Genomic DNA, 141,929 nt, shown 5'->3' on the forward strand with positions numbered 1-141,929 from the left:
CGTCTTGGGAGATGCAAGACGAGCCTGCATTCAAGTCACTGCAGGGATATCCGGCCTTATTTCGAGTCAGGGCATCGCGGTGTCCATTCCACTTGAGGCCGCAAACTCAGGGTCCCTCTCACATACCTAGAGCTGAGACAAGCCTCCTCTTGAGGTGCTTGTGGTAAGGTGGTATTCCTCTGGAGTAGAAGCCAGGGACTATCCTCTCATCTCGAGTTGATTTTTGGTCCATGGAGCTCTTTCGTGTTGTTACAGTGACCTCAGGATCCCTCTAGCCTTGAAACAGTGTTCTTGGGGTTTCTCTGGAGTGCCACCAAGGAAATCAAGGCTCCTTTCATGTGTGATGTGCAACACGGAATTGCTCTGCACGCAGTGCAGGGGAATCGGGCCTCATATCGCGGCGAGGGGAAAGTCTCATGGTTTTTCTCGAGTTGCGGCGGGAACCTGGGGTATATTCTCGAGTTACGACGGGGAAGGCCCTTCCACACACGTGTTTTTTCAGCGACGTCAGGACTCCTGCCTAGTTGCGAGGGACAACTCGGGATTCTCCTCGAGTCTTGGCAGGGCAATTGGGACGCCTCTCCAGGTGAGGCGGGAGACCAAGGGTCCCTTTCCATGTGCCACAGGAATCCTGGGACTCCTATCAAGTTTCACGAGGAGTCAGGCATCGTCTCCTTTGGAGGCACTGATCTCCGCGTACCTCTGGAGTTTTCAAAGGATATAAGGAATCCGGTCGCGATGAGGTGGGGAACTAGGTCTTTCTCTATGGTCTCCACAGGGGATTCAGACATCCTTTCATCTTGGGAGATGCAAGACGAGCCTGCATTCAAGTCACTGCAGGGATATCCAGCCTTATTTCGAGTCAGGGCATCGCGGTTTCCATTCCACTTGAGGCCGCAAATTCAGGGCCCCTCTCACATACCTAGAGCTGAGAGAAGCCTCCTCTTGAGGTGCTTGTGGTAAGGTGGTATTCCTCTGGAGTCGAAGCCAGGGACTAACCTCTCATCTCGAGTTGATTTTTGGTCCACGGAGCTCTTTCGTGTTGCTACAGTGACCTCAGGATCCCTCTAGCCTTGAAACAGTGTTCTTGGGGTTTCTCTGGAGTGCCATCAAGGAAATCAAGGCTCCTTTCATGTGTGATGTGCAACACGGAATTGCTCTGCACGCAGTGCAGGGGAATCGGGCCTCATCTCGCGGCGAGGGGGAAGTCTCATGGTTTTTCTCGAGTTGCGGCGGGAACCTGGGGTATTTTCTCGAATTACGACGGGGATGGCCCTTCCACACACGTGTTTGTTCAGCGACGGCAGGACTCCTGCCTAGTTGCGAGGGACAACTCGGGATTCTCCTCGAGGCTTGGCAGGGCAATTGGGAGGCCTCTCCAGCAGAGGCGGGAGACCAAGGGTCCCTTTCCACGTGCCACAGGAATCCTGGGACTCCTATCAAGTTTCACGAGGAGTCAGGCATCGTCTCCTTTGGAGGCACTGATCTCCGCGTACCTCTGGAATTTTCAAAGGATGTGAGGCCTCCGGTCGCGATGAGGTGGGGAACTAGGTCTTTCTCTGTGGTCTCCACAGGGGATTCAGACATCCTTTCGTCTTGGGAGATGTAAGACGAGCCTACATTCAAGTCACTGCAGGGATATCCGGCCTTATTTCGAGTCAGGGCATCGCGGTGTCCATTCCACTTGAGGCCGCAAACTCAGGGTCCCTCTCATATACCTAGAGCTGAGAGAAGCCTCCTCTTGAGGTGCTTGTGGTAAGGTGGTATTCCTCTGGAGTCGAAGCCAGGGACTAACCTCTCATTTCGAGTTGATTTTTGGCCCATGGAGCTCTTTCGTGTTGCTACAGTGACCTCAGGATCCCTCTAGCCTTGAAACAGTGTTCTTGGGGTTTCTCTGGAGTGCCATCAAGGAAATCAAGGCTCCTTTCATGTGTGATGTGCAACACGGAATTGCTCTGCACGCAGTGCAGGGGAATCGGGCCTCATCTCGCAGCGAGGGGAAAGTCTCACGGTTTTTCTCGAGTTTCAGCGGGAACCTGGGGTATATTCTCGAGTTACGATGGGGATGGCCCTTGCACCCACGTGTTTGTTCAGCGTCGTCAGGACTCCTGCCTAGTTGCGAGGGACAACTCGGGATTCTCCTCGAGGCTTGGCAGGGCAATTGGGACGCCTCTCCAGCTGAGGCGGGAGACCAAGTGTCCCTTTCCACGTGCCAAAGGAATCCTGGGACTCCTATCAAGTTTCACGAGGAGTCAGGCATCCTCTCCTTTGAGGCACTGATCTCCGCATACCTCTGGAATTTTCAAAGGATGTGAGGCCTCCGGTCGCCATGAGGTGGGGAACTACGTCTTTCTCTGTGGTCTACACAGGTGATTCAGACATCCTTTCGTCTTGGGAGATGCAAGACGAGCCTGCATTCAAGTCAGTGCAGGGATATCCGGCCTTATATCGAGTCAGGGCATCGCGGTGTCCATTCCACTTGAGGCCGGAAAATCAGGGTCCCTCTCACATACCTAGAGCTGAGAGAAGCCTCCTCTTTAGGTGCTTGTGGTAAGGTGGTATTCCTCTGGAGTCGAAGCCAGAGACTAACCTCTCATCTCGAGTTGATTTTTGGTCCATGGAGCTCTTTCGTGTTGCTACAGTGACCTCGGGATCCCTCTAGCCTTGAAACAGTGTTCTTGTGTTGTCTCTGGAGTGCCATCAAGGAAATCAAGGCTCCTTTCATGTGTGATGTGCAACTCGGAATTGCTCTGCACGCAGTGCAGGGGAATCGGGCCTCATCTCGCGGCGAGGGGGAAGTCTCATGGTTTTTCTGGAGTTGCGGCGGGAACCTGGGGTATAATCTCGAGTTACGACGGGGATGGCCCTTCCAAACACGTGTTTGTTCAGCGACGTCTGGACTCCTGCCTAGTTGCGAGGGACAACTCGGGATTCTCCTCGAGGCTTGGCAGGGCAATTGGGACGCCTCTCAAGCTGAGGCGGGAGACCAAGGGTCCCTTACCACGTGCCACAGGAATCCTGTGACTCCGATCAAGTTTCACGAGGAGTCAGGCATCGTCTCCTTTGGAGGCACTGATCTCCGCGTACCTCTGTAGTTTTCAAAGGATGTAAAGCCTCCGGTCGCGATGAGGTGGGGACCTAGGTCTTTCTCTATGGTCTCCACAGGGGATTCAGACATCCTTTCCTCTTGGGAGATGCAAGACGAGCCTGCATTCAAGTCACTGCAGGGATATCCGGCCTTATTTCGAGTCAGGGCATCGCGGTGTCCATTCCACTTGAGGCCGCAAACTCAGGGCCCCTCTCACATACCTAGAGCTGAGAGAAGCCTCCTCTTGAGGTGCTTGTGGTAAGGTGGTATTCCTCTGGAGTCGAAGCCAGGGACTAACCTCTCATCTCGAGTTGATTTTTGGTCCACGGAGCTCTTTCGTGTTGCTACAGTGACCTCAGGATCCCTCTAGCCTTGAAACAGTGTTCTTGGGGTTTCTCTGGAGTGCCATCAAGGAAATCAAGGTTCCTTTCATGTGTGATGTGTAACACGGAATTGCTCTGCACGCAGTGCAGGGGAATCGGGCCTCATATCGCGGCGAGGGGGAAGTCTCATGGTTTTTCTCGAGTTGCGGCGGGAACCTGGGGTATATTCTCGAGTTACGACGGGGATGGCCCTTCCACCCACGTGTTTGTTCAGCGACGTCAGGACTCCTGCCTAGTTGCGAGGGACAACTCGGGATTCTCCTCGAGGCTTGGCAGGGCAATTGGGACGCCTCTCCAGCTGAGGCGGGAGACCAAGGGTCCCTTTCCACGTGCACAGGAATCCTGGGACTCCTATCAAGTTTCACGAGGAGTCAGGCATTGTCTCCTTTGGAGGCACTGATCTCCGCGTACCTCTGAAGTTTTCAAAGGATGTGAGGCATCCGGTCGCGATGAGGTGGGGAACTAGGTCTTTCTCTGTGGTCTCCACAGGGCATTCAGACATCCTTTCGTCTTGGGAGATGCAAGACGAGCCTGCATTCAAGTCACTGCAGGGATATCCGGCCTTATTTCGAGTCAGGGCATCGCGGTGTCCATTCCACTTGAGGCCGCAATCTCAGGGTCCCTCTCACATACCTAGAGCTGAGAGAAGCCTTCTTTTGAGGTGCTTGTGGTAAGGTGGTATTCCTCTGGAGTCGAAGCCAGGGACTAACCTCTCATCTCGAGTTGATTTTTGGTCCACGGAGATCTTTCGTGTAGCTACAGTGACCTCAGGATCCCTCTAGCCTTGAAACAGTGTTCTTGGGGTTTCTCTGGAGTGCCATCAAGGAAATCAAGGCTCTTTTCATGTGTGATGTGCAGCACAGAATTGCTCTGCACGCAGTGCAGGGGAATCTGGCCTCATCTCGCGGCGAGGGGGAAGTCTCATGGTTTTTCTCGAGTTGCGGCGGGAACCTGGGGTATATTCTCGAGTTACGACGGGGATGGTCCTTCCACCCACGTGTTTGTTCAGCGACGTCAGGACTCCTGCCTAGTTGCGAGGGACAACTCGGGATTCTCTTCGAGGCTTGGCAGGGCAATTGGGACGCCTCTCCAGCTGAGGCGGGAGACCAAGGGTCCCTTTCAACGTGCCACAGGAATCCTGGGACTCCTATCAAGTTTCACGAGGAGTCAGGCATTGTCTCCTTTGGAGGCACTGATCTCCGCGTACCTCTGGAGTTTTCAAAGGATGTGAGGCCTCCGGTCGCCATGAAGTGGGGAACTACGTCTTTCTCTGTGGTCTACACAGGTGATTCAGACATCCTTTCTTCTTGGGAGATGCAAGACGACCCTGCATTCAAGTCACTGCAGGGATATCCGGCCTTATTTCGCTTTAGGGCATCGCAGTTTCCATTCCACTTGAGGCCGCAAACTCAGGGTCCCTCTCACATACCTAGAGCTGAGAGAAGCCTCCTCTTGAGGTGCTTGTGGTAAGGTGGTATGCCTCTGGAGTCGAAGTCAGGGACTAACCTCTCATCTCGAGTTGATTTTTGGTCCACGGAGCTCTTTCGTGTTGCTACAGTGACCTCAGGATCCCTCTAGCCTTGAAACAGTGTTCTTGGGGTTGTCTGGAGTGCCATCAAGGAAATCAAGGCTTCTTTCATGTTTGATGTGCAACACGGAATTGCTCTGCATGCAGTGCAGGGGAATCGGGCCTCATCCCACGGCGAGGGGGAAGTCTCATGGTTTTTCTCGAGTTGCGGCGAGAACCTGGGGTATATACTCGAGTTACGACGGGATGGCCCTTCCACCCACGTGTTTGTTCAGCGACGTCAGGACTCCTTCCTAGCTGCGCGGGACAACTCGGGATTCTCCTCGAGGCATGGCAGGGCAATTGGAACGCCTCTCCAAGTGAGGCGGGAGACCAAGGGTCCCTTTCCACGTGCCACAGGAATCCTGGGACTCCTATCAAGATTCACGAGGAGTCAGGCATCGTCTCCTTTGGAGGCACTGATCTCCGCGTACCTCTGGAGTTTTCAAAGGATGTGAGGCCTCCGGTCGCGATGAGGTGGGGAACTAGGTCTTTCTCTGTGGTCTCCACAGGGGATACAGACTTCCTTTCATCTTGGGAGATGCAAGACGAGCCTGCATTCAAGTCACTGCAGGGATATCCGGCCTTATTTAGAGTCAGGGCGTCGCGGTGTCCATTCCACTTGAGGCCACAACCTCAGGGTCCCTCTCACATACCTAGAGCTGAGAGAAGCCTCCTCTTGAGGTGCTTGTGGTAAGGTGGTATTCCTCTGGAGTCGAAGCCAGGGACTACCTTCTTACCTCGAGTTGATTTTTGGTCCACAGAGCTCTTTCGTGTTGCTACAGTGACCTCAGGATCCCTCTAGCCTTGAAAGAGTGTTCTTGGGGATTCTCTGGAGTGCCATCAAGGAAATCAAGGCTCCTTTCATGTGTGATGTGCAACACGGAATTGCTCTGCATGCAGTGCAGGGGAATCGGGCCTCATCCCACGGCGAGGGGGAAGTCTCATGGTTTTTCTCGAGTTGCGGCGAGAACCTGGGGTATATTCTCGAGTTACGACGGGATGGCCCTTCCACCCACGTGTTTGTTCAGCGACATCAGGACTCCTTCCTAGCTGCGAGGGACAACTCGGGATTCTCCTCGAGGCATGGCAGGGCAATTGGAACGCCTCTCCAAGTGAGGCGGGAGACCAAGGGTCCCTTTCCACGTGCCACAGGAATCCTGTGACTCCTATCAAGATTCACGAGGAGTCAGGCATCGTCTCCTTTGGAGGCACTGATCTCCGCGTACCTCTGGAGTTTTCAAAGGATGTGAGGCCTCCGGTCGCGATGAGGTGGGGAACTAGGTCTTTCTCTGTGGTCTCCACAGGGGATTAAGACATCTTTTCATCTTTTGAGATGCAAGACGAGCCTGCATTCAAGTCACTGCAGGGATATCCGGCCTTATTTCGCGTCAGGGCATCGCAGTGTCCATTCCACTTGTGGCCGCAAACTCAGGGTCTCTCTCACGTACCTAGAGCTGAGAGAAGCCTCCTCTTGAGGTGCTTGTGGTTAGGTGGTATTCCTCTGGAGTCGAAGCCAGGGACTAACCTCTCATCTCGAGTTGATTTTTGGTCCACGGAGCTCTTTCGTGTTGCTACAGTGACCTCAGGATCCCTCTAGCCTTGAAACAGTGTTCTTAGGGATTCTCTGGAGTGCCATCCAGGAAACCAAGGCTCCTTTCATGTTTGATGTGCAATACGGAATTGCTTTGAATGCAGTGCAGGGGAATCGGGCCTCATCTTGCGGCGAGGGGGAAGTCTCATGGTTTTTCTCGAGTTGCGGCGGGAACCTGGGCTATATTCTCGAGTTATGCCGGGGATGGCCCTTCCACCCACGTGTTTGTTCAGCGACATCAGGACTCCTGCCTAGTTGCGAGGGACAACTCGGGATTCTCCTCGAGGCTTGGCAGGGCAATTGGGACGCCTCTCCAGCTGAGGCGGGAGACCAAGGGTCCCTTTCCACGTGCCACAGGTATCCTGGGACTCCTATCAAGTTTCACGAGGAGTCAGGCATCGTCTCCTTTGGAGGCACTGATCTCCGCGTACCTCTGGAGTTTTCAAAGAATGTGAGGCCTCCGGTCGCGATAAGGTGGGAAACTAGGTCTTTCTCTGTGGTCTCCACAGGGAATCAGACATCCTTTCGTCTTGGGAGATGCAAGACGAGCCTGCATTCAAGTCACTGCAGGGATATCCGGCCTTATTTCGAGTCAGGGCATCGCGGTGTCCATTCCACTTGAGGCCGCAAACTCAGGGTCCCTCTCACATACCTAGAGGTGAGAGAAGCCTCCTCTTGAGGTGCTTGTGGAAATGTGGTTTTCCTCGGGAGTCGAAGCCAGGGACTAACCTCTCATCTCGAGTTGATTTTTGGTCCACGGAGCTCTTTCGTGTGGCTACAGTGACCTCAGGATCCCTCTAGCCTTGAAACAGTGTTCTTGGGGTTTCTCTGGAGTGCCATCAAGGAAATCAAGGCTCCTTTCATGTGTGATGTGCAACACGGAATTGCTCTGCACGCAGTGCAGGGGAATCGGGCCTCATCTCGCGGCGAGGGGGAAGTCTCATGGTTTTTCTCGAGTTGAGGCAGGAACCTGGGGTATATTCTCGAGTTACGACGGGGAAAGCCCTTCCACCCACGTGTTTGTTCAGCGACGTCAGGACTCCTGCCTAGTTACGAGGGACAACTCGGGATTCTCCTCGAGGCTTGGCAGGGCAATTGGGATGCCTCTCCAGCTGAGGCGGGAGACCAAGGGTCCCTTTCCACGTGCCACAGGAATCCTGGGACTCCTATCAAGTTTCACGAGGAGACAGGCATCGTCCCCTTTGGAGGCACTGATCTCCGCGTACCTCTGGAATTTTCAAAGAATTTGAGGCCTCCGGTCGCGATGAGGTGGGGAACTAGGTCTTTCTCTGTGGTCTCCACAGGGGATTCAGACATCCTTTCATCTTGGGAGATGCAAGACGAGCCTGCATTCAAGTCACTGCAGGGATATCCGGCCTTATTTCGAGTCAGGGCATCACGGTGTCCATTTGACTTGAGGCCGCAAACTCAGGGTCCCTCTCACACACCTAAAGCTGCGAGAAGCCTCCTCTTGAGGTGCTTGTGGTAAGGTGGTATTCCTCTGGAGTCGAAGTTAGGGACTAACCTCTCATCTCGAGTTGATTTTTGGTCCACGGAGCTCTTTCGTGTTGCTACAGTGACCTCAGGATCCCTCTAGCCTTGAAACAGTGTTCTTGGGGTTACTCTGGAGTGCCATCATGGAAATCAAGGCTCCTTTCATGTGTGATGTGCAACACGGAATTGCTCTGCACGCAGTGCAGGGGAATCGGGCCTGATCTCGCGGCGAGGGGGAAGTCTCATGGTTTTTCTAGAGTTGCGGCGGAAACCTGGGGTATATTCTCGAGTTAGGACGGGGATGGCCCTTCCACACACTTGTTTGTTCAGCGACGTCAGGACTCCTTCCTTGTTGTGCGGGACAACTCGGGATTCTCCTCGAGGCTTGGCAGGGCAATTGGGATGCCTCTCCAGCTGAGGCATGAGACCAAGGGTCCCTTTCCACGTGCCACAGGAATCCTGGGACTCCTATCAAGTTTCACGAGGAGTCAGGCATCGTCTCCTTTGGAGGCGCGGATCTCTGCATACCTCTGGAGTTATCAAAGGATGTGAGGCCTCCGGTCGCGATGAGGTGGGGAACTAGGTCTTTCTCTGTGGTCTCCACAGGGGATTCAGACATCCTTTCGTCTTGGGAGATGCAAGACGAGCCTGCATTCAAGTCACTGCAGGGATATCCGGCCTTATTTTGAGTCAGGGCATCGCGGTGTCCATTCCCCTTGAGGCTGCAAACTCAGGGTCCCTCTCACATTCCTAGAGCTGAGAGAAGTCTCCTCTTGAGGTGCTTCTGGTAAGGTGGTATTCCTCTGGAGTCGAAGCCAGGGACTAACCCCTCATCTCGAGTTGATTTTTGGTCCACGGAGCTCTTTCCTGTTGCTACAGTGACCTCAGGATCCCTCTAGCCTTGAAACAGTGTTCTTGGGGTTTCTCTGGAGTGCCATCAAGGAAATCAAGGCTCCTTTCATGTGTGATGTGCAACACGGAATTGCTCTGCACGCAGTGCAGGGGAATCGGGCCTCATCTCGCAGCGAGGGGAAAGTCTCACGGTTTTTCTCGAGTTTCGGCGGGAACCTGGGGTATATTCTCGAGTTACGATGGGGATGGCCCTTGCCCCCACGTGTTTGTTCAGCGTCGTCAGGACTCCTGCCTAGTTGCGAGGGACAACTCGGGATTCTCCTCGAGGCTTGGCAGGGCAATTGGGACGCCTCTCCAGCTGAGGCGGGAGACCAAGGGTCCCTTTCCACGTGCCAAAGGAATCCTGGGACTCCTATCAAGTTTCACGAGGAGTCAGGCATCCTCTCCTTTGAGGCACTGATCTCCGCATACCTCTGGAATTTTCAAAGGATGTGAGGCCTCCGGTCGCCATGAGGTGGGGAACTACGTCTTTCTCTGTGGTCTACACAGGTGATTCAGACATCCTTTCGTCTTGGGAGATGCAAGACGAGCCTGCATTCAAGTCAGTGCAGGGATATCCGGCCTTATATCGAGTCAGGGCATCGCGGTGTCCATTCCACTTGAGGCCGGAAAATCAGGGTCCCTCTCACATACCTAGAGCTGAGAGAAGCCTCCTCTTTAGGTGCTTGTGGTAAGGTGGTATTCCTCTGGAGTCGAAGCCAGAGACTAACCTCTCATCTCGAGTTGATTTTTGGTCCATGGAGCTCTTTCGTGTTGCTACAGTGACCTCGGGATCCCTCTAGCCTTGAAACAGTGTTCTTGTGTTGTCTCTGGAGTGCCATCAAGGAAATCAAGGCTCCTTTCATGTGTGATGTGCAACTCGGAATTGCTCTGCACGCAGTGCAGGGGAATCGGGCCTCATCTCGCGGCGAGGGGGAAGTCTCATGGTTTTTCTGGAGTTGCGGCGGGAACCTGGGGTATAATCTCGAGTTACGACGGGGATGGCCCTTCCAAACACGTGTTTGTTCAGCGACGTCTGGACTCCTGCCTAGTTGCGAGGGACAACTCGGGATTCTCCTCGAGGCTTGGCAGGGCAATTGGGACGCCTCTCCAGCTGAGGCGGGAGACCAAGGGTCCCTTTCCACGTGCACAGGAATCCTGGGACTCCTATCAAGTTTCACGAGGAGTCAGGCATTGTCTCCTTTGGAGGCACTGATCTCCGCGTACCTCTGAAGTTTTCAAAGGATGTGAGGCATCCGGTCGCGATGAGGTGGGGAACTAGGTCTTTCTCTGTGGTCTCCACAGGGCATTCAGACATCCTTTCGTCTTGGGAGATGCAAGACGAGCCTGCATTCAAGTCACTGCAGGGATATCCGGCCTTATTTCGAGTCAGGGCATCGCGGTGTCCATTCCACTTGAGGCCGCAATCTCAGGGTCCCTCTCACATACCTAGAGCTGAGAGAAGCCTTCTCTTGAGGTGCTTGTGGTAAGGTGGTATTCCTCTGGAGTCGAAGCCAGGGACTAACCTCTCATCTCGAGTTGATTTTTGGTCCACGGAGATCTTTCGTGTAGCTACAGTGACCTCAGGATCCCTCTAGCCTTGAAACAGTGTTCTTGGGGTTTCTCTGGAGTGCCATCAAGGAAATCAAGGCTCCTTTCATGTGTGATGTGCAGCACAGAATTGCTCTGCACGCAGTGCAGGGGAATCTGGCCTCATCTCGCGGCGAGGGGGAAGTCTCATGGTTTTTCTCGAGTTGCGGCGGGAACCTGGGGTATATTCTCGAGTTACGACGGGGATGGTCCTTCCACCCACGTGTTTGTTCAGCGACGTCAGGACTCCTGCCTAGTTGCGAGGGACAACTCGGGATTCTCTTCGAGGCTTGGCAGGGCAATTGGGACGCCTCTCCAGCTGAGGCGGGAGACCAAGGGTCCCTTTCAACGTGCCACAGGAATCCTGGGACTCCTATCAAGTTTCACGAGGAGTCAGGCATTGTCTCCTTTGGAGGCACTGATCTCCGCGTACCTCTGGAGTTTTCAAAGGATGTGAGGCCTCCGGTCGCCATGAAGTGGGGAACTACGTCTTTCTCTGTGGTCTACACAGGTGATTCAGACATCCTTTCTTCTTGGGAGATGCAAGACGACCCTGCATTCAAGTCACTGCAGGGATATCCGGCCTTATTTCGCGTTAGGGCATCGCAGTTTCCATTCCACTTGAGGCCGCAAACTCAGGGTCCCTCTCACATACCTAGAGCTGAGAGAAGCCTCCTCTTGAGGTGCTTGTGGTAAGGTGGTATGCCTCTGGAGTCGAAGTCAGGGACTAACCTCTCATCTCGAGTTGATTTTTGGTCCACGGAGCTCTTTCGTGTTGCTACAGTGACCTCAGGATCCCTCTAGCCTTGAAACAGTGTTCTTGGGGTTGTCTGGAGTGCCATCAAGGAAATTAAGGCTTCTTTCATGTTTGATGTGCAACACGGAATTGCTCTGCATGCAGTGCAGGGGAATCGGGCCTCATCCCACGGCGAGGGGGAAGTCTCATGGTTTTTCTCGAGTTGCGGCGAGAACCTGGGGTATATTCTCGAGTTACGACGGGATGGCCCTTCCACCCACGTGTTTGTTCAGCGACGTCAGGACTCCTTCCTAGCTGCGCGGGACAACTCGGGATTCTCCTCGAGGCATGGCAGGGCAATTGGAACGCCTCTCCAAGTGAGGCGGGAGACCAAGGGTCCCTTTCCACGTGCCACAGGAATCCTGGGACTCCTATCAAGATTCACGAGGAGTCAGGCATCGTCTCCTTTGGAGGCACTGATCTCCGCGTACCTCTGGAGTTTTCAAAGGATGTGAGGCCTCTGGTCGCGATGAGGTGGGGAACTAGGTCTTTCTCTGTGGTCTCCACAGGGGATACAGACTTCCTTTCATCTTGGGAGATGCAAGACGAGCCTGCATTCAAGTCACTGCAGGGATATCCGGCCTTATTTAGAGTCAGGGCGTCGCGGTGTCCATTCCACTTGAGGCCACAACCTCAGGGTCCCTCTCACATACCTAGAGCTGAGAGAAGCCTCCTCTTGAGGTGCTTGTGGTAAGGTGGTATTCCTCTGGAGTCGAAGCCAGGGACTACCTTCTTACCTCGAGTTGATTTTTGGTCCACAGAGCTCTTTCGTGTTGCTACAGTGACCTCAGGATCCCTCTAGCCTTGAAAGAGTGTTCTTGGGGTTTCTCTGGAGTGCCATCAAGGAAATCAAGGCTCCTTTCATGTGTGATGTGCAACACGGAATTGCTCTGCATGCAGTGCAGGGGAATCGGGCCTCATCCCACGGCGAGGGGGAAGTCTCATGGTTTTTCTCGAGTTGCGGCGAGAACCTGGGGTATATTCTCGAGTTACGACGGGATGGCCCTTCCACCCACGTGTTTGTTCAGCGACATCAGGACTCCTTCCTAGCTGCGAGGGACAACTCGGGATTCTCCTCGAGGCATGGCAGGGCAATTGGAACGCCTCTCCAAGTGAGGCGGGAGACCAAGGGTCCCTTTCCACGTGCCACAGGAATCCTGTGACTCCTATCAAGATTCACGAGGAGTCAGGCATCGTCTCCTTTGGAGGCACTGATCTCCGCGTACCTCTGGAGTTTTCAAAGGATGTGAGGCCTCCGGTCGCGATGAGGTGGGGAACTAGGTCTTTCTCTGTGGTCTCCACAGGGGATTAAGACATCTTTTCATCTTTTGAGATGCAAGACGAGCCTGCATTCAAGTCACTGCAGGGATATCCGGCCTTATTTCGCGTCAGGGCATCGCAGTGTCCATTCCACTTGTGGCCGCAAACTCAGGGTCTCTCTCACGTACCTAGAGCTGAGAGAAGCCTCCTCTTGAGGTGCTTGTGGTTAGGTGGTATTCCTCTGGAGTCGAAGCCAGGGACTAACCTCTCATCTCGAGTTGATTTTTGGTCCACGGAGCTCTTTCGTGTTGCTACAGTGACCTCAGGATCCCTCTAGCCTTGAAACAGTGTTCTTAGGGATTCTCTGGAGTGCCATCCAGGAAACCAAGGCTCCTTTCATGTTTGATGTGCAATACGGAATTGCTTTGAATGCAGTGCAGGGGAATCGGGCCTCATCTTGCGGCGAGGGGGAAGTCTCATGGTTTTTCTCGAGTTGCGGCGGGAACCTGGGCTATATTCTCGAGTTATGCCGGGGATGGCCCTTCCACCCACGTGTTTGTTCAGCGACATCAGGACTCCTGCCTAGTTGCGAGGGACAACTCGGGATTCTCCTCGAGGCTTGGCAGGGCAATTGGGACGCCTCTCCAGCTGAGGCGGGAGACCAAGGGTCCCTTTCCACGTGCCACAGGTATCCTGGGACTCCTATCAAGTTTCACGAGGAGTCAGGCATCGTCTCCTTTGGAGGCACTGATCTCCGCGTACCTCTGGAGTTTTCAAAGAATGTGAGGCCTCCGGTCGCGATAAGGTGGGAAACTAGGTCTTTCTCTGTGGTCTCCACAGGGAATCAGACATCCTTTCGTCTTGGGAGATGCAAGACGAGCCTGCATTCAAGTCACTGCAGGGATATCCGGCCTTATTTCGAGTCAGGGCATCGCGGTGTCCATTCCACTTGAGGCCGCAAACTCAGGGTCCCTCTCACATACCTAGAGGTGAGAGAAGCCTCCTCTTGAGGTGCTTGTGGAAATGTGGTTTTCCTCGGGAGTCGAAGCCAGGGACTAACCTCTCATTTCGAGTTGATTTTTGGTCCACGGAGCTCTTTCGTGTGGCTACAGTGACCTCAGGATCCCTCTAGCCTTGAAACAGTGTTCTTGGGGTTTCTCTGGAGTGCCATCAAGGAAATCAAGGCTCCTTTCATGTGTGATGTGCAACACGGAATTGCTCTGCACGCAGTGCAGGGGAATCGGGCCTCATCTCGCGGCGAGGGGGAAGTCTCATGGTTTTTCTCGAGTTGAGGCAGGAACCTGGGGTATATTCTCGAGTTACGACGGGGAAAGCCCTTCCACCCACGTGTTTGTTCAGCGACGTCAGGACTCCTGCCTAGTTACGAGGGACAACTCGGGATTCTCCTCGAGGCTTGGCAGGACAATTGGGATGCCTCTCCAGCTGAGGCGGGAGACCAAGGGTCCCTTTCCACGTGCCACAGGAATCCTGGGACTCCTATCAAGTTTCACGAGGAGACAGGCATCGTCCCCTTTGGAGGCACTGATCTCCGCGTACCTCTGGAATTTTCAAAGAATTTGAGGCCTCCGGTCGCGATGAGGTGGGGAACTAGGTCTTTCTCTGTGGTCTCCACAGGGGATTCAGACATCCTTTCATCTTGGGAGATGCAAGACGAGCCTGCATTCAAGTCACTGCAGGGATATCCGGCCTTATTTCGAGTCAGGGCATCACGGTGTCCATTTGACTTGAGGCCGCAAACTCAGGGTCCCTCTCTCACACCTAAAGCTGCGAGAAGCCTCCTCTTGAGGTGCTTGTGGTAAGGTGGTATTCCTCTGGAGTCGAAGTTAGGGACTAACCTCTCATCTCGAGTTGATTTTTGGTCCACGGAGCTCTTTCGTGTTGCTACAGTGACCTCAGGATCCCTCTAGCCTTGAAACAGTGTTCTTGGGGTTACTCTGGAGTGCCATCATGGAAATCAAGGCTCCTTTCATGTGTGATGTGCAACACGGAATTGCTCTGCACGCAGTGCAGCGGAATCGGGCCTGATCTCGCGGCGAGGGGGAAGTCTCATGGTTTTTCTAGAGTTGCGGCGGAAACCTGGGGTATATTCTCGAGTTAGGACGGGGATGGCCCTTCCACACACTTGTTTGTTCAGCGACGTCAGGACTCCTTCCTTGTTGTGCGGGACAACTCGGGATTCTCCTCGAGGCTTGGCAGGGCAATTGGGATGCCTCTCCAGCTGAGGCATGAGACCAAGGGTCCCTTTCCACGTGCCACAGGAATCCTGGGACTCCTATCAAGTTTCATGAGGAGTCAGGCATCGTCTCCTTTGGAGGCGCGGATCTCTGCATACCTCTGGAGTTATCAAAGGATGTGAGGCCTCCGGTCGCGATGAGGTGGGGAACTAGGTCTTTCTCTGTGGTCTCCACAGGGGATTCAGACATCCTTTCGTCTTGGGAGATGCAAGACGAGCCTGCATTCAAGTCACTGCAGGGATATCCGGCCTTATTTTGAGTCAGGGCATCGCGGTGTCTATTCCCCTTGAGGCTGCACACTCAGGGTCCCTCTCACATTCCTAGAGCTGAGAGAAGTCTCCTCTTGAGGTGCTTCTGGTAAGGTGGTATTCCTCTGGAGTCGAAGCCAGGGACTAACCCCTCATCTCGAGTTGATTTTTGGTCCACGGAGCTCTTTCCTGTTGCTACAGTGACCTCAGGATCCCTCTAGCCTTGAAACAGTGTTCTTGGGGTTTCTCTGGAGTGCCATCAAGGAAATCAAGGCTCCTTTCATGTGTGATGTGCAACACGGAATTTGTCTGCATGCAGTGCATGGGAATCGGGCCTCATTTTGCGGCGAGGGGGAAGTCTCATGGTTTTTCTCGAGTTGCGGCGGGAACCTGGGGTATATTCTCGAGTTACGACGGGGATGGCCCTCCCACACACGTGTTTGTTCAGCGACGGCAGGACTCCTGCCTAGTTGCGAGGGACAACTCGGGATTCTCCTCGAGGCTTGGGAGGGCAATTGGAATGCCTCTCCAGCTGAGGCGGGAGACCAAGGGTCCCTTTCCACGTGCCACAGGAATCCTGGGACTACTATCAAGTTTCACGAGGAGTCAGGCATCGTCTCCATTGGAGGCACGGATCTCTGCGTACCTCTGGAGTTATCAAAGGATGTGAGGTCTCCGGTCGTGATGAGGTGGGGAACTAGGTCTTTCTCTGTTGTCTCCACAGGGGATTCAGACATCCTTTCATCTTGGGAGATGCAAGACGAGCCTGCATTCAAGTCACTGCAGGGATATCCGGCCTTATTTCGAGTCAGGGCATCCCGGTGTCCATTCGACTAAAGCCTGCAAACTCAGGGTCCCTCTCACATACCTAGAGCTGAGAGAAGCCTCCTCTTGAGGTGCTTGTGGTAAGGTGGTATTCCTCTGGAGTCGAAGTTAGGGACTAACCCCTCATATCGAGTTGATTTTTTGTCCACAGAGCTCTTTCCTGTTGCTACAGTGACATCAGGATCCCTCTAGCTTTGAAACAGTCTTCTTGGGGTTTCTCTGGAGTGCCATGAAGGAAATCAAGGCACCTTTCATGTGTGATGTGCGACACAGAACTGCTCTGCACGCAGTGCAGGGAAATCGGGCCTGATCTCGCGGCGAGGGGGAAGTCTCATGGTTTTTCTCGAGTTGCTGCGGGGACCTGGGGTATATTCTCGAGTTACGACGGGGATGGACCTTCCACCCACGTGTTTGTTCAGCGATGTCAGGACTCCTGCCTAGTTGCGAGGGACAACTCGGGATTCTCCTCGAGGCTTGGCAGGGCAATTGGGACGCCTCTCCAGCTGAGGCGGGAGACCAAGGGTCCCTTTCCACGTGCCACAGGAATCCTGGGACTCCTATCAAGTTTCACGAGGAGTCAGGCATCGTCTTCTTTTGGTGGCACGGATCTCTGCGTACCTCTGGAGTTATCAAAGGATGTGAGGCCTCCGGTCGCAATGAGGTGGGGAACTAGGTCTTTCTCTGTGGTCTCCACAGGGGATTCAGACATCCTTTCGTCTTGGGAGATGCAAGACGAGCCTGCATTCAAGTCACTGCAGGAATATCCGGCCTTATTTCGATTCAGGGCATCGCGGTGTCCATTCCACTTGAGGCCGCAAACTCAGGGTCCCTCTCACATACCTAGAGCTGAGAGAAGCCTCCTCTTGAGGTGCTTGTGGTAAGGTGGTATTCCTCTGGAGTCGAAGCCAGGGACTAACCCCTCATCTCGAGTTGATTTTTGGTCCACGGAACTCTTTCGTGTTGCTACAGTGACCTCAGGATCCCTCTAGCCTTGAAACAGTGTTCTTGGGGTTTCTCTGGAGTGCCATCAAGGAAATCAAGGCTCCTTTCATGTGTGATGTGCAACACTGAATTGCTCTGCACGCAGTGCAGGGGAATCGGGCCTCATCTCGCGGCGAGGGGGAAGTCTCATGGTTTTTCTCGAGTTGCGGCGGGAACCTGGGGTATATTCTCGAGTTACGACGGGGATGGCCCTTCCAGCCACGTCTTTGTTCAGCGACGTCAGGACTCCTGCCTAGTTGCGAGGGACAACACGGGATTCTCCTCGAGGCTTGGCAGGGCAATTGGGACGCCTCTCCAGCTGAGGCGGGAGACCAAGGGTCCCTTTCCACGTGCCACAGGAATCCTGGGACTCCTATCAAGTTGCATGAGGAGTCAGGCATCGTCTCCTTTGGAGGCACTGATCTCCGCGTACCTCTGGAGTTTTCAAAGGATGTGAGACCTCCGGTCGCGATGAGGTGGGGAACTAGGTCTTTTTCTGTATTCTCCACATGGGATTCAGACATCCTTTCGTCTTGGGAGATGCAAGACGAGCCTGTATTCAAGTCACTGCAGGGATATCCGGCCTTATTTCGAGTCAGGGCATCGCGGTGTCCATTCCACTTGAGGCCGCAAACTCAGGGTCCCTCTCACATACCTAGAGCTGAGAGAAGCCTCCTCTTGAGGTGCTTGTGGTAAGGTGGTATTCCTCTGGAGTCGAAGCCAGGGACTAACCTCTCATCTCGAGTTGATTTTTGGTCCAGGGAGCTCTTTCGTGTTGCTACAGTAACCTCAGGATCCCTCTAGCCTTGAAACAGTGTTCTTGGGGTTTCTCTGCAGTGCCATCAAGAAAATCAAGGCTCCTTTCATGTGTGATGTGCAACACGGAATTGCTCTGCACGCAGTGCAGGGGAATCGGGCCTCATCGCGCGGCGAGGGGAAATCTCATGGTTTTTCTCGAGTTGCGGCGGGAACCTGGGGTATATTCTCGAGTTACGACGGGGATGGCCCTTCCACACACGTGTTTGTTCAGCGACGTCAGAACTTCTGCCTAGTTGCGAGGGACAACTCGGGATTCTCCTCGAGGCTTGGAAGGGCAATTGGGATGCCTCTCCAGCTGAGGCGGGAGACCAAGGGTCCCTTTCCACGTGCCACAGGAATCCTGGGACTCCTATCAAGGTTCCCGAGGAGTCAGGCATCGTCTCCATTGGAGGCACGGATCTCTGCGTACCTCTGGAGTTATCAAAGGATGTGAGGTCTCCGGTCGCGATGAGGTGGGGAACTAGGTCTTTCTCTGTGGTCTCCACAGGGGATTCAGACATCCTTTCATCTTGGGAGATGCAAGACGAGCCTTCATTCAAGTCACTGCAGGGATATCCGGCCTTATTTTGAGTCAGGGCATCGCGGTGTCCATTCCACTTGAGGCCGCATACTCAGGGTCCCTCTCACATACCTAAAGCTGCGAGAAGCCTCCTCTTGAGGTACTTGTGGTAAGGTGGTATTCCTCTGGAGTCGAAGTTAGGGACTAACCCCTCATATCGAGTTGATTTTTTGTCCACGGAGCTCTTTCGTGTTGCTACAGTGACATCAGGATCCCTCTAGCTTTGAAACAGTGTTCTTGGGGTTTCTCTGGAGTGCCATGAAGGAAATCAAGGCACCTTTCATGTGTGATGTGTGACACAGAACTGCTCTGCACGCAGTGCAGGGAAATCGGGCCTGATCTCGCGGCGAGTGGGAAGTCTCATGGTTTTTCTCGAGTTGCTGCGGGGACCTGGGGTATATTCTCGAGTTCCGACGGGGATGGACCTTCCACCCACGTGTTTGTTCAGCGACGTCAGGACTCCTGCCTAGTTGCGAGGGACAACTCGGGATTCTCCTCGAGGCTTGGCAGGGCAATTGGAACACCTCTCCAGCTGAGGCGGGAGACCAAGGGTCCCTTTCCACGTGCCACAGGAATCCTGGGACTCCTATCAAGTTTCACGAGGAGTCAGGCATCGTCCCCTTTGGAGACACTGATCTCCGCGTACCTCTGGAGTTTCAAAGGATGTGAGGCCTCCGGTCGCAATGAGGTTGGGAACTAGGTCTTTCTCTGTGGTCTCCACAGGGGATTCAGACATCCTTTCGTCTTGGGAGATGCAAGACGAGCCTGCATTCAAGTCACTGCAGGGATATCCGGCTTTATTTCGTGTCAGGACATCGCGGTGTCCATTCCACTTGAGTCCGCAAACTCAGGGTCCCTCTCACATACCTAGAGCTGAGAGAAGCCTCCTCTTGAGGTGCTTGTGGTAAGGTGGTATGCCTCTGTGTCGAAGCCAGGGACTAACCTCCCATCTCGAGTTAATTTTTGGTCCATGGAGCTCTTTCGTGTTGCTACAGTGACCTCAGGATCCCTCTAGCCTTGAAACAGTGTTCTTGGGGTTTCTCTGGAGTGCCATCAAGGAAATCAAGGCTCCTTTCATGTGTGATGTGCAACACTGAATTGCACTGCACGCAGTGCAGGGGAATCGGGCTTCATCTCGCGGCGAGGGGGAAGTCTCATGGTTTTTCTCGAGTTGCGGCGGGAACCTGGGCTATATTCTCGAGTTACGATGGGGATAGCCCTTCCACCCACGTGTTTGTTCAGCGACGTCAGGACTCCTGCCTTGTTGCGAGGGACAACTCGGGATTCTCCTCGAGGCTTGGCAGGGCAATTGGGACGCCTCTCCAGCTGAGGCGGGAGACCAAGGGTCCCTTTCCACGTGCCACAGGAATCCTGGAACTCCTACCAAGTTTCACGATGAGTCAGGCATCGTCTCCTTTGGAGGTACTGATTTCCGCGTACCTCTGGAGTTTTCAAAGGATGTGAGGCCTCCGGTCGCGATGAGGTGGGGAACTAGGTCTTTCTCTGTGGCCTCCACAGGGGATTCAGACATCATTTCGTCTTGGGAGATGCAAGACGATCCTGCATTCAAGTCACTGCAGGGATATCCGGCCTTATTTCGAGTCAGGGCATCGCTGTGTCCATTCCACTTGAGTCCGCAAACTCAGGGTCCCTTGCACATACCTAGAGCTGAGAGAAGCCTCCTCTTGAGATGCTTGTGTTAAGGTGGTATTCCTCTGGAGTCGAAGCCAGGGACTAACCTCTCATCTCGAGTTGATTTTTGGGCCACGGCGCTCTTTCGTGTTGCTACAGTGACCTCAGGATCCCTCTAGCCTTAAAACATTGTTTTTGGGGTTTCTCTGGAGTGCCACCAAGGAAATCAAGGCTCCTTTCATGTGTGATGTGCAACACGGTATTGCTCTGCACGCAGTGCAGGGGAATCGGGCCTCATATCGCGGCGAGGGGGAAGTCTCATGGTTTTTCTCGAGTTGCGGCGGGAACCTGGGGTATATTCTCGAGTTATGACGGGGATGGCCTTCCACACACGTGTTTGTTCAGCGTCGTCAGGACTCCTGCCTAGTTGCGAGGGACAACTCGGGATTCTCCTCGAGGCTTGGCAGGGCAATTGGGACGCCTCTCCAGCTGAGGCGGGAGACCAAGGGTCCCTTTCCACGTGCCACATGAATCCTGGGACTCCTATCAAGTTTCACGAGGAGTCAGGCATCGTCTCCTTTGGAGGCACTGATCTCCGCGTACCTCTCGAGTTTTCAAAGGATGTGAGGCCTCCGGTCGCGATGAGGTGGGGAACTTGGTCTTTCTCTGTGGTCTCCACAGGGGATTCAGACATGCTTTCGTCTTGGGAGATGCAAGACGAGCCTGCATTCAAGTCACTGCAGGGATATCCGGTCTTATTTCGAGTCGGGGCATCGCGGTGTCCATTCCACTTGAGGCCGCAAACTCAGGGTCCTTCTCACATAGCTAGAGCTGAGAGAAGCCTCCTCTTGAGGTGCTTGTGGTAAGGTGGTATTCCTCTGGAGTCGAAGCCAGGGACTAACCTCTCATCTCGAGTTGATTTTTGGTCCACGGAGCGCTTTCGTGTTGCTACAGTGACATCAGGATCCCTCTAGCCTCGAAACAGTGTTCTTGGGGTTTCTCTGGAGTGCCATCAAGGAAATCAAGGCTCCTTTCATGTGTGATGTGCAACACGGAATTGCTCTGCACGCAGTGCAGGGGAATCGGGCCTCATCTCGCGGCGAGGAGGAAGTCTCATGGTTTTTCTCGAGTTGCGGCGAGAACCTGGGGTATATACTCAAGTTACGACGGGATGGCCCTTCCACCCACGTGTTTGTTCAGCGACGTCAGGACTCCTTCCTAGCTGCGCGGGACAACTCGGGATTCTCCTCGAGGCATGGCAGGGCAATTGGAACGCCTCTCCAAGTGAGGCGGGAGACCAAGGGTCCCTTTCCACGTGCCACAGGAATCCTGGGACTCCTATCAAGATTCACGAGGAGTCAGGCATCGTCTCCTTTGGAGGCACTGATCTCCGCGTACCTCTGGAGTTTTCAAAGGATGTGAGGCCTCCGGTCGCGATGAGGTGGGGAACTAGGTCTTTCTCTGTGGTCTCCACAGGGGATACAGACTTCCTTTCATCTTGGGAGATGCAAGACGAGCCTGCATTCAAGTCACTGCAGGGATATCCGGCCTTATTTAGAGTCAGGGCGTCGCGGTGTCCATTCCACTTGAGGCCACAACCTCAGGGTCCCTCTCACATACCTAGAGCTGAGAGAAGCCTCCTCTTGAGGTGCTTGTGGTAAGGTGGTATTCCTCTGGAGTCGAAGCCAGGGACTACCTTCTTACCTCGAGTTGATTTTTGGTCCACAGAGCTCTTTCGTGTTGCTACAGTGACCTCAGGATCCCTCTAGCCTTGAAAGAGTGTTCTTGGGGATTCTCTGGAGTGCCATCAAGGAAATCAAGGCTCCTTTCATGTGTGATGTGCAACACGGAATTGCTCTGCATGCAGTGCAGGGGAATCGGGCCTCATCCCACGGCGAGGGGGAAGTCTCATGGTTTTTCTCGAGTTGCGGCGAGAACCTGGGGTATATTCTCGAGTTACGACGGGATGGCCCTTCCACCCACGTGTTTGTTCAGCGACATCAGGACTCCTTCCTAGCTGCGAGGGACAACTCGGGATTCTCCTCGAGGCATGGCAGGGCAATTGGAACGCCTCTCCAAGTGAGGCGGGAGACCAAGGGTCCCTTTCCACGTGCCACAGGAATCCTGTGACTCCTATCAAGATTCACGAGGAGTCAGGCATCGTCTCCTTTGGAGGCACTGATCTCCGCGTACCTCTGGAGTTTTCAAAGGATGTGAGGCCTCCGGTCGCGATGAGGTGGGGAACTAGGTCTTTCTCTGTGGTCTCCACAGGGGATTAAGACATCTTTTCATCTTTTGAGATGCAAGACGAGCCTGCATTCAAGTCACTGCAGGGATATCCGGCCTTATTTCGCGTCAGGGCATCGCAGTGTCCATTCCACTTGTGGCCGCAAACTCAGGGTCTCTCTCACGTACCTAGAGCTGAGAGAAGCCTCCTCTTGAGGTGCTTGTGGTTAGGTGGTATTCCTCTGGAGTCGAAGCCAGGGACTAACCTCTCATCTCGAGTTGATTTTTGGTCCACGGAGCTCTTTCGTGTTGCTACAGTGACCTCAGGATCCCTCTAGCCTTGAAACAGTGTTCTTAGGGATTCTCTGGAGTGCCATCCAGGAAACCAAGGCTCCTTTCATGTTTGATGTGCAATACGGAATTGCTTTGAATGCAGTGCAGGGGAATCGGGCCTCATCTTGCGGCGAGGGGGAAGTCTCATGGTTTTTCTCGAGTTGCGGCGGGAACCTGGGCTATATTCTTGAGTTATGCCGGGGATGGCCCTTCCACCCACGTGTTTGTTCAGCGACATCAGGACTCCTGCCTAGTTGCGAGGGACAACTCGGGATTCTCCTCGAGGCTTGGCAGGGCAATTGGGACGCCTCTCCAGCTGAGGCGGGAGACCAAGGGTCCCTTTCCACGTGCCACAGGTATCCTGGGACTCCTATCAAGTTTCACGAGGAGTCAGGCATCGTCTCCTTTGGAGGCACTGATCTCCGCGTACCTCTGGAGTTTTCAAAGAATGTGAGGCCTCCGGTCGCGATAAGGTGGGAAACTAGGTCTTTCTCTGTGGTCTCCACAGGGAATCAGACATCCTTTCGTCTTGGGAGATGCAAGACGAGCCTGCATTCAAGTCACTGCAGGGATATCCGGCCTTATTTCGAGTCAGGGCATCGCGGTGTCCATTCCACTTGAGGCCGCAAACTCAGGGTCCCTCTCACATACCTAGAGGTGAGAGAAGACTCCTCTTGAGGTGCTTGTGGAAATGTGGTTTTCCTCGGGAGTCGAAGCCAGGGACTAACCTCTCATCTCGAGTTGATTTTTGGTCCACGGAGCTCTTTCGTGTGGCTACAGTGACCTCAGGATCCCTCTAGCCTTGAAACAGTGTTCTTGGGGTTTCTCTGGAGTGCCATCAAGGAAATCAAGGCTCCTTTCATGTGTGATGTGCAACACGGAATTGCTCTGCACGCAGTGCAGGGGAATCGGGCCTCATCTCGCGGCGAGGGGGAAGTCTCATGGTTTTTCTCGAGTTGAGGCAGGAACCTGGGGTATATTCTCGAGTTACGACGGGGAAAGCCCTTCCACCCACGTGTTTGTTCAGCGACGTCAGGACTCCTGCCTAGTTACGAGGGACAACTCGGGATTCTCCTCGAGGCTTGGCAGGGCAATTGGGATGCCTCTCCAGCTGAGGCGGGAGACCAAGGGTCCCTTTCCACGTGCCACAGGAATCCTGGGACTCCTATCAAGTTTCACGCGGAGACAGGCATCGTCCCCTTTGGAGGCACTGATCTCCGCGTACCTCTGGAATTTTCAAAGAATTTGAGGCCTCCGGTCGCGATGAGGTGGGGAACTAGGTCTTTCTCTGTGGTCTCCACAGGGGATTCAGACATCCTTTCATCTTGGGAGATGCAAGACGAGCCTGCATTCAAGTCACTGCAGGGATATCCGGCCTTATTTCGAGTCAGGGCATCACGGTGTCCATTTGACTTGAGGCCGCAAACTCAGGGTCCCTCTCACACACCTAAAGCTGCGAGAAGCCTCCTCTTGAGGTGCTTGTGGTAAGGTGGTATTCCTCTGGAGTCGAAGTTAGGGACTAACCTCTCATCTCGAGTTGATTTTTGGTCCACGGAGCTCTTTCGTGTTGCTACAGTGACCTCAGGATCCCTCTAGCCTTGAAACAGTGTTCTTGGGGTTACTCTGGAGTGCCATCATGGAAATCAAGGCTCCTTTCATGTGTGATGTGCAACACGGAATTGCTCTGCACGCAGTGCAGGGGAATCGGGCCTGATCTCGCGGCGAGGGGGAAGTCTCATGGTTTTTCTAGAGTTGCGGCGGAAACCTGGGGTATATTCTCGAGTTAGGACGGGGATGGCCCTTCCACACACTTGTTTGTTCAGCGACGTCAGGACTCCTTCCTTGTTGTGCGGGACAACTCGGGATTCTCCTCGAGGCTTGGCAGGGCAATTGGGATGCCTCTCCAGCTGAGGCATGAGACCAAGGGTCCCTTTCCACGTGCCACAGGAATCCTGGGACTCCTATCAAGTTTCACGAGGAGTCAGGCATCGTCTCCTTTGGAGGCGCGGATCTCTGCATACCTCTGGAGTTATCAAAGGATGTGAGGCCTCCGGTCGCGATGAGGTGGGGAACTAGGTCTTTCTCTGTGGTCTCCACAGGGGATTCAGACATCCTTTCGTCTTGGGAGATGCAAGACGAGCCTGCATTCAAGTCACTGCAGGGATATCCGGCCTTATTTTGAGTCAGGGCATCGCGGTGTCCATTCCCCTTGAGGCTGCAAACTCAGGGTCCCTCTCACATTCCTAGAGCTGAGAGAAGTCTCCTCTTGAGGTGCTTCTGGTAAGGTGGTATTCCTCTGGAGTCGAAGCCAGGGACTAACCCCTCATCTCGAGTTGATTTTTGGTCCACGGAGCTCTTTCCTGTTGCTACAGTGACCTCAGGATCCCTCTAGCCTTGAAACAGTGTTCTTGGGGTTTCTCTGGAGTGCCATCAAGGAAATCAAGGCTCCTTTCATGTGTGATGTGCAACACGGAATTGCTCTGCACGCAGTGCAGGGGAATCGGGCCTCATCTCGCAGCGAGGGGAAAGTCTCACGGTTTTTCTCGAGTTTCGGCGGGAACCTGGGGTATATTCTCGAGTTACGATGGGGATGGCCCTTGCCCCCACGTGTTTGTTCAGCGTCGTCAGGACTCCTGCCTAGTTGCGAGGGACAACTCGGGATTCTCCTCGAGGCTTGGCAGGGCAATTGGGACGCCTCTCCAGCTGAGGCGGGAGACCAAGGGTCCCTTTCCACGTGCCAAAGGAATCCTGGGACTCCTATCAAGTTTCACGAGGAGTCAGGCATCCTCTCCTTTGAGGCACTGATCTCCGCATACCTCTGGAATTTTCAAAGGATGTGAGGCCTCCGGTCGCCATGAGGTGGGGAACTACGTCTTTCTCTGTGGTCTACACAGGTGATTCAGACATCCTTTCGTCTTGGGAGATGCAAGACGAGCCTGCATTCAAGTCAGTGCAGGGATATCCGGCCTTATATCGAGTCAGGGCATCGCGGTGTCCATTCCACTTGAGGCCGGAAAATCAGGGTCCCTCTCACATACCTAGAGCTGAGAGAAGCCTCCTCTTTAGGTGCTTGTGGTAAGGTGGTATTCCTCTGGAGTCGAAGCCAGAGACTAACCTCTCATCTCGAGTTGATTTTTGGTCCATGGAGCTCTTTCGTGTTGCTACAGTGACCTCGGGATCCCTCTAGCCTTGAAACAGTGTTCTTGTGTTGTCTCTGGAGTGCCATCAAGGAAATCAAGGCTCCTTTCATGTGTGATGTGCAACTCGGAATTGCTCTGCACGCAGTGCAGGGGAATCGGGCCTCATCTCGCGGCGAGGGGGAAGTCTCATGGTTTTTCTGGAGTTGCGGCGGGAACCTGGGGTATAATCTCGAGTTACGACGGGGATGGCCCTTCCAAACACGTGTTTGTTCAGCGACGTCTGGACTCCTGCCTAGTTGCGAGGGACAACTCGGGATTCTCCTCGAGGCTTGGCAGGGCAATTGGGACGCCTCTCCAGCTGAGGCGGGAGACCAAGGGTCCCTTTCCACGTGCACAGGAATCCTGGGACTCCTATCAAGTTTCACGAGGAGTCAGGCATTGTCTCCTTTGGAGGCACTGATCTCCGCGTACCTCTGAAGTTTTCAAAGGATGTGAGGCATCCGGTCGCGATGAGGTGGGGAACTAGGTCTTTCTCTGTGGTCTCCACAGGGCATTCAGACATCCTTTCGTCTTGGGAGATGCAAGACGAGCCTGCATTCAAGTCACTGCAGGGATATCCGGCCTTATTTCGAGTCAGGGCATCGCGGTGTCCATTCCACTTGAGGCCGCAATCTCAGGGTCCCTCTCACATACCTAGAGCTGAGAGAAGCCTTCTCTTGAGGTGCTTGTGGTAAGGTGGTATTCCTCTGGAGTCGAAGCCAGGGACTAACCTCTCATCTCGAGTTGATTTTTGGTCCACGGAGATCTTTCGTGTAGCTACAGTGACCTCAGGATCCCTCTAGCCTTGAAACAGTGTTCTTGGGGTTTCTCTGGAGTGCCATCAAGGAAATCAAGGCTCCTTTCATGTGTGATGTGCAGCACAGAATTGCTCTGCACGCAGTGCAGGGGAATCTGGCCTCATCTCGCGGCGAGGGGGAAGTCTCATGGTTTTTCTCGAGTTGCAGCGGGAACCTGGGGTATATTCTCGAGTTACGACGGGGATGGTCCTTCCACCCACGTGTTTGTTCAGCGACGTCAGGACTCCTGCCTAGTTGCGAGGGACAACTCGGGATTCTCTTCGAGGCTTGGCAGGGCAATTGGGACGCCTCTCCAGCTGAGGCGGGAGACCAAGGGTCCCTTTCAACGTGCCACAGGAATCCTGGGACTCCTATCAAGTTTCACGAGGAGTCAGGCATTGTCTCCTTTGGAGGCACTGATCTCCGCGTACCTCTGGAGTTTTCAAAGGATGTGAGGCCTCCGGTCGCCATGAAGTGGGGAACTACGTCTTTCTCTGTGGTCTACACAGGTGATTCAGACATCCTTTCTTCTTGGGAGATGCAAGACGACCCTGCATTCAAGTCACTGCAGGGATATCCGGCCTTATTTCGCGTTAGGGCATCGCAGTTTCCATTCCACTTGAGGCCGCAAACTCAGGGTCCCTCTCACATACCTAGAGCTGAGAGAAGCCTCCTCTTGAGGTGCTTGTGGTAAGGTGGTATGCCTCTGGAGTCGAAGTCAGGGACTAACCTCTCATCTCGAGTTGATTTTTGGTCCACGGAGCTCTTTCGTGTTGCTACAGTGACCTCAGGATCCCTCTAGCCTTGAAACAGTGTTCTTGGGGTTGTCTGGAGTGCCATCAAGGAAATTAAGGCTTCTTTCATGTTTGATGTGCAACACGGAATTGCTCTGCATGCAGTGCAGGGGAATCGGGCCTCATCCCACGGCGAGGGGGAAGTCTCATGGTTTTTCTCGAGTTGCGGCGAGAACCTGGGGTATATTCTCGAGTTACGACGGGATGGCCCTTCCACCCACGTGTTTGTTCAGCGACGTCAGGACTCCTTCCTAGCTGCGCGGGACAACTCGGGATTCTCCTCGAGGCATGGCAGGGCAATTGGAACGCCTCTCCAAGTGAGGCGGGAGACCAAGGGTCCCTTTCCACGTGCCACAGGAATCCTGGGACTCCTATCAAGATTCACGAGGAGTCAGGCATCGTCTCCTTTGGAGGCACTGATCTCCGCGTACCTCTGGAGTTTTCAAAGGATGTGAGGCCTCTGGTCGCGATGAGGTGGGGAACTAGGTCTTTCTCTGTGGTCTCCACAGGGGATACAGACTTCCTTTCATCTTGGGAGATGCAAGACGAGCCTGCATTCAAGTCACTGCAGGGATATCCGGCCTTATTTAGAGTCAGGGCGTCGCGGTGTCCATTCCACTTGAGGCCACAACCTCAGGGTCCCTCTCACATACCTAGAGCTGAGAGAAGCCTCCTCTTGAGGTGCTTGTGGTAAGGTGGTATTCCTCTGGAGTCGAAGCCAGGGACTACCTTCTTACCTCGAGTTGATTTTTGGTCCACAGAGCTCTTTCGTGTTGCTACAGTGACCTCAGGATCCCTCTAGCCTTGAAAGAGTGTTCTTGGGGTTTCTCTGGAGTGCCATCAAGGAAATCAAGGCTCCTTTCATGTGTGATGTGCAACACGGAATTGCTCTGCATGCAGTGCAGGGGAATCGGGCCTCATCCCACGGCGAGGGGGAAGTCTCATGGTTTTTCTCGAGTTGCGGTGAGAACCTGGGGTATATTCTCGAGTTACGACGGGATGGCCCTTCCACCCACGTGTTTGTTCAGCGACATCAGGACTCCTTCCTAGCTGCGAGGGACAACTCGGGATTCTCCTCGAGGCATGGCAGGGCAATTGGAACGCCTCTCCAAGTGAGGCGGGAGACCAAGGGTCCCTTTCCACGTGCCACAGGAATCCTGTGACTCCTATCAAGATTCACGAGGAGTCAGGCATCGTCTCCTTTGGAGGCACTGATCTCCGCGTACCTCTGGAGTTTTCAAAGGATGTGAGGCCTCCGGTCGCGATGAGGTGGGGAACTAGGTCTTTCTCTGTGGTCTCCACAGGGGATTAAGACATCTTTTCATCTTTTGAGATGCAAGACGAGCCTGCATTCAAGTCACTGCAGGGATATCCGGCCTTATTTCGCGTCAGGGCATCGCAGTGTCCATTCCACTTGTGGCCGCAAACTCAGGGTCTCTCTCACGTACCTAGAGCTGAGAGAAGCCTCCTCTTGAGGTGCTTGTGGTTAGGTGGTATTCCTCTGGAGTCGAAGCCAGGGACTAACCTCTCATCTCGAGTTGATTTTTGGTCCACGGAGCTCTTTCGTGTTGCTACAGTGACCTCAGGATCCCTCTAGCCTTGAAACAGTGTTCTTAGGGATTCTCTGGAGTGCCATCCAGGAAACCAAGGCTCCTTTCATGTTTGATGTGCAATACGGAATTGCTTTGAATGCAGTGCAGGGGAATCGGGCCTCATCTTGCGGCGAGGGGGAAGTCTCATGGTTTTTCTCGAGTTGCGGCGGGAACCTGGGCTATATTCTCGAGTTATGCCGGGGATGGCCCTTCCACCCACGTGTTTGTTCAGCGACATCAGGACTCCTGCCTAGTTGCGAGGGACAACTCGGGATTCTCCTCGAGGCTTGGCAGGGCAATTGGGACGCCTCTCCAGCTGAGGCGGGAGACCAAGGGTCCCTTTCCACGTGCCACAGGTATCCTGGGACTCCTATCAAGTTTCACGAGGAGTCAGGCATCGTCTCCTTTGGAGGCACTGATCTCCGCGTACCTCTGGAGTTTTCAAAGAATGTGAGGCCTCCGGTCGCGATAAGGTGGGAAACTAGGTCTTTCTCTGTGGTCTCCACAGGGAATCAGACATCCTTTCGTCTTGGGAGATGCAAGACGAGCCTGCATTCAAGTCACTGCAGGGATATCCGGCCTTATTTCGAGTCAGGGCATCGCGGTGTCCATTCCACTTGAGGCCGCAAACTCAGGGTCCCTCTCACATACCTAGAGGTGAGAGAAGCCTCCTCTTGAGGTGCTTGTGGAAATGTGGTTTTCCTCGGGAGTCGAAGCCAGGGACTAACCTCTCATTTCGAGTTGATTTTTGGTCCACGGAGCTCTTTCGTGTGGCTACAGTGACCTCAGGATCCCTCTAGCCTTGAAACAGTGTTCTTCGGGTTTCTCTGGAGTGCCATCAAGGAAATCAAGGCTCCTTTCATGTGTGATGTGCAACACGGAATTGCTCTGCACGCAGTGCAGGGGAATCGGGCCTCATCTCGCGGCGAGGGGGAAGTCTCATGGTTTTTCTCGAGTTGAGGCAGGAACCTGGGGTATATTCTCGAGTTACGACGGGGAAAGCCCTTCCACCCACGTGTTTGTTCAGCGACGTCAGGACTCCTGCCTAGTTACGAGGGACAACTCGGGATTCTCCTCGAGGCTTGGCAGGACAATTGGGATGCCTCTCCAGCTGAGGCGGGAGACCAAGGGTCCCTTTCCACGTGCCACAGGAATCCTGGGACTCCTATCAAGTTTCACGAGGAGACAGGCATCGTCCCCTTTGGAGGCACTGATCTCCGCGTACCTCTGGAATTTTCAAAGAATTTGAGGCCTCCGGTCGCGATGAGGTGGGGAACTAGGTCTTTCTCTGTGGTCTCCACAGGGGATTCAGACATCCTTTCATCTTGGGAGATGCAAGACGAGCCTGCATTCAAGTCACTGCAGGGATATCCGGCCTTATTTCGAGTTAGGGCATCACGGTGTCCATTTGACTTGAGGCCGCAAACTCAGGGTCCCTCTCTCACACCTAAAGCTGCGAGAAGCCTCCTCTTGAGGTGCTTGTGGTAAGGTGGTATTCCTCTGGAGTCGAAGTTAGGGACTAACCTCTCATCTCGAGTTGATTTTTGGTCCACGGAGCTCTTTCGTGTTGCTACAGTGACCTCAGGATCCCTCTAGCCTTGAAACAGTGTTCTTGGGGTTACTCTGGAGTGCCATCATGGAAATCAAGGCTCCTTTCATGTGTGATGTGCAACACGGAATTGCTCTGCACGCAGTGCAGCGGAATCGGGCCTGATCTCGCGGCGAGGGGGAAGTCTCATGGTTTTTCTAGAGTTGCGGCGGAAACCTGGGGTATATTCTCGAGTTAGGACGGGGATGGCCCTTCCACACACTTGTTTGTTCAGCGACGTCAGGACTCCTTCCTTGTTGTGCGGGACAACTCGGGATTCTCCTCGAGGCTTGGCAGGGCAATTGGGATGCCTCTCCAGCTGAGGCATGAGACCAAGGGTCCCTTTCCACGTGCCACAGGAATCCTGGGACTCCTATCAAGTTTCATGAGGAGTCAGGCATCGTCTCCTTTGGAGGCGCGGATCTCTGCATACCTCTGGAGTTATCAAAGGATGTGAGGCCTCCGGTCGCGATGAGGTGGGGAACTAGGTCTTTCTCTGTGGTCTCCACAGGGGATTCAGACATCCTTTCGTCTTGGGAGATGCAAGACGAGCCTGCATTCAAGTCACTGCAGGGATATCCGGCCTTATTTTGAGTCAGGGCATCGCGGTGTCTATTCCCCTTGAGGCTGCACACTCAGGGTCCCTCTCACATTCCTAGAGCTGAGAGAAGTCTCCTCTTGAGGTGCTTCTGGTAAGGTGGTATTCCTCTGGAGTCGAAGCCAGGGACTAACCCCTCATCTCGAGTTGATTTTTGGTCCACGGAGCTCTTTCCTGTTGCTACAGTGACCTCAGGATCCCTCTAGCCTTGAAACAGTGTTCTTGGGGTTTCTCTGGAGTGCCATCAAGGAAATCAAGGCTCCTTTCATGTGTGATGTGCAACACGGAATTTGTCTGCATGCAGTGCATGGGAATCGGGCCTCATTTTGCGGCGAGGGGGAAGTCTCATGGTTTTTCTCGAGTTGCGGCGGGAACCTGGGGTATATTCTCGAGTTACGACGGGGATGGCCCTTCCACACACGTGTTTGTTCAGCGACGGCAGGACTCCTGCCTAGTTGCGAGGGACAACTCGGGATTCTCCTCGAGGCTTGGGAGGGCAATTGGAATGCCTCTCCAGCTGAGGCGGGAGACCAAGGGTCCCTTTCCACGTGCCACAGGAATCCTGGGACTACTATCAAGTTTCACGAGGAGTCAGGCATCGTCTCCATTGGAGGCACGGATCTCTGCGTACCTCTGGAGTTATCAAAGGATGTGAGGTCTCCGGTCGTGATGAGGTGGGGAACTAGGTCTTTCTCTGTTGTCTCCACAGGGGATTCAGACATCCTTTCATCTTGGGAGATGCAAGACGAGCCTGCATTCAAGTCACTGCAGGGATATCCGGCCTTATTTCGAGTCAGGGCATCCCGGTGTCCATTCGACTAAAGCCTGCAAACTCAGGGTCCCTCTCACATACCTAGAGCTGAGAGAAGCCTCCTCTTGAGGTGCTTGTGGTAAGGTGGTATTCCTCTGGAGTCGAAGTTAGGGACTAACCCCTCATATCGAGTTGATTTTTTGTCCACAGAGCTCTTTCCTGTTGCTACAGTGACATCAGGATCCCTCTAGCTTTGAAACAGTCTTCTTGGGGTTTCTCTGGAGTGCCATGAAGGAAATCAAGGCACCTTTCATGTGTGATGTGCGACACAGAACTGCTCTGCACGCAGTGCAGGGAAATCGGGCCTGATCTCGCGGCGAGGGGGAAGTCTCATGGTTTTTCTCGAGTTGCTGCGGGGACCTGGGGTATATTCTCGAGTTACGACGGGGATGGACCTTCCACCCACGTGTTTGTTCAGCGATGTCAGGACTCCTGCCTAGTTGCGAGGGACAACTCGGGATTCTCCTCGAGGCTTGGCAGGGCAATTGGGACGCCTCTCCAGCTGAGGCGGGAGACCAAGGGTCCCTTTCCACGTGCCACAGGAATCCTGGGACTCCTATCAAGTTTCACGAGGAGTCAGGCATCGTCTTCTTTGGTGGCACGGATCTCTGCGTACCTCTGGAGTTATCAAAGGATGTGAGGCCTCCGGTCGCAATGAGGTGGGGAACTAGGTCTTTCTCTGTGGTCTCCACAGGGGATTCAGACATCCTTTCGTCTTGGGAGATGCAAGACGAGCCTGCATTCAAGTCACTGCAGGAATATCCGGCCTTATTTCGATTCAGGGCATCGCGGTGTCCATTCCACTTGAGGCCGCAAACTCAGGGTCCCTCTCACATACCTAGAGCTGAGAGAAGCCTCCTCTTGAGGTGCTTGTGGTAAGGTGGTATTCCTCTGGAGTCGAAGCCAGGGACTAACCCCTCATCTCGAGTTGATTTTTGGTCCACGGAACTCTTTCGTGTTGCTACAGTGACCTCAGGATCCCTCTAGCCTTGAAACAGTGTTCTTGGGGTTTCTCTGGAGTGCCATCAAGGAAATCAAGGCTCCTTTCATGTGTGATGTGCAACACTGAATTGCTCTGCACGCAGTGCAGGGGAATCGGGCCTCATCTCGCGGCGAGGGGGAAGTCTCATGGTTTTTCTCGAGTTGCGGCGGGAACCTGGGGTATATTCTCGAGTTACGACGGGGATGGCCCTTCCAGCCACGTCTTTGTTCAGCGACGTCAGGACTCCTGCCTAGTTGCGAGGGACAACACGGGATTCTCCTCGAGGCTTGGCAGGGCAATTGGGACGCCTCTCCAGCTGAGGCGGGAGACCAAGGGTCCCTTTCCACGTGCCACAGGAATCCTGGGACTCCTATCAAGTTGCATGAGGAGTCAGGCATCGTCTCCTTTGGAGGCACTGATCTCCGCGTACCTCTGGAGTTTTCAAAGGATGTGAGACCTCCGGTCGCGATGAGGTGGGGAACTAGGTCTTTTTCTGTAGTCTCCACATGGGATTCAGACATCCTTTCGTCTTGGGAGATGCAAGACGAGCCTGTATTCAAGTCACTGCAGGGATATCCGGCCTTATTTCGAGTCAGGGCATCGCGGTGTCCATTCCACTTGAGGCCGCAAACTCAGGGTCCCTCTCACATACCTAGAGCTGAGAGAAGCCTCCTCTTGAGGTGCTTGTGGTAAGGTGGTATTCCTCTGGAGTCGAAGCCAGGGACTAACCTCTCATCTCGAGTTGATTTTTGGTCCAGGGAGCTCTTTCGTGTTGCTACAGTAACCTCAGGATCCCTCTAGCCTTGAAACAGTGTTCTTGGGGTTTCTCTGCAGTGCCATCAAGAAAATCAAGGCTCCTTTCATGTGTGATGTGCAACACGGAATTGCTCTGCACGCAGTGCAGGGGAATCGGGCCTCATCGCGCGGCGAGGGGAAATCTCATGGTTTTTCTCGAGTTGCGGCGGGAACCTGGGGTATATTCTCGAGTTACGACGGGGATGGCCCTTCCACACACGTGTTTGTTCAGCGACGTCAGAACTTCTGCCTAGTTGCGAGGGACAACTCGGGATTCTCCTCGAGGCTTGGAAGGGCAATTGGGATGCCTCTCCAGCTGAGGCGGGAGACCAAGGGTCCCTTTCCACGTGCCACAGGAATCCTGGGACTCCTATCAAGGTTCCCGAGGAGTCAGGCATCGTCTCCATTGGAGGCACGGATCTCTGCGTACCTCTGGAGTTATCAAAGGATGTGAGGTCTCCGGTCGCGATGAGGTGGGGAACTAGGTCTTTCTCTGTGGTCTCCACAGGGGATTCAGACATCCTTTCATCTTGGGAGATGCAAGACGAGCCTTCATTCAAGTCACTGCAGGGATATCCGGCCTTATTTTGAGTCAGGGCATCGCGGTGTCCATTCCACTTGAGGCCGCATACTCAGGGTCCCTCTCACATACCTAAAGCTGCGAGAAGCCTCCTCTTGAGGTACTTGTGGTAAGGTGGTATTCCTCTGGAGTCGAAGTTAGGGACTAACCCCTCATATCGAGTTGATTTTTTGTCCACGGAGCTCTTTCGTGTTGCTACAGTGACATCAGGATCCCTCTAGCTTTGAAACAGTGTTCTTGGGGTTTCTCTGGAGTGCCATGAAGGAAATCAAGGCACCTTTCATGTGTGATGTGTGACACAGAACTGCTCTGCACGCAGTGCAGGGAAATCGGGCCTGATCTCGCGGCGAGTGGGAAGTCTCATGGTTTTTCTCGAGTTGCTGCGGGGACCTGGGGTATATTCTCGAGTTCCGACGGGGATGGACCTTCCACCCACGTGTTTGTTCAGCGACGTCAGGACTCCTGCCTAGTTGCGAGGGACAACTCGGGATTCTCCTCGAGGCTTGGCAGGGCAATTGGAACACCTCTCCAGCTGAGGCGGGAGACCAAGGGTCCCTTTCCACGTGCCACAGGAATCCTGGGACTCCTATCAAGTTTCACGAGGAGTCAGGCATCGTCCCCTTTGGAGACACTGATCTCCGCGTACCTCTGAAGTTTTCAAAGGATGTGAGGCCTCCGGTCGCAATGAGGTTGGGAACTAGGTCTTTCTCTGTGGTCTCCACAGGGGATTCAGACATCCTTTCGTCTTGGGAGATGCAAGACGAGCCTGCATTCAAGTCACTGCAGGGATATCCGGCTTTATTTCGTGTCAGGACATCGCGGTGTCCATTCCACTTGAGTCCGCAAACTCAGGGTCCCTCTCACATACCTAGAGCTGAGAGAAGCCTCCTCTTGAGGTGCTTGTGGTAAGGTGGTATGCCTCTGTGTCGAAGCCAGGGACTAACCTCCCATCTCGAGTTAATTTTTGGTCCATGGAGCTCTTTCGTGTTGCTACAGTGACCTCAGGATCCCTCTAGCCTTGAAACAGTGTTCTTGGGGTTTCTCTGGAGTGCCATCAAGGAAATCAAGGCTCCTTTCATGTGTGATGTGCAACACTGAATTGCACTGCACGCAGTGCAGGGGAATCGGGCTTCATCTCGCGGCGAGGGGGAAGTCTCATGGTTTTTCTCGAGTTGCGGCGGGAACCTGGGCTATATTCTCGAGTTACGATGGGGATAGCCCTTCCACCCACGTGTTTGTTCAGCGACGTCAGGACTCCTGCCTTGTTGCGAGGGACAACTCGGGATTCTCCTCGAGGCTTGGCAGGGCAATTGGGACGCCTCTCCAGCTGAGGCGGGAGACCAAGGGTCCCTTTCCACGTGCCACAGGAATCCTGGAACTCCTACCAAGTTTCACGATGAGTCAGGCATCGTCTCCTTTGGAGGTACTGATTTCCGCGTACCTCTGGAGTTTTCAAAGGATGTGAGGCCTCCGGTCGCGATGAGGTGGGGAACTAGGTCTTTCTCTGTGGCCTCCACAGGGGATTCAGACATCATTTCGTCTTGGGAGATGCAAGACGATCCTGCATTCAAGTCACTGCAGGGATATCCGGCCTTATTTCGAGTCAGGGCATCGCTGTGTCCATTCCACTTGAGTCCGCAAACTCAGGGTCCCTTGCACATACCTAGAGCTGAGAGAAGCCTCCTCTTGAGGTGCTTGTGTTAAGGTGGTATTCCTCTGGAGTCGAAGCCAGGGACTAACCTCTCATCTCGAGTTGATTTTTGGGCCACGGCGCTCTTTCGTGTTGCTACAGTGACCTCAGGATCCCTCTAGCCTTAAAACATTGTTTTTGGGGTTTCTCTGGAGTGCCACCAAGGAAATCAAGGCTCCTTTCATGTGTGATGTGCAACACGGTATTGCTCTGCACGCAGTGCAGGGGAATCGGGCCTCATATCGCGGCGAGGGGGAAGTCTCATGGTTTTTCTCGAGTTGCGGCGGGAACCTGGGGTATATTCTCGAGTTATGACGGGGATGGCCTTCCACACACGTGTTTGTTCAGCGTCGTCAGGACTCCTGCCTAGTTGCGAGGGACAACTCGGGATTCTCCTCGAGGCTTGGCAGGGCAATTGGGACGCCTCTCCAGCTGAGGCGGGAGACCAAGGGTCCCTTTCCACGTGCCACATGAATCCTGGGACTCCTATCAAGTTTCACGAGGAGTCAGGCATCGTCTCCTTTGGAGGCACTGATCTCCGCGTACCTCTCGAGTTTTCAAAGGATGTGAGGCCTCCGGTCGCGATGAGGTGGGGAACTTGGTCTTTCTCTGTGGTCTCCACAGGGGATTCAGACATGCTTTCGTCTTGGGAGATGCAAGACGAGCCTGCATTCAAGTCACTGCAGGGATATCCGGTCTTATTTCGAGTCGGGGCATCGCGGTTTCCATTCCACTTGAGGCCGCAAACTCAGGGTCCTTCTCACATAGCTAGAGCTGAGAGAAGCCTCCTCTTGAGGTGCTTGTGGTAAGGTGGTATTCCTCTGGAGTCGAAGCCAGGGACTAACCTCTCATCTCGAGTTGATTTTTGGTCCACGGAGCGCTTTCGTGTTGCTACAGTGACATCAGGATCCCTCTAGCCTCGAAACAGTGTTCTTGGGGTTTCTCTGGAGTGCCATCAAGGAAATCAAGGCTCCTTTCATGTGTGATGTGCAACACGGAATTGCTCTGCACGCAGTGCAGGGGAATCGGGCCTCATCTCGCGGCGAGGAGGAAGTCTCATGGTTTTTCTCGAGTTGCGGTGGGAACCTGGTGTATATTCTCGAGTTCCGACGGGGATGGCCCTTCCACCCACGTGTTTGTTCAGTGACGTCAGGACTCCTGCCTAGTTGCGAGGGACAACTCGGGATTCTCCTCGAGGCTTGGCAGGGCAATTGGGACGCCTCTCCAGCTGAGGCGGGAGACCAAGGGTCCCTTTCCACGTGCCACAGGAATCCTGGGACTCCTATGAAGTTTCACGAGGAGTCAGTCATCGTCTCCTTTGGCGTCACTGATCTCCGCGTACCTCTGGAATTTTCAAAGGATGTGAGGCCTTCGGTCACGCTGAGGTGGGGAACTAGGTCTTTCTCTGTGGTCTCCACAGGGGATTCAGACATCCTTTCATCTTGGGAGATGCAAGACGAGCCTGCATTCAAGTCACTGCAGGGATATCCGGCCTTATTTCGAGCCAGGGCATTGCGGTGTACATTCCACTTGAGGCCGCAAACTCAGGGTCCCTCTCACATACCTAGAGCTGAGAGAAGCCTCCTCTTGAGGTGCTTGTGGTAAGGTGGTATTCCTGTGGAGTCGAAGCCAGGGACTAACCTCTCATCTCGAGTTGATTTCTGGTCCACGGAGCTCTTTCATGTGGCTACAGTGACCTCAGGATCCCTCTAGCCTTGAAACAGTTGTCTTGGGGTTTCTCTGCAGTGCCATCAAGGAAATCAAGGCTCCTTTCATGTGTGATATGCAACACGGAATTGCTCTGCACGCAGTGCAGGGGAATTGGGCCTCATCTCGCGGCGAGGGGGAAGTCTCATGGTTTTTCTCGAGTTGCGGCGGGAACCTGGGGTATATTCTCGAGTTACGACGGGGATGGCCCTTCCACCCACGTGTTTGTTCAGCGACGTCAGGACTTCTGCCTAGTTGTGAGGGACAACTCGGGATTCTCCTCGAGGCTTGGCAGGGCAATTGGGACGCCTCTCCAGCTGAGGCGGGAGACCAAGGGTCCCTTTCCACGTGCCACAGGAATCCTGGGACTCCTATCAAGTTTCATGATGAGTCAGGCATCGTCTCCTTTGGAGGCACTGATCTCCGCGTACCTCTGGAGTTTTCAAAGGATGTGAGGCCTTCGGTCGCGATGAGGTGGGGAACTACGTCTTTCTCTGTGGTCTCCACAGGGGATTGAGACATCCTTTCGTCTTGGGAGATGCAAGACGAGCCTGCATTCAAGTCACTGCAGGGATATCCGGCCTTATTTCGCGTCAGGGCATCACAGTGTCCATTCCACTTGAGGCCGCAAACTCAGGGTCCCTCTCACATACCTAGAGCTGAGAGAAGCCTCCTCTTGAGGTGCTTGTGGTAAGGTGGTATTCCTCTGGAGTCGAAGCCAGGGACTAACCTCTCATCTCGAGTTGATTTTTGGTCCACGGAGCTCTTTCGTGTTGCTACAGTGACCTCAGGATCCCCCTAGCCTTGAAACAGTGTTCTTGGGGTTTCTCTGGAGTGCCATCAAGGAAATCAAGGCTCCTTTCTTGTGTGCTGTGCAACACGTAATTGCTCTGCATGCAGTGAAGGGGAATCGGGCCTCATCTCGCGGAGAGCGGGAAGTCTCATGGTTTTTCTCGAGTTTCGGCGGGAACCTGGGGTATATTCTCGAGTTGTGATGGGGATGGTCCTTCCACCCACGTGTTTGTTCAGTGACGTCAGGACTCCTGCCTAGTTGCGAGGGACAACTCGGGATTCTCCTCGAGGCTTGGCAGGGCAATTGGAACGCCTCTCCAGCTGAGGCGGGAGACCAAGGGTCCCTTTCCACGTGCCACAGGAATCCTGGGACTCCTATCAAGTTTCACGAGGAGTCAGGCATCGTCTCCTTTGGAGGCACTGATCTCTGCGTACCTCTGGAGTTTTCAAAGGATGTGAGGCCTCCAGTCGCGATGAGGTGGGGAACTAGGTCTTTCTCTGTGGTCTCCACAGGGGATTCAGACATACTTTCGTCTTCGGAGATGCAAGACGAGCCTGCATTCAAGTCACTGCAGGGTTATCTGGCCTTATTTCGAGTCAGGGCATCACAGTGTCCATTCCACTTGAGGCCGCAAACTCAGGGTCCCTCTCACATACCTAGAGCTGAGAGAAGCCTCCTCTTGAGGTGCTTGTGGTAAGGTGGTATTCCTCTGGAGTCGAAGCCAGGGACTAAACTCTCATCTCGAGTTGATTTTTGGTCCATGGAGCTCTTTCGTGTGGCTACAGTGACCTCATGATCCCTCTAGCCTTGAAACAGTGTTCTTGGGGTTTCTCTGGAGTGCCATCAAGGAAATCAAGTCTCTTTTCATGTGTGATGTGCAACACGGAATGGCTCTGAACGCAGTACAGGGGAATCGGGGCTCATCTCGCGGCGAAGGGGAAGTCTCATAGTTATTCTCGAGTTGCGGCGGGAACCTGGGGTATATTCTCGAGTTACGACGGGGATGGCCCTTCCACCCACGTGTTTGTTCAGCGACGTCAGGACTCCTGCCTAGTTGCGAGGGACAACTCGGGATTCTCCTCGAGGCTTGGCAGGGCAATTGGGACGCCTCTCCAGCTGAGGCAGAATACCAAGTGTCCCTTTCCACGTGCCACAGGAATCCTGGGACTCCTATCAAGTTTCACGAGGAGTCAGGCATCGTCTCCTTTGGAGGCACTGATCTCCGCGTACCTCTGGAGTTTTCAAAGGATGTGAGGCCTTCGGTCGCGTGATGTAGGGAACTAGGTCTTTCTCTGTGGTCTGCACAGGGGATTCAGACATCCTTTCGTCTTGGGAGATGCAAGACGAGCCTGCATTCAAGTCACTGCAGGGATATCCGGCCTTATTTCGCGTCAGGGCTTCGCAGTGTCCATTCCACTTGAGGCCGCAAAATCAGGGTCCCTCTCACATACCTAGAGCTGAGAGAAGCCTCCTCTTGAGGTGCTTGTGGTAAGGTGGTATTCCTCTGGAGTCGAAGCCAGGGACTAACCTCTCATCTCGAGTTGACTTTTGGTCCACGGAGCTCTTTCGTGTGGCTACAGTGACCTCAGGTTCCCTCTAGCCTTGAAACAGAGTTCTTGGGGTTTCTCTGGAGTGCCATCAAGGAAATCAAGGCTCCTTTCATGTGTGATGTGCAACACGGAATTGCTCTGCACGCAGTGCAGGATATCGGGCCTCATCTCGCGGCGAGGGGGAAGTCTCATGGTTTTTCTCGAGTTGCGGTGGGAACCTGGGGTATATTCTCGAGTTATGACGGGGATGGCCCTTCCACCCACGTGTTTGTTCAGCCACGTCAGGACTCCTGCCTAGTTGCGAGGGACAACTCGGGATTCTCCTCGAGTCTGGGCAGGGCAATTGGAACGCCTCTCCATCTGTGGCGGTAGACCAAGTGTCCCTTTCCACGTGCCACAGGAATCCTCGGACTCCTATCAAGTTTCACGAGGAGTCAGGCATCGTCTCCTTTGGAGGCACTGATCTCCGCGTACCTCTGGAGTTTTCAAAGGATGTGAGGCCTCCGGTCGCGATGAGGTGGGGAACTAGGTCTTTCTCTGTGGTCTCCACAGGGGATTCAGACATCCTTTCATCTTGGGAGATGCAAGACAAGCCTGCATTCAAGTCACTGCAGGGATATCCGGCCTTATTTCGAGCAAGGGCATTGCGGTGTCCATTCCACTTGAGGCCTCAAACTCAGGGTCCCTCTCACATACCTAGAGCTGAGAGAGGCCTCCTCTTGAGGTGCTTGTGGTAAGGTGGTATTCCTGTGGAGTCGAAGCCAGGGACTAACCTCTCATCTCGAGTTGATTTTTGGTCCACGGAGCTCTTTCATGTGGCTACAGTGACCTCAGGATCCCTCTAGCCTTGAAACAGTGTTCTTGGGGATTCTCTGCAGTGCCATCAAGGAAATCAAGGCTCCTTTCATGTTTGATGTGCAACACGGAATTGCTCTGCACGCAGTGCAGGGGAATTGGGCCTCATCTCGCTTCGAGGGGGAAGTCTCATGGTTTTTCTCGAGTTGCGGCGGAAACCTGGCGTATATTCTCGAGTTACGACGGGGATGGCCCTTCCACCCACGAGTTTGTTCAGCGACGGTAGGACTTCTGCCTAGTTGCGAGGGACAACTCGGGATTCTCCTCGAGGCTTGGCAGGGCAATTGGGACGCCTCTCCAGCTGAGGTGGGAGACCAAGGGTCCCTTTCCACGTGCCACAGGAATCCTAGGACTCCTATCAAGTTTCACGATGAGTCAGGCATCGTCTCCTTTGGAGGCACTGATCTCCGCGTACCTCTGGAGTTTTCAAAGGATGTGAGGCCTCCGGTCACGATGAGGTTGGGAACTTGGTCTTTCTCTGTGGTCTCCACAGGGGATTCAGACATCCTTTCGTCTTGGGAGATGCAAGACGAGCCTTCATTCAAGTCACTGCAGGGATATCCGGCCTTATTTCGAGTCTGGGCATCGCGGTGTCCATTCCACTTGAGGCCGCAAACTCAGGGTCCCTCTCACATACCTAGAGCTGAGAGAAGCCTCCTCTTGAGGTGCTTCTGGTAAGGTGGTATTCCTCTGGAGTCGAAGCCAGGAACTAACCTCTCATCTCGAGTTGATTTTTGGTCCACGGAGCTCTTTCGTGTGGCTACAGTGACCTCAGGATCCCTCTAGCCTTGAAACAGTGTTCTTGGGGATTCTCTGTAGTGCCATCAAGGAAATCAAGTCTCTTTTCATGTGTGATGTGCAACACGGAATTGCTCTGGACGGAGTACAGGGGAATCGGGCCTCATCTCGCGGCGAGGGGGAAGTCTCATGGTTTTTCTCGAGTTGTGGCGGGAACCTGGGGTATATTCTCGAGTTACGACGGGGATGGCCCTTCCACCCACGTGTTTGTTCAGCGACGTCAGGACTCCTGCCTAGTTGCGAGGGACAACTCGGGATTCTCCTCGAGGCTTGGCAGGGCAATTGGGACGCCTCTCCAGCTGAGGCGGAATACCAAGTGTCCCTTTCCACGTCCCACAGGAATCCTGGGACTCCTAAGAAGTTTCACGAGGAGTCAGGCATCGTCTCCTTTGGAGGCACTGATCTCCGCGTACCTCTGGAGTTTTCAAAGGATGTTAGGCCTTCGGTCGCGATGAGGTGGGGAACTAGGTCTTTCTCTGTGGTCTGCACAGGGGATTCAGACATCCTTTCGTCTTGGGAGATGCAAGACGAGCCTGCATTCAAGTCACTGCAGGGATATCCGGCCTTATTTCGCGTCAGGGCTTCGCAGTGTCCATTCCACTTGAGGCCGCAAAATCAGGGTCCCTCTCACATACCTAGAGCTGAGAGAAGCCTCCTCTTGAGGTGCTTGTGGTAAGGTGGTATTCCTCTGGAGTCGAAGCCAGGGACTAACCTCTCATCTCGAGTTGACTTTTGGTCCACGGAGCTCTTTCGTGTTGCTACAGTGACCTCAGGTTCCCTCTAGCCTTGAAACAGTGTTCTTGGGGTTTCTCTGGAGTGCCATCAAGGAAATCAAGGCTCCTTTCATGTGTGATGTGCAACACGGAATTGCTCTGCACGCAGTGCAGGATATCGGGCCTCATCTCGCGGCGAGGGGGAAGTCTCATGGTTTTTCTCGAGTTGCGGTGGGAACCTGGGGTATATTCTCGAGTTATGACGGGGATGGCCCTTCCACCCACGTGTTTGTTCAGCCACGTCAGGACTCCTGCCTAGTTGCGAGGGACAACTCGGGATTCTCCTCGAGGCTGGGCAGGGCAATTGGAACGCCTCTCCATCTGTGGCGGTAGACCAAGTGTCCCTTTCCACGTGCCACAGGAATCCTCGGACTCCTATCAAGTTTCACGAGGAGTCAGGCATCGTCTCCTTTGGAGGCACTGATCTCCGTGTACCTCTGGAGTTTTCAAAGGATGTGAGGCCTCCGGTCGCGATGAGGTGGGGAACTAGGTCTTTCTCTGTGGTCTCCACAGGGGATTCAGACATCCTTTCGTCTTGGGAGATGCAAGACGAGCCTGCATTCAAGTCACTGCAGGGATATCCGGCCTTATTTCGAGTCAGGGCATCGCGGTGTCCATTCCACTTGAGGCCGCAAACTCAGGGTCCCTCTCACATACCTAGAGCTGAGAGAAGCCTCCTCTTGAGGTGCTTGTGGTAAGGTGGTATTCCTCTGAAGTCGAAGCCAGGGACTAACCTCTCATCTCGAGTTGATTTTTGGTCCACAGAGCTCTTTCGTGTTGCTCCAGTGACCTCAGGATCCCTCTAGCCTGGAAACAGTGTTCTTGGGGTTTCTCTGGAGTGCCATCAAGGAAATCAAGGCTCCTTTAATGTGTGATGTGCAACACGGAATTGCTCTGCACACAGTGCAGGGGAATCGGGCCTCATCTCGCGGCGAGGGGAAAGTCTCATGGTTTTTCTCGAGATGCGGCGGGAACCTGGGGTATATTCTCGAGTTACGACGGGGATGGCCCTTCCACCCACGTGTTTGTTCACTGACGTCAGGACTCCTGCCTAGTTGCGAGGGACAACTCGGGATTCTCCTCGAGGCTTGGCAGGGCAATTGGGACGCCTCTCCAGCTGAGGCGGGAGACCAAGTGTCCCTTTCCACGTGCCACAGGAATCCTGGGACTCCTATCAAGTTTCACGAGGAGTCAGGCATCGTCTCCTTTGGAGGCACTGATCTCCGCGTACCTCTGTTATTTTCAAAGGATGTGAGGCCTCGGGTCGCGATGAGGTGGGGAACTAGGTCTATCTCTGTGGTCTCCACAGGGGATTCAGACATCCTTTCGTCTTGGGAGATGCAAGACGAGCCTGCATTCAAGTCACTGCAGGGATATCCGGCCTTATTTCGAGTCAGGGCATCGCGGTGTCCATTCCACTTGAGGCCGCAAACTCAGGGTCCCTCTCACATACATAGAGCTGAGAGAAGCCTCCTCTTGAGGTGCTTGTGGTAAGGTGGGATTCCTCTGGAGTCGAAGCCAGGGACTAACCTCTCATCTCGAGTTGATTTTTGGTCCACGGAGCTCTTTCGTGTTGCTACAGTGACCTCAGGATCCCTCTAGCCTTGAAACAGTGTTCTTGGGGTTTCTCTGGAGTGCCACCAAGGAAATCAAGGCTCCTTTCATGTGTGATGTGCAACACGGAATTGCTCTGCACGCAGTGCAGGGGAATCGGGCCTCATCTCGCGGGGAGGGGGAAGTCTCATGGTTTTTCTCGAGTTGCGGCGGGAACCTGGGGTATATTCTCGAGTTACGACGGGGATGGCCCTTCCACACACGTGTTTGTTCAGCGACGTCAGGACTCCTGCCTAGTTGCGAGGGACAACTCGGGATTCTCCTCGAGGCTTGGCAGGGCAATTGGGACGCCTCTCCAGCTGAGGCGGGAGACCAAGGGTCCCTTTCCACGTGCCACAGGAATCCTGGGACTCCTATCAAGTTTCACGAGAAGTCAGGCATCGTCTCCTTTGGAGGCACTGATCTCCGCGTACCTCTGGAATTTTCAAAGGATGTGAGGCCTCCGGTCGCGATGAGGTGGGAAACTAGGTCTTTCTCTGTGGTCTCCACAGGGGATTCAGACATCCTTTCGTCTTGGGGGATGCAAGACGAGCCTGCATTCAAGTCACTGCAGGGATATCCGGCCTTATTTCGAGTCAGGGCATCGCGGTGTCCATTCCACTTGAGGCCGCAAACTCAGGGTCCCTCTCACATACCTAGAGGTGAGAGAAGCCTCCTCTTGAGGTGCTTGTGGTAAGGTGGTATTCCTGTGGAGTTGAAGCCAGGGACTAACCTCTCATCTCGAGTTGATTTTTGGTCCACGGAGCTCTTTCGTGTTGCTACAGCGACCTCAGGATCCCTCTAGCCTTGAAACAGTGTTCTTGGGGTTTCTCTGGAGTGCCACCAAGAAAATCAAGGCTCGTTTCATGTGTGATGTGTAACACGGAATTACTCTGCACGCAGTGCAGGGGAATCGGGCCTCATCTCACGGCGAGGGGGAAGTCTCATGGTTTTTCTCGAGTTGCGGCGGGAACCTGGGGTATATTCTCGAGTTACGATGGGGATGGCCCTTCCACCCACGTGATTGTTCAGCGACATCAGGACTCCTGCCTAGTTGTGAGGGACAACTCGGGATTCTCCTCGAGGCTTGGCAGGGCAATTGGGACGCCTCTCCAGCTGAGGCGGGAGACCAAGTGTCCCTTACCACGTGCCACAGGAATCCTGGGACTCCTATCAAGTTTCAAGAGGAGTCAGGCATCGTCTCCTTTGGAGGCACTGATCTCCGCGTACCTCTGTAATTTTCAAAGGATGTAAAGCCTCCGGTCGCGATGAGGTGGGGACCTAGGTCTTTCTCTATGGTCTCCACAGGGGATTCAGACATCCTTTCGTCTTGTGAAATGCAAGACGAGCCTGCATTCAAGTCACTGCCGGGATATTCGGCCTTATTTCGCGTCAGCTAATCGCAGTGTCCATTCCACTTGAGGCCGCAAAATCAGGGGTCCTCTCACATACCTACAGCTGAGAGAAGCCTCCTCTTGAGATGCTTGTGGTAAGGTGGTATTCCTCTGGAGTCGAAGCCAGGGACTAACCTCACATCTCGAGTTGATTTTTGGTCCACGGAGCTCCTTCGTGTTGCTACAGTGAATTCAGGATCCCTCTAGCCTTGAAACAGTGTTCTTGGGGTTTCTCTGGAGTTCCACCAAGGAAATCAAGGTTCCTTTCATGTGTCATGTGCAACACGGAATTGCTCTGCATGCAGTGCAGGGGAATCGGGCTTCATCTCGCGGCGAGGGGGAAGTCTCATGGTTTTTCTCGAGTTGCGGCGGGAACCTGGGGTATATTCTCGAGTTACGACGGGGATGGCCCTTCCACCCACGTGTTTGTTCACTGACGTCAGGACTCCTGCCTAGTTGCGAGGGACAACTCGGGATTCTCCTCGAGGCTTGGCAGGGCAATTGGGACGCCTCTCCAGCTGAGGCGGGAGACCAAGGGTCCCTTTCCTTGTGCCACAGGAATCCTGGGACTCCTATCAAGTTTCACGAGGAGTCAGGCATTGTCTCCTTTGGAGGCACTGATCTCCGTGTACCTCTGGAGTTTTCAAAGGATGTGAGGCCTCCGGTCGCGATGAGGTGGGGAACTATGTCTTTCTCTGTGGTCTCCACAGGGGATTCAGACATGCTTTCGTCTTGGGAGATGCAAGACGAGCCTGCATTCAAGTCACTGCAGGGATATCCGGCCTTATTTCGAGTCAGGGCATCGCGGTGTCCATTCCACTTGAAGCCGCAAACTCAGGGTGCCTCTCACATACCTAGAGCTGAGAGAAGCCTCCTCTTGAGGTGCTTGTGGTTAGGTGGTATTCCTCTGGATTCGAAGCCAGGGACTAACCTCTCATCTCGAGTTGATTTTTGGTCCACGGAGCTCTTTCTTGTTGCTACATGGACCTCAGGATCCCTCTAGCCTTGAAACAGCGTTCTTGGGGTTTCTCTGGAGTGCCACCAAGGAAATCAAGGCTCCTTTCATGTGTGATGTGCAACACGGAATTGCTCTGCACGCAGTGCAGGGGAATCGGGCCTCATCTCCGGGCGAGGGGGAAGTCTCATGGTTTTTCTCGAGTTCCGGCGGGAAATTGGGGTATATTCTAGAGTTACGACGTGGATGGCCCTTCCACACACGTGTTGCTTCAGCAACGGCAGGACTCCTGCCTAGTTGGAGGGACAACTCGGGATTCTCCTCGAGGCTTGGCAGGGCAATTGGGACGCCTCTCCAGCTGAGGCGGGAGACCAAGGGTCCCTTTCCACGTGCCACAGGAATCCTGGGACTCCTATCAAGTTTCACGAGGAGTCAGGCATCGTCTCCTTTGGAGGCACTGATCTCCGCGTACCTCTGGAGTTTTCAAAGGATGTGAGGCCTCCGGTAGCGATGAGGTGGGGAACTAGGTCTTTCTCTGTGGTCTGCACAGGGGATTCAGACATCCTTTCGTCTTGGGAGATGCAAGACGAGCCTGCATTCAAGTCACTGCAGGGATATCCGGCCTTATTTCGCGTCAGGGCTTCGCAGTGTCCATTCCACTTGAGGCCGCAAAATCAGGGTCCCTCTCACATACCTAGAGCTGAGAGAAGCCTCCTCTTGAGGTGCTTGTGGTAAGGTGGTATTCCTCTGGAGTCGAAGCCAGGGACTAACCTCTCATCTCGAGTTGACTTTTGGTCCACGGAGCTCTTTCGTGTTGCTACAGTGACCTCAGGTTCCCTCTAGCCTTGAAACAGTGTTCTTGGGGTTTCTCTGGAGTGCCATCAAGGAAATCAAGGCTCCTTTCATGTGTGATGTGCAACACGGAATTGCTCTGCACGCAGTGCAGGATATCGGGCCTCATCTCGCGGCGAGGGGGAAGTCTCATGGTTTTTCTCGAGTTGCGGTGGGAACCTGGGGTATATTCTCGAGTTATGACGGGGATGGCCCTTCCACCCACGTGTTTGTTCAGCCACGTCAGGACTCCTGCCTAGTTGCGAGGGACAACTCGGGATTCTCCTCGAGGCTGGGCAGGGCAATTGGAACGCCTCTCCATCTGTGGCGGTAGACCAAGTGTCCCTTTCCACGTGCCACAGGAATCCTCGGACTCCTATCAAGTTTCACGAGGAGTCAGGCATCGTCTCCTTTGGAGGCACTGATCTCCGTGTACCTCTGGAGTTTTCAAAGGATGTGAGGCCTCCGGTCGCGATGAGGTGGGGAACTAGGTCTTTCTCTGTGGTCTCCACAGGGGATTCAGACATCCTTTCGTCTTGGGAGATGCAAGACGAGCCTGCATTCAAGTCACTGCAGGGATATCCGGCCTTATTTCGAGTCAGGGCATCGCGGTGTCCATTCCACTTGAGGCCGCAAACTCAGGGTCCCTCTCACATACCTAGAGCTGAGAGAAGCCTCCTCTTGAGGTGCTTGTGGTAAGGTGGTATTCCTCTGAAGTCGAAGCCAGGGACTAACCTCTCATCTCGAGTTGATTTTTGGTCCACAGAGCTCTTTCGTGTTGCTCCAGTGACCTCAGGATCCCTCTAGCCTGGAAACAGTGTTCTTGGGGTTTCTCTGGAGTGCCATCAAGGAAATCAAGGCTCCTTTAATGTGTGATGTGCAACACGGAATTGCTCTGCACACAGTGCAGGGGAATCGGGCCTCATCTCGCGGCGAGGGGAAAGTCTCATGGTTTTTCTCGAGATGCGGCGGGAACCTGGGGTATATTCTCGAGTTACGACGGGGATGGCCCTTCCACCCACGTGTTTGTTCACTGACGTCAGGACTCCTGCCTAGTTGCGAGGGACAACTCGGGATTCTCCTCGAGGCTTGGCAGGGCAATTGGGACGCCTCTCCAGCTGAGGCGGGAGACCAAGTGTCCCTTTCCACGTGCCACAGGAATCCTGGGACTCCTATCAAGTTTCACGAGGAGTCAGGCATCGTCTCCTTTGGAGGCACTGATCTCCGTGTACCTCTGTTATTTTCAAAGGATGTGAGGCCTCGGGTCGCGATGAGGTGGGGAACTAGGTCTATCTCTGTGGTCTCCACAGGGGATTCAGACATCCTTTCGTCTTGGGAGATGCAAGACGAGCCTGCATTCAAGTCACTGCAGGGATATCCGGCCTTATTTCGAGTCAGGGCATCGCGGTGTCCATTCCACTTGAGGCCGCAAACTCAGGGTCCCTCTCACATACATAGAGCTGAGAGAAGCCTCCTCTTGAGGTGCTTGTGGTAAGGTGGGATTCCTCTGGAGTCGAAGCCAGGGACTAACCTCTCATCTCGAGTTGATTTTTGGTCCACGGAGCTCTTTCGTGTTGCTACAGTGACCTCAGGATCCCTCTAGCCTTGAAACAGTGTTCTTGGGGTTTCTCTGGAGTGCCACCAAGGAAATCAAGGCTCCTTTCATGTGTGATGTGCAACACGGAATTGCTCTGCACGCAGTGCAGGGGAATCGGGCCTCATCTCGCGGGGAGGGGGAAGTCTCATGGTTTTTCTCGAGTTGCGGCGGGAACCTGGGGTATATTCTCGAGTTACGACGGGGATGGCCCTTCCACACACGTGTTTGTTCAGCGACGTCAGGACTCCTGCCTAGTTGCGAGGGACAACTCGGGATTCTCCTCGAGGCTTGGCAGGGCAATTGGGACGCCTCTCCAGCTGAGGCGGGAGACCAAGGGTCCCTTTCCACGTGCCACAGGAATCCTGGGACTCCTATCAAGTTTCACGAGAAGTCAGGCATCGTCTCCTTTGGAGGCACTGATCTCCGCGTACCTCTGGAATTTTCAAAGGATGTGAGGCCTCCGGTCGCGATGAGGTGGGAAACTAGGTCTTTCTCTGTGGTCTCCACAGGGGATTCAGACATCCTTTCGTCTTGGGGGATGCAAGACGAGCCTGCATTCAAGTCACTGCAGGGATATCCGGCCTTATTTCGAGTCAGGGCATCGCGGTGTCCATTCCACTTGAGGCCGCAAACTCAGGGTCCCTCTCACATACCTAGAGGTGAGAGAAGCCTCCTCTTGAGGTGCTTGTGGTAAGGTGGTATTCCTGTGGAGTTGAAGCCAGGGACTAACCTCTCATCTCGAGTTGATTTTTGGTCCACGGAGCTCTTTCGTGTTGCTACAGCGACCTCAGGATCCCTCTAGCCTTGAAACAGTGTTCTTGGGGTTTCTCTGGAGTGCCACCAAGAAAATCAAGGCTCGTTTCATGTGTGATGTGTAACACGGAATTACTCTGCACGCAGTGCAGGGGAATCGGGCCTCATCTCACGGCGAGGGGGAAGTCTCATGGTTTTTCTCGAGTTGCGGCGGGAACCTGGGGTATATTCTCGAGTTACGATGGGGATGGCCCTTCCACCCACGTGATTGTTCAGCGACATCAGGACTCCTGCCTAGTTGTGAGGGACAACTCGGGATTCTCCTCGAGGCTTGGCAGGGCAATTGGGACGCCTCTCCAGCTGAGGCGGGAGACCAAGTGTCCCTTACCACGTGCCACAGGAATCCTGGGACTCCTATCAAGTTTCAAGAGGAGTCAGGCATCGTCTCCTTTGGAGGCACTGATCTCCGCGTACCTCTGTAATTTTCAAAGGATGTAAAGCCTCCGGTCGCGATGAGGTGGGGACCTAGGTCTTTCTCTATGGTCTCCACAGGGGATTCAGACATCCTTTCGTCTTGTGAAATGCAAGACGAGCCTGCATTCAAGTCACTGCCGGGATATTCGGCCTTATTTCGCGTCAGCTAATCGCAGTGTCCATTCCACTTGAGGCCGCAAAATCAGGGGTCCTCTCACATACCTACAGCTGAGAGAAGCCTCCTCTTGAGATGCTTGTGGTAAGGTGGTATTCCTCTGGAGTCGAAGCCAGGGACTAACCTCACATCTCGAGTTGATTTTTGGTCCACGGAGCTCCTTCGTGTTGCTACAGTGAATTCAGGATCCCTCTAGCCTTGAAACAGTGTTCTTGGGGTTTCTCTGGAGTTCCACCAAGGAAATCAAGGTTCCTTTCATGTGTGATGTGCAACACGGAATTGCTCTGCATGCAGTGCAGGGGAATCGGGCTTCATCTCGCGGCGAGGGGGAAGTCTCATGGTTTTTCTCGAGTTGCGGCGGGAACCTGGGGTATATTCTCGAGTTACGACGGGGATGGCCCTTCCACCCACGTGTTTGTTCACTGACGTCAGGACTCCTGCCTAGTTGCGAGGGACAACTCGGGATTCTCCTCGAGGCTTGGCAGGGCAATTGGGACGCCTCTCCAGCTGAGGCGGGAGACCAAGGGTCCCTTTCCTTGTGCCACAGGAATCCTGGGACTCCTATCAAGTTTCACGAGGAGTCAGGCATTGTCTCCTTTGGAGGCACTGATCTCCGTGTACCTCTGGAGTTTTCAAAGGATGTGAGGCCTCCGGTCGCGATGAGGTGGGGAACTAGGTCTTTCTCTGTGGTCTCCACAGGGGATTCAGACATGCTTTCGTCTTGGGAGATGCAAGACGAGCCTGCATTCAAGTCACTGCAGGGATATCCGGCCTTATTTCGAGTCAGGGCATCGCGGTGTCCATTCCACTTGAAGCCGCAAACTCAGGGTGCCTCTCACATACCTAGAGCTGAGAGAAGCCTCCTCTTGAGGTGCTTGTGGTTAGGTGGTATTCCTCTGGATTCGAAGCCAGGGACTAACCTCTCATCTCGAGTTGATTTTTGGTCCACGGAGCTCTTTCTTGTTGCTACATGGACCTCAGGATCCCTCTAGCCTTGAAACAGCGTTCTTGGGGTTTCTCTGGAGTGCCACCAAGGAAATCAAGGCTCCTTTCATGTGTGATGTGCAACACGGAATTGCTCTGCACGCAGTGCAGGGGAATCGGGCCTCATCTCCGGGCGAGGGGGAAGTCTCATGGTTTTTCTCGAGTTCCGGCGGGAAATTGGGGTATATTCTAGAGTTACGACGTGGATGGCCCTTCCACACACGTGTTGCTTCAGCAACGGCAGGACTCCTGCCTAGTTGGAGGGACAACTCGGGATTCTCCTCGAGGCTTGGCAGGGCAATTGGGACGCCTCTCCAGCTGAGGCGGGAGACCAAGGGTCCCTTTCCACGTGCCACAGGAATCCTGGGACTCCTATCAAGTTTCACGAGGAGTCAGGCATCGTCTCCTTTGGAGGCACTGATCTCCGCGTACCTCTGGAGTTTTCAAAGGATGTGAGGCCTCCGGTAGCGATGAGGTGGGGAACTAGGTCTTTCTCTGTGGTCTACACAGGGGATTCAGACATCCTTTCGTCTTGGGAGATGCAAGACGAGTCTGCATTCAAGTCACTGCAGGGAAATCCAGCCTTATTTCGAGTCAGGGCATCGCGGTGTCCATTCCACTTGAGGCCGCAAACTCAGGGTCCCTCTCACATACATAGAGCTGAGAGAAGCCTCCTCTTGAGGTGCTTGTGGTAAGGTGGTATTCCTGTGGAGTTGAAGCCAGGGACTAACCTCACATCTCGAGTTGATTTTTGGTCCACGGAGCTCTTTCGTGTTGCTACAGTGAATTCAGGATCCCTCTAGCCTTGAACCAGTGTTCTTGGGGTTTCTCTGGAATGCCACCAAGGAAATCAAGGCTTGTTTCATGTGTGATGTGTAACACGGAATTGCTCTGCACGCAGTGCAGGGGAATCGGGCCTCATCTCGCGCCGAGGGGAAAGTCTCATGGTTTTTCTCGAGTTGCGGCGGGAACCTGGGGTAAATTCTCGAGTTACGACGGGGATGGCCCTTCCACCCACGTGATTGTTCAGCGACCTCAGGACTCCTGCCTAGTTGCGAGGGACAACTCGGGATTCTCCTCGAGGCTTGGCAGGGCAATTGGGACGCCTCTCCAGCTGAGGCCGGAGACCAAGAGTAACTTTCCACGTGCCACAGGAATCCTGGGACTCCTATCAAGTTTCACGAGGAGTCAGGCATTGTCTCCTTTGGAGGCACTGATCTCCGCGTACCTCTGAAGTTTTCAAAGGATGTGAGGCATCCGGTAGCGATGAGGTGGGGAACTAGGTCTTTCTCTGTGGTCTCCACAGGGGATTCAGACATCCTTTCGTCTTGGGAGATGCAAGACGAGCCTGCATTCAAGTCACTGCAGGGAAATCCAGCCTTATTTCGAGTCAGGGCATCGCGGTGTCCATTCCACTTGAGGCCGCAAACTCAGGGTCCCTCTCACATACCTAGAGGTGAGAGAAGCCTCCTCTTGAGGTGCTTGTGGTAAGGTGGTATTCCTCTGGAGTTGAAGCCAGGGACTAACCTCTCATCTCGAGTTGATTTTTGGTCCACGGAGCTCTTTCGTGTTGCTACAGCGACCTCAGGATCCCTCTAGCCTTGAAACAGTGTTCTTGGGGTTTCTCTGGAGTGCCACCAAGAAAATCAAGGCTCGTTTCATGTGTGATGTGTAACATGGAATTACTCTGCACGCAGTGCAGGGGAATCGGGCCTCATCTCGCGGCGAGGGGGAAGTCTCATGGTTTTTCTCGAGTTGCGGCGGGAACCTGGGGTATATTCTCGAGTTACGACGGGGATGGCCCTTCCACCCACGTGATTGTTCAGCGACATCAGGACTCCTGCCTAGTTGTGAGGGACAACTCGGGATTCTCCTCGAGGCTTGGCAGGGCAATTGGGACGCCTCTCCAGCTGAGGCGGGAGACCAAGTGTCCCTTACCACGTGCCACAGGAATCCTGGGACTCCTCTCAAGTTTCAAGAGGAGTCAGGCATCGTCTCCTTTGGAGGCACTGATCTCCGCGTACCTCTGTAATTTTCAAAGGATGTAAAGCCTCCGGTCGCGATGAGGTGGGGACCTAGGTCTTTCTCTATGGTCTCCACAGGGGATTCAGACATCCTTTCGTCTTGTGAAATGCAAGACGAGCCTGCATTCAAGTCACTGCCGGGATATTCGGCCTTATTTCGCGTCAGCTAATCGCAGTGTCCATTCCACTTGAGGCCGCAAAATCAGGGGTCCTCTCACATACCTACAGCTGAGAGAAGCCTCCTCTTGAGGTGCTTGTGGTAAGGTGGTATTCCTCTGGAGTCGAAGCCAGGGACTAACCTCACATCTCGAGTTGATTTTTGGTCCACGGAGCTCCTTCGTGTTGCTACAGTGAATTCAGGATCCCTCTAGCCTTGAAACAGTGTTCTTGGGGTTTCTCTGGAGTTCCACCAAGGAAATCAAGGTTCCTTTCATGTGTGATGTGCAACACGGAATTGCTCTGCATGCAGTGCAGGGGAATCGGGCTTCATCTCGCGGCGAGGGGGAAGTCTCATGGTTTTTCTCGAGTTGCGGCGGGAACCTGGGGTATATTCTCGAGTTACGACGGGGATGGCCCTTCCACCCACGTCTTTGTTCAGCGACGTCAGGACTCCTGCCTAGTTGCGAGGGACAACTCGGGATTCTCCTCGAGGCTTGGCAGGGCAATTGGGACGCCTCTCCAGCTGAGGCGGGAGACCAAGGGTCCCTTTCCTTGTGCCACAGGAATCCTGGGACTCCTATCAAGTTTCATGAGGAGTCAGGCATTGTCTCCTTTGGAGGCACTGATCTCCGTGTACCTCTCGAGTTTTCAAAGGATGTGAGGAATCCGGTCGTGATGAGGTGGGGAACTATGTCTTTCTCTGTGGTCTCCACAGGGGATTCAGACATGCTTTCGTCTTGGGAGATGCAAGACGAGCCTGCATTCAAGTCACTGCAGGGATATCCGGCCTTATTTCGAGTCAGGGCATCGCGGTGTCCATTCCACTTGAGGCCGCAAACTCAGGGTCCCTCTCACATACCTAGAGCTGAGAGAAGCCTCCTCTTGAGGTGCTTGTGGTAAGGTGGTATTCCTCTGGAGTCGAAGCCAGGGACTAACCTCTCATCTCGAGTTGATTTTTGGTCCACGGAGCTCTTTCTTGTTGCTACATGGACCTCAGGATCCCTCTAGCCTTGAAACAGCGTTCTTGGGGTTTCTCTGGAGTGCCACCAAGGAAATCAAGGCTCCTTTCATGTGTGATGTGCAACACGGAATTGCTCTGCACGCAGTGCAGGGGAATCGGGCCTCATCTCCGGGCGAGGGGGAAGTCTCATGGTTTTTCTCGAGTTCCGGCGGGAAATTGGGGTATATTCTAGAGTTACGACGTGGATGGCCCTCCACACACGTGTTGCTTCAGCAACGGCAGGACTCCTGCCTAGTTGCGAGGGACAACTCGGGATTCTCCTCGAGGCTTGGCAGGGCAATTGGGACGCCTCTCCAGCTGAGGCGGGAGACCAAGGGTCCCTTTCCACGTGCCACAGGAATCCTGGGACTCCTATCAAGTTTCACGAGGAGTCAGGCATCGTCTCCTTTGGAGGCACTGATCTCCGCGTACCTCTGGAGTTTTCATAGGATGTGAGGCCTCCGGTAGCGATGAGGTGGGGAACTAGGTCTTTCTCTGTGGTCTACACAGGGGATTCAGACATCCTTTCGTCTTGGGAGATGCAAGACGAGTCTGCATTCAAGTCACTGCAGGGAAATCCAGCCTTCTTTCGAGTCAGGGCATCGCGGTGTCCATTCCACTTGAGGCCGCAAACTCAGGGTCCCTCTCACATACTTAGAGCTGAGAGAAGCCTCCTCTTGAGGTGCTTGTGGTAAGGTGGTATTCCTGTGGAGTTGAAGCCAGGGACTAACCTCACATCTCGAGTTGATTTTTGGTCCACGGAGCTCTTTCGTGTTGCTACAGTGAATTCAGGATCCCTCTAGCCTTGAACCAGTGTTCTTGGGGTTTCTCTGGAGTGCACCAAGGAAATCAAGGCTCGTTTCATGTGTGATGTGTAACACGGAATTGCTCTGCACGCAGTGCAGGGGAATCGGGCCTCATCTCGCGCCGAGGGGAAAGTCTCATGGTTTTTCTCGAGTTGCGGCGGGAACCTGGGGTATATTCTCGAGTTACGACGGGGATGGCCCTTCCACCCACGTGATTGTTCAGCGACCTCAGGACTCCTGCCTAGTTGCGAGGGACAACTCGGGATTCTCCTCGAGGCTTGGCAGGGCAATTGGGACGCCTCTCCAGCTGAGGCCGGAGACCAAGAGTAACTTTCCACGTGCCACAGGAATCCTGGGACTCCTATCAAGTTTCACGAGGAGTCAGGCATTGTCTCCTTTGGAGGCACTGATCTCCGCGTACCTCTGAAGTTTTCAAAGGATGTGAGGCATCCGGTAGCGATGAGGTGGGGAACTAGGTCTTTCTCTGTGGTCTCCACAGGGGATTCAGACATCCTTTCGTCTTGGGAGATGCAAGACGAGCCTGCATTCAAGTCACTGCAGGGAAATCCAGCCTTATTTCGAGTCAGGGAATCGCGGTGTCCATTCCACTTGAGGCCGCAAACTCAGGGTCCCTCTCACATACCTAGAGCTGAGAGAAGCCTCCTCTTGAGGTGCTTGTGGTAAGGTGGTATTCCTGTGGAGTTGAAGCCAGGGACTAACCTCTCATCTCGAGTTGATTTTTGGTCCACGGAGCTCTTTCGTGTTGCTACAGTGACCTCAGGATCCCTCTAGCCTTGAAACAGTGTTCTTGGGGTTTCTCTGGAGTGCCACCAAGGAAATCAAGGCTCCTTTCATGTGTGATGTGCAACACGGAATTGCTCTGCACGCAGTGCAGGGCAATCGGGCCTCATCTCACGGCGAGGGGGAAGTCTCATGGTTTTTCTCGAGTTGCGGCGGGAACCTGGGGTGTATTCTCGAGTTACGACGGGGATGGCCCTTCCACCCACGTGATTGTTCAGCGACATCAGGACTCCTGCCTAGTTGCGAGGGACAACTCGGGATTCTCCTCGAGGCTTGGCAGGGCAATTGGGACGCCTCTCCAGCTGAGGCGGGAGACCAAGGGTCCCTTTCCACGTGCCACAGGAATCCTGGGACTCCTATCAAGTTTCACGAGGAGTCAGGCATCGTCTCCTTTGGAGGCACTGATCTCCGTGTACCTCTCGAGTTTTCAAAGGATGTGAGGCCTCCGGTCGCGATGAGGTGGGGAACTAGGTCTTTCTCTGTGGTCTCCACAGGGGATTCAGACATGCTTTCGTCTTGGGAGATGCAAGACGAGCCTGCATTCAAGTCACTGCAGGGATATCCGGTCTTATTTCGAGTCGGGGCATCGCGGTGTCCATTCCACTTGAGGCCGCAAACTCAGGGTCCTTTTCACATAGCTAGAGCTTAGAGAAGGATCCGCTTGAGGTGCTTGTGGTAAGGTGGTATTCCTCTGGAGTCGAAGCCAGGGACTAACCTCTCATCTCGAGTTGATTTTTGGTCCCCGGAGTGCTTCGTGTTGCTACAGTGACCTCAGGATCCCTCTAGCCTCGAAACAGTGTTCTTGGGGTTTCTCTGGAGTGCCATCAAGGAAATCAAGGCTCCTTTCATGTGTGATGTGCAACACGGAATTGCTCTGCACGCAGTGCAGGGGAATCGGGCCTCATCTCGCGGCGAGGAGGAAGTCTCATGGTTTTTCTCGAGTTGCGGTGGGAACCTGGTGTATATTCTCGAGTTCCGACGGGGATGGCCCTTCCACCCACGTGTTTGTTCAGTGACGTCAGGACTCCTGCCTAGTTGCGAGGGAAAACTCGGGATTCTCCTCGTGGCTTGGCAGGGCAATTGGGACGCCTCTCCAGCTGAGGCGGGAGACCAAGTGTCCCTTTCCACGTGCCACAGGAATCCTGGGACTCCTATCAAGTTTCACGAGGAGTCAGGCATCGTCTCCTTTGGAGGCACTGATCTCCGCGTACCTCTGGAGTTTTCAAACGATGTGAGGCCTCCGGTTGCGATGAGATGGGGAACTAGGTCTTTCTCTGTGGTCTCCACAGGGGATTCAGACATATTTTCGTCTTCGGAGATGCAAGACGAGCCTGCATTCAAGTCACTGCAGGGATATCCGGCGTTATTTCCCTTCAGGGCATCGCAGTGTCCATTCCACTTGAGGCCGCAAAATCAGGGTCCCTCTCACATACCTAGAGCTGAGAGAAGCCTCCTCTTGAGGTGCTTGTGGTAAGGTGGTATTCCTCTGGATTCGAAGCCAGGGACTAACCTCTCATCTCGAGTTGATTTTTGGTCCACGGAGCTCTTTCGTGTGGCTACAGTGACCTCAGAATCCCTCTAGCCTTGAGACAGTGTTCTTGGGATTTCTCTGGAGTGCCATCAAGGAAATCAAGGCTCCTTTCATGTTTGATGTGCAACACGGAATTGCTTTGAATGCAGTGCAGGGGAATCGGGCCTCATCTTGCGGCGAGGGGGAAGTCTCATGGTTTTTCTCGAGTTGCGGCGGGAACCTGGGGTATATTCTCGAGTTACGACGGGGATGGCCCTGCCACACACGTGTTTGTTCAGCGACGTCAGGACTCCTGCCTAGTTGCGAGGGACAACTCGGGATTCTCCTCGAGGCTTGGCAGGGCAATTGGGACGCCTCTCCAGCTGAGGCGGGAGACCAAGGGTCCCTTTCCACGTGCCACAGGAATCCTGGGACTCCTAAGAAGTTTCACGAAGAGTCAGGCATCGTCTCCTTTGGAGGCACTGATCTCCGCGTACCTCTGGAGTTTTCAAAGGATGTGAGGCCTCCGGTCGCGATGAGGTGGGGAACTAGGTGTTTCTCTGTGGTCTCCACAGGGGATTCAGACATCCTTTCGTCTTGGGAGATGCAAGACGAGACTGCATTCAAGTCACTGCAGGGATATCCGGCCTTATTTCGAGTCAGGGCATCGCGGTGTCCATTCCACCTGAGGCCGCAAACTCAGGGGCCCTCTCACATACCTAGAGCTGAGAGAAGCCTCCTCTTGAGGTGCTTGTGGTAAGGAGGTATTCCTCTGGAGTCGAAGCCAGGGACTACCCTCTCATTTCTAGTTGATTTTTGGTCCACGGAGCTCTTTCGTGTTGCTACAGTGACCTCAGGATCCCTCTAGCCTTGAAACAGTATTCTTGGGGTTTCTCTGGAGTGCCACCAAGGAAATCAAGGCTCCTTTCATGTGTGATGTGCAACACGGAATTGCTCTGCACGCAGTGCAGGGGAATCGGGCCTCATCTCGCGGCGAGGGGGAAGTCTCATGGTTTTTCTCGAGTTGCGGCGGGAACCTGGGGTATATTCTCGAATTACGACGGGGATGGCCCTTCTACCCACGTGATTGTTCAGCGACATCAGGACTCCTGCCTAGTTGCGAGGGACAACTCGGGATTCTCCTCGAGGCTTGGCAGGGCAATTGGGACGCCTCTCCAGCTGAGGCGGGAGACCAAGTGTCCCTTTCCACGTGCCACAGGAATCCTGGGACTCCTATAAACTTTCACGAGGAGTCAGGCATCTTCTCCTTTGGAGGCACTGATCTCTGCGTACCTCTGGAATTTTCAAAGGATGTGAGGCCTCCGGTCGCGATGAGGTGGGGAACTAGGTCTTTCTCTGTGGTCTCCACAGGGGATTCAGACATGCTTTCGTCTTGGGAGATGCAAGACGAGCCTGCATTCAAGTCACTGCAGGGATATCCGGCCTTATTTCGAGTCAGGGCATCGCGGTGTCCATTCCACTTGAGGCCGCAAATTCAGGGTCCCTCTCACATAGCTAGAGCTGAGAGAAGCCTCCTCTTGAGGTGCTTGTGGTAAGGTGGTATTCCTCTGGAGTCGAAGCCAGGGACTAACTTCTCATCTCGAGTTGATTTTTGGTCCACGGAGCTCTTTCGTGTTGCTACAGTGACCTCAGTATCCCTCTACGCTTGAAAGAGTGTTCTTGGGGTTTCTCTGGAGTGCCATCAAGGAAATCAAGGCTCCTTTCATGTGTGATGTGCAACACGGAATTGCTCTGCACGCAGTGCAGGGGAATCGGGCCTCATCTCGCGGAGAGGGGGAAGTCTCATGGTTTTTCTCGAGTTGCGGCGGGAACCTGGGGTATATTCTCGAGTTATGACGGGGATGGCCCTTCCACACACGTGTTTGTTCAGCGTCGTCAGGACTCCTGCCTAGTTGCGAGGGACAACTCGGGATTCTCCTCGAGGCTTGGCAGGGCAATTGGGACGCCTCTCCAGCTGAGGCGGGAGACCAAGGGTCCCTTTCCACGTGCCACAGGAATCCTGGGACTCCTATCAAGTTTCACGAGGAGTCAGGCATCGTCTCCTTTGGAGGCACTGATCTCCGCGTACCTCTGGAGTTTTCAAAGGATGTGAGGCCTCCGGTCGCTATGAGGTGGGGAACTAGGTTTTTCTCTGTGGTCTCCACAGGGGATTCAGACATGCTTTCGTCTTGGGAGATGCAAGACGAGCCTGCATTCAAGTCACTGCAGGGATATCCGGCCTTATTTCGAGTCAGGGCATCGAGGTGTCCATTCCACTTGAGGCCGCAAACTCAGGGTCCCTCTCACATACCTAGAGCTGAGAGAAGCCTCCTCTTGAGGTGCTTGTGGTAAGGTGGTATTCCTCTGGAGTCGAAGCAAGGGACTAACCTCTCATCTCGAGTTGATTTTTGGTCCATGGAGCTCTTTCGTGTTGCTACAGTGACCTCAGGATCCCTCTAGCCTTGAAACAGTGTTCTTGGGGTTTCTCTGGAGTGCCATCAAGGAAATCAATGCTCCTTTCATGTTTGATGTGCAACACGGAATTGCTCTGCATGCAGCGCAGGGGAATCGGGCCTCATCTCACGGCGAGGGGGAAGTCTCATGGTTTTTCTCGAGTTGAGGCGGGAACCTGGGGTGTATTCTCGAGTTATGACAGGGATGGCCCTTGCACCCACGTGTTTCTTCAGCGACGTCAGGACTTCTGCCTAGTTGCGAGGGACAACTCGGGATTCTCCTCGAGGCTTGGCAGGGCAATTGGGACGCCTCTCCAGCTGAGGCGGGAGACCAAGGGTCCCTTTCCACGTGCCACAGGAATCCAGGGACTCCTATCAAGTTTCACGAGGAGTCAGGCATTGTCTCCTTTGGAGACACTGATCTCCGTGTACCTCTGAAGTTTTCAAAGGATGTGAGGCATCCGGTAGCGATGAGGTGGGGAACTAGGTCTTTCTCTGTGGTCTCCACAGGGGATTCAGACATCCTTTCGTCTTGGGAGATGCAAGACGAGCCTGCATTCAAGTCACTGCAGGGAAATCCAGCCTTATTTCGAGTCAGGGCATCGCGGTGTCCATTCCACTTGAGGCCGCAAACTCAGGGCCCCTCTCACATACCTAGAGGTGACAGAAGCCTCCTCTTGAGGTGGTTGTGGTAAGGTGGTATTCCTCTGGAGTCGAAGCCAGGGACTAACCTCACATCTCGAGTTGATTTTTGGTTCACGGAGCTCTTTCGTGTTGCTACAGTGAATTCAGGATCCCTCTAGCCTTGAAACAGTGTTCTTGGGGTTTCTCTGGAGTGCCACCAAAGAAATCAAGGCTCCTTTCATGTGTGATGTGCAACACGGAATTGCTCTGCACGCAGTGAAGGGAAATCGGGCCTCATATCACGGCGAGGGGGAAGTCTCATGGTTTTTCTCGAGTTGCGGCGGGAACCTGGGGTATATTCTCGAGTTAGACGGGGATGGCCCTTCCACCCACGTGTTTGTTCAGCGACCCCAGGACTCCTGCCTAGTTGCGAGGGACAACTCGGGATTCTCCTCGAGGCTTGGCAGGGCAATTGGGACGCCTCTCCAGCTGAGGCGGGAGACCAAGGGTCCCTTTCCACGTGCCACAGGAATCCTGGGACTCCTATCAAGTTTCACGAGGAGTCAGGCATCGTCTCCTTTGGAGGTACTGATCTCCGCGTACCTCTGGAGTTTTCAAAGGATGTGAGGCCTCCGGTCGCCATGAAGTGGGGAACTAGGTCTTTCTCTGTGGTCTGCACAGGGGATTCAGACATCCTTTCGTCTTGGGAGATTCAAGAAGTGCCTGCATTCAAGTCATTGCAGGGATATCCGGCCTTATTTCGAGTCAGGGCTTCGCGGTGTCCATTCAACTTGAGGCCGCAAACTCAGCGTCCCTCTTACATACCTAGAGCTGAGAGAAGCCTCCTCTTGAGGTGCTTGTGGTAAGGTGGTATTCCTCTGGAGTCGAAGCCAGGGACTAACCTCCTATCTCGAGTTGATTTTTGGTCCACAGAGCTCTTTCGTGTGGCTACAGTGACCTCAGGATCCCTCTAGCCTTGAAAGAGTGTTCTTGGGGTTTCTCTGGAGTGCCATCAAGGAAATCAAGGCTTCTTTCATGTGTGATGTGCAACACGGAATTGCTCTGAACGCAGTGCAGGGGAATCGGGCCTCATCTCGCAGCGAGGGGGAAGTCTCATGGTTTTTCTCGAGTTGCGGCGGGAACCTGGGGTATATTCTCGAGTTACGACGGGGATGGCCCTTCCACACACGTGTTTGTTCAGCGAGGTCAGGACTCCTGCCTGTTGCGAGGGACAACTCGGGATTCTCCTCGAGGCTTGGCAGGCCAATTGGGACGCCTCTCCAGCTGAGGCGGGAAACCAAGTGTCCCTTTCCACGTGCCACAGGAATCCTGGGACTCCTATCAAGTTTCACGAGGAGTCAGGCATCGTCTCCTTTGGAGGCACTGATCTCCGCGTACCTCTGGAGTTTTCAAACGATGTGAGGCCTCCGGTCGCGATGAGGTGGGGAACTAGGTCTTTCTCTGTGGTCTCCACAGGGGATTCAGACATACTTTCGTCTTCGGAGATGCAAGACGAGCCTGCATTCAAGTCACTGCAGGGATATCCGGCGTTATTTCCCTTCAGGGCATCGCAGTGTCCATTCCACTTGAGGCCGCAAAATCAGGGTCCCTCTCACATACCTAGAGCTGAGAGAAGCCTCCTCTTGAGGTGCTTGTGGTAAGGTGGTATTCCTCTGGATTCGAAGCCAGGGACTAACCTCTCATCTCGAGTTGATTTTTGGTCCACGGAGCTCTTTCGTGTGGCTACAGTGACCTCAGGATCCCTCTAGCCTTGAAACAGTGTTCTTGGGATTACTCTGGAGTGCCATCAAGGAAATCAAGGCTCCTTTTATGTTTGATGTGCAACACGGAATTGCTTTGAATGCAGTGCAGGGGAATCGGGCCTCATCTTGCGGCGAGGGGGAAGTCTCATGGTTTTTCTCGAGTTGCGGCGGGAACCTGGGGTATATTCTCGAGTTACGACGGGGATGGCCCTGCCACACACGTGTTTGTTCAGCGACGTCAGGACTCCTGCCTAGTTGCGAGGGACAACTCGGGATTCTCATCGAGGCTTGGCAGGGCAATTGGGACGCCTCTCCAGCTGAGGCGGGAGACCAAGAGTCCCTTTCCACGTGCCACAGGAATCCTGGGAATCCTATCAAGTTTCACGAGGAGTCAGGCATCGTCTCCTTTGGAGGCACTGATCTCCGCGTACCTCTGGAGTTTTCAAAGTATGTGAGGCCTCCGGTCGCGATGAGGTGGGGAACTAGGTGTTTCTCTGTGGTCTCCACAGGGGATTCAGACATCCTTTCGTCTTGGGAGATGCAAGACGAGCCTGCATTCAAGTCACTGCAGGGATATCCGGCCTTATTTCGAGTCAGGGCATCGCGGTGTCCATTCCACCTGAGGCCGCAAACTCAGGGTCCCTCTCACATACCTAGAGCTGAGAGAAGCCTCCTCTTGAGGTGCTTGTGGTAAGGAGGTATTATTCTGGAGTCGAAGCCAGGGACTACCCTCTCATCTCGAGTTGATTTTTGGTCCACGGAGCTCTTTCGTGTTGCTACAGTGACCTCAGGATCCCTCTAGCCTTGAAAGAGTATTCTTGGGGTTTCTCTGGAGTGCCACCAAGGAAATCAAGGCTCCTTTCATGTGTGATGTGCAACACGGAATTGCTCTGCACGCAGTGCAGGGGAATCGGGCCTCATCTCGCGGCGAGGGGGAAGTCTCATGGTTTTTCTCGAGTTGCGGCGGGAACCTGGGGTATATTCTCGAGTTACGACGGGGATGGCCCTTCTACCCACGTGATTGTTCAGCGACATCAGGACTCCTGCCTAGTTGCGAGGGACAAATCGGGATTCTCCTCGAGGCTTGGCAGGGCAATTGGGACGCCTCTCCAGCTGAGGCGGGAGACCAAGTGTCCCTTTCCACGTGCCACAGGAATCCTGGGACTCCTATAAACTTTCACGAGGAGTCAGGCATCGTCTCCTTTGGAGGCACTGATCTCTGCGTACCTCTGGAATTTTCAAAGGATGTGAGGCCTCCGGTCGCGATGAGGTGGGGAACTAGGTCTTTCTCTGTGGTCTCCACAGGGGATTCAGACATGCTTTCGTCTTGGGAGATGCAAGACGAGCCTGCATTCAAGTCACTGTAGGGATATCCGGCCTTATTTCGAGTCAGGGCATCGCGGTGTCCATTCCACTTGAGGCCGCAAACTCAGGGTCCCTCTCACATACATAGAGCTGAGAGAAGCCTCCTCTTAAGGTGCTTGTGGTAAGGTGGTATACCTCTGGAGTCGAAGCCAGGGACTAACTTCTCATCTCGAGTTGACTTTTGGTCCACGGAGCTCTTTCGTGTTGCTACAGTGACCTCAGTATCCCTCTACGCTTGAAAGAGTGTTCTTGGGGTTTCTCTGGAGTGCCATCAAGGAAATCAAGGCTCCTTTCATGTGTGATGTGCAACACGGAATTGCTCTGCGCGCAGTGCAGGGGAATCGGGCCTCATCTCGCGGAGAGGGGGAAGTCTCATGGTTTTTCTCGAGTTGCGGCGGGAACATGGGGTATATTCTCGAGTTATGACAGGGATGGCCCTTCCACACACGTGTTTGTTCAGCGTCGTCAGGACTCCTGCCTAGTTGCGAGGGACAACTCGGGATTCTCCTCGAGGCTTGGCAGGGCAATTGGGACGCCTCTCCAGCTGAGGCAGGAGACCAAGGGTCCCTTTCCACGTGCCACAGGAATCCTGGGACTCCTATCAAGTTTCACGAGGAGTCAGGCATCGTCTCCTTTGGAGGCACTGATCTCCGCGTACCTCTGGAGTTTTCAAAGGATGTGAGGCCTCCGGTCGCGATGAGGTGGGGAACTAGGTCTTTCTCTGTGGTCTCCACAGGGGATTCAGACATCCTTTCGTCTTGGGAGATGCAAGACGAGCCTGCATTCAAGTCACTGCAGGGATATCCGGCCTTATTTCGAGTCAGGGCATCGCGGTGTCCATTCCACCTGAGGCCGCAAACTCAGGGGCCCTCTCACATACCTAGAGCTGAGAGAAGCCTCCTCTTGAGGTGCTTGTGGTAAGGAGGTATTCCTCTGGAGTCGAAGCCAGGGACTACCCTCTCATCTCGAGTTGATTTTTGGTCCACGGAGCTCTTTCGTGTTGCTACAGTGACTTCAGGATCCCTCTAGCCTTGAAACAGTATTCTTGGGGTTTCTCTGGAGTGCCACCAAGGAAATCAAGGCTCCTTTCATGTGTGATGTGCAACACGGAATTGCTCTGCACGCAGTGCAGGGGAATCGGGCCTCATCTCGCGGCGAGGGGGAAGTCTCATGGTTTTTCTCGAGTTGCGGCGGGAACCTGGGGTATATTCTCGAATTACGACGGGGATGGCCCTTCTACCCACGTGATTGTTCAGCGACATCAGGACTCCTGCCTAGTTGCGAGGGACAACTCGGGATTCTCCTCGAGGCTTGGCAGGGCAATTGGGACGCCTCTCCAGCTGAGGCGGGAGACCAAGTGTCCCTTTCCACGTGCCACAGGAATCCTGGGACTCCTATAAACTTTCACGAGGAGTCAGGCATCGTCTCCTTTGGAGGCACTGATCTCTGCGTACCTCTGGAATTTTCAAAGGATGTGAGGCCTCCGGTCGCGATGAGGTGGGGAACTAGGTCTTTCTCTGTGGTCTCCACAGGGGATTCAGACATGCTTTCGTCTTGCGAGATGCAAGACGAGCCTGCATTCAAGTCACTGCAGGGATATCCGGCCTTATTTCGAGTCAGGGCATCGCGGTGTCCATTCCACTTGAGGCCGCAAACTCAGGGTACCTCTCACATAGCTAGAGCTGAGAGAAGCCTCCTCTTGAGGTGCTTGTGGTAAGGTGGTATACCTCTGGAGTCGAAGCCAGGGACTAACTTCTCATCTCGAGTTGATTTTTGGTCCACGGAGCTCTTTCGTGTTGCTACAGTGACCTCAGTATCCCTCTACGCTTGAAAGAGTGTTCTTGGGGTTTCTCTGGAGTGCCATCAAGGAAATCAAGGCTCCTTTCATGTGTGATGTGCAACACGGAATTGCTCTGCGTGCAGTGCAGGGGAATCGGGCCTCATCTCGCGGAGAGGGGGAAGTCTCATGGTTTTTCTCGAGTTGCGGCGGGAACCTGGGGTATATTCTCGAGTTATGACGGGGATGGCCCTTCCACACACGTGTTTGTTCAGCGTCGTCAGGACTCCTGCCTAGTTGCGAGGGACAACTCGGGATTCTCCTCGAGGCTTGGCAGGGCAATTGGGACGCCTCTCCAGCTGAGGCGGGAGACCAAGGGTCCCTTTCCACGTGCCACAGGAATCCTGGGACTCCTATCAAGTTTCACGAGGAGTCAGGCATCGTCTCCTTTGGAGGCACTGATCTCCGCGTACCTCTGGAGTTTTCAAAGGATGTGAGGCCTCCGGTCGCGATGAGGTGGGGAACTAGGTCTTTCTCTGTGGTCTCCACAGGGGATTCAGACATCCTTTCGTCTTGGGAGATGCAAGACGAGCCTGCATTCAAGTCACTGCAGGGATATCCGGTCTTATTTCGAGTCGGGGCATCGCGGTGTCCATTCCACTTGAGGCAGCAAACTCAGGGTCCTTCTCACATAGCTAGAGCTGAGAGAAGCCTCCTCTTGAGGTGCTTGTGGTAAGGTGGTATTCCTCTGGAGTCGAAGCCAGGGACTAACCTCTCATCTCGAGTTGATTTTTGGTCCCCGGAGCGCTTTCGTGTTGCTACAGTGACCTCAGGATCCCTCTAGCCTCGAAACAGTGTTCTTGGGGTTTCTCTGGAGTGCCATCAAGGAAATCAAGGCTCCTTTCATGTGTAATGTGCAACACGGAATTGCTCTGCAGGCAGTGCAGGGGAATCGGGCCTCATCTCGCGGCGAGGAGGAAGTCTCATGGTTTTTCTCGAGTTGCGGTGGGAACCTGGTGTATATTCTCGAGTTCCGACGGGGATGGCCCTTCCACCCACGTGTTTGTTCAGTGACGTCAGGACTCCTGCCTAGTTGCGAGGGAAAACTCGGGATTCTCCTCGAGGCTTGGCAGGGCAATTGGGACGCCTCTCCAACTGAGGCGGGAGACCAAGGGTCCCATTCCACGTGCCATAGGAATCCTGGGACTCCTATCAAGATTCACGAGGAGTCAGGCATCGTCTCCTTTGGAGGCACTGATCTCCGCGTACCTCTGGAGTTTTCAAAGGATGTGAGGCCTCCGGTCGCGATGAGGTGGGGAACTAGGTTTTTCTCTGTGGTCTCCACAGGGGATTCAGACATCCTTTCGTCTTGGGAGTTGCAAGACGAGCCTGCATTCAAGTCACTGCAGGGATATCCGGCCTTATTTCGAGTCAGGGCATCGCGGTGTCCATTCCACTTGAGGCTGCAAACTCAGGGTCCCTCTCACATAGCTAGAGCTGAGAGAAGCCTCCTCTTGAGGTGATTGTGGTAAGGTGGTATTCCTCTGGAGTCGAAGCCAGGGACTACCCTCTCATCTCGAGTTGATTTTTGGTCCACGGAGCTCTTTCGTGTTGCTACAGTGACCTCAGGATCCCTCTAGCCTTGAAACAGTGTTCTTGGCGTTTCTCTGGAGTGCCATCAAGGAAATCAAGGCTCCTTTCATGTGTGATGTGCAACACGGAATTTCTCTGCACGCAGTGCAGGGGAATCGGGCCTCATCTCGGGGCGAGGGGGAAGTCTCATGGTTTTTCTCGAGTTGCGGCGGGAACCTGGGGTATATTCTCGAGTTACAACGGGGATGGCCCTTCCACCCACGTGTTTGTTCAGTGACCTCAGGACTCCTGCCTAGTTGCGAGGGACAACTCGGGATTCTCCTCGAGGCTTGGCAGGACAATTGGAACGCCTCTCCAGCTGAGGCGGGAGACCAAGGGTCCCTTTCCACGTGCCACAGGAATCCTGGGACTCCTAAGAAGTTTCACGAGGAGTCAGGCATCCTCTCCTTGGGAGGCACTGATCTCCGCGTACCTCTGGAGTTTTCAAAGGATGTGAGGCCTCCGGTCGCGATGAGGTGGGGAACTAGGTGTTTCTCTGTGGTCTCCACAGGGGATTCAGACATCCTTTCGTCTTGGGAGATGCAAGCCGAGCCTGCATTCAAGTCACTGCAGGGATATCCGGCCTTATTTCGAGTCAGGTCAACGCGGTGTCCATTCCACTTGAGGCTGCAAACTCAGGTTCCCTCTCACATAGCTAGAGCTTAGAGAGGCCTCCTCTTGAGGGGCTTGTGGTAAGGTGGTATTCCTCTGGAGTCGAAGCCAGGGAATAACCTCTCATCTCGAGTTGATTTTTGGTCCACCGAGCTCTTTCGTGTTGCTACAGTGACCTCAGGATCCCTCTAGCCTTGAAACAGTGTTCTTGGGATTTCTCTGGAGTGCCATCAAGGAAATCAAGGCTCCTTTCATGTGTGATGTGCAACACGGAATTGCTCTGCAGGCAGTGCAGGGGAATCGGGCCTCACCTCGCGGCGAGGGGGAAGTCTCATGGTTTTTCTCGAGTTGCGGCGGGAACCTGGGGTATATTCTCGAGTTACGACGGGGATGGCCCTTCCACACACGTCTTTGTTCAGCGACGCCAGGACTCCTACTTGGTTGCGAGGGAAAACTGGGGATTCTCCTCAAGGCTTGGCAGGGCAATTGGGACGCCTCTCCAGCTGAGGCGGGAGACCAAGGGTCCCTTTCCACGTGCCACAGGAATCCTGGGACTCCTATCAAGTTTCACGAGGAGTCAGGCATCGTCTCCTTTGGAGGCACTGATCTCCGTGTACCTCTGGAGTTTTCAAAGGATGTGAGGCCTCCGTTCGCAATGAGGTGGGGAACTAGATCTTTCTCTGTTGTCTCCACAGGGGATTCAGACATCCTTTCGTCTTGGGAGATGCAAAACGAGCCTGCATTCAAGTCACTGCAGGGATATCCGGCCTTATTTCGAGTCAGGGCATCGCGGTGTCCTTTCCACTTGAGGCCGCAAACTCAGGATCCCTCTCACATACCTAGAGCTGAGAGAAGCCTCCTCTTGAGGTGCTTGTGGTAAGGTGGTATTCCTCTGGAGTCGAAGCAAGGGACTAACCTCTCATCATGAGTTGATTCTTGGTAAACGGAGCTCTTTCGTGTTGCTACAGTGACCTCAGGATCCCTCTAGCCTTGAAACAGTGTTCTTGGGGTTTCTCTGGAGTGCCATCAAGGAAATCAAGGCTCCTTTCATGTGTGATGTGCAACACGGAATTGCTCTGCACGCAGTGCAGGGGAATCGGGCCTCATCTCGCGGCGAGGGGGAAGTCTCATGGTTTTTCTCGAGTTGCGGCGGGAACCTGGGGTATATTCTCGAGTTACGACAGGGATATCCCTTCCACCCACGTGTTTGTTCAGCGACATCAGGACTCCTGCCTAGTTGCGAGGGACAACTCGGGATTCTCCTCGAGGCTTGGCAGGGCAATTGGGACGCCTCTCCAGCTGAGGCGGGAGACCAAGGGTCCCTTTCCACGTGCCACAAGAATCCTGGGACTCCTAAGAAGTTTCACGAGGAGTGAGGCATCGTCTCCTTTGGAGACACTGATCTCAGTGTACCTCTGGAGTTTTCAAAGTATATGAGGCCTCCGGTCGCGATGAGGTGGGGAACTAGGTCTTTCTCTGTGGTCTCCACAGGGGATTCAGACATCCTTTCGTCTTGGGAGATGCAAGACGAGCCTGCATTCAAGTCACTGCAGGGATATCCGGCGTTATTTTGCGTCAGGGCATCGCAGTGTCCATTCCACTTGAGGCCGCAAAATCAGGGTCCCTCTCACATACCAAGAGCTGAGAGAAGCCTCCTCTTGAGGTGCTTGTGGTAAGGTGGTATTCCTCTGGAGTCGAAGCCAGGGACTAACCTCTCATCTCGAGTTGATTCTTGGTCCACGGAGCTCTTTCGTGTTGCTACGGTGACCTCAGGATCCCTCTAGCCTTGAAACAGTGTTCTTGGGGTTTCTCTGGAGTGCCGTCAAGGAAATCAAGGCTCCTTTCATGTGTGATGTGCAACACGGAATTGCTCTGCATGCAGTGCAGGGGAATCGGGCCTCATCTCGCGACGAGGGGGAAGTCTCATGGTTTTTCTCGAGTTGCGGTGGGAACCTGGGGTATATTCTCGAGTTACGACGGGGATGGCCCTTCCACACACGTGTTTGTTCAGCGACGTCAGGACTCCTGCCTAGTTGCGAGGAACAACTCGGGATTCTCCTTGAGGATTGGCAGGGCAATTGGGACGCCTCTCCAGCTGAGGCGGGAGACCAAGGGTCCCTTTCCACGGGCCACAGGAATCCTGGAACCTCTATCAAGTTTCACGAGGAGTCAAGCATCGTCTCCTTTGGAGGCACTGATCTCCGCGTACCTCTGGAGTTTTCAAAGGAGGTGAGGCCTCTGGTCGCCATGAAGTGGGGAACTAGGTCTTTCTCTGTGGTCTCCACAGGGGATTCAGACATCTTTTCATCTTGGGAGATGCAAGACCAGCCTGCATTCAAGTCACTGCAGGGATATCCGTCATTATTTCGCGTCAGGGCATCGCAGTGTCCATTTCAAGTGAGGCCGCAAACTCAGGGTCCCTCTCACATAGCTAGAGCTGAGAGAAGCCTCCTCTTGAGGTGCTTGTGGTAAGGTGGTATTCCGCTGGAGGCGAAGCCAGGGACTAACCTCTCATCTCGAGCTGATTTTTGGTCCACGGAGCTCTTTCGTGTTGCTACAGTGACCTCAGGATCCCTCTAGCCTTGAAACAGTGTTCTTGGGGTTTCTCTGGAGTGCCATCAAGGAAATCAAGGCTCCTTTCATGTGTGATGTGCAACACGGAATTGCTCTGCATGCAGTGCAGGGGAATCGGGCCTCATCTCGCGGCGAGGGGAAAGTCTCATGGTTTTTCTCGAGTTGCGGCGGGATCCTGGTGTACATTCTCGAGTTATGACGGGGATGGCCCTTCCACCCACGTGTTTTTTCAGCGACGTCAGGACTCCTGCCTAGTTGCGAGGGACAACTCTGGATTTTCCTCGAGGCTTGGCAGGGCAATTGGGACGCCTCTCCAGCTGAGGCGGGAGACCAAGTGTACCTTTCCACTTGCCACAGGAATCCTGGGACTTCTATCAAGTTTCACGAGGAGTCAGGCATCGTCTCCTTTAGAGGCACTGATCTCCGTGTACCTCTGGAGTTTTCAAAGGATGTGAGGCCTCCAGTCGCGATGAGGTGGGGAACTAGGTCTTTCTCTGTGGTCTCCACAGGGGATTCAGACATCCTTTCATCTTGGGAGATGCAAGACGAGCCTGCATTCAAGTCACTGCAGGGATATCCGGCCTTATTTCGAGTCAGGGCATCGCGGTGTCCATTCCACTTGAGGCCGCAAACTCAGGGTCCCTCTCACATACATAGAGCTGAGAGAAGCCTCCTCTTGAGGTGCTTGTGGTAACGTGGTTTTCCTCTGGAGTCGAAGCCACGGACTAACCTCTCATCTCGAGTTGATTTTTGGTCCACGGAGCTCTTTTGTGTTGCTACAGTGACCTCAGGATCCCTCTAGCCTTGAAACAGTGTTCTTGGGGTTTCTCTGGAGTGCCATCAAGGAAATGAATGCTCCTTTCATGTGTGATGTGCAACATGGAATTGCTCTGCACGCAGTGCAGGGGAATCGGTCCTCATCTCGCGACGAGGGGGAAGTCTCATGATTTTTCTAGAGTTGCGGCAGGAACCTGGGGTATATTCTCGAGTTACGACGGGGATGGCCCTTCCACCCACGTGTTTGTTCAGCGACGGCAGGACTCCTGCCTAGTTGCAAGGGACAACTCGGGATTCTCCTCGAAGCTTGGCAGGGCAACTGGGACGCCTCTCCGGCTGAGGCGGGAGACCAAGGTTCCCTTTCCACGTGCCACAGGAATCCTGGGACTCCTATCAAGTTTCACGAGGAGGCAGGCATCGTCTCCTTTGGAGGCACTGATCTCTGCGTACCTTTGGAGTTTTCAAAGGATGTGAGGCCTCCGGTCGCGAAGAGGTGGGGAACTATGTCTTTCTCTGTGGTCTCCACAGGGGATTCAGACATCCTTTCGTCTTGGAAGATGCAAGACGAGCCTGCATTCAAGTCACTGCAGGGATATCAGGCCTTATTTCGAGTCAGGGCATCACGGTGTCCATTCCACTTGAGGCTGCAAACTCAGGGTCCCTCTCACATACCTAGAGCTGAGAGAAGCCTCCTCTTGAGGTGCTTGTGGTAAGGTGCTATTCCTCTGGAGTCGAAGTTAGGGACTAACCTCTCATCTCGAGTTGATTTTTGGTCCACGGAACTTTTTCGTGTTGCTACAGTGACCTCAGGATCCCTCTAGCCTTGAAAGAGTGTTCTTGGGGTTTCTCTGGAGTGCCATCAAGGAAATCAAGGCTCCTTTCATGTGTGATGTGCAACACGGAATTGCTCTGCACGCAGTGCAGGGGAATCGGGCCTCATCTCGCGGCGAGGGGGAAGTCTCATGGTTTTTCTCGAGTTGCGGCGGGAACCTGGGGTATATTCTCGAGTTACGACGGGGATGGCCCTTCCACCCACGTGTTTGTTCAGCGACGTCAGGACTCCTGCCTAGGTGCGAGGGACAACTCGGGATTCTCCTCGAGGCTTGGCAGGGCAATTGGGACGCCTCTCCAGCTGAGGCGGGAGACCAAGGGTCCCTTTCCACGTGCCACAGGAATCCTGGGACTCCTAAGAAGTTTCACGAGGAGTGAGGCATCGTCTCCTTTGGAGGCACTGATCTCAGTGTACCTCTGGAGTTTTCAAAGTATATGAGGCCTCCGGTCGCGATGAGGTGGGGAACTAGGTCTTTCTCTGTGGTCTCCACATGGGATTCAGACATCCTTTCGTCTTGGGAGATGCAAGACGAGCCTGCATTCAAGTCACTGCAGCGATATCCGGCGTTATTTTGCGTCAGGGCATCGCAGTGTCCATTCCACTTGAGGCCGCAAAATCAGGGTCCCTCTCACATACCTAAAGCTGAGAGAAGCCTCCTCTTGAGGTGCTTGTGGTAAGGTGGTATTCCTCTGGAGTCGAAGCCAGGGACTAACCTCTCATCTCGAGTTGATTCTTGGTCCACGGAGCTCTTTCGTGTTGCTACGGTGACCTCAGGATCCCTCTAGCCTTAAAACAGTGTTCTTGGGGTTTCTCTCGAGTGCCATCAAGGAAATCAAGGCTCCTTTCATGTGTGATGTGCAAGACGGAATTGCTCTGCATGCAGTGCAGGGGAATCGGGCCTCATCTCGCGGCGAGGGGGAAGTCTCATGGTTTTTCTCGAGTTGCGGTGGGAACCTGGGGTATATTCTCGAGTTACGACGGGGATGGCCCTTCCACCCACGTGTTTGTTCACCGACGTCAGGAGTCCTGCCTAGTTGCGACGGACCAGTCGAGATTCTCCTCGAGGCTTGGCAGGACAATTGGAACGCCTCTCCAGCTGAGGCGGGAGACCAAGGGTCCCTTTCCACGTGCCACAGTAATCCTGGGACTCCTAGGAAGTTTCACGATGAGTCAGGCATCCTCTCCTTTGGAGGCACTGATCTCCGCGTACCTCTGGAGTTTTCAAAGGATGTGAGGCCTCCGGTCGCGATGAGGTGGCGAACTAGGTCTTTCTCTGTGGTCTCCACAGGGGATTCAGATATCCTTTCTTCTTGGGAGATGCAAGACGAGCCTGCATTCAAGTCACTGCAGGGATATCCGTCCTTATTTCGCGTCAGGGCATTGCAGTGTCCATTCCACTTGAGGCCGCACACTCAGGGTCCCTCTCACATACCTAGAGCTGAGAGAAGCCTCCTCTTGAGGTGCTTGTGGTAAGGTGGTATTCCTCTGGAGTCGAAGCCAGGGACTAACCTCTCATCTCGAGTTGATTTTTGGTCCACGGAGCTCTTTCCTGTTGCTACAGTGACCTCAGGATCCCTCTAGCCTTGAAACAGTGTTCTTGGGGTTTCTCTGGAGTGCCATCAAGGAAATCAAGGCTCCTTTCATGTGTGATGTGCAACACGGAATTGCTCTGCATGCAGTGCAGGGGAATCGGGCCTCATCTCACGGCGAGGGGGAAGACTCATGGTTTTTCTCGAGTTGCGGCGAGAACCTGGGGTATATTCTCGACTTACGACGGGGATGGCCCTTCCACCCACGTGTTTATTCAGCGACGTCAGGACTCCTGCCTAGTTGCGAGGGACAACTCGGGATTCTCCTCGAGGCTTGGCAGGGCAATTGGAACGCCTCTCCAGCTGAGGCGGAAGACCAAGGGTCCCTTTCCACGTGCCACAGGAATCCTGGGACTCCTATCAAGTTTCACGAGGAGTCAGGTATCGTCTCCTTTGGAGGCACTGATCTCCGCGTACCTCTGGAGTTTCCAACGGATGTGAGGCCTCTGGTCGCGATGAGGTGGCGAACTAGGTCTTTCTCTGTGGTCTCCACTGGGGATTCAGACATCCTTTCTTCCTGGGAGATGCAAGACGAGCCTGCATTCAGGTCACTGCAGGGATATCCGGCGTTATTTCGCGTCAGGGCATCGCAGTGTCCATCCCACTTGAGGCCGCAAACTCAGGGTCCCTCTCACATACCTAGAGCTGAGAGAAGCCTCCTCTTGAGGTGCTTGTGGTAAGGTGGTATTCCTCTGGAGTCGAAGGCAGGGACTACCCTCTCATCTCGAGTTGATTTTTGGTCCACGGAGCTCTTTCGTGTTGCTACAGTGACCTCAGGATCCCTCTAGCCTTGAAAGAGTGTTCTTGGGGTTTCTCTGGAGTGCCATCAAGGAAATCAAGGCTCCTTTCATGTGTGATGTGCAAGACGGAATTGCTCTGCACGCAGTGCAGGGGAATAGGGCCTCATCTCGCGGCGAGGGGGAAGTCTCATGGTTTTTCTCGAGTTGCGGCGGGAACCTTGGGTATATTCTCGAGGTACGACGGGGATGGCCCTTCCACCCACGCGTTTATTCAGCGACCTCAGGACTCCTGCCTAGTTGCGAGGGACAACTCAGGATTCTCCTCGAGGCTTGGCAGGGCAATTCGGACGCCTCTCCAGCTGAGGCGTTAGACCAAGGGTCCCTTTCCACGTGCCACAGGAATCCTGGGACTTCTATCAAGTTTCACGAGGAGTCAGGCATCGTCTCCTTTGGAGGCACTGATCTCCGCGTACCTCTGGAGTTTTCAAAGGATGTGAGGACTCCGGTCGCCATGAAGTGGGGAACTAGGTCTTTCTCTGTGGTCTCCACAGGGGATTCAGACATCCTTTCGTCTTCGGAGATGCAAGACGAGCCTGCATTCAAGTCACTGCAGGGATATCCGTCCTTATTTCGCGTCAGGGCATTGCAGTGTCCATTCCACTTGAGGCCGCACACTCAGGGTCCCTCTCACATACCTAGAGCTGAGAGAAGCCTCCTCTTGAGGTGCTTGTGGTAAGGTGGTATTCCTCTGGAGTCGAAGCCAGGGACTAACCTCTCATCTCGAGTTGATTTTTGGTCCACGGAGCTCTTTCGTGTTGCTACAGTGACCTCAGGATCCCTCTAGCCTTGAAACAGTGTTCCTGGGGTTTCTCTGGAGTGCCATCAAGGAAATCAAGGCTCCTTTCATGTTTGATGTGCAACACGGAATTGCTCTGCACGCAGTGCAGGGGAATCGGGCCTCATCTCGCGGCGAGGGGGAAGTCTCATGGTTTTTCTCGAGTTGCGGTGGGAACCTGGGGTATATTCTCGAGTTACGACGGGGATGGCCCTTCCACACACGTGTTTGTTCAGTGACGTCAGGACTCCTGCCTAGTTGCGAGGAACAACTTGGGATTCTCCTCGAGGCTTGGCAGGGCAATTGGGACGCCTCTCCAGCTGAGGCGGGAGACCAAGGGTCCCTTTCCACGTGCCACAGGAATCCTGGGACTCCTATCAAGTTTTACGAGGAGTCAGGCATCGTCTCCTTTGGAGGCACTGATCTCCGTGTACCTCTGGAGTTTTCAAAGGATGTGAGGCCTCCGTTCGCAATGAGGTGGGGAACTAGATCTTTCTCTGTTGTCTCCACAGGGGATTCAGACATCCTTTCGTCTTGGGAGATGCAAGACGAGCCTGCATTCAAGTCACTGCAGGGATATCCGGCCTTATTTCGAGTCAGGGCATTGCGGTGTCCTTTCCACTTGAGGCCGAAAACTCAGGGTCCCTCTCACATACCTAGAGCTGAGAGAAGCCTCCTCTTGAGGTGCTTGTGGTAAGGTGGTATTCCTCTGGAGTCGAAGCCAGGGACTAACCTCTCATCATGAGTTGATTCTTGGTCCATGGAGCTCTTTCGTGTTGCTACAGTGACCTCAGGATCCCTCTAGCCTTGAAACAGTGTTCTTGGGGTTTCTCTGGAGTGCCATCAAGGAAATCAAGGCTCCTTTCATGTGTGATGTGCAACACGGAATTGCTCTGCACGCAGTGCAGGGGAATCGGGCCTCATCTCGCGGCGAGGGGGAAGTCTCATGGTTTTTCTCGAGTTGCGGCGGGAACCTGGGGTATATTCTCGAGTTACGACGGGGATGGCCCTTCCACCCACGTGTTTGTTCAGCGACGTCAGGACTCCTGCCTAGTTGCGAGGGACAACTCGGGATTCTCCTCGAGGCTTGTCAGGGCAATTGGGACGCCTCTCCAGCTGAGGCGGGAGACCAAGGGTCCCTTTCCACGTGCCACAGGAATCCTGGGACTCCTAAGAAGTTTCACGAGGAGTGAGGCATCGTCTCCTTTGGAGGCACTGATCTCAGTGTACCTCTGGAGTTTTCAAAGTATATGAGGCCTCCGGTCGCGATGAGGTGGGGAACTACGTCTTTCTCTGTGGTCTCCACAGGGGATTCAGACATCCTTTCGTCTTGGGAGATGCAAGACGAGCCTGCATTCAAGTCACTGCAGGGATATCCGGCGTTATTTTGCGTCAGGGCATCGCAGTGTCCATTCCACTTGAGGCCGCAAAATCAGGGTCCCTCTCACATACCAAGAGCTGAGAGAAGCCTCCTCTTGAGGTGCTTGTGGTAAGGTGGTATTCCTCTGGAGTCGAAGCCAGGGACTAACCTCTCATCTCGAGTTGATTCTTGGTCCACGGAGCTCTTTCGTGTTGCTACGGTGACCTCAGGATCCCTCTAGCCTTGAAACAGTGTTCTTGGGGTTTCTCTGGAGTGCCATCAAGGAAATCAAGGCTCCTTTCATGTGTGATGTGCAACACGGAATTGCTCTGCATGCAGTGCAGGGGAATCGGGCCTCATCTCGCGACGAGGGGGAAGTCTCATGGTTTTTCTCGAGTTGCGATGGGAACCTGGGGTATATTCTCGAGTTACGACGGGGATGACCCTTCCACCCACGTGTTTGTTCACCGACGTCAAGAGTCCTGCCTAGTTGCGACGGACCACTCGGGAGTCTCCTCGAGGCTTGGCAGGACAATTGGAACGCCTCTCCAGCTGAGGCGGGAGACCAAGGGTCCCTTTCCACGTGCCACAGTAATCCTGGGACTCCTAGGAAGTTTCACGATGAGTCAGGCATCCTCTCCTTTGGAGGCACTAATCTCCGCGTACCTCTGGAGTTTTCAAAGGATGTAAGGCTTCCGGTCGCGATGAGGTGGGGAACTAGGTCTTTCTCTGTGGTCTCCACAGGGTATTCAGACATCCTTTCGTCTTGGGAGATGCAAGACGAGCCTGCATTCAAGTCACTGCAGGGATATCCGGCCTTATTTCGAGTCAGGGCATCGCGGTGTCCATTCCACTTGAGGCCGCAAGCTCAGGGTCCCTCTCACATACCTAGAGCTGAGAGAAGCCTCCTCTTGAGGTGCTTGTGGTAAGGTGCTTTCCTCTGGAGTCGAAGACAGGGACTAACCTCTCATCTCGAGTTGATTTTTGGTCCATGGAGCTCTTTCGTGTTGCTACAGTGACCTCAGGATCCCTCTAGCCTTGAAACAGTGTTCTTGGGGTTTCTCTGGAGTGCCATCAAGGAAATCAAGGCTCCTTTCATGTGTGATGTGCAACACGGAATTGCTTTGAATGCAGTTTTGGGGAATCGGGCCTCATCTTGCGGCGAGGGGGAAGGCTCACGGTTTTTCTCGAGTTGCGGCGGGAACCTGGGGTATATTCTCGAGTTACGACGGGGATGGCCCTTCCACCTACTTGTTTGTTCAGCGACGTCAGGACTCCTGCCTAGTTGCGAGGGACAACTCGGGATTCTCCTCGAGGCTTGGCAGGGCAATTGGGACCCCTCTCCAGCTGAGGCGGGAGACCAAGGGTCCCTTTCCACGTGCCACAGGAATCCTGGGACTCCTAAGAAGTTTCACGAGGAGTCAGGCATCGTCTCCTTTGGAGGCACTGATCTCCGCGTACCTCTGGAGTTTTCAAAGGATGTGAGGCTATCGGTCGCGATGAGGTGGGGAACTAGGTCTTTCTCTGTGGTCTCCACAGGGGATTCAGACATACTTTCTTCTTGGGAGATGCAAGACGAGCCTGCATTCAAGTCACTGCAGGGATATCCGGCCTTATTTCGAGTCAGGGCGTCGCAGTGTCCATTCCACTTGAGGCCGCAAAATCAGGGTCCCTCTTACATAGCTAGAGCTGAGAGAAGCCTCCTCTTGAGGTGCTTGTGGTAAGGTGGTTTTCCTCTGGAGTCGAAGCCAGGGACTAACCTCTCATCTCGAGTTGATTTTTGGTGCACGGAGCTCTTTCGTGTTGCTGCAGTGACCTCAGGATCCCTCTAGCCTTGAAAGACTGTTCTTGGGGTTTCTCTGGAGTGCCATCAAGGAAATCAAGGCTCCTTTCATGTGTGATGTGCAAGACGGAATTGCTCTGCACGCAGTGCAGGGGAATCGGGACTCATCTCGCGGCGAGGGGGAAGTCTCATGGTTTTTCTCGAGTAGCGGCAGGAACCTGGGGTATATTCTCGAGTTACGACGGGGATGGCCCTTCCACACACGTGTTTGTTCAGCGACGTCAGGACTCCTGCCTAGTTGCGAGGAACAACTCGGGATTCTCCTTGAGGATTGGCAGGGCAATTGGGACGCCTCTACAGCTGAGGCGGGAGACCAAGGGTCCCTTTCCACGGGCCACAGGAATCCTGGGACCTCTATCAAGTTTCACGAGGAGTCAAGCATCGTCTCCTTTGGAGGCACTGATCTCCGCGTACCTCTGGAGTTTTCAAAGGATGTGAGGCCTCTGGTCGCCATGAAGTGGGGAACTAGGTCTTTCTCTGTGGTCTCCACAGGGGATTCAGACATCTTTTCATCTTGGGAGATGCAAGACCAGCCTGCATTCAAGTCACTGCAGGGATATCCGTCATTATTTCGCGTCAGGGCATCGCAGTGTCCATTTCAAGTGAGGCCGCAAACTCAGGGTCCCTCTCACATAGCTAGAGCTGAGAGAAGCCTCCTCTTGAGGTGCTTGTGGTAAGGTGGTATTCCGCTGGAGGCGAAGCCAGGGACTAACCTCTCATCTCGAGCTGATTTTTGGTCCACGGAGCTCTTTCGTGTTGCTACAGTGACCTCAGGATCCCTCTAGCCTTGAAACAGTGTTCTTGGGGTTTCTCTGGAGTGCCATCAAGGAAATCAAGGCTCCTTTCATGTGTGATGTGCAACACGGAATTGCTCTGCACGCAGTGCAGGGGAATCGGGCCTCATCTCGCGGCGAGGGGGAAGTCTCATGGTTTTTCTCGAGTTGCGGTGGGAACCTGGTGTATATTCTCGAGTTCCGACGGGGAAGGCCCTTCCACCACGTGTTTGTTCAGTGACGTCAGGACTCCTGCCTAGCTGCGAGGGAAAACTCGGGATTCTCCTCGAGGCTTGGCAGGGCAATTGGGACGCCTCTCCAGCTGAGGCGGGAGACCAAGGGTCCCTTTCCTCGTGCCATAGGAATCCTGGGACTCCTATCAAGTTTCACGAGGAGTCAGGCATCGTCTCGTTTGGAGGCACTGATCTCCGCGTACCTCTGGAGTTTTCAAAGGATGTGAGGCCTCCGGTCGCGATGAGGTGGGGAACTAGGTCTTTCTCTGTGGTCTCCACAGGGGATTCAGACATTCTTTCGTCTTGGGAGATGCAAGACGAGCCTGCATTCAAGTCACTGCCGAGATATCCGGCCTTATTTAGAGTCAGGGCATCGCGGTGTCCATTCCACTTGAGGCCGCAAACTCAGGGTCCCTCTCACATACCTACAGCTGAGAGAAGCCTCCTCTTGAGGTGCTTGTGGTAAGGTGGTATTCCTCTGGAGTCGAAGCCAGGAACTAACCTCTCATCTCGAGTTGATTTTTGGTCCACGGAGCTCTTTCGTGTTGCTACAGTGACCTCAGGATCCCTCTAGCCTTGAAACGGTGTTCTTGGGGTTTCTCTGGAGTGCCATCAAGGAAATCAAGGCTCCTTTCATGTGTGATGTGCAACACGGAATTGCTCTGCACGCAGTGCAGGGGAATCGGGCCTCATCTCGCGGAGAGGGGGAAGTCTCATGGTTTTTCTCGAGTTGAGGCGGGAACCTGGGGCATATTCTCGAGTTACGACGGGGATGGCCCTTCCACCCACGTGTTTGTTCAGCGACGTCAGGACTTCTTCCTAGTTGCGAGGGACAACTCGGGATTCTCCTCGAGGCTTGGCAGGGCAATTGGGACGCCTCTCCAGCTGAGGCGGGAGACCAAGGGTCCCTTTCCACGTGCCACAGGAATCCTGGGACTCCTATCAAGTTTCACGAGGAGTCAGGCATCGTCTCCTTTGGAGGCACTGATCTCCGTGTAACTCTGGAGTTTTCAAAGGATGTGAGGCCTCTGGTCGCGATGAGGTGGGGAACTAGGTCTTTCTCGGTGGTCTTCACAGGGGATTCAGACATCCTTTCATCTTGGGAGATGCAAGACGAGCCTGCATTCAAGTCACTGCAGGGATATCCGGCCTTATTTCGCGTCAGGGCGTCGCGGTGTCCATTCCACTTGAGGCCGCAAACTCAGCGTCCCTCTCTCATACCTAGAGCTGAGAGAAGCCTCCTCTTGAGGTGCTTGTGGTAAGGTGGTATTCCTCTGGAGTCGAAGCCAGGGACTACCCTCTTATCTCGAGTTGATTTCTGGTCCACAGAGCTCTTTCGTGTTGCTACAGTGACCTCAGGATCCCTCTAGCCTTGAAAGAGTGTTCTTGGGGATTCTCTGGAGTGCCATCAAGGAAATCAAGGCTCCTTTCATGTGTGATGTGCAACACGGAATTGCTTTGAATGCAGTGCAGGGGAATCGAGCCTCATCTTGCGGCGAGGGGGAAGTCTCATGGTTTTTCTCGATTTGCGGCGGGAACCTGGGGTATATTCTCGAGTTACGACGGGGATGGCCCTTCCACACACGTGTTTGTTCAGCGACGTCAGGACTCCTGCCTAGTTGCGAGGGACAACTCGGTATTCTCCTGAGGGCTTGGCAGGGCAATTGGGACACCTCTCCAGCTGAGGCGGGAGACGAAGTGGCCCTTTCCACGTGCCACAGGAATCCTGGGACTCCTATCAAGTTTCACGAGGAGTCAGGCATCGTCTCCTTTGGAGGCACTGATCTCAGTGTACCTCTGGAGTTTTCAAAGTATGTGAGGCCTCCGGTCGCGATGAGATGGGGAACTAGGTCTTTCTCTGTGGTCTCCACAGGGAATTCAGACATCCTTTCGTCTTGGGAGATGCAAGACGAGCCTGCATTCAAGTCACTGCAGGGATATCCGGCCTTATTTCGAGTCAGGGCATCGCGGTGTCCATTCCACTTGAGGCCGCAAACTCAGGGTCCCTCTCACATACCTAGAGCTGAGAGAAGCCTCCTCTTGAGGTGCTTGTGGTAAGGTGGTTTCCCCTGGAGTCGAAGCCAGTGACTAACCTCTCATCTCGAGTTGATTTTTGGTCCACGGAGCTCTTTCGTGTAGCTGCAGTGACCTCAGAATCCCTCTAGCCTTGAAACAGTGTTCTTGGGATTTCTCTGGAGTGCCATCAAGGAAATCAAGGCTCCTTTCATGTTTGATATGCAGCACGGAATTGCTCTGCACGCACTGCAGGGGAATCTGGCCTCTTCTCGCGGCGAGGGGCACGTCTCATGGTTTTTTTCGAGTTGCGGTGGGAACCTGGGGTATATTCTCGAATTACGACGGGGATGGCCCTTCCACACACGTGTTTGTTCAGCGATGGCAGGATTCCTGCCTAGTTGCGAGGGACAACTCGGGATTCTCCTCGAGGCTTGGCAGGGCAATTGGGACGCCTCTCCAGCTGAGGCGGGAGACCAAGGGTCCCTTTCCACGTGCCACAGGAATCCTGGGAATCCTATCAAGTTTCACGAGGAGTCAGGCATCGTCTCCTTTGGAGGCACTGATCTCCGCGTACCTCTGGAGTTTTCAAAGGATGTGAGGCCTCCGGTCGCGATGAGGTGGGGAACTAGGTCTTTCTCTGTGGTCTCCACAGGGGATTCAGACATCGTTTCATCTTGGGAGATGCAAGACGAGCCTGCATTCAAGTCACTGCAGGGATATCCCGCCTTATTTCGCGTCAGGGCATCGCAGTGTCCATTCCACCTGAGGCCACAAAATCAGGGTCCCTCTCACATACCTAGAGCTGAGGTGCTTGTGGTAAGGTGTTATTCCTCTGGAGTCGAAGCCAGGGACTAACCTCTCATCTCGAGTTGATTTTTGGTCCACGGAGCTCTTTCGTGTTGCTACAGTGACCTCAGGATCCCTCTAGCCTTGAAACAGTGTTCTTGGGGTTTCTCTGGAGTGCCACCAAGGAAATCAAGGCTCCTTTCATGTGTGATGTGCAACACGGAATTGCTCTGCATGCAGTGCAGGGGAATCGGGCCTCATCTCGCGGCGAGGGGAAAGTCTCATGGTTTTTCTCGAGTTGCGGCGGGATCCTGGTGTACATTCTCGAGTTATGACGGGGATGGCCCTTCCACCCACGTGTTTGTTCAGCGACGTCAGGACTCCTGCCTAGTTGCGAGGGACAACTCTGGATTTTCCTCGAGGCTTGGCAGGGCAATTGGGACGCCTCTCCAGCTGAGGCGGGAGACCAAGTGTCCCTTTCCACTTGCCACAGGAATCCTGGGACTTCTATCAAGTTTCACGAGGAGTCAGGCATCGTCTCCTTTAGAGGCACTGATCTCCGTGTACCTCTGGAGTTTTCAAAGGATGTGAGGCCTCCAGTCGCGATGAGGTGGGGAACTAGGTCTTTCTCTGTGGTCTCCACAGGGGATTCAGACATCCTTTCATCTTGGGAGATGCAAGACGAGCCTGCATTCAAGTCACTGCAGGGATATCCGGCCTTATTTCGAGTCAGGGCATCGCGGTGTCCATTCCACTTGAGGCCGCAAACTCAGGGTCCCTCTCACATACATAGAGCTGAGAGAAGCCTCCTCTTGAGGTGCTTGTGGTAAGGTGGTTTTCCTCTGGAGTCGAAGCCAGGGACTAACCTCTCATCTCGAGTTGATTTTTGGTCCACGGAGCTCTTTTGTGTTGCTACAGTGACCTCAGGATCCCTCTAGCCTTGAAACAGTGTTCTTGGGGTTTCTCTGGAGTGCCATCAAGGAAATGAATGCTCCTTTCATGTGTGATGTGCAACACGGAATTGCTCTACACACAGTGCAGGGGAATCGGTCCTCATCTCGCGACGAGGGGGAAGTCTCATGATTTTTCTCGAGTTGCGGCAGGAACCTGGGGTATATTCTCGAGTTACGACGGGGATGGCCCTTCCACACACGTGTTTGTTCAGCGACGGCAGGACTCCTGCCTAGTTGCAAGGGACAACTCGGGATTCTCCTCGAAGCTTGGCAGGGCAACTGGGACGCCTCTCCGGCTGAGGCGGGAGACCAAGGTTCCCTTTCCACGTGCCACAGGAATCCTGGGACTCCTATCAAGTTTCACGAGGAGGCAGGCATCGTCTCCTTTGGAGGCACTGATCTCTGCGTACCTCTGGAGTTTTCAAAGGATGTGAGGCCTCCGGTCGCGAAGAGGTGGGGAACTAGGTCTTTCTCTGTGGTCTCCACAGGGGATTCAGACATCCTTTCGTCTTGGAAGATGCAAGACGAGCCTGCATTCAAGTCACTGCAGGGATATCAGGCCTTATTTCGAGTCAGGGCATCACGGTGTCCATTCCACTTGAGGCTGCAAACTCAGGGTCCCTCTCACATACCTAGAGCTGAGAGAAGCCTCCTCTTGAGGTGCTTGTGGTAAGGTGCTATTCCTCTGGAGTCGAAGTTAGGGACTAACCTCTCATCTCGAGTTGATTTTTGGTCCACGGAACTCTTTCGTGTTGCTACAGTGACCTCAGGATCCCTCTAGCCTTGAAAGAGTGTTCTTGGGGTTTCTCTGGAGTGCCATCAAGGAAATCAAGGCTCCTTTCATGTGTGATGTGCAACACGGAATTGCTCTGCACGCAGTGCAGGGGAATCGGGCCTCATCTCGCGGCGAGGGGGAAGTCTCATGGTTTTTCTCGAGTTGCGGCGGGAACCTGGGGTATATTCTCGAGTTACGACGGGGATGGCCCTTCCACCCACGTGTTTGTTCAGCGACGTCAGGACTCCTGCCTAGTTGCGAGGGACAACTCGGGATTCTCCTCGAGGCTTGGCAGGGCAATTGGGACGCCTCTCCAGCTGAGGCGGGAGACCAAGGGTCCCTTTCCACGTGCCACAGGAATCCTGGGACTCCTAAGAAGTTTCACGAGGAGTGAGGCATCGTCTCCTTTGGAGGCACTGATCTCAGTGTACCTCTGGAGTTTTCAAAGTATATGAGGCCTCCGGTCGCGATGAGGTGGGGAACTCGGTCTTTCTCTGTGGTCTCCACATGGGATTCAGACATCCTTTCGTCTTGGGAGATGCAAGACGAGCCTGCATTCAAGTCACTGCAGGGATATCCGGCGTTATTTTGCGTCAGGGCATCGCAGTGTCCATTCCACTTGAGGCCGCAAAATCAGGGTCCCTCTCACATACCTAAAGCTGAGAGAAGCCTCCTCTTGAGGTGCTTGTGGTAAGGTGGTATTCCTCTGGAGTCGAAGCCAGGGACTAACCTCTCATCTCGAGTTGATTCTTGGTCCACGGAGCTCTTTCGTGTTGCTACGGTGACCTCAGGATACCTCTAGCCTTGAAACAGTGTTCTTGGGGTTTCTCTCGAGTAGCATCAAGGAAATCAAGGCTCATTTCATGTGTGATGTGCAAGACGGAATTGCTCTGCATGCAGTGCAGGGGAATCGGGCCTCATCTCGCGGCGAGGGGGAAGTCTCATGGTTTTTCTCGAGTTGCGGTGGGAACCTGGGGTATATTCTCGAGTTACGACGGGGATGGCTCTTCCACCCACGTGTTTGTTCACCGACGTCAGGAGTCCTGCCTAGTTGCGACGGACCACTCGGGATTCTCCTCGAGGCTTGGCAGGACAATTGGAACGCCTCTCCAGCTGAGGCGGGAGACCAAGGGTCCCTTTCCACGTGCCACAGTAATCCTGGGACTCCTAGGAAGTTTCACGATGAGTCAGGCATCCTCTCCTTTGGAGGCACTGATCTCCGCGTACCTCTGGAGTTTTCAAAGGATGTGAGTCCTCCGGTCGCGATGAGGTGGCGAACTAGGTCTTTCTCTGTGGTCTCCACAGGGGATTCAGATATCCTTTCTTCTTGGGAGATGCAAGACGAGCCTGCATTCAAGTCACTGCAGGGATATCCGGCGTTATTTCCCGTCAGGGCATCGCAGTGTCCATTCCACTTGAGGCCGCAAACTCAGGGTCCCTCTCACATACCTAGAGCTGAGAGAAGCCTCCTCTTGAGGTGCTTGTGGTAAGGTGGTATTCCTCTGGAGTCGAAGCCAGGGACTACCCTTTCATCTCGAGTTGATTTTTGGTCCACGGAGCTCTTTCGTGTTGCTACAGTGACCTCAGGATCCCTCTAGCCTTGAAACAGTGTTCCTGGGGTTTCTCTGGAGTGCCATCAAGGAAATCAAGGCTCCTTTCATGTTTGATGTGCAACACGGAATTGCTCTGCACGCAGTGCAGGGGAATCGGGCCTCATCTCGCGGCGAGGGGGAAGTCTCATGGTTTTTCTCGAGTTGCGGTGGGAACCTGGGGTATATTCTCGAGTTACGACGGGGATGGCCCTTCCACACACGTGTTTGTTCAGCGACGTCAGGACTCCTGCCTAGTTGCGAGGGACAACCCGGGATTCTCCTCGAGGCTTGGCAGGGCAATTGGGACGCCTCTCCAGCTGAGGCGGGAGACCAAGAGTCCCTTTCCACGTGCCACAGGAATCCTGGGACTCCTATCAAGTTTCACGAGGAGTCAGGCATCGTCTCCTTTGGAGGCACTGATCTCCGCGTACCTCTGGAGTTTTCAAAGGATGTGAGGCCTCCGGTCATGATGAGGTGGGGAACTAGGTCTTTCTCTGTGGTCTCCACAGGGGATTCAGACATCCTTTCGTCTTGGGAGATGCAAGACGAGCCTGCATTCAAGTCACTGCAGGGATATCCGGCATTATTTCGAGTCAGGGCATCGCGGTGTCCATTCCACTTGTGGCCGCAAACTCAGGGTCCCTCTCACATACCTAGAGCTGAGAGAAGCCTCTTCTTGAGGTGCTTGTGGTAAGTTGGTATTCCTCTGGAGTCGAAGACAGGGACTAACCTCTCATCTCCAGTTGATTTGTGGTCCACGGAGCTCTTTCGTGTTGCTACAGTGACCTCAGGATCCCTCAAGCCTTGAAATAGAGTTCTTGGGGTTTCTCTGGAGTGCCATCAAGGAAATCAAGGCTCCTTTCATGTGTGATGTGCACCACGGAATTGCTCTGCACGCAGAGCAGGGGAATCGGGCCTCATCTCGCGGCGAGGGGGAAGTCTCATGGTTTTTCTCGAGTTGCGGCGGGAACCTGGGGTACATTCTCGAGTTACGACGGGGATGGCCCTTCCAAACACGTGTCTGTTCAGCGACGTCAGGACTCCTGCCTAGTTGCGAGGGACAACTCGGGATTCTCCTCGAGGCTTGGCAGGGCAATTGGGACGCCTCTCCAGCTGAGGCGGGAGACCAAGAGTCCCTTTCCACGTACCACAGGAATCCTGGGACTCCTAAGAAGTTTCACGAGGAGTCAGGCATCGTCTCCTTTGGAGGCACTGATCACCGCGTACCTCTGGAGTTTTCAAAGGATGTGAGGCCTCCGGTCGCGATGAGGTGGGGAACTAGGTCTTTCTCTGTGGTCTCCACAGGGGACTCAGACATACTTTCTTCTTGGGAGATGCAAGACGAGCCTGCATTCAAGTCCCTGCAGGGATATCCGGCCTTATTTCGAGTCAGGGCATCGCGGTGTCCATTCCACTTGAGGCCACAAACTCAGGGTCCCTCTTACATAGCTAGAGCTGAGAGAAGCCTCCTCTTGAGGTGCTTGTGGTAAGGTGGTTTTCCTCTGGAGTCGAAGCCAGGGACTAACCTCTCATCTCGAGTTGATTTTTGGTCCACGGAGCTCTTTCGTGTTGCTACAGTGACCTCAGGATCCCTCTAGCCTTGAAAGACTGTTCTTGGGGTTTCTCTGGAGTGCCATCAAGGAAATCAAGGCTCCTTTCATGTGTGATGTGCAAGACGGAATTGCTCTGCACGCAGTGCAGGGGAATCGGGCCTCATCTCGCGGCGAGGGAGAAGTCTCATGGTTTTTCTCGAGTAGCGGCAGGAACCTGGGGTATATTCTCGAGTTACGACGTGAATGGCCCTTCCACCCACGTGTTTGTTCAGCGACGTCAGGACTCCTGCCTAGTTGCGAGGAACAACTCGGGATTCTCCTTGAGGCTTGGCAGGGCAATTGGGACGCCTCTCCAGCTGAGGCGGGAGACCAAGGGTCCCTTTCCACGGGCCACAGGAATCCTGGGACCTCTATCAATTTTCACGAGGAGTCAAGCATCGTCTCCTTTGGAGGCAGTGATGTCCGCGTACCTCTGGAGTTTTCAAAGGATGTGAGGCCTCTGGTCGCCATGAAGTGGGGAACTAGGTCTTTCTCTGTGGTCTCCACAGGGGATTCAGACATCCTTTCATCTTGGGAGATGCAAGACGAGCCTGCATTCAAGTCACTGCAGGGATATCCGTCATTATTTCGCGTCAGTGCATCACAGTGTCCATTCCACTTGAGGCCACAAACTCAGGGTCCCTCTCACATAGCTAGAGCTGAGAGAAGCCTCCTCTTGAGGTGCTTGTGGTAAGGTGGTATCCCGCTGGAGGCGAAGCCAGGGACTAACCTCTTATCTCGAGCTGATTTTTGGTCCACGGAGCTCTTTCGTGTTGCTACAGTGACCTCAGGATCCCTCTAGCTTTGAAACAGTGTTCTTGGGGTTTCTCTGGAGTGCCATCAAGGAAATCTAGGCTGCTTTCATGTGTGATGTGCAACACGGAATTGCTCTGCACGTAGTGCAGGGGAATCGGGCCTCATCTCGCGGCGAGGGGGAAGTCTCATGGTTTTTCTCGAGTTGCGGCGGGAACCTGGGGTATATTCTCGAGTTACGACGGGGATGGCCCTTCCACACACGTGTTTGTTCAGCGACGTCAGGACTCCTGCCTAGTTGCGAGGGACAACTCGGGATTCTCCTCGAGGCTTGGCAGGGCAATTGGGACGCCTCTCCAGCTGCGGCGGGAGACCAAGGGTCCCTTTCCACGTGCCACAGGAATCCTGGGACTCCTATCAAGTTTCACGAGGAGTCAGGCATCGTCTCCTTTGGAGGCACTGATCTCCGCGTACCCCTGGAGTTTTCAAAGAATGTGAGGCCTCCGGTCGCGATGAGGTGGGGAACTAGGTTTTTCTCTGTGGTCTCCACAGGGGATTCAGACATTCTTTCGTCTTGGGAGATGCAAGACGAGCCTGCATTCAAGTCACTGCAGGGATATCCGGCCTTATTTCAAGTCAGGGCATCGCGGTGTCCATTCCACTTGAGGCCACAAACTCAGGGTCCCTCTCACATAGCTAGAGCTGAGAGAAGCCTCCTCTTGAGGTGCTTGTGCTAAGGTGGTATTCCTCTGGAGTCGAAGTCAGGGACTACCCTTTCATCTCGAGTTGATTTTTGGTCCGCGGAGCTCTTTCGTGTTGCTACAGTGACCTCAGGATCCCTCTACCCTTGAAAGAGTGTTCTTGGGGTTTCTCTGGAGTGCCATCACGGAAATCAAGGCTCCTTTCATGTTTGGTGTGCAACACGGAATTGCTCTGCACGCAGTGCAGGGGAATCGGGCCTTATCTCGCGTCGAGGGGGAAGTCTCATGGTTTTTGTCGAGTTGCGGCGGGAACCTGGGGTATATTCTCGAGGTACGACGGGGATGGCCCTTCCACCCACGTGTTTGTTCAGTCACGTCAGGACTCCTGCCTAGTTGTGAGGGACAACTCGGGATTCTCCTCGAGGCTTGGCAGGGCAATTGGGACGCCTCTCCAGCTGAGGCGGGAGACCAAGAGTCCCTTTCCACGTGCCACAGGAATCCTGGGACTCCTATCAAGTTTCACGAGGAGTCAGGCATCGTCTCCTTTGGAGGCACTGATCTCCGCGTACCTCTGGAGTTTTCAAAGGATGTGAGGCCTCCGGTCGAGATGAGGTGGGGAACTAGGTCTTTCTCTTCGGTCTCCAGAGGGGATTCAGACATCCTTTCGTCTTGGGAGATGCAAGACGAGCCTGCATTCAAGTCACTGCAGGGATATCTGGCCTTATTTCGAGTCAGGGCATTGAAGTGTCCATTCCACTTGAGGCCGCAAAATCAGGGTCCCTCTCACATACCTAGAGCTGAGAGAAGCTTCCTCTTGGGGTGCTTGTGGTAAGGTGATATTCCTCTGGAGTCGAAGCCAGGGACTAACCTCTAATCTCGAGTTGATCTTTGGTCCACGGAGATCTTTCGTATTGCTACAGTGACCTCAGGATCCCTCTAGCCTTGAAACAGTGTTCCTGGGGTTTCTCTGGAGTGCCATCAAGGAAATCAAGGCTCCTTTCCTGTGTGATGTGCAACACGGAATTGCTCTGCACGCAGTGCAGGGTATCGGGCCTCATTTTGCGGCGAGGGGGAAGTCTCATGGTTTTTCTCGAGTTGCGGCGGGAACCTGGGGTATATTCTCGAGTTACGACGGGGATGGCCCTTCCACCCACGTGTTTGTTCAGCCACGTCAGGACTCCTGCCTAGTTGCGAGGGACAACTCGGGATTCTCCTCGAGGCTTGGAAGGGCAATTGAGACGCCACTCCATCTGAGGCGGGAGACCAAGGGTCCCTTTCCATGTGCCACAGGAGTCCTGGGACTCCTATCAAGTTTCACGAGGAGTCAGGCATCGTCTCCTTTGGAGGCACTGATCTCCGCGTACCTCAGGAGTTTTCAAAGGATGTGAGGCCTCCGGTCGCCATGAGGTGGGGAACTAGGTCTTTCTCTGTGGTCTCCACAGGGGATTCAGACATCCTTTCGTCTTGGGAGATGCTAGACGAGCCTGCATTCAAGTCACTGCAGCGATATCTGGCCTTATTTCGAATCAGGGCATCGCGGTGTCCATTTCACTTGAGGCCGCAAACTCAGGATCCCTCTCACACACCTAGAGCTGAAAGAAGCCTCCTCTTGAGGTGCTTGTGGTAAGGTGGTATTCCTCTGGAGTCGAAGCCAGGGACTACCCTCTCATCTCGAGTTGAATTTTGGTCTACGGAGCTCTTTTGTGTTGCTACAGTGACGTCAGGATCCCTTTAGCTTTGAAACAGTGTTCTTGGGGTTTCTCTGGAGTGCCATCAAGGAAATCAAGGCTCCTTTCATGTGTGATGGGCAACACGGAATTGCTCTGCACACAGTGCAGGGGAATCGGGCCTCATCTCGCGGCGGGGGGGAAGTCTCATGGTTTTTCTCGAGTTGCGGCGGGAAACTGGGGTATATTCTCGAGGTCCGACGGGGATGGCCCTTCCACCCACGTGTTTGTTCAGCGACGTCAGGACTCCTGCCTAGTTGCGAGGAACAACTCGGGATTCTCCTCGAGGCTTGGCAGGGCAATTGGGATGCCTCTCCAGCTGAGGCGGGAGACCAAGGTTCCCTTTCCACGTGCCACAGGAATCCTGGGACTCCTATCAAGTTTCACGAGGAGTCAGGCATCGTCTCCTTTGGAGGCACTGATCTCCGCCTACCTCTGGAGTTTTCAAAGGATGTGAGGCCTCCGATCGCCATGAGGGGGGGAACTAGGTCTTTCTCTGTGGTCTCCACAGGGGATTCAGACATCCTTTCATCTTGGGAGATGAAAGACGAGCCTGCATTCAAGTCACTGCAGGGATATCTGGCCTTATTTCGAGTCAGGGCATCGCGGTGTCCATTCCACTTGAGGCCGCAAACTCAGGATCCCTCTCACACACCTAGAGCTGAAAGAAGCCTCCTCTTGAGGTGCTTGTGGTAAGGTGGTATTCCTCTGGAGTCGAAGCCAGGGACTACCCTCTCATCTCGAGTTGACTTTTGGTCTACGGAGCTCTTTTGTGTTGCTACAGTGACGTCAGGATCCCTCTAGCTTTGAAACAGTGTTCTTGGGGTTTCTCTGGAGTGCCATCAAGGAAATCAAGGCTCCTTTCATGTGTGATGGGCAACACGGAATTGCTCTGCACACAGTGCAGGAGAATCGGGCCTCATCTCGCGGCGAGGGGGAAGTCTCATGGTTTTCTTCGAGTTGCGGCGGGAACCTGGGGTATATTCTCGAGTTACGACGGGGATGGCCCTTCCACCCACGTGTTTGTTAAGCCACGTCAGGACTCCTGCCTAGTTGCGAGGGACAACTCGGGATTCTCCTCGAGGCTTGGCAGGGCAATTGAGACGCCACTCCATCTCAGGCGGGAGACCAAGGGTCCCTTTCCACGTGCCACAGGAATCCTGGGAATCCTATCAAGTTTCACGAGGAGTCAGGCATCGTCTCCTTTGGAGGCACTGATCTCCGCGTACCTCTGGAGTTTGCAACGGATGTGAGGCCTCGGGTCGCGAAGAGGTGGGGAACTAGGTCTTTCTCTGTTGTCTCCACTGGGGATTCAGCGGTCCTTTCGTCTTGGGAGATGCAAGACGAGCCTGCATTCATGTCACTGCAGGAATATCCTGCCTTATTTTGAGTCAGGGCATCGCGGTGTCCATTCCACTTGAGGCCGCAAACTCAGGGTCCCTCTCACATACCTAGAGCTGAGAGAAGCCTCCTCTTGAGGTGCTTGTGGTAAGGTGGTATTCCTCTGGAGTCGAAGCCAGGGACTAACCTCTCATCTCGAGTTGATTTTTGGTCCACGGAGCTCTTTCGTGTTGCTACAGTGACCTCAGGATCCCTCTAGCCTTGAAACAGTGTTCTTGGGGTTTCTCTGGAGTGCCGTCAAGGAAGTCAAGGCTCCTTTCATGTGTGACGTGCAACACGGAATTGCTCTGCACGCAGTGCAGGGGAATCGGGCCTCATCTCGCGGCGAGGGGGATGTCTCATGGTTTTTCACGAGTTGCAGTAGGAACCTGGGGTATATTCTCGAGTTACGACTGGGATGGCCCTTCCACACACGTGTTTGTTCAGCGACGTCAGGACTCCTGCCTAGTTGCGAGGGACAACTCGGGATTCTCCTCGAGGCTTGGCAGGGCAATTGGGACGCCTCTCCAGCTGAGGCGGGAGACCAAGGGTCCCTTTCCACGTGCCACAGGAATCCTGGGACTCCTATCAAGTTTCACGAGGAGTCAGGCATCGTCTCCTTTGGAGGCACTGATCTCTGTGTACCTCTGGAGTTTTCAAAGGATGTGAGGCCTCCGGTCGCGATGAGGTGGGGAACTAGGTCTTTCTCTGTGGTCTCCACAGGGGACTCAGACATCCTTTCATCTTGGGAGATGCAAGACGAGCCTGCATTCAAGTCACTGCAGGGATATCCGGCCTTATTTCGCGGCAGGGCATCGCGGTGTCAATTCCACCTGAGGCCGCAAACTCAGGGTCCCTCTCACATACCTAGAGCTGAGAGAAGCCTCCTCTTGAGGTGCTTGTGGTAAGGTGGTATTCCTCTGGAGTCGAAGCCAGGGACTAACCTCTCATCTCGAGTTGATTTTTGGTCCACGGAGCTCTTTCGTGTTGTTACAGTGACCTCAGGATCCCTCTAGCCTTGAAACAGTGTTCATGGGTTTTCTCTGGAGTGCCATCAAGGAAATCAAAGCTCCTTTCATGTTTGATGTGCAACACGCAATTGCTCTGCATGCAATGCTGGGGAATCGGGCCTCATCTCGCGGCGAGGGGGAAGTCTCATGGTTTTTCTCGAGTTGCGGCGGGAATCTGGGGTATATTCTCGAGTTACGACGGGGATGGCCCATCCACCCACGTGTTTGTTCAGCGACGTCAGGACTCCTGCCTAGTTGTGAGGGACAACTCGGGATTCTCCTCGAGGCTTGGCAGGGCAATTGGGACGCCTCTCCAGCTGAGGCTGGAGACCAAGGTTCCCTTTCCACGTGCACAGGAATCCTGGGACTCCTATCAAGTTTGACGAGAAGTCATTCATCGTCTCCTTTGAAGGCACAGATCTCCGCATACCTCTGGAGTTTTCAAAGGATGTGAGGCCTCCGGTCGCGATGAGGTGGGGAACTAGGTCTTTCTCTGTGGTCTCCACAGGGGATTCAGACATCCTTACGTCTTGGGGGATGCAAGTCGAGCCTGCATTCAAGTCACTGCAGGGATATCCGGCCTTATTTCGAGTCAGGGAATCTTGGTGTCCATTCCACTTGAGGCCACAAACTCAGGCTCCCTCTCACATACCTAGAGCTGAGAGAAGCCTCCTCTTGAGGTGCTTGTGGTAAGTGGTATTCCCCTGGAGTAGAAGCCAGGGACTAACCTTTATTCTCGAGTTGATTTTTGGGCCACGGAGCTCTTTCATGTTACTACATTGACCTCAGGATCCCTCTAGCCTTGAAACAGTGTTCTTGGGGTTTCTCTGGAGTGCCATCAAGGAAATCAAGGCTCCTTTCATGTGTGATGTGCAACACAGAATTGCTCTGCACGCAGTGCAGGGGAATCGGGCCTCATCTCGCGGCGAGGGGGAAGTCTCATGGTTTTTCTCGAGTTGCGGCGGGAACCTGGGGTATATTCTCGAGTTACGACGGGGATGGCCCTTCCACCCACGTGTTTGTTCAGCGACGTCAGGACTCCTGCCTAGTTGCGAGGGACAACTCGGGATTCTCCTCGAGGCTTCACAGAGCAATTGGGACGGCTCTCCACCTGAGGCTGGAGACCAAGGTTCCCTTTCCACGTGCACAGGAATCCTGGGACTCCTATCAAGTTTCACGAGGAGTCATTCATCGTCTCCTTTGGAGGCACTGATCTCCGCATACCTCTGGAGTTTTCAAAGGATGTGAGGCCTCCGGTCGCGATGAGGTGGGGAACTAGTTCTTTCTCTGTGGTCTCCACAGGGGATTCAGACATCCTTACGTCTTGGGAGATGCAAGTTGAGCCTGCATTCAAGTCACTGCAGGGATATCCGGCCTTATTTCGAGTCAGGGAATCGCGGTGTCCATTCCACTTGAGGCCGCAAACTCAGGGATCCTCTCACATACATAGAGCTGAGAGAAGCCTCCTCTTGAGATGCTTGTGGTAAGGTGGTATTCCTCTGGAGTCGAAGCCAGGGACTAACCTCTCTTCTCGAGTTGATTTTTGAGCCACGGAGCTCTTTCGTGTTGCTACATTGACCTCAGGATCCCTCTAGCCTTGAAACAGTGTTCTTGGGGTTTCTCTGGAGTGCCATCAAGGAAATCAAGGCTCCTTTCATGTGTGATGTGCAACAGAGAATTGCTCTGCACGCAGTGCAGGGGAATCGTGCCTCATCTCGCGGCGAGGGGGAAGTCTCATGATTTTTCTCGAGTTGAGGCGGGAACCTGGGGTATATTCTCGAGTTAGGAAGAGGATGGCCCTTCCACCCACGTGTTTGTTCACCGACGTCAGGACTCCTGCCTAGTTGCGAGGGACAACTCGGGATTCTCCTCGAGGCTTGGCAGGGCAATTGGGACGCCTCTCCAGCTGAGGCGGGAGACCAAGGGTCCCTTTCCACGTGCCACAGGAATCCTGGGACTCCTATCAAGTTTCACGAGGAGTCAGGCATCGTCTCCCTTGGAGGCACTGATCTCCGCGTACCTCTGGAGTTTTCAAAGGATGTGAGGCCTCCGGTCGCGATGAGGTGGGGAACTAGGTCTTTCTCTGTGGTCTCCACAGGGGATTCAGACATCCTTTCGTCTTGGGAGATGCAAGACGAGCCTGCATTCAAGTCACTGCAGGGATATCCGGCCTTATTTCGAGTCAGGGCATCGCGGTGTCCATTCCACTTGAGGCCGCAAACTCAGGGTCCCTCTCACATAGCTAGAGCTGAGAGAAGCCTCCTCTTGAGGTGCTTGTGGTAAGTGGTATTCCTCTGGAGTCGAAGCCAGGGACTAACCTCTATTCTCGAGTTGATTTTTGGGCCACGGAGCTCTTTCGTGTTACTACATTGACCTCAGGATCCCTCTAGCCTTGAAACAGTGTTCTTGGGGTTTCTCTGGAGTGCCATCAAGGAAATCAAGGCTCCTTTCATGTGTGATGTGCAACACAGAATTGCTCTGCACGCAGTGCAGGGGAATAGGGCCTCATCTTGCGGCCAGGGGGAAGTCTCATGGTTTTTCTCGAGTTGCGGCGGGAACCTGGGGTATATTCTCGAGTTACGAAGAGGATGGCCCTTCCACCCACGTGTTTGTTCAGTGATGGCAAGACTCCTGCCTAGTTGCGAGGGACAACTCGGGATTCTCCTCGAGGCTTGGCAGGGCAATTGGGACGCCTCTCCAGCTGAGGCAGGAGACCAAGGGTCCCTTTCCACGTGCCACAGGAATCCTGGGACTCCTATCAAGTTTCACGAGGAGTCAGGCATCGTCTCCCTTGGAGGCACTGATCTCCGCGTACCTCTGGAGTTTTCAAAGGATGTGAGGCCCCCGGTCGCGATGAGGTGGGGAACTAGGTCTTTCTCTGTGGTCTCCACAGGGGATTCAGACATCCTTTCGTCTTGGGAGATGCAAGACGAGCCTGCATTCAAGTCACTGCAGGGATATCCGGCCTTATTTTGAGTCAGGGCATCGCGGTGTCCATACCACTTGAGGCCGCAAACTCAGGGTCCCTCTCACATACCTAGAGCTGAGAGAAGCCTCCTCTTTAGGTGCTTGTGGTAAGGTGGTATTCCTCTGGAGTCGAAGCCAGGGAATAACCTCTCATCTCGAGTTGATTTTTGGTCCACGGAGCTCTTTCGTGTTGCTACAGTGACCTCAGGATCCCTCTGGCCTTGAAACAGTGTTCTTGGGGATTCTCTGGAGTGCCATCAAGGAAATCAAGGCTCCTTTCATGTGTGATGTGCAACACGGAATTGCTCTGCACGCAGTGCAGGGGAATCGGGCCTCATCTCGCGGCGAGGGGGAAGTCTCATGGTTTTTCTCGAGTTGCGGCGGGAACCTGGGGTATATTCTCGAGTTACGACGGGGATGGCCCTCCCACACACGTGTTTGTTCAGCGACGGCAGTACTCCTGCCTAGTTGCGAGGGACAACTCGGGATTCTCCTCGAGGCTTGGAAGGGCAATTGGGACGCCTCTCCAGCTGAGGCGGGAGACCAAGGGTCCCTTTCCACGTGCCACAGGAATCCTGGGACTCCTATCAAGTTTCACGAGGAGTCAGGCATCGTCTCCTTTGGAGGCACTGATCTCAGCGTACCTCTGGAGTTTTCAAAGGATGTGAGGCCTCCGGTCGCGATGAGGTGGGGAACTAGGTTTTTCTCTTTGGTCTGTACAGGGGATTCAGACAACCTTTCATCTTGGGAGATGCAAGACGAGCCTGCATTCAAGTCACTGCAGGGATATCCGGCCTTATTTCGCGTCAGGGCATCGCAGTGTCCATTCCACTTGAGGCCGCAAAATCAGGGTCCCTCTCACATACCTAGTGCTGAGAGAATCCTCCTCTTGAGATGCTTGTGGTAAGGTGGTATTCGTCTGGAGTCGAAGCCAGGGACTAACCTCTCATCTCGAGTTGATTTTTGGTCCACAGAGCTCTTTCCTGTTGCTACAGTGACCTCAGGATCCCTCTAGCCTTGAAACAGTGTTCTTGGGGTTTCTCTGGAGTGCCACCAAGGAAATCAAGGCTCCTTTCATGTGTGATGTGCAACACGGAATTGCTCTGCATGCAGTGCAGGGGAATCAGGCCTCATCTAACGGCGAGGGGGAAGTCTCATGGTTTTTCTCGAGTTGCGGTGGGAACCAGTGGTATATTCTCGAGTTACGACGGGGATGGCCTTTCCACCCACGTGTTTGTTCAGCGACGTCAGGACTCTTGCCTAGTTGCGAGGGACAACTCAGGATTCTCCTCGAGGCTTGGCAGGGCAATTGGGACGCCTCTCCAGCTGAGGCGGGAGACCAAGGGTTCCTTTCCACGTGCCACAGGAATCCTGGGACTCCTATCAAGTTTCACGAGGAGTCAGGCATCGTCTCCTTTGGAGGCACTGATCTCCGCGTACCTCTGGAGTTTTCAAAGGATGTGAGGCCTCCGGTCGCGATGAGGTTGGGAACTAGGTCTTTCTCTGTGGTCTCCACAGGGGATTCAGACATCCTTTCGTCTTGGGGGATGCAAGACGAGCCTGCATTCAAGTCACTGCAGGGATATCCGGCCTTATTTCGAGTCAGGGAATCGCGGTGTCCATTCCACCTGAGGCCGCAAACTCAGGGATCCTCTCACATACCTAGAGCTGAGAGAAGCCTCCTCTTGAGGTGCTTGTGGTAAGGTGGTATTCCTCTGGAGTCGAAGCCAGGGACTAACCTCTCTTCTCGAGTTGATTTTTGGGCCACGGAGCTCTTTCGTGTTGCTACATTGACCTCAGGATCCCTCTAGCCTTGAAACAGTGTTCTTGGGGTTTCTCTGGAGTGCCATCAAGGAAATCAAGGCTCCTTTCATGTGTGATGTGCAACACAGAATTGCTCTGCACGCAGTGCAGGGGAATCGGACCTCATCTCGCGGCGAGGGGGAAGTCTCATGGTTTTTCTCGAGTTGCGGCGGGAACCTGGGGTATATTCTCGAGTTACGACGGGGATGGCCCTCCCACCCACGTGTTTGTTCAGCAACGGCAGGACTCCTGCCTAGTTGCGAGGGACAACTCGGGATTCTCCTCGAGGCTTTGCAGGGCAATTGGGACGCCTCTCCAGCTGAGGCGGGAGACCAAGGGTCCCTTTCCACGTGCCACAGGAATCCTGGGACTCCTATCAAGTTTCACGAGGAGTCAGGCATCGTTTCCTTTGGAGGCACTGATCTCTGCGTACCTCTGGAGTTTTCAAAGGATGTGAGGCCTCCGGTCGCGATGAGGTGGGGAACTAGGTTTTTCTCTTTGGTCTGTACAGGGGATTCAGACAACCTTTCATCTTGGGAGATGCAAGACGAGCCTGCATTCAAGTCACTGCAGGGATATCCGGCCTTATTTCGCGTCAGGGCGTCGCAGTGTCCATTCCACTTGAGGCCGCAAAATCAGGGTCCCTCTCACATACCTAGTGCTGAGAGAATCCTCCTCTTGAGATGCTTGTGGTAAGGTGGTATTCGTCTGGAGTCGAAGCCAGGGACTAACCTCTCATCTCGAGTTGATTTTTGGTCCACAGAGCTCTTTCCTGTTGCTACAGGGACCTCAGGATCCCGCTAGCCTTGAAACAGTGTTCTTGGGCTTTCTGTGGAGTGCCATCAAGGAAATCAAGGCTCCTTTCATGTGTGATGTGCAACACGGAATTGCTCTGCATGCAGTGTAGGGGAATCAGGCCTCATCTCGCAGCGAGGGGGAAGTCTCATGGTTTTTCTCGAGTTGCGGCGGGAACCTGGGGTATATTCTCGAGTTACGACGGGGATGGCCCTTCCACACACGTATTTGTTCAGCGACGTCAGGACTCCTGCCTAGTTGCGAGGGACAACTCGGGATTCTCCTCGAGGCTTGGCAGAGCAATTGGGACGCCTCTCCAGCTGAGGCGGGAGACCAAGGGTCCCTTTCCACGTGCCACAGGAATCCTGGGACTCCTATCAAGTTTCACGAGGAGTCAGGCATCGTCTCCTTTGGAGGCACTGATCTCCGTGTACCTCTGGAGTTTTCAAGGGATGTGAGGCCTCCGGTCGCGATGAGGTGGGGAACTAGGTCTTTCTCTGTGGTCTCCATTGTGGATTCAGACATCCTTTCATCTTGGGAGATGCAAGACGAGCCTGCATTCAAGTCACTGCAGGGATATCCGGCCTTATTTCGCGTCAGGGCATCGCAGTGTCCATTCCACTTCAGGCCGCAAACTCAGGGTCCCTCTCACATACCTACAGCTGAGAGAAGCCTCCTCTTGAGGTGCTTGTGGTAAGGTGGTATTCCTCTGGAGTTGAAGCCAGGGACTAACCTCTCATCTCGAGTTGATTTTTGGTCCACGGAGCTCTTTCGTGTTGCTACACTAACCTCAGGATCCCTCTCGCCTTGAAACAGTGTTCTTGGGGTTTCTCTGGAGTGCCATCAAGGAAATCAAGGCTCCTTTCATGTTTGATGTGCAACACGGAATTGCTCTGCATGCAGTGCAGGAGAATCGAGCCTCATCTCGCGGCGAGGGGGAAGTCTCATGGTTTTTCTCCAGTTGCGGCGGGACCCTGGGGTATATTCTCGAGTTATGACGGGGATGGGCCTTCCAGCCACGTGTTTGTTCAGCGACGTCAGGACTCCTGCCTAGTTGCGAGGGACAACTCGGGATTCTCCTCGAGGCTTGGCAGGGCAATTGGGATGCCTCTCCAGCTGAGGCGGGAGACCAAGTGTCCCTTTCACGTGCCACAGGAATCCTGGGACTACTATCAAGTTTCACGAGGAGTCAGGCATCGTCTCCTTTGGAGGCACTGATCTCCACGTACCTCTGGAGTTTTCAAAGGATGTGAGGCCTCCGGTCGCCATGAGGTGGGGAACTAGGTCTTTCTCTGTGGAATCCACAGGGGATTCAGACATCCTTTCATCTTGGGAGATGCAAGACGAGCCTGCATTCAAGTCACTGCAGGGATATCCGGCCTTATTTCGAGTCAGGGCATCGCGGTGTCCATTCCACTTGAGGCCGCAAACTCAGGGTCCCTCTCACATACCTACAGCTGAGAGAAGCCTCCTCTTGAGGTGCTTGTGGTAAGGTGGTATTCCTCTGGAGTCGAAGCCAGGGACTAACCTCTCTTCTCGAGTTGATTTTTGGGCCACGGAGCTCTTTCGTGTTGCTACATTGACCTCAGGATCCCTCTAGCCTTGAAACAGTGTTCTTGGGGTTTCTCTGGAGTGCCATCAAGGAAATCAAGGCTCCTTTCATGTGTGATGTGCAACACAGAATTGCTCTGCACGCAGTGCAGGGGAATCGGGCCTCATCTCGCGGCGAGGGGGAAGTCTCATGGTTTTTCTCGAGTTGAAGCGGGAACCTGGGGTATATTCTCGAGTTACGAAGAGGATGGCCCTTCCACCCACGTGTTTGTTCAGCGACGTCAGGACTCCTGCCTAGTTGCGAGGGACAACTCGGGATTCTCCTCGAGGCTTGGCAGGGCAATTGGGACGCCTCTCCATTTGAGGCGGGAGACCAAGGGTCCCTTTCCACGTGCCACAGGAATCCTGGGACTCCTATCAAGTTTCACGAGGAGTCAGGCATCGTCTCCCTTGGAGGCACTGATCTCCGCGTACCTCTGGAGTTTTCAAAGGATGTGAGGCCCCCGGTCGCGATGAGGTGGGGAACTAGGTCTTTCTCTGTGGTCTCCACAGGGGATTCAGACATCCTTTCGTCTTGGGAGATGCAAGACGAGCCTGCATTCAAGTCACTGCAGGGATATCCGGCCTTATTTCGAGTCAGGGCATCGCGGTGTCCATACCACTTGAGGCCGCAAACTCAGGGTCCCTCTCACATAGCTAGAGCTGAGAGAAGCCTCCTCTTGAGGTGCTTGTGGTAAGTGGTATTCCTCTGGAGTCGAAGCCAGGGACTAACCTCTATTCTCGTGTTGATTTTTGGGCCACGGAGCTCTTTCGTGTTACTACATTGACCTCAGGATCCCTCTAGCCTTGAAACAGTGTTCTTGGGGTTTCTCTGGAGTGCCATCAAGGAAATCAAGGCTCCTTTCATGTGTGATGTGCAACACAGAATTGCTCTGCACGCAGTGCAGGGGAATCGGGCCTCATCTTGCGGCCAGGGGGAAGTCTCATGGTTTTTCTCGAGTTGCGGCGGGAACCTAGGGTATATTCTCGAGTTACGAAGAGGATGGCCCTTCCACCCACGTGTTTGTTCAGCGATGGCAGGACTCCTGCCTAGTTGCGAGGGACAACTCGGGATTCTCCTCGAGGCTTGGCAGGGCAATTGGGACGCCTCTCCAGCTGAGGCAGGAGACCAAGGGTCCCTTTCCACGTGCCACAGGAATCCTGGGACTCCTATCAAGTTTCACGAGGAGTCAGGCATCGTCTCCCATGGAGGCACTGATCTCCGCGTACCTCTGGAGTTTTCAAAGGATGTGAGGCCCCCGGTCGCGATGAGGTGGGGAACTAGGTCTTTCTCTGTGGTCTCCACAGGGGATTCAGACATCCTTTCGTCTTGGGAGATGCAAGACGAGCCTGCATTCAAGTCACTGCAGGGATATCCGGCCTTATTTTGAGTCAGGGCATCGCGGTGTCCATACCACTTGAGGCCGCAAACTCAGGGTCCCTCTCACATAGCTAGAGCTGAGAGAAGCCTCCTCTTTAGGTGCTTGTGGTAAGGTGGTATTCCTCTGGAGTCGAAGCCAGGGACTAACCTCTCATCTCGAGTTGATTTTTGGTCCACGGTGCTCTTTCGTGTTGCTACAGTGACCTCAGGATCCCTCTGGCCTTGAAACAGTGTTCTTGGGGTTTCTCTGGAGTGCCATCAAGGAAATCAAGGCTCCTTTCATGTGTGATGTGCAACACGGAATTGCTCTGCACGCAGTGCAGGGGAATCGGGCCTCATCTCGCGGCGAGGGGGAAGTCTCATGGTTTTTCTCGAGTTGCGGCGGGAACCTGGGGTATATTCTCGAGTTACGACGGGGATGGCCCTCCCACACACGTGTTTGTTCAGCGACGGCAGTACTCCTGCCTAGTTGCGAGGGACAACTCGGGATTCTCCTCGAGGCTTGGAAGGGCAATTGGGACGCCTCTCCAGCTGAGGCGGGAGACCAAGGGTCCCTTTCCACGTGCTACAGGAATCCTGGGACTCCTATCAAGTTTCACGAGGAGTCAGGCATCGTCTCCTTTGGAGGCACTGATCTCAGCGTACCTCTCGAGTTTTCAAAGGATGTGAGGCCTCCGGTCGCGATGAGGTGGGGAACTAGGTTTTTCTCTTTGGTCTGTACAGGGGATTCAGACAACCTTTCATCTTGGGAGATGCAAGACGAGCCTGCATTCAAGTCACTGCAGGGATATCCGGCCTTATTTCGCGTCAGGGCATCGCAGTGTCCATTCCACTTGAGGCCGCAAAATCAGGGTCCCTCTCACATACCTAGTGCTGAGAGAATCCTCCTCTTGAGATGCTTGTGGTAAGGTGGTATTCGTCTGGAGTCGAAGCCAGGGACTAACCTCTCATCTCGAGTTGATTTTTGGTCCACAGAGCTCTTTCCTGTTGCTACAGTGACCTCAGGATCCCTCTAGCCTTGAAACAGTGTTCTTGGGGTTTCTCTGGAGTGCCATCAAGGAAATCAAGGCTCCTTTCATGTGTGATGTGCAACACGGAATTGCTCTGCATGCAGTGCAGGGGAATTAGGCCTCATCTAACGGCGAGGGGGAAGTCTCATGGTTTTTCTCGAGTTGCGGCGGGAACCAGTGGTATATTCTCGAGTTACGACGGGGATGGCCTTTCCACCCACGTGTTTGTTCAGCGACGTCAGGACTCTTGCCTAGTTGCGAGGGACAACTCGGGATTCTCCTCGAGGCTTGGCAGGGCAATTGGGACGCCTCTCCAGCTGAGGCGGGAGACCAAGGGTCCCTTTCCACGTGCCACAGGAATCCTGGGACTCCTATCAAGTTTCACGAGGAGTCAGGCATCGTCTCCTTTGGAGGCACTGATCTCCGTGTACCTCTGGAGTTTTCAAAGGATGTGAGGCCTCCGGTCGCGATGAGGTGGGGAACTAGGTCTTTCTCTGTGGTCTCCACAGGGGACTCAGACATCCTTTCATCTTGGGAGATGCAAGACGAGCCTGCATTCAAGTCACTGCAGGGATATCCGGCCTTATTTCGCGGCAGGGCATCGCGGTGTCAATTCCACCTGAGGCCGCAAACTCAGGGTCCCTCTCACATACCTAGAGCTGAGAGAAGCCTCCTCTTGAGGTGCTTGTGGTAAGGTGGTATTCCTCTGGAGTCGAAGCCAGGGACTAACCTCTCATCTCGAGTTGATTTTTGGTCCACGGAGCTCTTTCGTGTTGTTACAGTGACCTCAGGATCCCTCTAGCCTTGAAACAGTGTTCATGGGTTTTCTCTGGAGTGCCATCAAGGAAATCAAAGCTCCTTTCATGTTTGATGTGCAACACGCAATTGCTCTGCATGCAATGCTGGGGAATCGGGCCTCATCTCGCGGCGAGGGGGAAGTCTCATGGTTTTTCTCGAGTTGCGGCGGGAATCTGGGGTATATTCTCGAGTTACGACGGGGATGGCCCATCCACCCACGTGTTTGTTCAGCGACGTCAGGACTCCTGCCTAGTTGTGAGGGACAACTCGGGATTCTCCTCGAGGCTTGGCAGGGCAATTGGGACGCCTCTCCAGCTGAGGCTGGAGACCAAGGTTCCCTTTCCACGTGCACAGGAATCCTGGGACTCCTATCAAGTTTGACGAGAAGTCATTCATCGTCTCCTTTGAAGGCACAGATCTCCGCATACCTCTGGAGTTTTCAAAGGATGTGAGGCCTCCGGTCGCGATGAGGTGGGGAACTAGGTCTTTCTCTGTGGTCTCCACAGGGGATTCAGACATCCTTACGTCTTGGGGGATGCAAGTCGAGCCTGCATTCAAGTCACTGCAGGGATATCCGGCCTTATTTCAAGTCAGGGCATCGCGGTGTCCATTCCACTTGAGGCCACAAACTCAGGCTCCCTCTCACATACCTAGAGCTGAGAGAAGCCTCCTCTTGAGGTGCTTGTGGTAAGTGGTATTCCCCTGGAGTAGAAGCCAGGGACTAACCTTTATTCTCGAGTTGATTTTTGGGCCACGGAGCTCTTTCATGTTACTACATTGACCTCAGGATCCCTCTAGCCTTGAAACAGTGTTCTTGGGGTTTCTCTGGAGTGCCATCAAGGAAATCAAGGCTCCTTTCATGTGTGATGTGCAACACAGAATTGCTCTGCACGCAGTGCAGGGGAATCGGGCCTCATCTCGCGGCGAGGGGGAAGTCTCATGGTTTTTCTCGAGTTGCGGCGGGAACCTGGGGTATATTCTCGAGTTACGACGGGGATGGCCCTTCCACCCACGTGTTTGTTCAGCGACGTCAGGACTCCTGCCTAGTTGCGAGGGACAACTCGGGATTCTCCTCGAGGCTTCACAGAGCAATTGGGACGGCTCTCCACCTGAGGCTGGAGACCAAGGTTCCCTTTCCACGTGCACAGGAATCCTGGGACTCCTATCAAGTTTCACGAGGAGTCATTCATCGTCTCCTTTGGAGGCACTGATCTCCGCATACCTCTGGAGTTTTCAAAGGATGTGAGGCCTCCGGTCGCGATGAGGTGGGGAACTAGTTCTTTCTCTGTGGTCTCCACAGGGGATTCAGACATCCTTACGTCTTGGGAGATGCAAGTTGAGCCTGCATTCAAGTCACTGCAGGGATATCCGGCCTTATTTCGAGTCAGGGAATCGCGGTGTCCATTCCACTTGAGGCCGCAAACTCAGGGATCCTCTCACATACATAGAGCTGAGAGAAGCCTCCTCTTGAGATGCTTGTGGTAAGGTGGTATTCCTCTGGAGTCGAAGCCAGGGACTAACCTCTCTTCTCGAGTTGATTTTTGAGCCACGGAGCTCTTTCGTGTTGCTACATTGACCTCAGGATCCCTCTAGCCTTGAAACAGTGTTCTTGGGGTTTCTCTGGAGTGCCATCAAGGAAATCAAGGCTCCTTTCATGTGTGATGTGCAACAGAGAATTGCTCTGCACGCAGTGCAGGGGAATCGTGCCTCATCTCGCGGCGAGGGGAAAGTCTCATGATTTTTCTCGAGTTGAGGCGGGAACCTGGGGTATATTCTCGAGTTAGGAAGAGGATGGCCCTTCCACCCACGTGTTTGTTCACCGACGTCAGGACTCCTGCCTAGTTGCGAGGGACAACTCGGGATTCTCCTCGAGGCTTGGCAGGGCAATTGGGACGCCTCTCCAGCTGAGGCGGGAGACCAAGGGTCCCTTTCCACGTGCCACAGGAATCCTGGGACTCCTATCAAGTTTCACGAGGAGTCAGGCATCGTCTCCCTTGGAGGCACTGATCTCCGCGTACCTCTGGAGTTTTCAAAGGATGTGAGGCCTCCGGTCGCGATGAGGTGGGGAACTAGGTCTTTCTCTGTGGTCTCCACAGGGGATTCAGACATCCTTTCGTCTTGGGAGATGCAAGACGAGCCTGCATTCAAGTCACTGCAGGGATATCCGGCCTTATTTCGAGTCAGGGCATCGCGGTGTCCATTCCACTTGAGGCCGCAAACTCAGGGTCCCTCTCACATAGCTAGAGCTGAGAGAAGCCTCCTCTTGAGGTGCTTGTGGTAAGTGGTATTCCTCTGGAGTCGAAGCCAGGGACTAACCTCTCATCTCGAGTTGATTCTTGGTCCACGGAGCTCTTTCGTGTTGCTACAGTGACCTCAGGATCCCTCTAGCCTTGAAACAGTGTTCTTGGGGTTTCTCTGGAGTGCCATCAAGGAAATCAAGGCTCCTTTCATGTGTGATGTGCAACACAGAATTGCTCTGCACGCAGTGCAGGGGAATAGGGCCTCATCTTGCGGCCAGGGGGAAGTCTCATGGTTTTTCTCGAGTTGCGGCGGGAACCTGGGGTATATTCTCGAGTTACGAAGAGGATGGCCCTTCCACCCACGTGTTTGTTCAGTGATGGCAAGACTCCTGCCTAGTTGCGAGGGACAACTCGGGATTCTCCTCGAGGCTTGGCAGGGCAATTGGGACGCCTCTCCAGCTGAGGCAGGAGACCAAGGGTCCCTTTCCACGTGCCACAGGAATCCTGGGACTCCTATCAAGTTTCACGAGGAGTCAGGCATCGTCTCCCTTGGAGGCACTGATCTCCGCGTACCTCTGGAGTTTTCAAAGGATGTGAGGCCCCCGGTCGCGATGAGGTGGGGAACTAGGTCTTTCTCTGTGGTCTCCACAGGGGATTCAGACATCCTTTCGTCTTGGGAGATGCAAGACGAGCCTGCATTCAAGTCACTGCAGGGATATCCGGCCTTATTTTGAGTCAGGGCATCGCGGTGTCCATACCACTTGAGGCCGCAAACTCAGGGTCCCTCTCACATACCTAGAGCTGAGAGAAGCCTCCTCTTGAGGTGCTTGTGGTAAGGTGGTATTCCTCTGGAGTCGAAGCCAGGGACTACCCTTTCATCTCGAGTTGATTTTTGGTCCACGGAGCTCTTTCGTGTTGCTACAGTGACCTCAGGATCCCTCTAGCCTTGAAACAGTGTTCCTGGGGTTTCTCTGGAGTGCCATCAAGGAAATCAAGGCTCCTTTCATGTTTGATGTGCAACACGGAATTGCTCTGCACGCAGTGCAGGGGAATCGGGCCTCATCTCGCGGCGAGGGGGAAGTCTCATGGTTTTTCTCGAGTTGCGGTGGGAACCTGGGGTATATTCTCGAGTTACGACGGGGATGGCCCTTCCACACACGTGTTTGTTCAGCGACGTCAGGACTCCTGCCTAGTTGCGAGGGACAACCCGGGATTCTCCTCGAGGCTTGGCAGGGCAATTGGGACGCCTCTCCAGCTGAGGCGGGAGACCAAGAGTCCCTTTCCACGTGCCACAGGAATCCTGGGACTCCTATCAAGTTTCACGAGGAGTCAGGCATCGTCTCCTTTGGAGGCACTGATCTCCGCGTACCTCTGGAGTTTTCAAAGGATGTGAGGCCTCCGGTCATGATGAGGTGGGGAACTAGGTCTTTCTCTGTGGTCTCCACAGGGGATTCAGACATCCTTTCGTCTTGGGAGATGCAAGACGAGCCTCCATTCAAGTCACTGCAGGGATATCCGGCATTATTTCGAGTCAGGGCATCGCGGTGTCCATTCCACTTGTGGCCGCAAACTCAGGGTCCCTCTCACATACCTAGAGCTGAGAGAAGCCTCTTCTTGAGGTGCTTGTGGTAAGTTGGTATTCCTCTGGAGTCGAAGACAGGGACTAACCTCTCATCTCCAGTTGATTTGTGGTCCACGGAGCTCTTTCGTGTTGCTACAGTGACCTCAGGATCCCTCAAGCCTTGAAATAGAGTTCTTGGGGTTTCTCTGGAGTGCCATCAAGGAAATCAAGGCTCCTTTCATGTGTGATGTGCACCACGGAATTGCTCTGCACGCAGAGCAGGGGAATCGGGCCTCATCTCGCGGCGAGGGGGAAGTCTCATGGTTTTTCTCGAGTTGCGGCGGGAACCTGGGGTACATTCTCGAGTTACGACGGGGATGGCCCTTCCAAACACGTGTCTGTTCAGCGACGTCAGGACTCCTGCCTAGTTGCGAGGGACAACTCGGGATTCTCCTCGAGGCTTGGCAGGGCAATTGGGACGCCTCTCCAGCTGAGGCGGGAGACCAAGAGTCCCTTTCCACGTACCACAGGAATCCTGGGACTCCTAAGAAGTTTCACGAGGAGTCAGGCATCGTCTCCTTTGGAGGCACTGATCACCGCGTACCTCTGGAGTTTTCAAAGGATGTGAGGCCTCCGGTCGCGATGAGGTGGGGAACTAGGTCTTTCTCTGTGGTCTCCACAGGGGACTCAGACATACTTTCTTCTTGGGAGATGCAAGACGAGCCTGCATTCAAGTCCCTGCAGGGATATCCGGCCTTATTTCGAGTCAGGGCATCGCGGTGTCCATTCCACTTGAGGCCACAAACTCAGGGTCCCTCTTACATAGCTAGAGCTGAGAGAAGCCTCCTCTTGAGGTGCTTGTGGTAAGGTGGTTTTCCTCTGGAGTCGAAGCCAGGGACTAACCTCTCATCTCGAGTTGATTTTTGGTCCACGGAGCTCTTTCGTGTTGCTACAGTGACCTCAGGATCCCTCTAGCCTTGAAAGACTGTTCTTGGGGTTTCTCTGGAGTGCCATCAAGGAAATCAAGGCTCCTTTCATGTGTGATGTGCAAGACGGAATTGCTCTGCACGCAGTGCAGGGGAATCGGGCCTCATCTCGCGGCGAGGGAGAAGTCTCATGGTTTTTCTCGAGTAGCGGCAGGAACCTGGGGTATATTCTCGAGTTACGACGTGAATGGCCCTTCCACCCACGTGTTTGTTCAGCGACGTCAGGACTCCTGCCTAGTTGCGAGGAACAACTCGGGATTCTCCTTGAGGCTTGGCAGGGCAATTGGGACGCCTCTCCAGCTGAGGCGGGAGACCAAGGGTCCCTTTCCACGGGCCACAGGAATCCTGGGACCTCTATCAATTTTCACGAGGAGTCAAGCATCGTCTCCTTTGGAGGCAGTGATGTCCGCGTACCTCTGGAGTTTTCAAAGGATGTGAGGCCTCTGGTCGCCATGAAGTGGGGAACTAGGTCTTTCTCTGTGGTCTCCACAGGGGATTCAGACATCCTTTCATCTTGGGAGATGCAAGACGAGCCTGCATTCAAGTCACTGCAGGGATATCCGTCATTATTTCGCGTCAGTGCATCACAGTGTCCATTCCACTTGAGGCCACAAACTCAGGGTCCCTCTCACATAGCTAGAGCTGAGAGAAGCCTCCTCTTGAGGTGCTTGTGGTAAGGTGGTATCCCGCTGGAGGCGAAGCCAGGGACTAACCTCTTATCTCGAGCTGATTTTTGGTCCACGGAGCTCTTTCGTGTTGCTACAGTGACCTCAGGATCCCTCTAGCTTTGAAACAGTGTTCTTGGGGTTTCTCTGGAGTGCCATCAAGGAAATCTAGGCTGCTTTCATGTGTGATGTGCAACACGGAATTGCTCTGCACGTAGTGCAGGGGAATCGGGCCTCATCTCGCGGCGAGGGGGAAGTCTCATGGTTTTTCTCGAGTTGCGGCGGGAACCTGGGGTATATTCTCGAGTTACGACGGGGATGGCCCTTCCACACACGTGTTTGTTCAGCGACGTCAGGACTCCTGCCTAGTTGCGAGGGACAACTCGGGATTCTCCTCGAGGCTTGGCAGGGCAATTGGGACGCCTCTCCAGCTGCGGCGGGAGACCAAGGGTCCCTTTCCACGTGCCACAGGAATCCTGGGACTCCTATCAAGTTTCACGAGGAGTCAGGCATCGTCTCCTTTGGAGGCACTGATCTCCGCGTACCCCTGGAGTTTTCAAAGAATGTGAGGCCTCCGGTCGCGATGAGGTGGGGAACTAGGTTTTTCTCTGTGGTCTCCACAGGGGATTCAGACATTCTTTCGTCTTGGGAGATGCAAGACGAGCCTGCATTCAAGTCACTGCAGGGATATCCGGCCTTATTTCAAGTCAGGGCATCGCGGTGTCCATTCCACTTGAGGCCACAAACTCAGGGTCCCTCTCACATAGCTAGAGCTGAGAGAAGCCTCCTCTTGAGGTGCTTGTGCTAAGGTGGTATTCCTCTGGAGTCGAAGTCAGGGACTACCCTTTCATCTCGAGTTGATTTTTGGTCCGCGGAGCTCTTTCGTGTTGCTACAGTGACCTCAGGATCCCTCTACCCTTGAAAGAGTGTTCTTGGGGTTTCTCTGGAGTGCCATCACGGAAATCAAGGCTCCTTTCATGTTTGGTGTGCAACACGGAATTGCTCTGCACGCAGTGCAGGGGAATCGGGCCTTATCTCGCGTCGAGGGGGAAGTCTCATGGTTTTTGTCGAGTTGCGGCGGGAACCTGGGGTATATTCTCGAGGTACGACGGGGATGGCCCTTCCACCCACGTGTTTGTTCAGTCACGTCAGGACTCCTGCCTAGTTGTGAGGGACAACTCGGGATTCTCCTCGAGGCTTGGCAGGGCAATTGGGACGCCTCTCCAGCTGAGGCGGGAGACCAAGAGTCCCTTTCCACGTGCCACAGGAATCCTGGGACTCCTATCAAGTTTCACGAGGAGTCAGGCATCGTCTCCTTTGGAGGCACTGATCTCCGCATACCTCTGGAGTTTTCAAAGGATGTGAGGCCTCCGGTCGAGATGAGGTGGGGAACTAGGTCTTTCTCTTCGGTCTCCAGAGGGGATTCAGACATCCTTTCGTCTTGGGAGATGCAAGACGAGCCTGCATTCAAGTCACTGCAGGGATATCTGGCCTTATTTCGAGTCAGGGCATTGAAGTGTCCATTCCACTTGAGGCCGCAAAATCAGGGTCCCTCTCACATACCTAGAGCTGAGAGAAGCTTCCTCTTGGGGTGCTTGTGGTAAGGTGATATTCCTCTGGAGTCGAAGCCAGGGACTAACCTCTAATCTCGAGTTGATCTTTGGTCCACGGAGATCTTTCGTATTGCTACAGTGACCTCAGGATCCCTCTAGCCTTGAAACAGTGTTCCTGGGGTTTCTCTGGAGTGCCATCAAGGAAATCAAGGCTCCTTTCCTGTGTGATGTGCAACACGGAATTGCTCTGCACGCAGTGCAGGGTATCGGGCCTCATTTTGCGGCGAGGGGGAAGTCTCATGGTTTTTCTCGAGTTGCGGCGGGAACCTGGGGTATATTCTCGAGTTACGACGGGGATGGCCCTTCCACCCACGTGTTTGTTCAGCCACGTCAGGACTCCTGCCTAGTTGCGAGGGACAACTCGGGATTCTCCTCGAGGCTTGGAAGGGCAATTGAGACGCCACTCCATCTGAGGCGGGAGACCAAGGGTCCCTTTCCATGTGCCACAGGAGTCCTGGGACTCCTATCAAGTTTCACGAGGAGTCAGGCATCGTCTCCTTTGGAGGCACTGATCTCCGCGTACCTCAGGAGTTTTCAAAGGATGTGAGGCCTCCGGTCGCCATGAGGTGGGGAACTAGGTCTTTCTCTGTGGTCTCCACAGGGGATTCAGACATCCTTTCGTCTTGGGAGATGCTAGACGAGCCTGCATTCAAGTCACTGCAGCGATATCTGGCCTTATTTCGAATCAGGGCATCGCGGTGTCCATTTCACTTGAGGCCGCAAACTCAGGATCCCTCTCACACACCTAGAGCTGAAAGAAGCCTCCTCTTGAGGTGCTTGTGGTAAGGTGGTATTCCTCTGGAGTCGAAGCCAGGGACTACCCTCTCATCTCGAGTTGAATTTTGGTCTACGGAGCTCTTTTGTGTTGCTACAGTGACGTCAGGATCCCTTTAGCTTTGAAACAGTGTTCTTGGGGTTTCTCTGGAGTGCCATCAAGGAAATCAAGGCTCCTTTCATGTGTGATGGGCAACACGGAATTGCTCTGCACACAGTGCAGGGGAATCGGGCCTCATCTCGCGGCGGGGGGGAAGTCTCATGGTTTTTCTCGAGTTGCGGCGGGAAACTGGGGTATATTCTCGAGGTCCGACGGGGATGGCCCTTCCACCCACGTGTTTGTTCAGCGACGTCAGGACTCCTGCCTAGTTGCGAGGAACAACTCGGGATTCTCCTCGAGGCTTGGCAGGGCAATTGGGATGCCTCTCCAGCTGAGGCGGGAGACCAAGGTTCCCTTTCCACGTGCCACAGGAATCCTGGGACTCCTATCAAGTTTCACGAGGAGTCAGGCATCGTCTCCTTTGGAGGCACTGATCTCCGCCTACCTCTGGAGTTTTCAAAGGATGTGAGGCCTCCGATCGCCATGAGGGGGGGAACTAGGTCTTTCTCTGTGGTCTCCACAGGGGATTCAGACATCCTTTCATCTTGGGAGATGAAAGACGAGCCTGCATTCAAGTCACTGCAGGGATATCTGGCCTTATTTCGAGTCAGGGCATCGCGGTGTCCATTCCACTTGAGGCCGCAAACTCAGGATCCCTCTCACACACCTAGAGCTGAAAGAAGCCTCCTCTTGAGGTGCTTGTGGTAAGGTGGTATTCCTCTGGAGTCGAAGCCAGGGACTACCCTCTCATCTCGAGTTGACTTTTGGTCTACGGAGCTCTTTTGTGTTGCTACAGTGACGTCAGGATCCCTCTAGCTTTGAAACAGTGTTCTTGGGGTTTCTCTGGAGTGCCATCAAGGAAATCAAGGCTCCTTTCATGTGTGATGGGCAACACGGAATTGCTCTGCACACAGTGCAGGAGAATCGGGCCTCATCTCGCGGCGAGGGGGAAGTCTCATGGTTTTCTTCGAGTTGCGGCGGGAACCTGGGGTATATTCTCGAGTTACGACGGGGATGGCCCTTCCACCCACGTGTTTGTTAAGCCACGTCAGGACTCCTGCCTAGTTGCGAGGGACAACTCGGGATTCTCCTCGAGGCTTGGCAGGGCAATTGAGACGCCACTCCATCTCAGGCGGGAGACCAAGGGTCCCTTTCCACGTGCCACAGGAATCCTGGGAATCCTATCAAGTTTCACGAGGAGTCAGGCATCGTCTCCTTTGGAGGCACTGATCTCCGCGTACCTCTGGAGTTTGCAACGGATGTGAGGCCTCGGGTCGCGAAGAGGTGGGGAACTAGGTCTTTCTCTGTTGTCTCCACTGGGGATTCAGCGGTCCTTTCGTCTTGGGAGATGCAAGACGAGCCTGCATTCATGTCACTGCAGGAATATCCTGCCTTATTTTGAGTCAGGGCATCGCGGTGTCCATTCCACTTGAGGCCGCAAACTCAGGGTCCCTCTCACATACCTAGAGCTGAGAGAAGCCTCCTCTTGAGGTGCTTGTGGTAAGGTGGTATTCCTCTGGAGTCGAAGCCAGGGACTAACCTCTCATCTCGAGTTGATTTTTGGTCCACGGAGCTCTTTCGTGTTGCTACAGTGACCTCAGGATCCCTCTAGCCTTGAAACAGTGTTCTTGGGGTTTCTCTGGAGTGCCGTCAAGGAAGTCAAGGCTCCTTTCATGTGTGACGTGCAACACGGAATTGCTCTGCACGCAGTGCAGGGGAATCGGGCCTCATCTCGCGGCGAGGGGGATGTCTCATGGTTTTTCACGAGTTGCAGTAGGAACCTGGGGTATATTCTCGAGTTACGACTGGGATGGCCCTTCCACACACGTGTTTGTTCAGCGACGTCAGGACTCCTGCCTAGTTGCGAGGGACAACTCGGGATTCTCCTCGAGGCTTGGCAGGGCAATTGGGACGCCTCTCCAGCTGAGGCGGGAGACCAAGGGTCCCTTTCCACGTGCCACAGGAATCCTGGGACTCCTATCAAGTTTCACGAGGAGTCAGGCATCGTCTCCTTTGGAGGCACTGATCTCTGTGTACCTCTGGAGTTTTCAAAGGATGTGAGGCCTCCGGTCGCGATGAGGTGGGGAACTAGGTCTTTCTCTGTGGTCTCCACAGGGGACTCAGACATCCTTTCATCTTGGGAGATGCAAGACGAGCCTGCATTCAAGTCACTGCAGGGATATCCGGCCTTATTTCGCGGCAGGGCATCGCGGTGTCAATTCCACCTGAGGCCGCAAACTCAGGGTCCCTCTCACATACCTAGAGCTGAGAGAAGCCTCCTCTTGAGGTGCTTGTGGTAAGGTGGTATTCCTCTGGAGTCGAAGCCAGGGACTAACCTCTCATCTCGAGTTGATTTTTGGTCCACGGAGCTCTTTCGTGTTGTTACAGTGACCTCAGGATCCCTCTAGCCTTGAAACAGTGTTCATGGGTTTTCTCTGGAGTGCCATCAAGGAAATCAAAGCTCCTTTCATGTTTGATGTGCAACACGCAATTGCTCTGCATGCAATGCTGGGGAATCGGGCCTCATCTCGCGGCGAGGGGGAAGTCTCATGGTTTTTCTCGAGTTGCGGCGGGAATCTGGGGTATATTCTCGAGTTACGACGGGGATGGCCCATCCACCCACGTGTTTGTTCAGCGACGTCAGGACTCCTGCCTAGTTGTGAGGGACAACTCGGGATTCTCCTCGAGGCTTGGCAGGGCAATTGGGACGCCTCTCCAGCTGAGGCTGGAGACCAAGGTTCCCTTTCCACGTGCACAGGAATCCTGGGACTCCTATCAAGTTTGACGAGAAGTCATTCATCGTCTCCTTTGAAGGCACAGATCTCCGCATACCTCTGGAGTTTTCAAAGGATGTGAGGCCTCCGGTCGCGATGAGGTGGGGAACTAGGTCTTTCTCTGTGGTCTCCACAGGGGATTCAGACATCCTTACGTCTTGGGGGATGCAAGTCGAGCCTGCATTCAAGTCACTGCAGGGATATCCGGCCTTATTTCGAGTCAGGGAATCTTGGTGTCCATTCCACTTGAGGCCACAAACTCAGGCTCCCTCTCACATACCTAGAGCTGAGAGAAGCCTCCTCTTGAGGTGCTTGTGGTAAGTCGTATTCCCCTGGAGTAGAAGCCAGGGACTAACCTTTATTCTCGAGTTGATTTTTGGGCCACGGAGCTCTTTCATGTTACTACATTGACCTCAGGATCCCTCTAGCCTTGAAACAGTGTTCTTGGGGTTTCTCTGGAGTGCCATCAAGGAAATCAAGGCTCCTTTCATGTGTGATGTGCAACACAGAATTGCTCTGCACGCAGTGCAGGGGAATCGGGCCTCATCTCGCGGCGAGGGGGAAGTCTCATGGTTTTTCTCGAGTTGCGGCGGGAACCTGGGGTATATTCTCGAGTTACGACGGGGATGGCCCTTCCACCCACGTGTTTGTTCAGCGACGTCAGGACTCCTGCCTAGTTGCGAGGGACAACTCGGGATTCTCCTCGAGGCTTCACAGAGCAATTGGGACGGCTCTCCACCTGAGGCTGGAGACCAAGGTTCCCTTTCCACGTGCACAGGAATCCTGGGACTCCTATCAAGTTTCACGAGGAGTCATTCATCGTCTCCTTTGGAGGCACTGATCTCCGCATACCTCTGGAGTTTTCAAAGGATGTGAGGCCTCCGGTCGCGATGAGGTGGGGAACTAGTTCTTTCTCTGTGGTCTCCACAGGGGATTCAGACATCCTTACGTCTTGGGAGATGCAAGTTGAGCCTGCATTCAAGTCACTGCAGGGATATCCGGCCTTATTTCGAGTCAGGGAATCGCGGTGTCCATTCCACTTGAGGCCGCAAACTCAGGGATCCTCTCACATACATAGAGCTGAGAGAAGCCTCCTCTTGAGATGCTTGTGGTAAGGTGGTATTCCTCTGGAGTCGAAGCCAGGGACTAACCTCTCTTCTCGAGTTGATTTTTGAGCCACGGAGCTCTTTCGTGTTGCTACATTGACCTCAGGATCCCTCTAGCCTTGAAACAGTGTTCTTGGGGTTTCTCTGGAGTGCCATCAAGGAAATCAAGGCTCCTTTCATGTGTGATGTGCAACAGAGAATTGCTCTGCACGCAGTGCAGGGGAATCGTGCCTCATCTCGCGGCGAGGGGGAAGTCTCATGATTTTTCTCGAGTTGAGGCGGGAACCTGGGGTATATTCTCGAGTTAGGAAGAGGATGGCCCTTCCACCCACGTGTTTGTTCACCGACGTCAGGACTCCTGCCTAGTTGCGAGGGACAACTCGGGATTCTCCTCGAGGCTTGGCAGGGCAATTGGGACGCCTCTCCAGCTGAGGCGGGAGACCAAGGGTCCCTTTCCACGTGCCACAGGAATCCTGGGACTCCTATCAAGTTTCACGAGGAGTCAGGCATCGTCTCCCTTGGAGGCACTGATCTCCGCGTACCTCTGGAGTTTTCAAAGGATGTGAGGCCTCCGGTCGCGATGAGGTGGGGAACTAGGTCTTTCTCTGTGGTCTCCACAGGGGATTCAGACATCCTTTCGTCTTGGGAGATGCAAGACGAGCCTGCATTCAAGTCACTGCAGGGATATCCGGCCTTATTTCGAGTCAGGGCATCGCGGTGTCCATTCCACTTGAGGCCGCAAACTCAGGGTCCCTCTCACATAGCTAGAGCTGAGAGAAGCCTCCTCTTGAGGTGCTTGTGGTAAGTGGTATTCCTCTGGAGTCGAAGCCAGGGACTAACCTCTATTCTCGAGTTGATTTTTGGGCCACGGAGCTCTTTCGTGTTACTACATTGACCTCAGGATCCCTCTAGCCTTGAAACAGTGTTCTTGGGGTTTCTCTGGAGTGCCATCAAGGAAATCAAGGCTCCTTTCATGTGTGATGTGCAACACAGAATTGCTCTGCACGCAGTGCAGGGGAATAGGGCCTCATCTTGCGGCCAGGGGGAAGTCTCATGGTTTTTCTCGAGTTGCGGCGGGAACCTGGGGTATATTCTCGAGTTACGAAGAGGATGGCCCTTCCACCCACGTGTTTGTTCAGTGATGGCAAGACTCCTGCCTAGTTGCGAGGGACAACTCGGGATTCTCCTCGAGGCTTGGCAGGGCAATTGGGACGCCTCTCCAGCTGAGGCAGGAGACCAAGGGTCCCTTTCCACGTGCCACAGGAATCCTGGGACTCCTATCAAGTTTCACGAGGAGTCAGGCATCGTCTCCCTTGGAGGCACTGATCTCCGCGTACCTCTGGAGTTTTCAAAGGATGTGAGGCCCCCGGTCGCGATGAGGTGGGGAACTAGGTCTTTCTCTGTGGTCTCCACAGGGGATTCAGACATCCTTTCGTCTTGGGAGATGCAAGACGAGCCTGCATTCAAGTCACTGCAGGGATATCCGGCCTTATTTTGAGTCAGGGCATCGCGGTGTCCATACCACTTGAGGCCGCAAACTCAGGGTCCCTCTCACATACCTAGAGCTGAGAGAAGCCTCCTCTTTAGGTGCTTGTGGTAAGGTGGTATTCCTCTGGAGTCGAAGCCAGGGAATAACCTCTCATCTCGAGTTGATTTTTGGTCCACGGAGCTCTTTCGTGTTGCTACAGTGACCTCAGGATCCCTCTGGCCTTGAAACAGTGTTCTTGGGGATTCTCTGGAGTGCCATCAAGGAAATCAAGGCTCCTTTCATGTGTGATGTGCAACACGGAATTGCTCTGCACGCAGTGCAGGGGAATCGGGCCTCATCTCGCGGCGAGGGGGAAGTCTCATGGTTTTTCTCGAGTTGCGGCGGGAACCTGGGGTATATTCTCGAGTTACGACGGGGATGGCCCTCCCACACACGTGTTTGTTCAGCGACGGCAGTACTCCTGCCTAGTTGCGAGGGACAACTCGGGATTCTCCTCGAGGCTTGGAAGGGCAATTGGGACGCCTCTCCAGCTGAGGCGGGAGACCAAGGGTCCCTTTCCACGTGCCACAGGAATCCTGGGACTCCTATCAAGTTTCACGAGGAGTCAGGCATCGTCTCCTTTGGAGGCACTGATCTCAGCGTACCTCTGGAGTTTTCAAAGGATGTGAGGCCTCCGGTCGCGATGAGGTGGGGAACTAGGTTTTTCTCTTTGGTCTGTACAGGGGATTCAGACAACCTTTCATCTTGGGAGATGCAAGACGAGCCTGCATTCAAGTCACTGCAGGGATATCCGGCCTTATTTCGCGTCAGGGCATCGCAGTGTCCATTCCACTTGAGGCCGCAAAATCAGGGTCCCTCTCACATACCTAGTGCTGAGAGAATCCTCCTCTTGAGATGCTTGTGGTAAGGTGGTATTCGTCTGGAGTCGAAGCCAGGGACTAACCTCTCATCTCGAGTTGATTTTTGGTCCACAGAGCTCTTTCCTGTTGCTACAGTGACCTCAGGATCCCTCTAGCCTTGAAACAGTGTTCTTGGGGTTTCTCTGGAGTGCCACCAAGGAAATCAAGGCTCCTTTCATGTGTGATGTGCAACACGGAATTGCTCTGCATGCAGTGCAGGGGAATCAGGCCTCATCTAACGGCGAGGGGGAAGTCTCATGGTTTTTCTCGAGTTGCGGTGGGAACCAGTGGTATATTCTCGAGTTACGACGGGGATGGCCTTTCCACCCACGTGTTTGTTCAGCGACGTCAGGACTCTTGCCTAGTTGCGAGGGACAACTCGGGATTCTCCTCGAGGCTTGGCAGGGCAATTGGGACGCCTCTCCAGCTGAGGCGGGAGACCAAGGGTTCCTTTCCACGTGCCACAGGAATCCTGGGACTCCTATCAAGTTTCACGAGGAGTCAGGCATCGTCTCCTTTGGAGGCACTGATCTCCGCGTACCTCTGGAGTTTTCAAAGGATGTGAGGCCTCCGGTCGCGATGAGGTTGGGAACTAGGTCTTTCTCTGTGGTCTCCACAGGGGATTCAGACATCCTTTCGTCTTGGGGGATGCAAGACGAGCCTGCATTCAAGTCACTGCAGGGATATCCGGCCTTATTTCGAGTCAGGGAATCGCGGTGTCCATTCCACCTGAGGCCGCAAACTCAGGGATCCTCTCACATACCTAGAGCTGAGAGAAGCCTCCTCTTGAGGTGCTTGTGGTAAGGTGGTATTCCTCTGGAGTCGAAGCCAGGGACTAACCTCTCTTCTCGAGTTGATTTTTGGGCCACGGAGCTCTTTCGTGTTGCTACATTGACCTCAGGATCCCTCTAGCCTTGAAACAGTGTTCTTGGGGTTTCTCTGGAGTGCCATCAAGGAAATCAAGGCTCCTTTCATGTGTGATGTGCAACACAGAATTGCTCTGCACGCAGTGCAGGGGAATCGGACCTCATCTCGCGGCGAGGGGGAAGTCTCATGGTTTTTCTCGAGTTGCGGCGGGAACCTGGGGTATATTCTCGAGTTACGACGGGGATGGCCCTCCCACCCACGTGTTTGTTCAGCAACGGCAGGACTCCTGCCTAGTTGCGAGGGACAACTCGGGATTCTCCTCGAGGCTTTGCAGGGCAATTGGGACGCCTCTCCAGCTGAGGCGGGAGACCAAGGGTCCCTTTCCACGTGCCACAGGAATCCTGGGACTCCTATCAAGTTTCACGAGGAGTCAGGCATCGTTTCCTTTGGAGGCACTGATCTCTGCGTACCTCTGGAGTTTTCAAAGGATGTGAGGCCTCCGGTCGCGATGAGGTGGGGAACTAGGTTTTTCTCTTTGGTCTGTACAGGGGATTCAGACAACCTTTCATCTTGGGAGATGCAAGACGAGCCTGCATTCAAGTCACTGCAGGGATATCCGGCCTTATTTCGCGTCAGGGCGTCGCAGTGTCCATTCCACTTGAGGCCGCAAAATCAGGGTCCCTCTCACATACCTAGTGCTGAGAGAATCCTCCTCTTGAGATGCTTGTGGTAAGGTGGTATTCGTCTGGAGTCGAAGCCAGGGACTAACCTCTCATCTCGAGTTGATTTTTGGTCCACAGAGCTCTTTCCTGTTGCTACAGGGACCTCAGGATCCCGCTAGCCTTGAAACAGTGTTCTTGGGCTTTCTGTGGAGTGCCATCAAGGAAATCAAGGCTCCTTTCATGTGTGATGTGCAACACGGAATTGCTCTGCATGCAGTGTAGGGGAATCAGGCCTCATCTCGCAGCGAGGGGGAAGTCTCATGGTTTTTCTCGAGTTGCGGCGGGAACCTGGGGTATATTCTCGAGTTACGACGGGGATGGCCCTTCCACACACGTATTTGTTCAGCGACGTCAGGACTCCTGCCTAGTTGCGAGGGACAACTCGGGATTCTCCTCGAGGCTTGGCAGAGCAATTGGGACGCCTCTCCAGCTGAGGCGGGAGACCAAGGGTCCCTTTCCACGTGCCACAGGAATCCTGGGACTCCTATCAAGTTTCACGAGGAGTCAGGCATCGTCTCCTTTGGAGGCACTGATCTCCGTGTACCTCTGGAGTTTTCAAGGGATGTGAGGCCTCCGGTCGCGATGAGGTGGGGAACTAGGTCTTTCTCTGTGGTCTCCATTGTGGATTCAGACATCCTTTCATCTTGGGAGATGCAAGACGAGCCTGCATTCAAGTCACTGCAGGGATATCCGGCCTTATTTCGCGTCAGGGCATCGCAGTGTCCATTCCACTTGAGGCCGCAAACTCAGGGTCCCTCTCACATACCTACAGCTGAGAGAAGCCTCCTCTTGAGGTGCTTGTGGTAAGGTGGTATTCCTCTGGAGTTGAAGCCAGGGACTAACCTCTCATCTCGAGTTGATTTTTGGTCCACGGAGCTCTTTCGTGTTGCTACACTAACCTCAGGATCCCTCTCGCCTTGAAACAGTGTTCTTGGGGTTTCTCTGGAGTGCCATCAAGGAAATCAAGGCTCCTTTCATGTTTGATGTGCAACACGGAATTGCTCTGCATGCAGTGCAGGAGAATCGAGCCTCATCTCGCGGCGAGGGGGAAGTCTCATGGTTTTTCTCCAGTTGCGGCGGGACCCTGGGGTATATTCTCGAGTTATGACGGGGATGGGCCTTCCAGCCACGTGTTTGTTCAGCGACGTCAGGACTCCTGCCTAGTTGCGAGGGACAACTCGGGATTCTCCTCGAGGCTTGGCAGGGCAATTGGGATGCCTCTCCAGCTGAGGCGGGAGACCAAGTGTCCCTTTCACGTGCCACAGGAATCCTGGGACTACTATCAAGTTTCACGAGGAGTCAGGCATCGTCTCCTTTGGAGGCACTGATCTCCACGTACCTCTGGAGTTTTCAAAGGATGTGAGGCCTCCGGTCGCCATGAGGTGGGGAACTAGGTCTTTCTCTGTGGAATCCACAGGGGATTCAGACATCCTTTCATCTTGGGAGATGCAAGACGAGCCTGCATTCAAGTCACTGCAGGGATATCCGGCCTTATTTCGAGTCAGGGCATCGCGGTGTCCATTCCACTTGAGGCCGCAAACTCAGGGTCCCTCTCACATACCTACAGCTGAGAGAAGCCTCCTCTTGAGGTGCTTGTGGTAAGGTGGTATTCCTCTGGAGTCGAAGCCAGGGACTAACCTCTCTTCTCGAGTTGATTTTTGGGCCACGGAGCTCTTTCGTGTTGCTACATTGACCTCAGGATCCCTCTAGCCTTGAAACAGTGTTCTTGGGGTTTCTCTGGAGTGCCATCAAGGAAATCAAGGCTCCTTTCATGTGTGATGTGCAACACAGAATTGCTCTGCACGCAGTGCAGGGGAATCGGGCCTCATCTCGCGGCGAGGGGGAAGTCTCATGGTTTTTCTCGAGTTGAAGCGGGAACCTGGGGTATATTCTCGAGTTACGAAGAGGATGGCCCTTCCACCCACGTGTTTGTTCAGCGACGTCAGGACTCCTGCCTAGTTGCGAGGGACAACTCGGGATTCTCCTCGAGGCTTGGCAGGGCAATTGGGACGCCTCTCCATTTGAGGCGGGAGACCAAGGGTCCCTTTCCACGTGCCACAGGAATCCTGGGACTCCTATCAAGTTTCACGAGGAGTCAGGCATCGTCTCCCTTGGAGGCACTGATCTCCGCGTACCTCTGGAGTTTTCAAAGGATGTGAGGCCCCCGGTCGCGATGAGGTGGGGAACTAGGTCTTTCTCTGTGGTCTCCACAGGGGATTCAGACATCCTTTCGTCTTGGGAGATGCAAGACGAGCCTGCATTCAAGTCACTGCAGGGATATCCGGCCTTATTTCGAGTCAGGGCATCGCGGTGTCCATACCACTTGAGGCCGCAAACTCAGGGTCCCTCTCACATAGCTAGAGCTGAGAGAAGCCTCCTCTTGAGGTGCTTGTGGTAAGTGGTATTCCTCTGGAGTCGAAGCCAGGGACTAACCTCTATTCTCGTGTTGATTTTTGGGCCACGGAGCTCTTTCGTGTTACTACATTGACCTCAGGATCCCTCTAGCCTTGAAACAGTGTTCTTGGGGTTTCTCTGGAGTGCCATCAAGGAAATCAAGGCTCCTTTCATGTGTGATGTGCAACACAGAATTGCTCTGCACGCAGTGCAGGGGAATCGGGCCTCATCTTGCGGCCAGGGGGAAGTCTCATGGTTTTTCTCGAGTTGCGGCGGGAACCTAGGGTATATTCTCGAGTTACGAAGAGGATGGCCCTTCCACCCACGTGTTTGTTCAGCGATGGCAGGACTCCTGCCTAGTTGCGAGGGACAACTCGGGATTCTCCTCGAGGCTTGGCAGGGCAATTGGGACGCCTCTCCAGCTGAGGCAGGAGACCAAGGGTCCCTTTCCACGTGCCACAGGAATCCTGGGACTCCTATCAAGTTTCACGAGGAGTCAGGCATCGTCTCCCATGGAGGCACTGATCTCCGCGTACCTCTGGAGTTTTCAAAGGATGTGAGGCCCCCGGTCGCGATGAGGTGGGGAACTAGGTCTTTCTCTGTGGTCTCCACAGGGGATTCAGACATCCTTTCGTCTTGGGAGATGCAAGACGAGCCTGCATTCAAGTCACTGCAGGGATATCCGGCCTTATTTTGAGTCAGGGCATCGCGGTGTCCATACCACTTGAGGCCGCAAACTCAGGGTCCCTCTCACATAGCTAGAGCTGAGAGAAGCCTCCTCTTTAGGTGCTTGTGGTAAGGTGGTATTCCTCTGGAGTCGAAGCCAGGGACTAACCTCTCATCTCGAGTTGATTTTTGGTCCACGGTGCTCTTTCGTGTTGCTACAGTGACCTCAGGATCCCTCTGGCCTTGAAACAGTGTTCTTGGGGTTTCTCTGGAGTGCCATCAAGGAAATCAAGGCTCCTTTCATGTGTGATGTGCAACACGGAATTGCTCTGCACGCAGTGCAGGGGAATCGGGCCTCATCTCGCGGCGAGGGGGAAGTCTCATGGTTTTTCTCGAGTTGCGGCGGGAACCTGGGGTATATTCTCGAGTTACGACGGGGATGGCCCTCCCACACACGTGTTTGTTCAGCGACGGCAGTACTCCTGCCTAGTTGCGAGGGACAACTCGGGATTCTCCTCGAGGCTTGGAAGGGCAATTGGGACGCCTCTCCAGCTGAGGCGGGAGACCAAGGGTCCCTTTCCACGTGCTACAGGAATCCTGGGACTCCTATCAAGTTTCACGAGGAGTCAGGCATCGTCTCCTTTGGAGGCACTGATCTCAGCGTACCTCTCGAGTTTTCAAAGGATGTGAGGCCTCCGGTCGCGATGAGGTGGGGAACTAGGTTTTTCTCTTTGGTCTGTACAGGGGATTCAGACAACCTTTCATCTTGGGAGATGCAAGACGAGCCTGCATTCAAGTCACTGCAGGGATATCCGGCCTTATTTCGCGTCAGGGCATCGCAGTGTCCATTCCACTTGAGGCCGCAAAATCAGGGTCCCTCTCACATACCTAGTGCTGAGAGAATCCTCCTCTTGAGATGCTTGTGGTAAGGTGGTATTCGTCTGGAGTCGAAGCCAGGGACTAACCTCTCATCTCGAGTTGATTTTTGGTCCACAGAGCTCTTTCCTGTTGCTACAGTGACCTCAGGATCCCTCTAGCCTTGAAACAGTGTTCTTGGGGTTTCTCTGGAGTGCCATCAAGGAAATCAAGGCTCCTTTCATGTGTGATGTGCAACACGGAATTGCTCTGCATGCAGTGCAGGGGAATTAGGCCTCATCTAACGGCGAGGGGGAAGTCTCATGGTTTTTCTCGAGTTGCGGCGGGAACCAGTGGTATATTCTCGAGTTACGACGGGGATGGCCTTTCCACCCACGTGTTTGTTCAGCGACGTCAGGACTCTTGCCTAGTTGCGAGGGACAACTCGGGATTCTCCTCGAGGCTTGGCAGGGCAATTGGGACGCCTCTCCAGCTGAGGCGGGAGACCAAGGGTCCCTTTCCACGTGCCACAGGAATCCTGGGACTCCTATCAAGTTTCACGAGGAGTCAGGCATCGTCTCCTTTGGAGGCACTGATCTCCGTGTACCTCTGGAGTTTTCAAAGGATGTGAGGCCTCCGGTCGCGATGAGGTGGGGAACTAGGTCTTTCTCTGTGGTCTCCACAGGGGACTCAGACATCCTTTCATCTTGGGAGATGCAAGACGAGCCTGCATTCAAGTCACTGCAGGGATATCCGGCCTTATTTCGCGGCAGGGCATCGCGGTGTCAATTCCACCTGAGGCCGCAAACTCAGGGTCCCTCTCACATACCTAGAGCTGAGAGAAGCCTCCTCTTGAGGTGCTTGTGGTAAGGTGGTATTCCTCTGGAGTCGAAGCCAGGGACTAACCTCTCATCTCGAGTTGATTTTTGGTCCACGGAGCTCTTTCGTGTTGTTACATTGACCTCAGGATCCCTCTAGCCTTGAAACAGTGTTCATGGGTTTTCTCTGGAGTGCCATCAAGGAAATCAAAGCTCCTTTCATGTTTGATGTGCAACACGCAATTGCTCTGCATGCAATGCTGGGGAATCGGGCCTCATCTCGCGGCGAGGGGGAAGTCTCATGGTTTTTCTCGAGTTGCGGCGGGAATCTGGGGTATATTCTCGAGTTACGACGGGGATGGCCCATCCACCCACGTGTTTGTTCAGCGACGTCAGGACTCCTGCCTAGTTGTGAGGGACAACTCGGGATTCTCCTCGAGGCTTGGCAGGGCAATTGGGACGCCTCTCCAGCTGAGGCTGGAGACCAAGGTTCCCTTTCCACGTGCACAGGAATCCTGGGACTCCTATCAAGTTTGACGAGAAGTCATTCATCGTCTCCTTTGAAGGCACAGATCTCCGCATACCTCTGGAGTTTTCAAAGGATGTGAGGCCTCCGGTCGCGATGAGGTGGGGAACTAGGTCTTTCTCTGTGGTCTCCACAGGGGATTCAGACATCCTTACGTCTTGGGGGATGCAAGTCGAGCCTGCATTCAAGTCACTGCAGGGATATCCGGCCTTATTTCGAGTCAGGGAATCTTGGTGTCCATTCCACTTGAGGCCACAAACTCAGGCTCCCTCTCACATACCTAGAGCTGAGAGAAGCCTCCTCTTGAGGTGCTTGTGGTAAGTGGTATTCCCCTGGAGTAGAAGCCAGGGACTAACCTTTATTCTCGAGTTGATTTTTGGGCCACGGAGCTCTTTCATGTTACTACATTGACCTCAGGATCCCTCTAGCCTTGAAACAGTGTTCTTGGGGTTTCTCTGGAGTGCCATCAAGGAAATCAAGGCTCCTTTCATGTGTGATGTGCAACACAGAATTGCTCTGCACGCAGTGCAGGGGAATCGGGCCTCATCTCGCGGCGAGGGGGAAGTCTCATGGTTTTTCTCGAGTTGCGGCGGGAACCTGGGGTATATTCTCGAGTTACGACGGGGATGGCCCTTCCACCCACGTGTTTGTTCAGCGACGTCAGGACTCCTGCCTAGTTGCGAGGGACAACTCGGGATTCTCCTCGAGGCTTCACAGAGCAATTGGGACGGCTCTCCACCTGAGGCTGGAGACCAAGGTTCCCTTTCCACGTGCACAGGAATCCTGGGACTCCTATCAAGTTTCACGAGGAGTCATTCATCGTCTCCTTTGGAGGCACTGATCTCCGCATACCTCTGGAGTTTTCAAAGGATGTGAGGCCTCCGGTCGCGATGAGGTGGGGAACTAGTTCTTTCTCTGTGGTCTCCACAGGGGATTCAGACATCCTTACGTCTTGGGAGATGCAAGTTGAGCCTGCATTCAAGTCACTGCAGGGATATCCGGCCTTATTTCGAGTCAGGGAATCGCGGTGTCCATTCCACTTGAGGCCGCAAACTCAGGGATCCTCTCACATACATAGAGCTGAGAGAAGCCTCCTCTTGAGATGCTTGTGGTAAGGTGGTATTCCTCTGGAGTCGAAGCCAGGGACTAACCTCTCTTCTCGAGTTGATTTTTGAGCCACGGAGCTCTTTCGTGTTGCTACATTGACCTCAGGATCCCTCTAGCCTTGAAACAGTGTTCTTGGGGTTTCTCTGGAGTGCCATCAAGGAAATCAAGGCTCCTTTCATGTGTGATGTGCAACAGAGAATTGCTCTGCACGCAGTGCAGGGGAATCGTGCCTCATCTCGCGGCGAGGGGGAAGTCTCATGATTTTTCTCGAGTTGAGGCGGGAACCTGGGGTATATTCTCGAGTTAGGAAGAGGATGGCCCTTCCACCCACGTGTTTGTTCACCGACGTCAGGACTCCTGCCTAGTTGCGAGGGACAACTCGGGATTCTCCTCGAGGCTTGGCAGGGCAATTGGGACGCCTCTCCAGCTGAGGCGGGAGACCAAGGGTCCCTTTCCACGTGCCACAGGAATCCTGGGACTCCTATCAAGTTTCACGAGGAGTCAGGCATCGTCTCCCTTGGAGGCACTGATCTCCGCGTACCTCTGGAGTTTTCAAAGGATGTGAGGCCTCCGGTCGCGATGAGGTGGGGAACTAGGTCTTTCTCTGTGGTCTCCACAGGGGATTCAGACATCCTTTCGTCTTGGGAGATGCAAGACGAGCCTGCATTCAAGTCACTGCAGGGATATCCGGCCTTATTTCGAGTCAGGGCATCGCGGTGTCCATTCCACTTGAGGCCGCAAACTCAGGGTCCCTCTCACATAGCTAGAGCTGAGAGAAGCCTCCTCTTGAGGTGCTTGTGGTAAGTGGTATTCCTCTGGAGTCGAAGCCAGGGACTAACCTCTCATCTCGAGTTGATTCTTGGTCCACGGAGCTCTTTCGTGTTGCTACAGTGACCTCAGGATCCCTCTAGCCTTGAAACAGTGTTCTTGGGGTTTCTCTGGAGTGCCATCAAGGAAATCAAGGCTCCTTTCATGTGTGATGTGCAACACAGAATTGCTCTGCACGCAGTGCAGGGGAATAGGGCCTCATCTTGCGGCCAGGGGGAAGTCTCATGGTTTTTCTCGAGTTGCGGCGGGAACCTGGGGTATATTCTCGAGTTACGAAGAGGATGGCCCTTCCACCCACGTGTTTGTTCAGTGATGGCAAGACTCCTGCCTAGTTGCGAGGGACAACTCGGGATTCTCCTCGAGGCTTGGCAGGGCAATTGGGACGCCTCTCCAGCTGAGGCAGGAGACCAAGGGTCCCTTTCCACGTGCCACAGGAATCCTGGGACTCCTATCAAGTTTCACGAGGAGTCAGGCATCGTCTCCCTTGGAGGCACTGATCTCCGCGTACCTCTGGAGTTTTCAAAGGATGTGAGGCCCCCGGTCGCGATGAGGTGGGGAACTAGGTCTTTCTCTGTGGTCTCCACAGGGGATTCAGACATCCTTTCGTCTTGGGAGATGCAAGACGAGCCTGCATTCAAGTCACTGCAGGGATATCCGGCCTTATTTTGAGTCAGGGCATCGCGGTGTCCATACCACTTGAGGCCGCAAACTCAGGGTCCCTCTCACATACCTAGAGCTGAGAGAAGCCTCCTCTTTAGGTGCTTGTGGTAAGGTGGTATTCCTCTGGAGTCGAAGCCAGGGAATAACCTCTCATCTCGAGTTGATTTTTGGTCCACGGAGCTCTTTCGTGTTGCTACAGTGACCTCAGGATCCCTCTGGCCTTGAAACAGTGTTCTTGGGGATTCTCTGGAGTGCCATCAAGGAAATCAAGGCTCCTTTCATGTGTGATGTGCAACACGGAATTGCTCTGCACGCAGTGCAGGGGAATCGGGCCTCATCTCGCGGCGAGGGGGAAGTCTCATGGTTTTTCTCGAGTTGCGGCGGGAACCTGGGGTATATTCTCGAGTTACGACGGGGATGGCCCTCCCACACACGTGTTTGTTCAGCGACGGCAGTACTCCTGCCTAGTTGCGAGGGACAACTCGGGATTCTCCTCGAGGCTTGGAAGGGCAATTGGGACGCCTCTCCAGCTGAGGCGGGAGACCAAGGGTCCCTTTCCACGTGCCACAGGAATCCTGGGACTCCTATCAAGTTTCACGAGGAGTCAGGCATCGTCTCCTTTGGAGGCACTGATCTCAGCGTACCTCTGGAGTTTTCAAAGGATGTGAGGCCTCCGGTCACGATGAGGTGGGGAACTAGGTTTTTCTCTTTGGTCTGTACAGGGGATTCAGACAACCTTTCATCTTGGGAGATGCAAGACGAGCCTGCATTCAAGTCACTGCAGGGATATCCGGCCTTATTTCGCGTCAGGGCATCGCAGTGTCCATTCCACTTGAGGCCGCAAAATCAGGGTCCCTCTCACATACCTAGTGCTGAGAGAATCCTCCTCTTGAGATGCTTGTGGTAAGGTGGTATTCGTCTGGAGTCGAAGCCAGGGACTAACCTCTCATCTCGAGTTGATTTTTGGTCCACAGAGCTCTTTCCTGTTGCTACAGTGACCTCAGGATCCCTCTAGCCTTGAAACAGTGTTCTTGGGGTTTCTCTGGAGTGCCACCAAGGAAATCAAGGCTCCTTTCATGTGTGATGTGCAACACGGAATTGCTCTGCATGCAGTGCAGGGGAATCAGGCCTCATCTAACGGCGAGGGGGAAGTCTCATGGTTTTTCTGGAGTTGCGGTGGGAACCAGTGGTATATTCTCGAGTTACGACGGGGATGGCCTTTCCACCCACGTGTTTGTTCAGCGACGTCAGGACTCTTGCCTAGTTGCGAGGGACAACTCGGGATTCTCCTCGAGGCTTGGCAGGGCAATTGGGACGCCTCTCCAGCTGAGGCGGGAGACCAAGGGTTCCTTTCCACGTGCCACAGGAATCCTGGGACTCCTATCAAGTTTCACGAGGAGTCAGGCATCGTCTCCTTTGGAGGCACTGATCTCCGCGTACCTCTGGAGTTTTCAAAGGATGTGAGGCCTCCGGTCGCGATGAGGTTGGGAACTAGGTCTTTCTCTGTGGTCTCCACAGGGGATTCAGACATCCTTTCGTCTTGGGGGATGCAAGACGAGCCTGCATTCAAGTCACTGCAGGGATATCCGGCCTTATTTCGAGTCAGGGAATCGCGGTGTCCATTCCACCTGAGGCCGCAAACTCAGGGATCCTCTCACATACCTAGAGCTGAGAGAAGCCTCCTCTTGAGGTGCTTGTGGTAAGGTGGTATTCCTCTGGAGTCGAAGCCAGGGACTAACCTCTCTTCTCGAGTTGATTTTTGGGCCACGGAGCTCTTTCGTGTTGCTACATTGACCTCAGGATCCCTCTAGCCTTGAAACAGTGTTCTTGGGGTTTCTCTGGAGTGCCATCAAGGAAATCAAGGCTCCTTTCATGTGTGATGTGCAACACGGAATTGCTCTGCACGCAGTGCAGGGGAATCGGGCCTCATCTCGCGGCGAGGGGGAAGTCTCATGGTTTTTCTCGAGTTGCGGCGGGAACCTGGGGTATATTCTCGAGTTACGACGGGGATGGCCCTCCCACACACGTGTTTGTTCAGCGACGGCAGTACTCCTGCCTAGTTGCGAGGGACAACTCGGGATTCTCCTCGAGGCTTGGAAGGGCAATTGGGACGCCTCTCCAGCTGAGGCGGGAGACCAAGGGTCCCTTTCCACGTGCTACAGGAATCCTGGGACTCCTATCAAGTTTCACGAGGAGTCAGGCATCGTCTCCTTTGGAGGCACTGATCTCAGCGTACCTCTCGAGTTTTCAAAGGATGTGAGGCCTCCGGTCGCGATGAGGTGGGGAACTAGGTTTTTCTCTTTGGTCTGTACAGGGGATTCAGACAACCTTTCATCTTGGGAGATGCAAGACGAGCCTGCATTCAAGTCACTGCAGGGATATCCGGCCTTATTTCGCGTCAGGGCATCGCAGTGTCCATTCCACTTGAGGCCGCAAAATCAGGGTCCCTCTCACATACCTAGTGCTGAGAGAATCCTCCTCTTGAGATGCTTGTGGTAAGGTGGTATTCGTCTGGAGTCGAAGCCAGGGACTAACCTCTCATCTCGAGTTGATTTTTGGTCCACAGAGCTCTTTCCTGTTGCTACAGTGACCTCAGGATCCCTCTAGCCTTGAAACAGTGTTCTTGGGGTTTCTCTGGAGTGCCATCAAGGAAATCAAGGCTCCTTTCATGTGTGATGTGCAACACGGAATTGCTCTGCATGCAGTGCAGGGGAATTAGGCCTCATCTAACGGCGAGGGGGAAGTCTCATGGTTTTTCTCGAGTTGCGGCGGGAACCAGTGGTATATTCTCGAGTTACGACGGGGATGGCCTTTCCACCCACGTGTTTGTTCAGCGACGTCAGGACTCTTGCCTAGTTGCGAGGGACAACTCGGGATTCTCCTCGAGGCTTGGCAGGGCAATTGGGACGCCTCTCCAGCTGAGGCGGGAGACCAAGGGTCCCTTTCCACGTGCCACAGGAATCCTGGGACTCCTATCAAGTTTCACGAGGAGTCAGGCATCGTCTCCTTTGGAGGCACTGATCTCCGTGTACCTCTGGAGTTTTCAAAGGATGTGAGGCCTCCGGTCGCGATGAGGTGGGGAACTAGGTCTTTCTCTGTGGTCTCCACAGGGGACTCAGACATCCTTTCATCTTGGGAGATGCAAGACGAGCCTGCATTCAAGTCACTGCAGGGATATCCGGCCTTATTTCGCGGCAGGGCATCGCGGTGTCAATTCCACCTGAGGCCGCAAACTCAGGGTCCCTCTCACATACCTAGAGCTGAGAGAAGCCTCCTCTTGAGGTGCTTGTGGTAAGGTGGTATTCCTCTGGAGTCGAAGCCAGGGACTAACCTCTCATCTCGAGTTGATTTTTGGTCCACGGAGCTCTTTCGTGTTGTTACAGTGACCTGAGGATCCCTCTAGCCTTGAAACAGTGTTCATGGGTTTTCTCTGGAGTGCCATCAAGGAAATCAAAGCTCCTTTCATGTTTGATGTGCAACACGCAATTGCTCTGCATGCAATGCTGGGGAATCGGGCCTCATCTCGCGGCGAGGGGGAAGTCTCATGGTTTTTCTCGAGTTGCGGCGGGAATCTGGGGTATATTCTCGAGTTACGACGGGGATGGCCCATCCACCCACGTGTTTGTTCAGCGACGTCAGGACTCCTGCCTAGTTGTGAGGGACAACTCGGGATTCTCCTCGAGGCTTGGCAGGGCAATTGGGACGCCTCTCCAGCTGAGGCTGGAGACCAAGGTTCCCTTTCCACGTGCACAGGAATCCTGGGACTCCTATCAAGTTTGACGAGAAGTCATTCATCGTCTCCTTTGAAGGCACAGATCTCCGCATACCTCTGGAGTTTTCAAAGGATGTGAGGCCTCCGGTCGCGATGAGGTGGGGAACTAGGTCTTTCTCTGTGGTCTCCACAGGGGATTCAGACATCCTTACGTCTTGGGGGATGCAAGTCGAGCCTGCATTCAAGTCACTGCAGGGATATCCGGCCTTATTTCGAGTCAGGGAATCTTGGTGTCCATTCCACTTGAGGCCACAAACTCAGGCTCCCTCTCACATACCTAGAGCTGAGAGAAGCCTCCTCTTGAGGTGCTTGTGGTAAGTGGTATTCCCCTGGAGTAGAAGCCAGGGACTAACCTTTATTCTCGAGTTGATTTTTGGGCCACGGAGCTCTTTCATGTTACTACATTGACCTCAGGATCCCTCTAGCCTTGAAACAGTGTTCTTGGGGTTTCTCTGGAGTGCCATCAAGGAAATCAAGGCTCCTTTCATGTGTGATGTGCAACACAGAATTGCTCTGCACGCAGTGCAGGGGAATCGGGCCTCATCTCGCGGCGAGGGGGAAGTCTCATGGTTTTTCTCGAGTTGCGGCGGGAACCTGGGGTATATTCTCGAGTTACGACGGGGATGGCCCTTCCACCCACGTGTTTGTTCAGCGACGTCAGGACTCCTGCCTAGTTGCGAGGGACAACTCGGGATTCTCCTCGAGGCTTCACAGAGCAATTGGGACGGCTCTCCACCTGAGGCTGGAGACCAAGGTTCCCTTTCCACGTGCACAGGAATCCTGGGACTCCTATCAAGTTTCACGAGGAGTCATTCATCGTCTCCTTTGGAGGCACTGATCTCCGCATACCTCTGGAGTTTTCAAAGGATGTGAGGCCTCCGGTCGCGATGAGGTGGGGAACTAGTTCTTTCTCTGTGGTCTCCACAGGGGATTCAGACATCCTTACGTCTTGGGAGATGCAAGTTGAGCCTGCATTCAAGTCACTGCAGGGATATCCGGCCTTATTTCGAGTCAGGGAATCGCGGTGTCCATTCCACTTGAGGCCGCAAACTCAGGGATCCTCTCACATACATAGAGCTGAGAGAAGCCTCCTCTTGAGATGCTTGTGGTAAGGTGGTATTCCTCTGGAGTCGAAGCCAGGGACTAACCTCTCTTCTCGAGTTGATTTTTGAGCCACGGAGCTCTTTCGTGTTGCTACATTGACCTCAGGATCCCTCTAGCCTTGAAACAGTGTTCTTGGGGTTTCTCTGGAGTGCCATCAAGGAAATCAAGGCTCCTTTCATGTGTGATGTGCAACAGAGAATTGCTCTGCACGCAGTGCAGGGGAATCGTGCCTCATCTCGCGGCGAGGGGGAAGTCTCATGATTTTTCTCGAGTTGAGGCGGGAACCTGGGGTATATTCTCGAGTTAGGAAGAGGATGGCCCTTCCACCCACGTGTTTGTTCACCGACGTCAGGACTCCTGCCTAGTTGCGAGGGACAACTCGGGATTCTCCTCGAGGCTTGGCAGGGCAATTGGGACGCCTCTCCAGCTGAGGCGGGAGACCAAGGGTCCCTTTCCACGTGCCACAGGAATCCTGGGACTCCTATCAAGTTTCACGAGGAGTCAGGCATCGTCTCCCTTGGAGGCACTGATCTCCGCGTACCTCTGGAGTTTTCAAAGGATGTGAGGCCTCCGGTCGCGATGAGGTGGGGAACTAGGTCTTTCTCTGTGGTCTCCACAGGGGATTCAGACATCCTTTCGTCTTGGGAGATGCAAGACGAGCCTGCATTCAAGTCACTGCAGGGATATCCGGCCTTATTTCGAGTCAGGGCATCGCGGTGTCCATTCCACTTGAGGCCGCAAACTCAGGGTCCCTCTCACATAGCTAGAGCTGAGAGAAGCCTCCTCTTGAGGTGCTTGTGGTAAGTGGTATTCCTCTGGAGTCGAAGCCAGGGACTAACCTCTCATCTCGAGTTGATTCTTGGTCCACGGAGCTCTTTCGTGTTGCTACAGTGACCTCAGGATCCCTCTAGCCTTGAAACAGTGTTCTTGGGGTTTCTCTGGAGTGCCATCAAGGAAATCAAGGCTCCTTTCATGTGTGATGTGCAACACAGAATTGCTCTGCACGCAGTGCAGGGGAATAGGGCCTCATCTTGCGGCCAGGGGGAAGTCTCATGGTTTTTCTCGAGTTGCGGCGGGAACCTGGGGTATATTCTCGAGTTACGAAGAGGATGGCCCTTCCACCCACGTGTTTGTTCAGTGATGGCAAGACTCCTGCCTAGTTGCGAGGGACAACTCGGGATTCTCCTCGAGGCTTGGCAGGGCAATTGGGACGCCTCTCCAGCTGAGGCCGGAGACCAAGGGTCCCTTTCCACGTGCCACAGGAATCCTGGGACTCCTATCAAGTTTCACGAGGAGTCAGGCATCGTCTCCCTTGGAGGCACTGATCTCCGCGTACCTCTGGAGTTTTCAAAGGATGTGAGGCCCCCGGTCGCGATGAGGTGGGGAACTAGGTCTTTCTCTGTGGTCTCCACAGGGGATTCAGACATCCTTTCGTCTTGGGAGATGCAAGACGAGCCTGCATTCAAGTCACTGCAGGGATATCCGGCCTTATTTTGAGTCAGGGCATCGCGGTGTCCATACCACTTGAGGCCGCAAACTCAGGGTCCCTCTCACATAGCTAGAGCTGAGAGAAGCCTCCTCTTTAGGTGCTTGTGGTAAGGTGGTATTCCTCTGGAGTCGAAGCCAGGGAATAACCTCTCATCTCGAGTTGATTTTTGGTCCACGGAGCTCTTTCGTGTTGCTACAGTGACCTCAGGATCCCTCTGGCCTTGAAACAGTGTTCTTGGGGATTCTCTGGAGTGCCATCAAGGAAATCAAGGCTCCTTTCATGTGTGATGTGCAACACGGAATTGCTCTGCACGCAGTGCAGGGGAATCGGGCCTCATCTCGCGGCGAGGGGGAAGTCTCATGGTTTTTCTCGAGTTGCGGCGGGAACCTGGGGTATATTCTCGAGTTACGACGGGGATGGCCCTCCCACACACGTGTTTGTTCAGCGACGGCAGTACTCCTGCCTAGTTGCGAGGGACAACTCGGGATTCTCCTCGAGGCTTGGAAGGGCAATTGGGACGCCTCTCCAGCTGAGGCGGGAGACCAAGGGTCCCTTTCCACGTGCCACAGGAATCCTGGGACTCCTATCAAGTTTCACGAGGAGTCAGGCATCGTCTCCTTTGGAGGCACTGATCTCAGCGTACCTCTGGAGTTTTCAAAGGATGTGAGGCCTCCGGTCACGATGAGGTGGGGAACTAGGTTTTTCTCTTTGGTCTGTACAGGGGATTCAGACAACCTTTCATCTTGGGAGATGCAAGACGAGCCTGCATTCAAGTCACTGCAGGGATATCCGGCCTTATTTCGCGTCAGGGCATCGCAGTGTCCATTCCACTTGAGGCCGCAAAATCAGGGTCCCTCTCACATACCTAGTGCTGAGAGAATCCTCCTCTTGAGATGCTTGTGGTAAGGTGGTATTCGTCTGGAGTCGAAGCCAGGGACTAACCTCTCATCTCGAGTTGATTTTTGGTCCACAGAGCTCTTTCCTGTTGCTACAGTGACCTCAGGATCCCTCTAGCCTTGAAACAGTGTTCTTGGGGTTTCTCTGGAGTGCCACCAAGGAAATCAAGGCTCCTTTCATGTGTGATGTGCAACACGGAATTGCTCTGCATGCAGTGCAGGGGAATCAGGCCTCATCTAACGGCGAGGGGGAAGTCTCATGGTTTTTCTGGAGTTGCGGTGGGAACCAGTGGTATATTCTCGAGTTACGACGGGGATGGCCTTTCCACCCACGTGTTTGTTCAGCGACGTCAGGACTCTTGCCTAGTTGCGAGGGACAACTCGGGATTCTCCTCGAGGCTTGGCAGGGCAATTGGGACGCCTCTCCAGCTGAGGCGGGAGACCAAGGGTTCCTTTCCACGTGCCACAGGAATCCTGGGACTCCTATCAAGTTTCACGAGGAGTCAGGCATCGTCTCCTTTGGAGGCACTGATCTCCGCGTACCTCTGGAGTTTTCAAAGGATGTGAGGCCTCCGGTCGCGATGAGGTTGGGAACTAGGTCTTTCTCTGTGGTCTCCACAGGGGATTCAGACATCCTTTCGTCTTGGGGGATGCAAGACGAGCCTGCATTCAAGTCACTGCAGGGATATCCGGCCTTATTTCGAGTCAGGGAATCGCGGTGTCCATTCCACCTGAGGCCGCAAACTCAGGGATCCTCTCACATACCTAGAGCTGAGAGAAGCCTCCTCTTGAGGTGCTTGTGGTAAGGTGGTATTCCTCTGGAGTCGAAGCCAGGGACTAACCTCTCTTCTCGAGTTGATTTTTGGGCCACGGAGCTCTTTCGTGTTGCTACATTGACCTCAGGATCCCTCTAGCCTTGAAACAGTGTTCTTGGGGTTTCTCTGGAGTGCCATCAAGGAAATCAAGGCTCCTTTCATGTGTGATGTGCAACACAGAATTGCTCTGCACGCAGTGCAGGGGAATCGGACCTCATCTCGCGGCGAGGGGGAAGTCTCATGGTTTTTCTCGAGTTGCGGCGGGAACCTGGGGTATATTCTCGAGTTACGACGGGGATGGCCCTCCCACCCACGTGTTTGTTCAGCAACGGCAGGACTCCTGCCTAGTTGCGAGGGACAACTCGGGATTCTCCTCGAGGCTTTGCAGGGCAATTGGGACGCCTCTCCAGCTGAGGCGGGAGACCAAGGGTCCCTTTCCACGTGCCACAGGAATCCTGGGACTCCTATCAAGTTTCACGAGGAGTCAGGCATCGTTTCCTTTGGAGGCACTGATCTCTGCGTACCTCTGGAGTTTTCAAAGGATGTGAGGCCTCCGGTCGCGATGAGGTGGGGAACTAGGTTTTTCTCTTTGGTCTGTACAGGGGATTCAGACAACCTTTCATCTTGGGAGATGCAAGACGAGCCTGCATTCAAGTCACTGCAGGGATATCCGGCCTTATTTCGCGTCAGGGCGTCGCAGTGTCCATTCCACTTGAGGCCGCAAAATCAGGGTCCCTCTCACATACCTAGTGCTGAGAGAATCCTCCTCTTGAGATGCTTGTGGTAAGGTGGTATTCGTCTGGAGTCGAAGCCAGGGACTAACCTCTCATCTCGAGTTGATTTTTGGTCCACAGAGCTCTTTCCTGTTGCTACAGGGACCTCAGGATCCCGCTAGCCTTGAAACAGTGTTCTTGGGCTTTCTGTGGAGTGCCATCAAGGAAATCAAGGCTCCTTTCATGTGTGATGTGCAACACGGAATTGCTCTGCATGCAGTGTAGGGGAATCAGGCCTCATCTCGCAGCGAGGGGGAAGTCTCATGGTTTTTCTCGAGTTGCGGCGGGAACCTGGGGTATATTCTCGAGTTACGACGGGGATGGCCCTTCCACACATGTATTTGTTCAGCGACGTCAGGACTCCTGCCTAGTTGCGAGGGACAACTCGGGATTCTCCTCGAGGCTTGGCAGAGCAATTGGGACGCCTCTCCAGCTGAGGCGGGAGACCAAGGGTCCCTTTCCACGTGCCACAGGAATCCTGGGACTCCTATCAAGTTTCACGAGGAGTCAGGCATCGTCTCCTTTGGAGGCACTGATCTCCGTGTACCTCTGGAGTTTTCAAGGGATGTGAGGCCTCCGGTCGCGATGAGGTGGGGAACTAGGTCTTTCTCTGTGGTCTCCATTGTGGATTCAGACATCCTTTCATCTTGGGAGATGCAAGACGAGCCTGCATTCAAGTCACTGCAGGGATATCCGGCCTTATTTCGCGTCAGGGCATCGCAGTGTCCATTCCACTTGAGGCCGCAAACTCAGGGTCCCTCTCACATACCTACAGCTGAGAGAAGCCTCCTCTTGAGGTGCTTGTGGTAAGGTGGTATTCCTCTGGAGTTGAAGCCAGGGACTAACCTCTCATCTCGAGTTGATTTTTGGTCCACGGAGCTCTTTCGTGTTGCTACACTAACCTCAGGATCCCTCTCGCCTTGAAACAGTGTTCTTGGGGTTTCTCTGGAGTGCCATCAAGGAAATCAAGGCTCCTTTCATGTTTGATGTGCAACACGGAATTGCTCTGCATGCAGTGCACGAGAATCGAGCCTCATCTCGCGGCGAGGGGGAAGTCTCATGGTTTTTCTCCAGTTGCGGCGGGACCCTGGGGTATATTCTCGAGTTATGACGGGGATGGGCCTTCCAGCCACGTGTTTGTTCAGCGACGTCAGGACTCCTGCCTAGTTGCGAGGGACAACTCGGGATTCTCCTCGAGGCTTGGCAGGGCAATTGGGATGCCTCTCCAGCTGAGGCGGGAGACCAAGTGTCCCTTTCACGTGCCACAGGAATCCTGGGACTACTATCAAGTTTCACGAGGAGTCAGGCATCGTCTCCTTTGGAGGCACTGATCTCCACGTACCTCTGGAGTTTTCAAAGGATGTGAGGCCTCCGGTCGCCATGAGGTGGGGAACTAGGTCTTTCTCTGTGGAATCCACAGGGGATTCAGACATCCTTTCATCTTGGGAGATGCAAGACGAGCCTGCATTCAAGTCACTGCTGGGATATCGGCCTTATTTCGAGTCAGGGCATCGCGGTGTCCATTCCACTTGAGGCCGCAAACTCAGGGTCCCTCTCACATACCTACAGCTGAGAGAAGCCTCCTCTTGAGGTGCTTGTGGTAAGGTGGTATTCCTCTGGAGTCGAAGCCAGGGACTAACCTCTCTTCTCGAGTTGATTTTTGGGCCACGGAGCTCTTTCGTGTTGCTACATTGACCTCAGGATCCCTCTAGCCTTGAAACAGTGTTCTTGGGGTTTCTCTGGAGTGCCATCAAGGAAATCAAGGCTCCTTTCATGTGTGATGTGCAACACAGAATTGCTCTGCACGCAGTGCAGGGGAATCGGGCCTCATCTCGCGGCGAGGGGGAAGTCTCATGGTTTTTCTCGAGTTGAAGCGGGAACCTGGGGTATATTCTCGAGTTACGAAGAGGATGGCCCTTCCACCCACGTGTTTGTTCAGCGACGTCAGGACTCCTGCCTAGTTGCGAGGGACAACTCGGGATTCTCCTCGAGGCTTGGCAGGGCAATTGGGACGCCTCTCCATTTGAGGCGGGAGACCAAGGGTCCCTTTCCACGTGCCACAGGAATCCTGGGACTCCTATCAAGTTTCACGAGGAGTCAGGCATCGTCTCCCTTGGAGGCACTGATCTCCGCGTACCTCTGGAGTTTTCAAAGGATGTGAGGCCCCCGGTCGCGATGAGGTGGGGAACTAGGTCTTTCTCTGTGGTCTCCACAGGGGATTCAGACATCCTTTCGTCTTGGGAGATGCAAGACGAGCCTGCATTCAAGTCACTGCAGGGATATCCGGCCTTATTTCGAGTCAGGGCATCGCGGTGTCCATACCACTTGAGGCCGCAAACTCAGGGTCCCTCTCACATAGCTAGAGCTGAGAGAAGCCTCCTCTTGAGGTGCTTGTGGTAAGTGGTATTCCTCTGGAGTCGAAGCCAGGGACTAACCTCTATTCTCGAGTTGATTTTTGGGCCACGGAGCTCTTTCGTGTTACTACATTGACCTCAGGATCCCTCTAGCCTTGAAACAGTGTTCTTGGGGTTTCTCTGGAGTGCCATCAAGGAAATCAAGGCTCCTTTCATGTGTGATGTGCAACACAGAATTGCTCTGCACGCAGTGCAGGGGAATCGGGCCTCATCTTGCGGCCAGGGGGAAGTCTCATGGTTTTTCTCGAGTTGCGGCGGGAACCTAGGGTATATTCTCGAGTTACGAAGAGGATGGCCCTTCCACCCACGTGTTTGTTCAGCGATGGCAGGACTCCTGCCTAGTTGCGAGGGACAACTCGGGATTCTCCTCGAGGCTTGGCAGGGCAATTGGGACGCCTCTCCAGCTGAGGCAGGAGACCAAGGGTCCCTTTCCACGTGCCACAGGAATCCTGGGACTCCTATCAAGTTTCACGAGGAGTCAGGCATCGTCTCCCATGGAGGCACTGATCTCCGCGTACCTCTGGAGTTTTCAAAGGATGTGAGGCCCCCGGTCGCGATGAGGTGGGGAACTAGGTCTTTCTCTGTGGTCTCCACAGGGGATTCAGACATCCTTTCGTCTTGGGAGATGCAAGACGAGCCTGCATTCAAGTCACTGCAGGGATATCCGGCCTTATTTTGAGTCAGGGCATCGCGGTGTCCATACCACTTGAGGCCGCAAACTCAGGGTCCCTCTCACATAGCTAGAGCTGAGAGAAGCCTCCTCTTTAGGTGCTTGTGGTAAGGTGGTATTCCTCTGGAGTCGAAGCCAGGGACTAACCTCTCATCTCGAGTTGATTTTTGGTCCACGGTGCTCTTTCGTGTTGCTACAGTGACCTCAGGATCCCTCTGGCCTTGAAACAGTGTTCTTGGGGTTTCTCTGGAGTGCCATCAAGGAAATCAAGGCTCCTTTCATGTGTGATGTGCAACACGGAATTGCTCTGCACGCAGTGCAGGGGAATCGGGCCTCATCTCGCGGCGAGGGGGAAGTCTCATGGTTTTTCTCGAGTTGCGGCGGGAACCTGGGGTATATTCTCGAGTTACGACGGGGATGGCCCTCCCACACACGTGTTTGTTCAGCGACGGCAGTACTCCTGCCTAGTTGCGAGGGACAACTCGGGATTCTCCTCGAGGCTTGGAAGGGCAATTGGGACGCCTCTCCAGCTGAGGCGGGAGACCAAGGGTCCCTTTCCACGTGCTACAGGAATCCTGGGACTCCTATCAAGTTTCACGAGGAGTCAGGCATCGTCTCCTTTGGAGGCACTGATCTCAGCGTACCTCTCGAGTTTTCAAAGGATGTGAGGCCTCCGGTCGCGATGAGGTGGGGAACTAGGTTTTTCTCTTTGGTCTGTACAGGGGATTCAGACAACCTTTCATCTTGGGAGATGCAAGACGAGCCTGCATTCAAGTCACTGCAGGGATATCCGGCCTTATTTCGCGTCAGGGCATCGCAGTGTCCATTCCACTTGAGGCCGCAAAATCAGGGTCCCTCTCACATACCTAGTGCTGAGAGAATCCTCCTCTTGAGATGCTTGTGGTAAGGTGGTATTCGTCTGGAGTCGAAGCCAGGGACTAACCTCTCATCTCGAGTTGATTTTTGGTCCACAGAGCTCTTTCCTGTTGCTACAGTGACCTCAGGATCCCTCTAGCCTTGAAACAGTGTTCTTGGGGTTTCTCTGGAGTGCCATCAAGGAAATCAAGGCTCCTTTCATGTGTGATGTGCAACACGGAATTGCTCTGCATGCAGTGCAGGGGAATTAGGCCTCATCTAACGGCGAGGGGGAAGTCTCATGGTTTTTCTCGAGTTGCGGCGGGAACCAGTGGTATATTCTCGAGTTACGACGGGGATGGCCTTTCCACCCACGTGTTTGTTCAGCGACGTCAGGACTCTTGCCTAGTTGCGAGGGACAACTCGGGATTCTCCTCGAGGCTTGGCAGGGCAATTGGGACGCCTCTCCAGCTGAGGCGGGAGACCAAGGGTCCCTTTCCACGTGTCACAGGAATCCTGGGACTCCTATCAAGTTTCACGAGGAGTCAGGCATCGTCTCCTTTGGAGGCACTGATCTCGGCGTACCTCTGGAGTTTTCAAAGGATATGAGGCCTCCGGTCGCGATGAGGTGGGGAACTAGGTTTTTCTCTTTGGTCTGTACAGGGGATTCACACAACCTTTCATCTTGGGAGATGCAAGACGAGCCTGCATTCAAGTCACTGCAGGGATATCCGGCCTTATTTCGCGTCAGGGCATCGCAGTGTCCATTCCACTTGAGGCCGCAAAATCAGGGTCCCTCTCACATACCTAGTGCTGAGAGAATCCTCCTCTTGAGATGCTTGTGGTAAAGTGGTATTCGTCTGGAGTCGAAGCCAGGGACTAACCTCTCATCTCGAGTTGATTTTTGGTCCACAGAGCTCTTTCCTGTTGCTACAGTGACCTCAGGATCCCGCTAGCCTTGAAAGAGTGTTCTTGGGCTTTCTGTGGAGTGCCATCAAGGAAATCAAGGCTCCTTTCATGTGTGATGTGCAACACGGAATTGCTCTGCATACAGTGTAGGGGAATCAGGCCTCATCTCGCGGCGAGGGGGAAGTCTCATGGTTTTTCTCGAGTTCCGGCGGGAACCTGGGGTAAATTCTCGAGTTACGACGGGGATGGCCCTTCCACACACGTATTTGTTCAGCGACGTCAGGACTCCTGCCTAGTTGCGAGGGACAACTCGGGATTCTCCTCGAGGCTTGGCAGGGCAATTGGGACGCCTCTCCAGCTGAGGCGGGAGACCAAGGATCCCTTTCCACGTGCCACAGGAATCCTGGGACTCCTATCAAGTTTCACGAGGAGTCAGGCATCGTCTCCTTTGGAGGCACTGATCTCCGTGTACCTCTGGAGTTTTCAAAGGATGTGAGGCCTCCGGTCGCGATGAGGTGGGGAACTAGGTCTTTCTCTGTGGTCTCCATTGTGGATTCAGACATCCTTTCATCTTGGGAGATGCAAGACGAGCCTGCATTCAAGTCACTGCAGCGATATCCGGCCTTATTTCGCGTCAGGGCATCGCAGTGTCCATTCCACTTGAGGCCGCAAACTCAGGGTCCCTCTCACATACCTAGAGCTGAGAGAAGCCTCCTCTTGAGGTGCTTGTGGTAAGGTGGTATTCCTCTGGAGTTGAAGCCAGGGACTAACCTCTCATCTCGAGTTGATTTTTGGTCCACGGAGCTCTTTCGTGTTGCTACAGTAACCTCAGGATCCCTCTAGCCTTGAAACAGTGTTCTTGGGGTTTCTCTGGAGTGCCATCAAGGAAATTAAGGCTCCTTTCATGTTTGATGTGCAACACGGAATTGCTCTGCATGCAGTGCAGGAGAATCGAGCCTCATCTCGCGGCGAGGGGGAAGTCTCATGGTTTTTCTCCAGTTGCGGCGGGACCCTGGGGTATATTCTCGAGTTATGACGGGGATGGGCCCTCCAGCCACGTGTTTGTTCAGCGACGTCAGGACTCCTGCCTAGTTGCGAGGGACAACTCGGGATTCTCCTCGAGGCTTGGCAGGGCAATTGGGATGCCTCTCCAGCTGAGGCGGGAGACCAAGTGTCCCTTTCACGTGCCACAGGAATCCTGGGACTCCTATCAAGTTTCACGAGGAGTCAGGCATCGTCTCCTTTGGAGGCACTGATCTCCACGTACCTCTGGAGTTTTCAAAGGATGTGAGGCCTCCGGTCGCCATGAGGTGGGGAACTAGGTCTTTCTCTGTGGTCTCCACAGGGTATTCAGACATCCTCTCGTCTTGGGAGATGCAAGACGAGCCTGCATTCAAGTCACTGCCGTGATATCCGCCCTTATTTCGAGTCAGGGCATCGCAGTGTCCATTCCACTGGAGGCCGCAAACTCAGGGTCCCTCTCACATACCTAGAGCTGAGAGAAGCCTCCTCCTGAGGTGCTTGTGGTAAAGTGGTATTCCTCTGGAGTCGAAGCCAGGGACTAACCTCTCATCTCGAGTTGATTTTTGGTCCACGGAGCTCTTTCGTGTTGCTACAGTGACCTCAGGATCCCTCTAGCCTTGAAACAGTGTTCTTGTGGTTTCTCTGGAGTGCCACCAAGGAAATCAAGGC

This window comes from Cervus elaphus, chromosome 18 (assembly GCF_910594005.1).
Source record: "Cervus elaphus chromosome 18, mCerEla1.1, whole genome shotgun sequence".
NCBI lineage: Eukaryota > Metazoa > Chordata > Mammalia > Artiodactyla > Cervidae > Cervus > Cervus elaphus.